The sequence below is a fragment of the Ostrinia nubilalis genome, chromosome 8, assembly GCF_963855985.1.
Source record: "Ostrinia nubilalis chromosome 8, ilOstNubi1.1, whole genome shotgun sequence".
NCBI classification, from domain to species: Eukaryota; Metazoa; Arthropoda; class Insecta; order Lepidoptera; family Crambidae; genus Ostrinia; species Ostrinia nubilalis.
In genome coordinates, this window is record NC_087095.1 from 17,501,539 (window position 1) to 17,645,717 (window position 144,179).

The window sequence follows — 144,179 nt, forward strand, 5'->3', positions numbered from 1 at the left end:
CGAATCTCGAATCGGTTGTCCGACGCCGACGCCGCCATGTTTTGGGCTACCGTCGCCAGACCTGATGACGATGATGATGACGATGATGATGATGATGATGATGATGATGATGATGATGATGATGATGATGATGATGTTAGTGATGATGATAATGATGATGATGATGATGATGATGATGATGATGATGATGGCTGTCGGGCCTGCACTGACCTGGTCGGGCGTGTCGGTCTCGAAGGCGTGGCAGTACTGCGCGGCGGGCTCGCGCCGCGGCTCGCGCGCCACGAAGGCGAACAGCGCGCGCGCCGCCTCACACGTCGCGTACGAGATGCGCCGCAGCGCGTGGGACATGCGCACGCTCTGCAAAACGACACCTGATACACATTCGTGACATTGCTTTAGACAACAACAGCCCCCCTAGACAAAACGCACTTTTTGATCGAATCGAAAATCGAATCCGTCAAAACTCCATACCAAAAGGAGGCTTTTCGACCACTTTTCGACTGGTTTGCGATTAAAATTTGCACTTTGTCTAGACCCACAGGGGTAAAATAGTAAGCCTGCCCGCAAAAAGCGTTTCGCTAAATCTGTTCTAATGTGAATGGTAAGGGACTGAGTCCGCTGTGTGCTAATTTCTGCTCCGAACAATATGTGATTTTTTGAGGCAATACCTACTCATCTTTTTGGCAATATATCAAACTAATATCGATTTAGACAAGTCTTTTCGTCGCTAATTTTCACGGATCCTTTTGTATCCTGTAGGGTTAATTTTCTTTCACAATCAGGTGTTTTTCGAAAGTGCAGTTTACTGAAGAAAAATATAATATGTTTTTGAATAATCTCGATAGAAGCTCGCTTCACAGCGATCGCTTGCGCTTCAATTTTACTAAAGTTCATCCAAACACCGATGGAAATATAACATAACTGAAGTCATAAATATTTTTACAGTAAATTTAGTGCGAGAGCTCCTGAAAAGCTAGGTATAATTCCAGCGGCAAAAGCTTAAAACTAGAGCTTTCGAGCTGAAATGTTTTTGAACTTCAGGACATTACTGATATTTACGATGCTTGTTCTTGAGCCCCAGGGCCAGTGTTCTAAACATAGATTAAACGAGGCGAGGAAATGAAATGACAGCAAAATTAAATTTTTATGTAGTTCTTAGCTCTTGTTCATAATTTATAGCCATTATATGAGTATTTTACTTTTCTTTTCAATCAATACATTTATGACAACAGTTAAACTGTTTCGTTTTAATGGGTTGAATATTATTCGTACACACCTGGTCGTCGGGGTCGCATACTTTGACCCCAGAGAGCGCTACCACCACCAACACGGGGACCGCACGCCCGCTCTCCTGCAACAAACAAAAACATATTATGAAATGTGGAAATACATGGGGGAGGCCTTTGTCCAGCAGTGGACGTCTTTCGGCTGAAACGAACGAACGAACGAACTTAAAATATTATGATACAACGTTCAAAAAACCAAAAGGCAAATCCAGGAGAATGTGATTACACTTTTATAGCCCTTTATTAGATTATTAGATATACTTAAAAGAATTTACTAACTTCATATTTCAATCATCAAAAACAGACGCATACTGTATGAACTTAAAACCGGGCATTAAGAGGCATTCCGAGTGGAAATGTGTTGAAAAACTTTTTTGTACCGCGATACGTGAGGCATTTGCTTAACAGTCGGTAGCAGCAATAAATTTGTTTCAAGCAAAACCAGCCACTGAACTGGAATCTATTAAAGATTTAAGGGTGGCGACGCATTTGAGTTAGTTAGGTCACAAACATTCGCATCTGACTATACAAGATATAATCATTTCGGACTCGGAATGGTTGACTTAATTAAATTTAACCAACATTGGATTATTTCAAATATATTTTTAACACTGGGATTTTAATACTATTCAATATACTCGTGGCCGTAGGCACAAAGGTTCACGATTTATCCATAATCCGCTTTAGCCATTTTCGTTCTTGCTGTTTCAAACTAAACCACGCTACGCAGAGTATATTAAGCCTTTGGTACATAGTGAAACATTATTCGTCGTTTTCTCTCTGGTCTGTAATCCCCTCCATGGCAGGCGCGCTGTTTACACGGAGCATCAGTACCAGCGGAGACAAAAAGATACGCCGCGAGCGAAGCTCCATCGTACTCGCTGGCTATGGCTGCCGCTCCACGCAGGGTATTAAGTACATACAAAGCTAGATGTAAATGCCCTAGCATAATCGATATTTTGATATCACACATGAGATTCCTTTCACAGTATTCCAAAATATAAGTACTAAAAATTGATTTTCAGTTGCCGAAAGGAGAACGTTTTACTACCTAATATACATTTTAATTATACTCTTCAAAATCATAACATTATTTTAGGATTACACAGTTAAAATTACAATAAACAACAATTGATTAAAAGTCCTTAATCGGACATTTTATTATGCTTTTTAATGGAAGTCTTTTTCTTATTCTATTCTGTTCCTTGGTGCGAAGTACCCTCGAGTATTGTTCTCAGGTCTGGAACCCTCGTTATAAGGTCCACTCTGACAGACTGGAATCCGTTCAACGTAGGTTTATGAGGTTCTTGCAGTACAAGTGTGGGATTCGTGATTCTGACTATGAGACCAGATGTCGTAGATTCCATATTTTACCCCTTAAACACAGAAGAGCAATTGCGGATATCATATTTTTAGTAAAAATCGCACAGAATTATATTGATTCTCCAGAACTGCTCTCGAAAATCTGTCTCAAAGTTCCAAATAGAACTGTTAGGCTCCCTATTTATTTAAATATCCCCCGCTGCAGTACCAACTACAGACAGAATTCATTCTTTTTGCGATCGGCATGTGAAGTGAACAAATTGGTTACCATTCCTGAACTCGATTTGTTTAACTCGAAACCAAATCTCTTTAGGGACACATTGGCTAAATCTTGGTTCGACGGTTCATCAGCTGTTTAATGTAGGTATAGATCTTAATTTAAAAATAACTCTCTCATGTAAGCGAATTGGCTTTTGTTGTATAATTGTATTGCTACACATATGCGAAAACATGTAAATGGTGTATAGTTTCTTAAGCAGTGGTTAATCTATTATTGTTTCACTGTATGTTTTCCAAACAAAATAAAATAAATAAATAAAATTATTATGAATGAGCCAGAGCATGTTCAAAACCCGAACTTCAACATTCCTTTCCAAAATGTAAGCGCTCTTTTTGTGACAATGAAACTTAAACTAAAATTGCGAGTTTAAAACAAAAGTACTCTCTACTTTCGTGGAAAAGTTTTACAACAGTTTTTGTATACTTTTAAAAATTACCAAGGAACTTGGTCGCTCCGCTCGTCACCGCACTCTGCGTTAATAACAAAATGAAGAGTCGAGAGGGGGAGGGTTCTCATTAGGCGTTTTAATTAAGACGGCTTCAAAGATGTCCGCGAGCAATGATAGACGCGATTGCTGGAGCCAATAAGAGAAAGAGTTGGGACGTCGGCTTTATGTCTAGTGTGTAGCAGGGCTAAGATTGCATTGTAAAAAAGGGACAAAGCATTTTATTCTATTGTGCCCCACTGTAGCACTGAAGCTTCACAATCGATTCAGGCGACAATCAAAAATGTAAGCGTTGTGGCTGTGCTGAAGTGATTGGGCCTACTTATTTGTTTAGTGTCGCATCTCAAATTAAATTAACATTAATAGTTAATTTGAAAAAATTGAACTGCCGAAGGCGGGAATCGAACCCACGATTAATTGCTCTACTTAGCAGTATCATCACATAAATAATAGCTATAATGGTAATATTCATCGTACTCGTAGATATATTTTTCAGTACCTACAAAATTATTACCTGTCAGTACAAGAAAAATATTGTGTCATAAAATACGCAGCAACCCATTTGAGTGCTAAAAATAGACTGCTAGCAGAAAATACATCACACTAACCGACTAAAGTGCTGAGGCTTTAATTGTTTAACTGCCTATGAAGCAATTTATCAAACGTGGCCAGCCGCTGCTCAACAAAGCAAATTACCTTATTTAAAATTCTCCACAAGTTTATATTCACTCAACCACGACGAGATTGAAAATTTTAATAACGCTCCTTAAGCGTTAAAGCGAGCGTTGCTTAATAACGAACGCTCGCTAATGTCGAGATGGCCGAACTTCGATCGTAAGAGGGCTTATAATTTTTTATAGATGGTGTAAAACAGCCTGTATAGTTTCTGATCGCGTGGTTGATTTTGTAATTTTATCGTTACACATCGTATAAACCAAGTTTGTTGAATAATCCGAGAGTCAAAATATCCGAGTTACAAAAAGATTTGCGTTCTACAAAAGATAGCCGAACCTAAAAATCTTAATAATTTAATCACTGATATATAGAAAGTCGACAAAGGAGCCTTATTTAACGATGTAGGTATGTGCTTAACCAAGTTCAATTTTTTAATATCAGTTGACGTAATGAAGTGCCTGGTTATTCAAAACTTCGTATAACTCTCGAAATATTGACTTTCTCACCGGAATCCCCGAGGCTTCAGCTATAATAGGAGTATGTAAATTTTTACGGCGGCTATGAAAGCACCGTGATAACTCGGCTCCGGCGCCTCGCAGCATGCACTCTATCCGCCATATGCGATCCAATGTTCATAGACAATAGCGAAGAAATTGATACGAGTTTATGAAACACTCCACTCCTTCATCGCACTTGAAACTTTATTGCTTATTTCATGCATCGACATAGGTTTGATTTTGTTTGAACTTTTATTGATGACTAGCTTTCCGCCCGCGGCTTCGCCCGCGTGTATTTTTGTCTGTCACAGAAAAACAATATCGCGCGCGTATTTGCTCACCGTTTAGACCTACCCTGGACTACGACAAACATTTTAAAACCAAAATCAGCTCAATCGGCCCAGCCGTTCTCGAGTTTTAATCAGACTAACGAACATCAATTCATTTTTATTTATATAGATGTAGATAGATAACATATTGACTGTGTTATGGTTTATGTTAAAATATTTTTTTCTGCTAATAGAATTATTGAGCAATTCTATAACATACAAAAACAAATAAGTTAAATAAATAAGCACATGAAGATCGAATAAAACGACAATCGTAATTAGGTAGGTACAATATTACTTTTTTTGCTTTACTGTATAGTAAAAAAAGTTCAAATTATCGCACAATTTCTTCATCTCTATATAATTTAACCATTTATCCCAAAATGTTCAATTGTATTCGCTAGGACCAGACCGCCTCCAACTCGGCGCGGGGCTGCCGACAGTTTGCATGCAAATGGTGACTTACGCGGCGGCGAAGACAACCTACGATTGCGATAGTCTTAGGTTTTGTTTGAGGTGTCATTTTTCTTTTAAATAAAAGCAGAAAAGTAACACTGTGCAGTAGATAAGAACAGGGAATATGACCATCATAATCATGATGTGAGGGACAGGTTGATCAACAATGTAAAAAATAGACATAACGAGTATTTGTAGCGTTTGGTAGTATGGAAGTGCACAGCGTTTGATTCTTCATACAAATTAGAATCGGGCCCAACTATCGGCCGACTAAAAATCGGTGGTAGGTGCTTAGGCTAAAATGTTATAATTTTACAACATTTTTTCCGGTAATACGAGTAGCAGTAATTCAGAAATAACTTTATTAACAAAGCGCAGTGTAGTATTTTAGGTAGGTATACATCTTCATTGTTATCTTGGAGACAGAAGAATTTGCATTCAGACAGAGCGCCATCAGTCTCCCCGTGTAAACTCCTCCATTCCACCTCACCTTGAATGACGCAGTTTACCATCCGCGACCTGAACCGTCCTATCTTGCCACAGCAAACCATCCCTTATCGCCTCCACCCAAGGCCCTCAGGGTCATTAGGGCAAGGGTTGGAGCCATCGCGGCGAGCACGTGGAGGGTAATGGATTAGGTACCTTTGTATACGTCTGGCATTTCACCGTCATTTGGCGGGTTGAATTTTAAGGAGATGGGCTTATATGGCGCTGTTATGAAACCCCTCTGTGACAATGGATGCCAACGAGTTAACTATCTGCATAACTAAACGTTAGTTTTCATTCGCTAAAAATGATACGGACAATGTGAACTACACTTCACATGAAAACACATGCAATGTAAACACTCGTATAAAATTATTATTCGTATACTTTTCTGTTATGATAGAACATGAGATCAAAAAGTGATAAAGGAGTTCCTTGGTTTCGACTTTGTCATCTGGTATTTGCTTCCTACTTGAACCTCTCTTACTTTCTTCTGATTAATTTCGTTGCTGATCCGATGGCAGTTTAATTTTCCCCCGGGACAAATTCATACTCGTTTTTTTGGGTTCCACTGGCCGCTAAACTGTAGACTCACAAGAACTGTGGCCACACAAGAATTACCGCGTTGGGAACGAGAGGTCCCATAATTTAAACGACGTTTACAGCTTTATTTTTCTCATAGGAAATGTTACATCCTAGTTCTTCCATGTAGTAAGGAATTAAGCTGGGTTGCACTATCTTACTTTATAACAAACGTCAAAAGTCTATCAAAATCCACACACCAAAAGAACCAGTTATGGTTACAGTCACAATAAGGTGGTGCTCAACTCAGCCGTAGTAAACAAAGATCAGTCCAGTAAACTCAGGACAAATTAGAAAGTTTAAATTGATTTGGTTTAAACAAGAAAAAGACGTAATGAATTTAAGATCCTCGACGGTTTTATCTGCCGCAATCGGAGCAATCGGATTCAGCGCCCGCATTACGTAAAGCTCTCGCAAGCTATCTCTATATCAGTAACCAACTGGGAAGATTTCTTTGCACAGTTTGAAATGGGGATATATACTTTAATCAGTAAAAAATGGCAAACTCTTACTCTACATATAACTAAAATATGCTTCCAAATTACTTGTTATAATCTTTTTTGAGCTAAGATGATAAAGATGCTAAACTATTTTTCTCTCTTTAAAAAATTACCAACATTCTAATAACATACGACATTAAAATGTATTATTTCGACAATATTTTCGTATTACTGTAATATTTAAATGACACCACACCACTTTATTAGTGACTTTCCTCGTCCTATTTCGATCAGTTACGTAATAGGTCCGCGAAATCATTCTTTAATTGTTTTATTCTTCGTTCCTGCGGATCCTTCTGCAGATTGTTTTCAATCAGCTAATAATGCCTTCTTTTTTTGTAGTTTAAACGTTTTTTGGTTACCGGCGAAACATTTATGAGATCAATTGACTTAATTGGCAATGATCAATCTAATGCGTTCACTAAGAAAAAGTATTTTGTGAAAGATATTACTTCTATTAGGCGATATTAATTCATATTTACACATAAGTTATGTTGCATGTGACTTCACAAACAGCTTGATCTTGTGTATTTTTCACACATTAATTCCATCTGTTATTATCATATCCACTCCGACTAGCATTGTGATTAGTAACGAGAATGGCTCTTTTATTAATTTGTTCGCGGTTAATGTGATATTTGTTATGTGCATTAATTTGGGACACGCTGAGAAAAGCCGCTGAATGGATGGGAATGTCATTATTATGACTCTAGCTTGTCCGGGTGTAGACTTGTTTAGTTAAGAAGTAGTCTTAATATTCATCTAGTATACTGTGTTTGTTTAGGCGTAATAAAAAAGTTCCACCACTGATTACTTGCACATCCTTTCTTTCGTTATAGAACTTTATTAGAAGAACTAGCGGCCGCCCGCGACTTCGTACGCGTGGATCCCGTTTTACCCCCTTAGGGGTAGTTTCGTAAAATCCTTTCTTAGCGGATTCCTACGTCATAGCATCTACCTGCATGCCAAATTTCAGCCCGATCCGTCCAGTGGTTTGGGCTGTGCCTTGATAGATCACTATGTCAGTCAGTCAGTCAGTCACCTTTGAGTTATATATATTTAGAAGTACTATTTAACTTAATTTAAATAAGTTTGGTCATCAGTTGCTTAGTTTTTGCAAAATGTTAACTCCAACAGACTCAATTTGTTAACTAAAGTTTGTATTTCACAGGCGCAGTAATTCTACTCCTTAGGCCTCAGGCCTTTATGCTCGCTTATATCAGGCCTGTCGGTCTGAAGTTCCAAAGTTTCCACACCTTGGTAGACTAACCTGGTCCTGCTCAAGACGGCAGATTTCCCTCGCGACTGCATCGACACATTGTGCGAATTAAACAAGCACCTACAATCTACATGCATACTCCAGGCAATCATAGCACGTGAGGGACGGGAACATATTGCACACGTCGGATCAGCTGAGATTAATACGTGGCTTATGCGCCAGATAGCTCAGGATTTATCTGGTCGTACATTCTAATACTGAGAGTAGGTAGGTACCTATACATTCACATAACGAGATTCCAGAATACTAAGTAGGCTTTGTTTCATAAACTCTGAAAACAGTCATTCTATAGAAAAAGAAACTTAAATAGATGGTATTAGGATTACATAAATGACCTAGTGCTCATTTACTTACGCTATTTAATAGCACATAACAGAACGTACAATCTGGTGAAATAAATAGTAATAATGGGAATTTTATTTAACTGGATTTTTTCTTAAAAAAAGAAGAGCTGAAATGACCACGTCGACGAACAGCCTTCTTCTGCACTCATCTAAACTTAATATTCTACCACGACTTGTACAGTGGCAAGGTTTTAACATTAGGAACGCTGGGTGACTTAGATACTTCGCAGTTTTCTTCACATTTTAAATTTAAGCCCACTCCGTGCTAATTTTCGCTCTTAGTAGCAACGGAAAAAGTTGCAGATTTACGTGATTCATGCCCGTTTTCACCATCAGTCCCTAATTTTTAAGTGTCCCCTATGAAAAAAAAATGCCTGTTATATGATACCACCATAGGAGTCACGTAGAAATTAGGGATTGATGGTGAAAACAGGCATCAGCCACTCATTACACAAACTATACGTACATTTCATAAACTATTTCACAAAATAACATGAATGAAAGTAGTTAATATCAAGATAACGAAATATAACGAAACTAGATTTTTTTATGCTCAATCATTTGGCTCTACGAAACAAAAGACGACACTTATTACTAAGTATTAATTACTTGAGCCTTTATATACTTTTTTAACTTTTCCAGCGACAACTTGCTTAATTTAAATCCTTTGAAATTTTCAAAGCCCCCACTCTCAAACAAAGTGGAACTCTCACCCCTCCAGCAAGCCTAAATACTTTGGCGCTAAGCATTGCTTTTGTAGGCCTAAAACACGCGCAGGCACTCGCGTATCCGAGCAAAGAAACACGACACTTAGCGAAGTAGCGACTATCGTCACTCGCACTCTGGCTCAGTTTTGTACTTTCAAACTGTTCCTACACTCACAGTTTTACAGCGGCTAAGAGATAAGCTTAGAGCGGCTTAAACGTATTGAATAAATCGAACCGTAAAACGCTGTACACTTTGTTATTAAATATGTGCTCAATACATCAAGTACTCCAGTCAAAATGCATTCTACAGTAAGTACTACACATTACGTAGGTACAGTACATATTGCTTACTACTTATTAGCTAGATTTTTGCCAACTGATAGTTGAAGGATAGTGTACGAGATCAGGGTGCTTACCATGAGTTTACGTTAGGTGTGCTCGCTAGCGACTACGTAAAAAATGACATTAAATGTATTACAAATTGTAGCGGCTACTTTCAAGAACTAAAATCTTCATAGATGTTTTTGACGCACTCGCTAGGGAGTACACCTAACGTAAACTCATGGTAAGGACAAAGATCACATTCAGATATTAGGTTCAGTTATTGATCATGGGACTTTTTTTTAAATCTTTCAAATCTACTGGACGTCTTCAAAATCTTCTTTAAACCTGTAACTTGGGCCACCCTTAACAGCGCCCGTCCATTAGTAGGCCTTTGTAACCGCATCAAGTTGTCGCAGCCGGAGCCGGGGCCGCCAGTCGCAAATGGGTCGTTACCGCGGGCTGAAGACGCTGAATTATGTCAATGGTGGATTTAACCAGTCTTTGTATGTTCCTACATCGCCATGTAAAAAAAATCGAATCCTCTTCTCTACATTATAGATATCTCGCCGGGTTGCTATATCCTAATCCAAATCCGTCTGTCAACTGTCAAACAATAATGTTTTTGTTCAAACTACCTTATATCTGCGGTTTTCGATGTTTTCTCGTGTTTATTTTGTTTATAAAGACTATTTAAATGAAACTATTTAATTATGAAAGTGTAAAAGCATCGAAAATTATAGATATTGATCAAAAACAGATTGACAGTTGAAGGAAGGATTTGGATTGGAGTTGATTAAAGCAATCCGGCGTATGCCATCATCAAAACAATCTTAAACAAATAGTTGTTTTTATTTGGTTTTCTTGAAGTAATGAGGTTCGAAAACAACTGAGTTGCTTAAATAAGTATTCAACATTCAACAATGAAACTCCACTCAAGCAAACAATATCCATGACATGATATTTTTATCTACTACTGCTACTACCTTACCTAGCTACCATTTCGTTAAGTATTTACTGTTTGCCGGCGCTCGATCGCGAGCGGAGAGCGCGCCGGTAATCGTCATCGCATTTAAACGCAGCGCTGATTGGAGTGCACTCCGCTTAATACGCGCGCTGTTACGCGATATTTGCCGATATCCTTATTTTAATAGCGATCGTAATGGACGGCGGACTGGCGGAAAATTTCACAATAGGTACCTGCACTTTTTATTTTTGTGCATTTAAAAAATTCTAAGATATTTTTAATCGTAATCTATGTAAAATTACCAGTAATGTTTATCAGAAATCAGAACTTAATAATACATACCTACATAGTTTTTGTTAAACATTTGTAATATTTGTGATATATATAACAACTAACTTGCAAATGAATTTTGTTCATATACTTAGTAGAGTTTTATATTACCATAATATCGCTAGTTTCTCGAGGGGAGTGTTGAAAAAATAGGGCTAGAAAGCTCTCTTGGAGTTTAGAGCCTGTCACCAAAATTGTAACAACTTACGTTACACGGTAAAAGAAGAAGACAGACCTAATAATCTGACATTATTTTTATCCTTGGAATAACGTAGCTTAGGGAATAATATTTTAAATAATTTTCCCTTTAGCTAAGTTTCGTAAAAGTCCTGCAATATTGAACAAGCCCGTCCCCGCGGCTCTCCAGGCGCCGAGGGCTCGCGGTGGCCATCATTGTCCTTCAGTCCTAATTAACTCAAATGGCAAATTGAGTGCCTTAAGGGCTGGCCAAAGGGGAGAGGTCCAATTGTTTGTGAGGTGTATACAGGTTACAGAGTGATTTTTTTAAGTGTGCTGGGAAATTTAGGCTGAAAAAGCATGAAGTAAGAAACAGCATAATACAGAATGGTTTAAGTTTGATTTGATTTTGAGAGTTTAACATGTTTTATTAGGAGAGTGTAAAGAGGGAACTTGTAAGTAATAAATTAATCAACTACAAACGACTAACTAACGAACTATTTTGAACGACTGGCCTGTATTATGAAAATTCAGTTATTCACGTACGCTTGTGTAGGTATTTCAGAAATTATTGAAACGAAAACGCTCCAAACTACTCTAAAGTGACAGGTGTGCGTACACTCGTGTATAATTGTCCGTAGAACTTCTCAACCTCTTCCAATATCTCCGGCCCCGACGAAATGGCTCTGCCAAAGGTCTTCAGTTTTCCCAATATTCTAACAGTAATCTGAAAGGCGGCGGTTAGATCTTATAATTGACTCAATGTCAGTCAGTTCAATATAATTTTAATCGAGCGCGACTAACTTCGACTTGTTTTTGTTCGAAGTCAGCGAAATCAGACAGCCCTTATGGTGACACGTTACAATGGGAAAAGTTATGCAATAACAGACTAACTTTCGTCGTACCACCTTATCAGGGCCATTTAGCTGCTGAAATCTGGCCCTTGGGGGCTCGTAATAGGGTTCCCAAGGACGGCAAAAGGTCGGCCCAGTATTTCGTCTTCTTGCAATGAAATGTCGAGATTTATGGGAGTAAAACACGAACAGGTTATGTTTTATGGCAGTTGGGAAGCGTTAATCGAACGAGAACAACGGGAAAAGCGGTCAGTAATATATCAAAAAGTTGGTACGAACGAAATTATTATCTGTCAGAGGGCACCTTTATTTCAATACAAATTAGCCTGGCTTCATTTTAAAAAGTTATTTGCATACATTAAACTTTAACATCGTCTTGTATTTAAAATGGTAATACACATTGCACAACAGTCGATTAAAATAAATGAGTTTCATTTTCCATAGAATGAATAAGCTTTTACATTTTTAGGTTCCTACAGAAAAATAAGGATTAAATTTGACAATTAAGAAAGCAAAAAGAGGCAAAATAACCAATTTACTTAAATTTATGAAGAACATTACTGTGATACTTCGGAAACGAACGAGAATTTTAATGACAGATAGCTTCGAGGAAACATAATGAGTGTCATTTTTCATTCAATCTAACGCAGTTAATCATCTCTGTAATAACTTAATTAATGCTGCCTTTTACGAGTATTTATTAGGTTATACTCTAATTTAAATTAATTAATTAAAAATCATAATTAAGACATGTGAATGTAATAAGTAATGATTTTTAATTTAATTAGTGTACGTAAGTAAAGATAATTCTTGATTTTGATTAGTTCAATAACATTTGATAAATCCGCAACTATTACGGAAGACACCTAGTTGTATAATAAATTGAAGTTGATAGAGACTGACTCACCAAACTCCTTAATCAAATCCTCATCAAGCGAAAGCGAGTGTCGTACAAGTAAACTTCGCGAAGTAGTTCGGATCGGACGGCGGAGCGTTTGGGCGGCGCGACGCGCTCGGCTCGGCTCGCTCGCGGCGACTGCGGCGCGCGGAGCTACGCCGCCCGCCCTGCCGGCACAGGGCAGAGGCAGAGAGTTATAAAGCGACTCGACTGTGTGCGGGGTTACAAAAAAACAATTTTTAATGAAAATTACTTACACTGTATTACTTACATAAAATTACTTAGCTGTATAAAACTTCATTTTTTTCCAAAAGTTTAATCTTTCAAAAGATTTTGCTTCATCCACATTTCTTATGTACGATGTTGTGTATAATTTCAATAAACGTAATTAGATGAAACCACATATTACCTAAACAAAACCTAAACCTACTCGTATATGTATTTAATTGTAGTATAAACAGTTTATTTTTCCATCGAACAAGTCGTACTATTTTTTTTTAATTGAACCATGTAAATGATAAATAATTAACTTTTTAAAAAAAATAAAACCGACTTCAAATGCGTGAACACAAAAAAAAACTAAAAATTAAAAAAAGTTCTACCCTTGGGGGTGAAATATTTTCTTCAAATTCGCATGAAACCACCCTTTTGATAATACCTATTCAACAAAAAAATAATCGTTCAAATTGGTTCATAATCGGCGGAGATATTGCGTATAAAAAAGTTCATCCCCAATTTTCCACCCTTGGGGGTGAAATATTTTCTTCAAATTCGCATGAAACCATCCTTTTGATAATACCTATTCAACAAAAAAATAATCGTTCAAATTGATTTATAATCGGCGGAGATATTGCGTATAAAAAAGTTCATCCCCAATTTTCCACCCTTGGGGGTTGTTTTTTCTATTATTAAATTTAAATGGGACCACCCTTGAGGTATTACCTATACGCCGAAAAAAGATTTGTTCAAATCGGTTCATAATTGGCGGAGTTATCGCGTAACAAACATAGAAAAAAAAAACATACGGGTCGAATTGAGAACCTCCTCCTTTTTTGAAGTCGGTTGAAAATAAGTTTTAATGAGCATAAATATTTCAAGTTCAATAAGTAAGACAGAAATACTGTTAAAAATATTCATTACTCTGCACGAATTTGCTCTGTGTTCCTGCATGTTCCGCCCGCCCTCGGGTTATGGGCGGCCGCACGTGACTTTGTTAATGTGGACGAGGGATTGAATTAAATCGGCCCACGAACGAAAGCCTTGTGCTAGACTGTAACTTGTAAGATATGCTGTAATTGGTTTCGGGCTGACTCAATAAATATGGGTTACATGTGAAACGCGAGTCGCCGGCAGAATAGTAAAGCGCTGAATCACTAATGTTGCCAAGTGAGCCGTTGGCATTATGATGATCCAAATATGAACCGAGAACTTGCTCAAAAATAATTCAATGAAATGATTTCTGAGGCAAGTCTGAAATGAAATTAAATAGTTTATTCAATACATAGGCCCTTTCCAGGGCACTTATACACGTCCGAAATATAGCTTGCCCTACCACCACTTCGGGACAACATTATGGGCTGGTGCTGAGAAAAAGTGGCGGAAGAAACTCAGTCACCTTTGCCAGCAGTCTCCGTAAGGTACATACATGATGGTATAACCTGGATGTGATAAAATTTTCGCGCTCCTTTACTTGAAGACACTTGTCTTACATCCAGCAACTGGCGATATTTTAGAAAAAAATAGGAAAATTCGGAGTCGATTCTAGACTACGATTCAAATGAAAAGGGAGCAGAGCAGGTTGACGATGATATTGGTGAAAATTTTATAGATTACTGTTCATCTTCATACATTAAATTCTCACCAGAATGAGTCTTAAAAATGTCATGTGTCATTGATGAAAGGGAAGTGATTACACCCACAGATTCATTACCATACTTTTGGCTTGAGAGCTAGAGTCATCTTCCGACATTGTCTCGTTACCATATAGATAACTAAACCGAATCTCATGTTTAATGCAAACGTATCGAAGCCTTCATTAAAGTTAATTAAGACCCGGGAAGTTATCAGGTTTTTGCCAGGAGCTGATTAGTTCGGCGCGGAGGAAGTTGGCCCACATCTGTCAAAAGCGAAGCGCATTTAAAATGCAATCGGGAACTTTGGGAAGCGCAAAAACCGTAACGAAACTTTTGGGATTGGCTTTCATCTTACGGAAAAATTCGTGGGTTTTTCAAGTGCCGTTTAGAATGTTCATGCCGTTTAGAATGTTCATAATCTTAAAAATGGTTATTCTTAAATTGCTATTATATTTTACGCATGTAAGGAAGGAAGGACGTTGCTTTTCGCACGACACTGCAAACGCTTCACACAGGTCAAGGAAACTATACCTACTTACTCGTACTTTGGCAAAAATATAATACAGCAGTAGGTCTAAATGAACGATGATTTTTTATGCATGACAAGGCAGGTTTTTGATTGCTGTGCAATTCTTATTTTTACCGATATTTTCAACGAAATCACCTTGCTTCAAGGTAAGGCCTAAGAATAGATTTCAAAGAACTTGACTAACACCATCAGACGTCTCTTTGCGAAAGCGCTTCCGTGCCGCACCGCATCGTTTGTCAACGTCGTGGATTTTCTTGTATCACCATAATATTATAGTGGTGGTTAACAAAGTATTTTGTCGAGTTCCCTCGTGTGTAACCTCTACTATTAACATTTAACCCTAGATAAACTAACTAATGACCATGCTAATTGTTAATTAGACACAGATTTCTCTCAACGTCCGTACGGAGATGAATTTTAATGTGCTCGGGTCAACCTTTAAATGCCAGTTTCATTGCGAATGACTTGAGATGGAGATTCTTTTACTTTATAAAATTAAATTCTTACTGTCCGTTTTGGTTCTTTCGCTCGTTTTGAAGACACTATTTCTTTTTCATGACATTTTCGCTTTTGTAGATCTAGAAATTTGTTACTTCATTGTGTTTTAATAACTTTCGGAGAATTTTTAGTACGCCCAGTCAGTACATTAGCATTTTGTTTGATCTTACTCTTTGTACGAGTAGGTATAATGCTTAAAAACATAACATGGCAACCTATAATAAAATTAAGGCAGCAAGCACATAGATTAAGTTTATATACCTACGTTGTAAATATTGTTTTTCTCTTAGTGCAATGTCTTGTTGGTTGTCTTATTAAATAAATAAATAACACGTGATAGTTACTAAACCTCAAAACCTACAACAAGTCTCAAATTTCTTCTCTTAGTATCTTGTAAGCGTATTGTAAAACGATACATTACCTAATAGCGACATAATAAGTTAAGCACCGACTTGCTACACGAAACAGGCCGCTAGTGAACTGCACCGGCAGTGAAATAAACATTCTTCTAAGTGATCTCCACGACGACGAGTTAAATCTCAATAAGTACTGCACAATTTAGCGAACGCCGGCTGTAGTCAACATAACCTAAGACAAACGAGAACGAAGGATAGAGAGCTTGAAATCTTTTTGTGCTGGTAACATTATTTTTGAACATGCGATGGTCCATTACCTTTATGAAAGTAGTGGGAAAACCTTTATTGCGGAAAAGTAATTGGATTTTCATCACGATTTCAATTTCAAAATACCTAATGTATGTTAAGTTATTTGTAATATTTTTCTGTGGAAACTGATAAGGCTGCTGTATTGTTTCTATTTTTTAAGTTCACAAAAAAAACATTGGATATGGTTACAAAAAAATAATAATATGAAATTCGAATTGGATACTGGATTGTGTAAAAGAGATTTTTAGAAGCCTCCTTGCAAAATAAATTAATTTGAACGATTAAAATTCTTTCTAAGCAAGATTGATGAATCGAATTTTATAGCCTTGTTGGCAGTGTGTCCCACGCAAAACAGTTCGCGAATTCGTCTGGTGACTTTTGGCGGGTCGCTCTCAGGCCGACAATCGGAGTGCTCACTTCGTTGACTGCTTTCGGCTCCAGTGCTCTTGTCTTGCTAGACAGACGTCACGTATTTCTGTTTGAGTGTCTGAAGTTTAGGTTCGCACATGTTCACGCTCGAATGCGTCACATTTTGAGTGCGCTTCCACCTCAGTGGTAGCGCTTTGACTGTGTTGATTACCTATCTTAGGCAATAACGCTTAGTGTACCGTAACCAGGTTCGAGTACCTAGTGATCGTCTTGATCGTATTTAGTGATATTTCTCACAGACACTATGGTACACCTAATAAATCGAGGTATTACAAGTCCATACTGACATTTCTTGACTTAGAACAGCTAGGCATAGATAAATAAAAACTACAGCGAGTTGAAATGTGAAAATGCTTGGTCAAAACTAAAGTCATGAGAATTCCATTTGTATAAATTTAATGGCCTGGCCTTGCATGATGGCTCCCGTCGCCATTAAAAAAAGCCTATTGTATCTGCATAAATCGAAGCCTTCAACATAAAAGCGGACACAAACAAGCATCTCAACCCAACGAGCACCATATTGACCCCCACTCAAGATTTCATGCCCGATCCTCTCCACTGGAGGACATAAAAAGCGAACGCGAAATCTTCGCGCGGAGCTGAAACGCAAACATCGTTAGAGCGCAATCGTCGCAACTTTGTTGGACTTAGCTGCACTTCAAGTTTCTAATAAGAACAAATAGTGTGTTCATGCATACTCGTAAATCTTCAAATAAAACTTGGTGTTCAGAAACAAATGAATCATAGGTACTACTAATGAAACGTTACTAGTAATTCTAGTGTTTTGTTTTTAGTTAAATTGGTACAAGTGAATTGATATCTTGTTTATCTAACTAAACCATATTACAAATGCCTTACATTGTTGTAGGTATAAATAGGTTCCTAGCCTAATTTATATTGCCCTCGTATTATAAAACCCACATTCTAAGAAGTATGAAATATTGTTGAAATGGAGATATCGATACCTATTTGCTCCTAAGACGTATATTATATTGATCAACATAAATTGATTATAGTATGTGAAGATGATCTCTTCACGTGGAATAGAAAGGCGGGTGTAATGTGTATATCTACTCCTAGAGTGAAAGCGTGCCGAAGGCCTCTGAAGGCAGCGATAAGGGTGTTTGTAGGGGTCGCGATAAGCGCCGCAAATCGCATCAAATTGCTCGCCGCGTTACGATATTGGAGATGCCTTGTCGGGCTACTCTAGTTCACATTAGGTTTGTATAGGTTAGAATGTTTTATTGAATTGATAGAACGGTTTTGCTTTGCTGTTATAATATTGGATCTGCTTTATAAGATTTTTTTTTGCCGAAGTCGTACTTAAAATTTTTGTAATTTTATTTATTTGCGCTAGTCAACAAGACAAACAAAAGTTTTTTTTTAACTTCTAGTAGCAAACTCATTTAGGCCCGATTCGACCAAACTTTTATCCGAGAATAACTCCTGGTATAACTGGCACATTGACATTTTGTATGGAAAATATGTCAAAATGTCGAATAACTGACGATTTATTCTGAGATTAATATTTACTCTTGTTTGGTCGAATCCACCCTTAAAAATTGAATTTAAGCTGGACTTGTCTTCAATACTTATTATTAAAGATATTTCGTTTGACTTGATTGACTAACGAATTTCATATGCGTACTTAGTTTCCTTCTTTTGCGGTCTATTGAAGTATTTTCAACAACGTTTATGTGAGCAGGAAAAAACAAAAATAAGAAACTACCTATAATACTTTCCGTTCTAAAAATCTCAAAACACAAAACTTGGAATACTTTGAAACATTGTTCTACTTCTGTCGTGTGGGCTTTAACTTTGTTGAGCAATATCTCCTAAGAGCCGACACTTCACAGCATGAAGTGGAGGCACAACAATCCTCGCGAAAGTTATTCTAAAACTTTGCTCGTGAGGCACACATACTCGTATGTTATGTTGAGGCTATCGTATGTGCAGGTATTAACACATAATCACGTCTTGACAGGATAATATAATGTGATAAAATGATGTAAAATAATAATTCTTTAAAAATATATTTCTGCTAATGTCAGTCACTTTCCGCCAGGACAAATACCTTCAGTGGTTGGGTTTTTATTGGCGGTCAAGCTGTAGATCCTGGCTATACATACAGGTAGTAGCAGCGCGGCAGCGGTGGGAACGAGAGGTTGGGAATAATCCCATAGTGTCAATTAAAATCATTATTGTATATAATGTACTAGCTTTTGCCCGCGGTTTCACCCGTCTGAAATTTAGTTTGTTAAATACAACATAAAACAGATCGTCATAAATTATTCTGGTTTATAAAAAATAATACTGTAAAGTTTCATCAAAATCCGTTCAGTAGTTTTTGCGTGAAAGAGTAACAAACATCCAGACATCCAAACTTTCGCATTTAATAATATTACGAGTAGTAGGATCTTACTGCACCTATATCTTGAAAAGTTATAAAAGCAACATTTACAATTAACGTTTTGCTACAAGTTTAATGTTGATCTGTTTGTAATTATAGGTGTAATGTAACTGCTATTTTAAATGTATCAAATCCGCCTGCGTTCTCGTGTTAATTACCAGGAGCTCAATTAACATCGCGAGTCTAGGTAGAGGTAACTTATCAACGTTCCTAAATTGAAGTTTCCATTTTCTCAATAAAACATTTGTGGGTCGTTTTAATTAACATAAATGCGGAGAACATTTCAGTGCCATTTGGACCGCGAAGGCACATCTAAAGTGTAACGGCCAAGACGTTTAGGGTCAGAGTTACCACAATTTTTGAATATTTCCTTCCATAAATTGAACCAACTTAGGATGGAAATGGCCCTGTTGCGTCTTAATAATATTTAGTTCTTATCAATTTTGTAATCATCGCAGCTAGAGATGAAGAGAGAAGTATATTGTATATGAAATACTATCATCATCATTATTTCAGCTGCAGGAGGTCCACTGCTGAACTTAGACCTTAGTTTTCAGATTGGCCGGCGGTTACGAAATACTTTGTACAACATATTTTTTAAAAGCTTATTAAACAGTGTATGCAAAAATATTATACAAAATAATATACTCTTCGATTGCACAAATATTTTGTTACATTTTACGGGTTAAAAAAACGTATTACCTAAGATAATTTTGCAACACACTTTTAGAAATATTTTAGATGAAAATGAGCAAAGTTATTCGGGCTCGGCTCTTCAACCCGGGTTGTGGCTCACATACAAAGCAAAGTTCCTGAACAGTGGGTAATATAAATTATGCCATTAAAACTCCGGTTTGGCGCTTCCCGAATGTAATCAACTTTACGACTCGACTTAAGGCCGGCCTTCATTGAAACTGTTTTTTGACACACTTGTGATTAAAATGCATAATAATATGTGAATACGTGAATTACCTACTTCACATATTCACGCGTGAATTTTATCATTAGTGTGTAGACGTTTATAATGAGTGCGTTATTACATACCTAAAATATGATATAACCCCATGACATCTCGACTAAAAATCTTAAAGTATATCTACGTGCTATTAATATTTTTCAGAATAAAAAACAATGCTACTCGTAATAATGACAGTACACATTATTGTTATTATTCAATTACAAATAATAATTAATTAATGTTTCATCATCATCCTTGTTAAAATTCCTTTTATTATTATCTAAATGTAGTGTGGGTCTAAAAGTCCAGTGAGTGAAAATAACATTGGTGATGTTGAGACATGCAATGTGATTTAACCGATTGAGTCCCAGACGGCATTAATTAATGTCATAACAATTGATTATCTATTGTGTCTAGATTCGCGGAGCTTGAAGGATTAAATCGTGCAAAATTAAGTGCTTATCGTCATAAACTTTTAGCATCCGAATCTAACAAAACATATTGTTTGACAGTTTGTTAACCACAATCCTTTTATAATACTTTTAAAATGCCTATAATAAATGCTCTTTTCATCAATCGCATCGTGTGCAAGCACCCTAATCTATCTTAACCAGTTCATTGCCGCTGTCTAATTATAGAGCGGCTCTATGATGTTATTAATTACCAACTACTAATTATGGGCTCACTCGGGGCAACGCATGTTTACACGCGGTATTACGGCTTTACTACATTGTAATAGGCTATGAAATCGGATGGTGTAGTCGTAACATTATAATGACTGTAGAGTGTAGATACACTTTAAAATATAGGGCTTATCATGGCTTCATTTCTAAAATTACTTTACCGAAGCAAATCATTAATCATAAGCTTGGTAATGCTATTATGCAGTATTAAAATATAACTCTTCCTTAGCTAAGCTGTAGTTAGTTAAAACTAATCATCTTTAAAAATAAATGAACAGCTAATAAAGGCTACCTCTGCTAATACGTATATTAAAAAATACTGTTGTAACAAGTTGAACAAACTTTTAAACGGCAGGATGAAGTGGTAGCCGCGATATTACGTTTTAACATCATGTTCGCATAATTTACGGGCCACAGGTGTGCTCGCGATGAAAATGGAAAATAAGTGACGTTTAATACAGAGCGGCTCCAGTCAAGATATTGACAAGGTAGACGGTGAAATTTATCGATACAGGTTGAACATAATCTAGCTTAATAAATTAAGGTTTTGTTATTTCGGCATAATGTTTATACATAACTAGCGGCCGCCCGCGACTTCGTACGCGTGGATCCCGTTTTACCCCCTTAGGGGTGGAGTTTCGTAAAATCCTTTCTTAGCGGTCTAAGTACGTCATAACATCTACCTGCACGCCAAATTTCAGCCCGACCCGTCCAGTGGTTTGGGTTGTGCGTTGATACAGTCATCACTATGTAAGTCAGTCAGTCAGTCACCTGTCTAGTCTAGAAGTAAAACAAACCAAATGCGGGGCACAGGTCAGATCTCCTTTTAAGTGATAGCTCAGACTATAGTCTACGTGCTACGTGAACTCATTGCATGCAGGTAAAGCCCAACCTTACTTCAGATAGACTTTATCAAGTTAGAAGGCCACTGGCTAGACTACCACTCCTACCAATTGATATAAGCCGAGACCAACTTTATCAAACATACTTCAACCTTTTATTTGATGGAGACACGGAGATGTTTGCAATAAATAGAAAAAAATCTTCAATCACAACTAAATTTACATTTTTTAAAGTAAATTTCATATGATGCCGCTGATATACATATAGGCCAGTAGAATTAAACACAAAAATTGATTAAATCGGAAATAATTCCTACAAAAGATTTTTTTGCTTTAATGGCTTCATTGGTTGCCCATTAAGACTCTCCTAAGTTTTCGACTTCGACGGAGTTGTGCTTAAGTGGTGGGGGCCCCCGAAAGGGGCGTTTTTTCGGTTTTCCGGTTATACCGCGTAAAGGACTTACCCCATCGAAAAGTGGTCTTCATGACGGTTAAAGGGCACTTAATCCTGCATTGAATAAGATCAAAATCATATGTTTTGGACAAACCGTTCTCGCGCTAAAGTTCGGCAAAGTAGAAAATATACGTATAATTAATGACCCTCTCCACGTCCAATGGCTTGTTACCCACATGCTTCCAAGCCTTGTAAAGGGTCGCCTTAACCAGTGTAACCCTAACAAGTCTCACGAGTTTGATTCGCTAATCCTTGTTCGTCCCAGCCGTTCCTTAACTGCGGTTGCTACACCTCTTCCTGGCACTCTCCTGAACGACTCTGTGTTACCTAATGTGGCTGCCCCTCTTCCTTGTACCCTCCTGTACGATTTCATTGCTTAGCCATATGCCTGGTCCAAGGTTCGACGCCACAAAATCAACTTCGTACGAGTGAAAATAGTTTAAATACTATTTCCCGTGCTTGCAACATTTTTCTTTACTGCTTCGCCTCTATTAGTCGTAGAGTGATTGTATACAGGGTGACAGGTAAAGCGATACATTCCTTGATAGGGGTTAAAGTAGAGCTTATTTGCAGTCATTTAAGTCATATGACACCATGTCCGAAACTTGTTCATTTCCAAGTTATTCAAGATTTAAGTATTTAAAAAAAATCTCCAGTTTTTATGTTAAAATGTACCCTTGTAATGAAGAATACGGAATAATGTTAACTTTTTTGTTGTATTCGTATAGCTAAATAATAAGATTGATATTTTAAATTAAAATTTGCAAGAAAGAATCGTCATTACTCAAGTAAAAGCTAAAAAACCATGTATCATTTTGCAAAAAAAATATGTTTTAGGTAATTAAACGAAGAATTTCCAAGAAAAAATGTATGGAATGTTGTGTACAAATTACAGAATTTAGTTCCTTGATTCATTAGCTATTCAAAAAGGTACAGGTGTTTAATAAACACTACACAATTATTTTGTTATTTGAATTTAAACGTCTAGTAAGATACTTTCATAAAAAAAATTAATAAATAAAAAAGTCACACTAACAACTATTCTTGGGTCTCAATAAATAAAAAAATTAGTATTTCAATAATAATTGTATCACCTAATTTTATCTAGGTACATTATTTTAGGTCCTGCTCAAACTGTGAGCCCCGTCTTCTAATACAAGCTCGTAGTCTGTTTCTCACTTCTGTTTTTGTGACTCTTGTTGTCAAACTTTGCTGAATATCTTGAGCTGCCCTCTGAATGCGCTCACGAAGCTTTCACACACAGCACACTCTCGTCTCAGTGTACGCCAATGGATGGATCAACAATATCCACTTCGTTGGATTGGGAGCGGTGGACCCATTCCTTGGCCAGCCAGAAGTCCGGATCTGACCCCTTGCGATTTTTATTATTTTATGGGGTCACATGAAAGTATCTCTTGTATGTAAACCCCCGTAAACAATGAGCAAGAGCTTCGTGAGCGCATTCAGAGGGCAGCTCAAGATATTCAGCAGTTTGACAACAAGAGTCACAAAAACAAAAGTGAGAAACAGACTACGAGCTTGTATTAGAAGACGGGGCTCACAGTTTGAGCAGGACTTAAAATAATGTACCTAGATGAAATTAGGTGATACAATTATTATTAAAATACTAAGTTTTTCATTTATTGAGACCCAAGAATAGTTGTTAGTGTGACTTTTTTGTTTATTAATTTTTTTATGAAAGTATCTTACTAGACGTTTAAATTCAAATAAAAAAATAATTATGTAGTGTTTGTTAAACACCTGTACCTTTTTGAATAGCTAATGAATCAAGGAACTAAATTCTGTAATTTGTACACAACATTCCATACATTTTTTCTGGGAAATTCTGCGTTTAATTACCTAAAACATATTTTTTTTGCAAAATGATACATGGTTTTTTAGCTTTTACTTGAGTAATGACGATTCTTTCTTGCAAATTTTAATTTAAAATGTCAATCTTATTATTTAGCTATACGAATACAACAAAAAAGTTAACATTATTCCGTATTCTTCATTACAACGGTACATTTTAACATAAAAACTGGAGATTTTTTTAAAAATACTTAAATCTTGAATAACTTGGAAATGAACAAGTTTCGGACATGGTGTCATATGACTTAAATAACTGCAAATAAGCTCTACTTTAACTCCTATCAAGGAATGTATCGCTTTACCTGTCACCCTGTATATCCTATAGCCTTCCTCAATGTATGAGCTATTCAACACAAAAATAATGATATCAATCAAACTAGTAATTTTTAAGATTAGCGCGTTCAAACAAACAAACAAAAAACTCTTCACCGTTTTAATATGAACTTGTTGTTGTTGATTTTTGGCGTCGAACCTTAGACCAGGCATACGGCTAGGCAACGTTGTCATGCAGGAGGATACAAGGAAGAGGGGCAGCCACAGTAGGTAACACAGAGTCGTTCAGGTGAGTGCCAGGAAGAGGTGCAGCAACCGCAGTTAAGGAACGGCTGGGACGAACAAGGATAGGCATATCAAGCTCGTAAGCCTTGATAGGGTTACACTGGTTGAGGTGGCCCTTTTCAAGACTTGAAAGCCTGTGGGTAACAAACCATTGGACGTGGAGAGGGTCATTAATTATACGTAATATTTTCTACTTTGCCGAACTTTAGCGCGAGAACGGTTTTGTCCAAAACATATGAATTTGGTCTTATTCAATGCAGGATTAAGTGCCCTTCAACCGTCATGAAGACCACTTTTTGATAGGGTAAGTCCTTTACGCGGTATAACCGGAAAACCGAAAAAATGCCCCTTTCGGGGGCCCCCACCACTTAAGCACAACTCCGTCGAAGTCGAAAACTTAGGAGAGTCTTAATGGGCAACCAATGAAGCCATTAAAACAATAAAATCTTTTGTAGGAATTATTTCCGATTTAAAAGCTAATTCTACTGGACTAATATAAAGCAAATTATTTTAGATAGTGTAACAGTAGTACAAGTTCATTAAAAGTTTGCTCAAAGCGCAAACTATTCGCGGGCTGTTCGACCCACATCTCGACTCATGTGGTAACTAGACGACTTTGTTTCATTATTGAGATGTAGGTAATGTAGGTATGCAGTAATTGACAATATTGCTTCTAAACACAATATGACGAGGTTAACAGTATTATGGTTTACATGATGGTAAACGATAATCGCCACCCATTGAAGTCCGCAATGCTATAAGTGCTGATAAAATGGTGCCTTTGCATTTTTTTAAAAGTCGTGAGCTTTCTTTCTGTCAATGTTCATTCATCAGGTTCTGTAGTTATTAGTCAAGGAATTCCTAACACGTGGACTTATGATGATGAAGTGCATCGAGACAAGAACATGTCGAAAAGCAAGTTCTTCGCCATCGAAACACACTACAGAGTGTGACAGGCAGCTTCATTAAAAGTTGTTGCGAACTATACGCTGCGGTCGCGCGTCACGACTCGCGTCGCCTCGTCTCATTTGGTTAATTGCGACGCGTTAACGATGTTCGGGATTTGGGAGTGGGATGGATAGGTTTTGTTTCGAGCCTACCTGACTATATTCTGATAATAAGTGACATGAGCAAATAGATTTGTCGTGGTATTTTCAGCGGTATAAATTATGCACGCTAGTTATTCATATGCCGTTGTTCGCAATAACTTTCCGTTTAATTTTCTACCGGTAAATTAAAATGTCTAGTCGTGAATATTTTTACGACTCAGACTTAACCCAGACTACCTCACAGGCATCGTAACGTCTTGGAGTATAAAAATATGTAAATACCCCTCGACAATACGCTCGCAACAATAGTTTAATCTCGGCCCACCGGGGCTCGCCCGCGAGTGCGCCAGACGCATTCACTGGACCGTGCTAGACGGTAGTGCTGCCTGGTTATGTCAACACAGGTGTCGGACTCTATCGATAAATAACGGACTTATAGGCCGTTACTAATCGGCTAGTTTAGAAATCATTGGAGGAGGCATATGTTCAGAACGTCAAGTGGATGAAATAAATGATGATGACGATGGACAGAACTATTTCTACTTATTGTTCACAGCACTGCAACTCAGTGTGAACTGAATAGACCACTAACAAATTAAAAACCCAACCAGAGAAGGTCAAGTTCTACTCTCTCGATGCAAGCTACGTGCACCTACGTGCAAGCTCTTTGTGTGTTGTACCTGTATTTTCCCGAAAAAAATGTCTCTTACAACAATGAAATGTGTAATTATAATGCTTATTATTACTTTTCGATTTTAAATCGATCTAATATTTTTCTACTAATTTAAGAGCGAAGGTGTCATCAACTCAGGCTTAGGCCATGAGTTTATTATCTTAAATGCATGTACCTAAATGATATAATACGAGTATCGCTCAACCTAATAACAAGTTTCCATCATCGACTATCCGCCATCGATTGGCAGCACTACTGAAGAAGCCAGGAGACCAGGGAGATTGGTCGGCCGACCAATCGGTGGGATTGCCCACTCGGCTCTGATTGCAGCCGCGATAGTGTGTTGCATGCAGCGGACATTGCATCCGCCTGTTGCTATAAAACTGTGGAGAGATCAGCGATAAAGTGCAGGGGAGAGGCAATACTATGACGGTTGCAGAAAATTGATTTTCTATTGTGTTGGACATGCTTGTCCATTAAGTAAGAATTGTTAGCAAACATAATTTTAATTAAACAGCAGTCTTGAACAAGCATGATGAAATGAGAGTACAGAATAGGAAGTTTCGTCATGGCCTGTAAGCGTGTAAAAATCAGAATTAACATTACATGATGATATTTTATTAGGTACTATTAATTTTAAATATAAAAGTTCTATAAAAATATAAAAAATGGAAAAGCTTTTCTTATAAGAATGAAAAATATTATACACTTGCCTGGTTATGATGAAAATGGCCATAAAATCCGAGTTATTTCGAGGGCTCGTGAATATTCAGACTGTATATCTACAATCTACATACAATCCATCCAGGGTGAAGAAAAATATACGGCAAAGGACATGATGAAAGTTTGATTAGGTTTTTATGAGCGTCACTCGCACCCCCTGGCGGAGAGGTTGCCGCATTAATTATGAGCGGGGTGATCCCTCTCGCTTAGGTGGAAAGGATGTGTGTGCTCGCGGTCGCTGAAAAAGTTACGTAGGTTTATAAAATTTAAAATCGTACAAAAGTCATAAACGTAATACTGCACACCTAAGTAATTTGCACAGTTTCGAGGATCCGAGGAACACGAGTTTTATAGTTTCTGACAAATTACGAGCCAAGTGACGCAATGAAACACGTGCTTGTTTAACTGAAATGTGTTTGCCTTCGTAATAAAATACCAAGACACGTATGTACGTACACACTACAAACGTCAAGTGACACTAATAAACGCTTCCCCTGTTAGCACATAAGTCATCCCCTGCCCTCCGTCCTCAACAGCGTGCAAACTACTCCGCCGAGCACGAGCGCGTCATTATATCACTCGGACGATGTCATTAACGTCCCCTGGCAGGGCATTTGTGTACTGTACGGTGTCACGGATAATTATAATACAAGTTTTGGTATAATGTAGGGACCCTTTTGGTCCTGAATGGACTTAAAACTATGTAGGTATGACCTGAATAAAATGTTTGTCGACAAAATTCACAATGTGAATAACCTTTGTTTGGCCTGGTTTGAAACATTTATATTTACCTAGTTTGTCTTCTCTTATAAATGAATGTTTTAAAGAACAGTGCACAGATACGGGAACCAGCACCCAATTTCAATGCTCTTTAGCAGTCCTCTAAGATTCGCCTGTAATTCGTAATATAAAAGGAATTTTGGCTGTAAAGCTCGAAGTCTGACGCTTGCCAAAAGAAGGAAGACTAGTTAAAAAGAATCTGGGATCGCGTTTCGAAAATTTGTCCCTTAATTTATTGACGTCAATTCTACTGCTCCGGCAGAGCTGCCTTACATAACTCTAACGCACGCAGAGGGAGCCGAGCAACGGAGCAGCCACCGACAGAATGACAATCCGGAATTTAAATAAATGTCCCATTTAAATAACTATCGAATGAAAGTTAAAGTCGAGAGGGAACGCTGGCACAGCTCGATTTAAACAGTCAGTCCTTAAATAATGATCAATTGCTGATAATCTTTATTAACACTCGTTAGATAGGTAAGTACATCTCATTTAAAAACTACCAAATTATTACATACTAGCGGCCGACCGGCCCGCGACTTCGTACACGTGGGTCCCGTTTTACCCCCTTAGGGGTGGAGTTCCGTAAAATCCTTTCTTAGCGGATGCCTACGTCATAACATCTACCTGCATGCCAAATTTCAGCCCGATCCGTCCAGTGGTTTGGGCTGTGCGTTGATAGATCACTATGTCAGTCAGTCAGTCAGTCACCTTTGAGTTATATTAGATACGAGTAGGTAACATAATGCTAATGTATATTTATTTGTGTATGATTTTTCCAGCTATGACATGGACTATGGACTGGAGAAGGATCATTTTTATATTATTTCCGAGGCTTTACATTCATGTGTGCCCCATTAAGAATTTTTAGTTACCACGAATTTAAAGATGTAGGGTATTTTCCGAGGGATAGAAAATGTTTTCAGGCGCTTAGTGTGGGCTTTGTCAAACAAGATGAATCTTTTACCATATTGGTTTCATGGTGCGACAACTTATCGCCGACAAGTTACTGATCCGTCTGTTCTGTTTAGGCTGTTTCAGGGAGCTAGCCGTGAACCGGGCCGATTGCGTAACGTGACGTCAAGTAGGTATCGGAAAGATGAACTCTGTTGACAAAACACATCATTTTGATTACGGAATTTTAATAAATTTAACTTCTAAAATAAGTTACAAACCAACACCTTACTTTATACACACATCAAGCTTTATTATTCAAACCTTAATTGTGTTCGAAAATTGAATTTCTAACACAACCATGTTTTGATAATGCCACCTGTACCTAATTATTATCTACCATAATAAACACCGCCTTGCTTTTTCGTATATCAAGCAAATAATAACAAAATCCAAAATGAGAATATTATAGATGTATCGTGAATTTAATACAGTGTGAATGTGATCGCTGTCGATAAAACTCTAGCGAGGCTGTTGCTCGGCGCGGTCTCGCAGGACGCCACTCGATATGAGCAATACCGAACCTGACGAAAAAAACCTGCTTGTCTACTTAGAATGAAAAATTAATAATTTTATTGAATTGATAATAACTTTTTAAAAAAATAAAACCGACTTCAAATGCGTGAACACAAAAAAAACTAAAAATTTAAAATATTGCGTATAAAAAAGTTCATCCCCAATTTTCCACCCTTGGGGGTGAAATATTTTCTTCAAATTCGCATGAAACTACCCTTTTGATAATACCTATTCAACAAAAAAATAATCGTTCAAATTGATTTATAATCGGCGGAGATATTGCGTATAAAAAAGTTCATCCCCAATTTTCCACCCTTGGGGGTTGTTTTTTCTATTATTAAATTTAAATGGGACCACTCTTGAGGTATTACCTATACGCAGAAAAAAGATTTGTTCAAATCGGTTCATAATTGGCGGAGTTATCGCGTAACAAACATAGAAAAAAAAAAACATACGGGTCGAATTGAGAACCTCCTCTTTTTTTGAAGTCGGTTGAAAAGAAAATTAAGTTGTCATTATTTCTGAGGAGGTTTGCATACTGTGTATAAAGAATGACCGGATAAGTTACCCGTCATTCTTTTAAATTCCAATACATAACGTAATAAACATAATAATAACAAGCGGAGAACCATTTTAAACAGTAACGGCCAACATTTACACCTTGGGAATCGATACTTATAATAAATATGTAGAGAGGTCAATTCTGTACATGAAATATATTTTCAAAGTAACTATCAGGGGGTGATAAGTGATCGATTCTGATGCCAAAAATGCAATCAGTAAAATTTTTGTCTGTCAGTCTGTCTGTCTGTATTACTATGTTCCTTATAGAAACAAAAACTACTCGACGGATTTTAACGAAACTTAGTACAATTATTCTTCATACTCCTGGGCAGATTATAGTATACTTAGGAGCAGAGTAGTGAAGGGAAATTTTGGGAAGGTTGACTCATTCTTTTAAGTGCATGAATACATGACAAAAATAAATGTAGACAATAAAATTGTATGTGCAAAAAATAAATCGAGAAAATATTTTGCTCATTTAGGTACCCGCATGTATACTTCTACTATACCATAGGCACAGGCATAGGCATGACTCCCTGTCGCGCTTACATAACGCCCGCAGTGGACCTATCGCCTAGATGGGAGCGACCTTGGGCTACAGGCGAGGGTCTTCTTTATGGCCGATCAAATCTAGGAAGCCGCACTTCCGAAAAACGTGCTACCTCGTTGAACATGGCGGAATGGCTGCTCGAATTTGTAGGTCACTTTATGAAAGGAAAATGTTTTCGCAGGTTGGGCTTTGAAACTCGAATGGAATAGGCTGAAGTGTTCGGGCCTAGATTTTTGGGTGTGGGTAGAAATACAAGTATATTGAAAAAGGGGTACATATATAGGTACTCGTATTATATCAGACAATAGCGGCCGCCCGCGACTTCGTACGCGTGGATCCCGTTTTACCCCCTTAGGGGCCCGTTCCCGTGGGAATTTCGGGAATTCCTTTCTTAGTGCACCTCTACGATATACCTAAGCTACGTCCCTTCCAAAATCAAAAAAATCAAAAAAAAATAAAACCGACTCCAAAAAACCTACACTAAAAAGTAGAAAAATAATTACTAATTACCTACTTATTTATTAGGACGAATTATTAATATTTATGTAGGTATACCATGATTGATACATCTGGAGTCGGTGCCAAGATTATGAAACATGTAAAGTTTGCCTGCACCGACTCCAAAAGTATCAATCATGGTATACCTACATAAATATTAATAATTCGTCCTAATAAATAAGTAGGTAATTAGTAATTATTTTTCTACTTTTTAGTGTAGGTTTTTTTGGAGTCGGTTTTATTTTTTTTATAAAATTTTACTTATTTCTTGCTTTTTAGTTAACTAATTATTACCTTGATGTTACCACTGAAGGTAGGTAGTACATTGAGACCATATTCTTAATGTATATTATAAAAAAGTTCATCCCCAATTTTCCACCCTTGGGGGTGAAATATTTTCTTCAAATTCGCATGAAACCACCCTTTTGATAATACCTATTCAACAAAAAAGTTATCGTTCTAATTGGTTTATAATCGGCGGAGATATTGCGTATAAAAAAGTTCCTCCCCAATTTTCCACCCTTGGGGGTTGTTTTTTTTACTATTAAATTTAAACGGGACCACCCTTGAGGTATTACCTATACGCTGAAAAAAGATTTGTTCAAATCGGTTTATAATTGGCGGAGTTATCGCGTAACAAACATAGAAAAAAAAAAAAAAAAACATACGGGTCGAATTGAGAACCTCCTCCTTTTTTTGAAGTTGGTTGAAAATCAAAAATATTTATTCAGTTTAGACCACAAGTGGCACTCATGAACGTCAAAATGTAGTAAAAAAGAAAAAAAATCAAATTTCAAGTGCCTACGTTTAGCCGTTTAGGCTGTGCGTTGATATGTCAGTCAGTCAGTTTCTCCTTTTATATATTTAGATATACTTCGACAGGCCACGTTGAAGCTAAATGTGTAAATTATTTAATCTTACTTTAAGTCATCGCAGAAATAAAAACAATCATTTAAAATGAGAGAACATTTTTAGCGGTAATAGAGAAGTATTCACAATGCTTTGCGAGACGTACAAATCGGAAAAACAAAGAGAAATTTTCACGGCCATATTTTCAAATCGCCAAAGGGCTTTTTAGCAGACGAGTAATTTTCGAAATTACAAAGTTGCAAGCCGCTTTTAATATCGCAGACAAAGATACGGTCCGGTGCCGGTCGTTTTGCTCGCCGCGTCTGTCTGGGGGCGCTGATGTAGTCAGATCTGAAAAATTGTTTTTTGAAAAATAAAATATTTAGACTAGCAGATTTTCCATAATCAATATAGTATCAATTTTCCACACTTTCCAAAGACAAAAGAGGATCTGCACCAAGACAAAAAAGAAATTAAATGGTATTGGTAAAGGACATCATCCATTTTGGTCCAAAATCAAAAGTGCCGGCCAAAAAATAAAAGTGCTGTATTCTGATAGAATACGTCCGCCTTAGCATTTATTACTATGGCACCAAAGCTGTAGCACCACTGTGCATCGTGGTATTTGAGTTCTAAAAATATATGACACGACTGACTTTGATCTCAAATACTACGACGCACAGTGGTGCTACAGCTTTGGTGTCATAGTAACAAATGCTAAGGCGGACGTATTCTGTCAGAATACAGCACTTTTTTTTTATTGGCCGACATTTTTGATTTTGAACAAAAAATGTATGAATCGTCGATGAATTTTAGATCTCAAATACTCGACGCACAGTTGTGCTACAGCTTTGGTGCCATAGTAACAAATGCTAAGGCGGACGTATTCTGTCAGAATACAGCACTTTTTTTTTTATTGGCCGACACTTTTGATTTTGAACAAAAAATGTATGAATAGTCGATGACTTTTAGATCTCAAATACTCGACGCACAGTGGAGCTACGGCTTTGGTGCCATAGTAACAAATGCTAAGGCAGACGTATTCTGTCAGAATACAGCACTTTTTTTTGTTGGCCGGCACTTTTGATTTTGGACCAAAAATATATGAAACGTGGATGATGTCCTTTGTTTTTTTTTTTAGTAGGGTGCTTGATAGGAGCTCTAGATCTAACTTCCTATCAACATTTTAACTAATTGAAAGAACTCCACATCCACCACTACCTATGTAATTTGTTCAGTTACAATGGAAATAAAAATATCCAGCAAATCGAGTACCGCGTCCGGAACAAACCGCAAATACTCAGGGGAGCGGCCTCAATGGCGCATTCAAACGCACGCACAATGCGGGGAGTGCGCCCCGGCAGGGAAATGAGCTGTAGGGTGCCTAACACTAGAGAAACCATAGTTACAAAATACCGCAGGATATCCAACTTTTCAGTGTAGTAAGAAACATATATACAGAAGCACGACTCTCTCACCAAAGAAAGTATGGACTACTAGAGCACAGTTAGAAATAAAGTTTCTTGCAGCTCATCTCGCAATTGGTGTAATATTTTCGTAATAACGAAACAGACACATCTTCTGGTCACCTGTGTTACCTTGGGAAATAACAAACTATGTATGTACTTACGTAGTTTTCATGTAAAAAACTGTTTCTACTGTCGTAATTTTTTTTACGAGTTCATTTCATGTATTACTTTAAAAACTCATAGGACCAAGTGATTTCTTATTATCATACTATAATTCGCTACATTTGTTCTAAATCAAAAGTAAAATGCTTTATGGTAACTCTAGTCCCTGGTTGTATACCTTTGAGCTTTGTCTGCGCGGTTGGTATCTTCCGCGCTCTCGAGCAGGGCTTATTAGCTTTTATGTCAACTCGAAGCAAAGGGGAAATTAAAAACTAAATACCCATAGCTGTATTGCTAAGAACACAGCTCGCCACATACTTGGTTTTCGTAAGGGTGGAAATAATAGTAATAGAGGGGTAACAAGTGCGTCTGCGTTTGTAAGTTACATGAAGTTGACGTCATCTGTGATTTAAATTGATTTTTTGAATAGTCGCTATTTTTTATTGTATTACTCCTATTTTATGAACGCAAACTTGTCCAATTATATAAACTTCATTACAGATTTTAGATTCATTATAGTAGATAAGTTATATTTTCAGGCACACATTTTTATCGGCATCGTAAAGATAAAAGCATTGGACCGAACCGTCGAAGTTCGTCAATACCCTTTCTCTTATCAAGAAGTGTTTTTCCAAATTGTCGCGCGCTGAATGAGCCCAAGGCTGAATGGGATCTCTCGCCGCACTTCTACACACGAGCCAATGAATAAATTTCCGCTGCACTGTCGTAACGTAACAAAATCTGCATGAATGGCGTCGGGTCGAGGGGGAAAACTCCGTCATGAATTAGTTTATGTAACTAGTATTATAACTTCAACTGCTTATTAACTGGTTTGCACAAATCGTTTATATAAACTGATTAAAAAATTTATAGAAAATGGCTATAAATGTTATTGAACCTGCTTCATTTGTGGACCTGTCGTCTCTTTCGGTTTGAGGTACTTTGCCAAACATATGAAAAGAGAGTTGGACATATGAGTTTTTAACAACATAAAAAAATACATACAGTCGAACGTATAACCTCCTCGTTCTTTCGAAGTCGGTTAAAAATGAAAGTTATCAACACGCTACAAATAAAACAACAAATGAAACTCAACATTGCGAGCGCCTTTCAAACTTAGAGCATACAAACGTCTCTTCAGAGAGCGACAAACAGCTTCGAGTCGAGTAGTGAGCCGTCTCGGCCCTATTTGCGACGGAAGCTTTGCCCTTTGAGCTTTGCCCCGGGGAACGTTTACTCTAATTTTGACTTTTCGGGGCCAGTCCGGTCTTGTCGCAGGGCGACACACATTCGCGATCATCTTTAGCATGTAGTGTTGTTGAGAATTGGCACTGCTTTTAAAAATGTTAAATCATATTTTTTAAAACAATTTTATAAAGTTCCATTGGGAAAAAAGGTAATTGAGAACACGTTACTGCATTCTACTGAACCTCTGCTATGAAATCCGTTCTTTTTATTGTAAACTTAGGAGTATACCTACTGGTAAGAATTTTACAGAAAAAAGTTGATTTTGATATTTAACGATATCCTTGGGTAAAGTTGTGATTGAGTAACAAAAAAATGTCATTGGATAAGTAAAAAAGAGAAATCTTAATTTTTATTTCCACACAGTAAAAATCCCGAGTCCAACTCAGCAAATCCAAGCAACACATCTGGGAGGCGGCACAAAGCCAGGTCAGCAGAACCTGATCGGAACAAGGCCAGTGGGGCGCGCATCTCGGGAGAGCGAGAACGTTTGAGATTCGAAGTGCTATAGGGCTCAAGAATTCACGTAGCAACAAGCAAGTTTCAAGTAAAATGTATTCTATAAATTACCTACTATTTACGGTAAATTACTTTAATAAACACTATTGTAAACTTAACACTTGATACTATTGCATGTCGCGTGGATGAACACAATTTATTTTACATTGGCGTTGATTTCAGTACAATTAAGTTTCAATTTGTACATATTCCGTTTCTGTTTTGTAGCAAATTTTCACAATGAAATACGAAACGAAACGTAACACTTACTCTAACAAAATATTGCTGTAAACAGTATGTAAAATAGACATCACATTTTTTGTGACTAAAACTTACGGATATAAGAGAGTATGTACATCTGGGTGACTTAATATGTATATCACCAGTATACCTATGCGGTCCCTCTGCGATAGTTTCGCCCGCCTAGCCGCACAGGCTAGAGGATCCTCTAGAGACAGTAGAGTGTGGCCTGGATGCCCCTTATTCAGAGAAAGGTCTATGCCCAGTCTGTGGAATAATTTCAAGGGCCTTAATAGCACTCTAAGTAGTCTAAAGGACTTACCTTCATGAGGTGCAGGTGGGCAGAGACGGCGTCCACTCGCGCCGCGTGCTCGCCGTCACCCACCGGGAACGAGCCCAGGTACTGAAACAAACAACAACTAATTAATATAATGCACAAAACATACTAAAACATGGACAGTCAGAGTATTTAGATGTCTAGACCAATCTAACCTCTTACTTGTTTAGATATAATCAAGAAATATTACAGGACCGGTTTACCAGACGCGAGTTGAATTGAAGCATCGTTTATTCATTGAAACAAAATAAGGCGGCTTTAGTCTCAAGACGATTCGCTTATTGCCAATTACAATTTATACAACAAAGGCGCGGGATCACCTTTAGGCTTTACGACAAAGATAACTAAAATCTGTGGCATAATGTTTTGGACAAATTTATTCTTATTCGCGTATAGACAGTAGTAGTTTTACATCTCGAAACCGATTTCAAAGACAAAACATAGAGATACTTAGATGGCTGATGATGCTGATGATGCTGATGCTGATGGATGACAGGTTCGTGGAAATTGTCCAAACGACTGGGTCTAAGTTCTTTAAAACCCGTCGTTCAAAAGGAACCAAAAAGATCTCTGACCTCACCAATCAACTCATGGAAGAGAGACGGAACTTGGTTCTGCAGTCCTCTGAAGATGCTGCTCAGTATCGGCGCCTTAACAGACAGATCTCCAAGTCTTTGACTCGCGACCTACGCCAATTTAATACAGACCGTATTAAAGAGGCGATTGAGCGAAACAAGGGCTCTAAAGTGTTCGCAAGAGCTCTGTCTGTTGGCCAAAGTCAACTGACCAAGCTGAAGACAGAGGATGGCAGAGCCATTTCGTCGGGGCCGGAGATATTGGAAGAGGTCGAGAAGTTCTACGGACAATTATACACGAGTGTACGTGCACCTGTCACAAATCTAGCCGAAGACCCAAGAGCTAGACTGACCCGACACTATACCGAAGATATCCCGGACGTCAGTCTGTACGAGATTAGAATGGCTCTCAAACAGCTGAAGAACAACAAGGCACCGGGTGATGATGGAATCACGGCTGAGCTTTTGAAGGCAGGCGGAACGCCGGTACTGAGGGCTCTTCAGAAGCTGTTCAATTCCGTCACCCTCGAAGGAAAAACGCCTACGACATGGCACAGAAGTGTGGTGGTACTCTTCTTCAAAAAAGGTGACAAAACCTTATTGAAGAATTATAGACCCATCTCACTTCTGAGCCATGTCTACAAGCTGTTTTCAAGAGTCATTACGAATCGTCTCGCTCGCAGGCTCGACGACTTCCAGCCTCCCGAACAAGCCGGTTTCCGAAAAGGCTTTAGTACCATAGACCACATACATACGCTAAGGCAGATTATACAGAAGACCGAGGAGTATAATCAACCACTTTGCCTGGCGTTTGTGGATTATGAGAAAGCCTTCGATTCGGTCGAGACCTGGGCAGTGCTACAGTCTCTCCAAAGGTGCCAAATTGACTATCGATATATCGAAGTGTTGAGGGGTTTGTACAAAAACGCCACAATGTCGGTCCGCCTTCAGGATCGGGATTCGAAACCTATCCAGTTGCAGCGAGGGGTAAGACAGGGAGACGTCATATCTCCAAAACTGTTTACCACCGCCCTGGAAGATGTCTTCAAGCTTCTGGACTGGAACGGATTTGGCATAAATATCAACGGCGAGTACATCACCCACCTTCGATTCGCGGACGATATCGTAGTCATGGCTGAGACCTTGGAGGATCTAGGCACAATGCTCGATGGCCTCAGTAGAGCCTCTCAACAAGTGGGCCTCAGAATGAACATGGACAAGACAAAAATCATGTCTAATGTCCGTGTTGCACCCACTCCTCTGAAGGTTGGAGACTCTACACTCGAAGTTGTCGACAATTATGTATACCTGGGACAAACAGTCCAGTTAGGTAGGTCCAACTTCGAGAAAGAGGTCAATCGTCGAATCCAACTCGGATGGGCAGCGTTCGGGAAGCTTCGCCATATACTCATGTCCGAAATACCGCAGTGTCTCAAGACGAAAGTCTTCGAGCAGTGTGTGTTGCCAGTGTTGACATATGGATCCGAAACGTGGTCGCTTACTATGGGCCTCATAAGAAGGCTCAAGGTCACCCAAAGGGCGATGGAGCGGGCTATGCTCGGAGTTTCCCTGCGTGATCGAATCAGAAATGAGGAGATCCGTAGGAGAACCAAAGTAACCGACATAGCTCGCAGAATTGCTAAAATCAAGTGGCAGTGGGCGGGGCACATAGCTCGTAGAGACGATGGCCGTTGGGGCAGGAAAGTTCTCGAGTGGCGACCACGGGCTGGAAAACGTAGCGTGGGCAGGCCTCCTACTAGGTGGACCGACGATCTGGTAAGGGTCGCGGGAAGAGCCTGGATGCGGGCAGCGCAGGACCGTTCATTGTGGAAAACCTTGGGGGAGGCCTTTGTCCAGCAGTGGACGTCATTTGGCTGAAACGAACTTAGATGGCTACCTATTTCAAATCAACAATTATGAAAGCCTCTATAAAGATTTTATATACCTACATATGTCATACGTAGGTCGTAGGACCAATGGATAAAACCACTATTAATAATACAAAATACAAGTCACATGCGATATAGTTTTTTATACGTGAAGAGAGCGTCTAGAAAGAGGCTTACATTTTATAGGACTGACTTCCGAATTAGAATAGAGGTTTCCACACAAACCAAATATCGCTTAACCTGCTAGATTACCCCGGGGAAATGAAGGTCGCGGGTTCGGCTCCCCGGAGCCCCGTAGGCGCGCCACGAATTTGCTACGAGCCTCGTAGACGCAGAATCGAATCAGAGTGGAACTGTCGCATTTCATTTACTTCACTGTGTTGGAAGAATTTAATGTTAAAAGCGGGTACATTTTTACAAAACGGAAAATAATTTCAACTGAGCATTTTGTACGATGAGAATGACTTTTTCAGTTGAACTATTTTCTCTCTATTCTTTGAAGAAAGCAACAGATAGTTTATTTTTATAGCGGTAAATTAATTAAATATCTATCTTTCTAGTACTAGTTTGCTTTTGGCTGATTTTGTGGCCATCATTTCATTTGCTGATATACACCGTATGACCACGAATTGTATGAAATTTACGAGTATGACGAACACTCACCGCTTGCGAAATTCCCATCGAACCCAAAATATATTGTAATTGGTTTAGCTAGCACAGTTGTGCAGTTTCCACGCATGGAGTGCACTCAGTCTATGCAGGACAACAGGCGGGTTTCGCCATGGGGGTGTCATGGGGTGATTTATTATTGGTTCAAGTGGGTAAGTGCGGTGTGAGTGGTTAATTATTGAAATGCCATGCGAATTGTGATTATTGTGAAGTGCCGCATGCTGCGTTCACGATATTTAATTTTGTTTTAAATAATTGTTCTAAATGAACGGAATTTAAAATTCGATTCGTTGCTATCAAACGTGTGAGAATTTCAAAAAATTCGAACATTTGAAGATCAGATTACGAAGTCACTAACAAATTAATTTTGTCGTAGTTATCATCATTTCAGGCGTTTACCGCTCGAGGAATCCGTTAGTACCAATTAAGCATTTCCCAAAAACATAATTTAGATACCAATCGTCTAAATACAATTACGTTCTAATGTGTAATATACTTAGGTATAGTCCCAAGCTATGTATAACACTGGTTAAACCTACTAAAGTGACTTTAATCTATGTAAACTTTTGACACACTGTTTGCTTCATTCCGACGATAAATAATCGTCCATTAGTTAGTTGTGAGCGAGCCTTCAGCTCGCGCGGGTAGTTTGGGTTTAACCCTTACACGCTTATAACTATTCCAAACCATAAAATTATTTTTTCTTTAGTTATATCTATTTATTTTAGTCTAATTTAACATAAAAGTAATACAGAAAATATAAGTGCTATGTATTTCAGTGTTTTTCAGTCGGGGACACATATGTCCCTATATGCGTTAAGGTATACATTGCCTCATATATTGAAAATAAAACACTTCGACGCTTTTATTGCAAAATAAATACAAATCACACTACAAATACACATCAAATTTAATCAATAAGCTTATTTTTAATATTTATAATAAGAAATTTAAAATAGATAGCATCATATCTTACGTATTTTTATATTTGATCCTCATCTCATCATAGACCTCTTTCTTGAAGTTAGACCTACCTAACTAGACTGTTCGTTTCAAGAACAACTTTGAGTGTAGAGTCTCCAGCGTTCAGAGGAGTGCGTATAACACGGATATTTGACATAATTTTTTCGTCTTGTCCATGTTTATTTTGAATCGCATTTATTGAGAGCCTCTACTGAGGCCATAGAGCATTGATTCTAGGTCTTCCAAGGTCTCAGCCATGCCATGACTACAATCTTTGAATCTTACTTGGCGGGACAGCATCCAAAAGGCTTCACGACATCCCAACTAATATTATAAATGCGAAAGTAACTCTGTCTGTCTGTCTGTCTGTTACGCTTTCCCGCTTAAACCTCGCAACCGATTTTGATGAAATTTGGCATAGAGATAGTTTGAGTCCCGGGAAAGAACATAGGATAGTTTTTATCCCGGTTTTTGAAACAGGGACGCGCGCGATAAAGTTTTTCTGTGACAGACAAAATTCCACGCGGGCGAAGCCGCGGGCGGAAAGCTAGTCTTATAATATTATCTAAAATACCGCAGTGTCTCAAGACCTTTGACTGAAAGTCTTTGACCAATGTGTGTTGGCTTGGCGGCGATGACGCACGAAACGGAGATGTGATCCTTCACTATGGGCCTTATGAGAAGGCTCAAAGTCACCCAAAGGGTGATGAGGAAGTCCGCAGGAGACTCAAAGTAACAGACATAGCCCGCATAATTACCAAACTTTCGCGGCAATGGGCAGGGGACAGCTCGCAGAAGTGATGGCCGTTTGGGCAGAAAATTTCTCGAGTGGCGCCCACGTATAGGAAGACGCAATGTTGCAGGCCTCATGTTCCTGTGCTGCTCATATACATTCATGTATACGAACAGCACAGGAACGATTGTTGTGGAAATCCTCAGGCAAGCCTCTATCCAGCAGTAGACACCCTTTCATCAAGGAGGAAACCTTCCTCGTTGTCACTATTGTCAGTCATGACTTCTAAATTTCGTCTTTCCTGAGCGAAATTTCTTCAAGTCGATTTGAAGACAAATGATTTACAAAAAATGTATGAATTATAAATAAAACATCAATATAAACATACAATATTAAGTAAGAACCAAGTTGCCTTTGACGCACATAGGGACACCCGTGTCCCAATACAGATTTTTACATAATATTCATTATGCATACGAAGAAAATAGAAAATATGTAATAAAACGATAATTGAGTCGTCTAGTTTCAAAACCCGCTAAAACGCTCCTGCAACTAATTTCTGTTTATATCTCTAAATGATGCTACTGCAATTTTCTCATCATACTGTTCAATCATTTTCGATCAAAATACACTAAAAGACTACTAAACTAGCACTTAAAGTTAGGTTTGTGTTACAAACTCCGCTAAAACGCCGTCCGTTTCTTTCAAAACCCTCTAAAAGTTGATTGACCAATGGTAGCACGGTATTTTGGTCACGTGACTGCGAAATCAGTATGGAGATTTTTTTATAACGTGGTTGCTTCATAATTTGCTCTTATCAAATCCCGCTAAAATACAACATGTCCGTTTCAAATCCCATTAAAACCGAATGTTCGTAACAAAATACGCCAAAATGAAAATAGTTTTCATTATAATTCAAATTATATTTAATTTAAAGATAAATAGCAATTACTGTTAGTATTGGCAGATGACAATAATAATTCGTATCATTTTTTTTTTTGCCTAAGGCCAAAGCTATATGGATAAGCGGTTTTTTTCAATTTCTCGAAATCTTATCAAAATCGTTTTAGCGGGATTTGAAACTAGACGCCTCAATTATACTTATTAGTGAATGTAAATCGGAAGAAAAATAATGGGCAAAAAGCTGCTAAGTAATATTAAAATATTTTTTAATTTTGACGTCTAACGAATTTTTTTTTTACATTTTGTGCCAGTATTTTTTTACACAAAGAATCGCGTTTTTTATTATTTATAGCGCATAAACATAAAAGATAATAATAAAATTTAAGAATATTAAACTACAAAGGGTTTAACTTAACTAGTATTACTGTAAATCCTAAAAACTATGCGGGGACAAGTGTGTCCCATATGCGTGAAAGGGTTAATTAAGACGTTTAATTAAGTTGACGCGAAGTGACGCAGCCGGGCCTACGGTGCGCTGTCAAGCGGGTAGTTTGAAATAGCTGGTTACAGCGCTTCCACGAATGTCACGTATGTTTATCGTTATTAAACAGGTACGTGACGTTAGTGACATTCGTTATACAATCACTGACTTATGATTAAGTATAAGGGTTGATAGTTGTTACGCCCGTATTCACAAACACTACTATGAGGTCTCACAGTGCGCGTGGACGCACAGGGTGCCACGCGAACCAATCACAGAGCTCTATTCAACTATGTGCGTTCGTTTTGCTGCTTCACTTATGCAAGCATCGTTTGTAAATTTTGATTATTATATTTATTGCAAGAAAGGATTTTTTTCCTGGCGGCTTGGTGACTGGAATTGAACCGCCACCGGTGCAGACGGAGAAGATGGTGAAATGTCTGCACGTGAAAAGGAGGTTGTCCGGCTTGCAGAAATTTATATAAGTTACCGTTCCTTGTGTGAAATTAGAAAATGTAAATAAAACAGCTCCCTCTCAATTGACACAATTTATTTTTATCTCGTATGCTCGTATATAGTTAACAATTACGATATTATAATAACTACTGTAATAGTGCCAATCTCAAGGGATTCAGGGTCGTTAATTAGGTTCGGTTTGGTGAATATTATTGCCACTACAAATTTCTTAAAACTCAGCCTAAATATTAAAAGACTCTACTAGTTAAGATAACTGCGCGATGTCAGGTCGGAAAGACTCCTACTTGAAGGATGGAAAAGTGGGTACCTTGGAAGCCATGCGGTTATAAGCCGTTACCCTGAACGTTCCTCTCTTCTTCCGGGGTCCAACGGGTCTCGCACACTTTTAGGTTACAAGCAGCGTCCTCCACGGCCTCAAGCGCGCAGTGCCAGATGAAGCTCTTGCATCTCTTTGACAGTTAAGCGTTCAAACTCTTGCAGAGACAGAGGTTTGATGACAAGGAGGAAATGCGAAGAGATCAGCAGTTCAGAAAGGAGTAATAATTATAGAAATCAATATGAAATATTGAAATATCTAAAATATGAAATGTAAAATCGTAAAATATGAAATTATGAAATATAAAATATAAAATTTGAAATCCCGCATGAAAACTGCTCGCTAATTTAAACTTCACTCGCAGTTTTCAGCATCCCAATACCCTCATCCGAACAGGATTTAGGGAACTTCTGAAAGAAACGATCACATGAAACAACACGCACCGGAATACGAAAATTATCAACCACGAAAAAATAAATAAATTCTCCGACGGGAACTTACCTCATGTGTGTTTATTTTAAAAATATATTAAGAAATTATCGTGGATGCATTCTGCATTCCACGATTTGAACACAGGGGATTACATCCCCGAAAATAATAAAATTGCGGTTGCGCAAGATCGACCAAAATTCCAAAGTGATTTGACAGCTCAACTGACAGCCTGCGAGTCATCGACATCGCAAGACGTTTCGTTTCGCCGCTTAGGTAAAAAGCAAATACTAATAAAAACCATGATGAAAACAATCTCCTGAACACTGAAAAATATTCTATTAAAAAATAGAATAATCAAAACAAAAACATTAGGAAATGTTTCAATAAAATATATTCGATTTGACTGAGCAAAAAGCGCCATCTATTGCAAATTAATTCTAAATCACGCCAATAGATGTCGCTAGTGGTATCCAAAATCAGAATATCGAGAAAGAAAATCAATTTGTGAAAAACAGCCAAAACTGCAACGCTACAATACCCTCCCCCCTAGACATTCGCACGGAGAAAGAATCTGAGCTGCCCTCAGCGAACTACAAACTGAAAAAGAAAAAAAAAATGTGTCTAAACGCAGAAAGACCTCAAACGAAAACGTTCCAGCAGAAAGTTCAACTGAAAAAAAAAATCGAGAAAACAAACAACGAGTTGTAGGGTATGCTGACATCAGGAACAAAAACAAACTGACTTTTCACTAAGCAAAACAAACCAGATGAAAACCAACTAGCAGGACTGATGTTCTTCAAACCTGAAACAATCTCTGCTGTCCGAGCATAAATAAAACCCAACACTAACATACAATCATCTTTCATACCTCTCTTTCATACCTGTAAGCATCAGTTTCAAATTATACTGCTTGCCACCTGCATTCAAAATTCCCCATAGAGTCCCAACTGTGAACCAGTGGTACTCGAATCCCCATTAACGTTGTAAGGCTATTTCGGCCATTACGAACATATTTTCTGGAATAGCCATCCAGTGGGCCCTAGGGGGGCGCCACTGCAAGAAAGGATTTTTTTCCTGGCGGCTTGGTGACTGGAATTGAACCGCCACCGGTGCAGACGGAGAAGATGGTGAAATGTCTGCACGTGAAAAGGAGGTTGTCCGGCTTGCAGAAATTTATATAAGTTACCGTTCCTTGTGTGAAATTAGAAAATGTAAATAAAACAGCTCCCTCTCAATTGACACAATTTATTTTTATCTCGTATGCTCGTATATAGTTAACAATTACGATATTATAATAACTACTGTAATAGTGCCAATCTCAAGGGATTCAGGGTCGTTAATTAGGTTCGGTTTGGTGAATATTATTGGCTATTGCCACTACAAATTTCTTAAAACTCAGCCTAAATATTAAAAGACTCTACTAGTTAAGATAACTGCGCGATGTCAGGTCGGAAAGACTCCTACTTGAAGGATGGAAAAGTGGGTACCTTGGAAGCCATGCAGTTATAAGCCGTTACCCTGAACGTTCCTCTCTTCTTCCGGGGTCCAACGGGTCTCGCACACTTTTAGGTTACAAGCAGCGTCCTCCACGGCCTCAAACGCGCAGTGCCAGATGAAGCTCTTGCATCTCTTTGACAGGTAAGCGTTCAAACTCTTGCAGAGACAGAGGTTTGATGACAAGGAGGAAATGCGAAGAGATCAGCAGTTCAGAAAGGAGTAATAATTATAGAAATCAATATGAAATATTGAAATATCTAAAATATGAAATGTAAAATCGTAAAATATGAAATTATGAAATATAAAATATAAAATTTGAAATCCCGCATGAAAACTGCTCGCTAATTTAAACTTCACTCGCAGTTTTCAGCATCCCAATACCCTCATCCGAACAGGATTTAGGGAACTTCTGAAAGAAACGATCACATGAAACAACACGCACCGGAATACGAAAATTATCAACCACGAAAAAATAAATAAATTCTCCGACGGGAACTTACCTCATGTGTGTTTATTTTAAAAATATATTAAGAAATTATCGTGGATGCATTCTGCATTCCACGATTTGAACACAGGGGATTACATCCCCGAAAATAATAAAATTGCGGTTGCGCAAGATCGACCAAAATTCCAAAGTGATTTGACAGCTCAACTGACAGCCTGCGAGTCATCGACATCGCAAGACGTTTCGTTTCGCCGCTTAGGTAAAAAGCAAATACTAATAAAAACCATGATGAAAACAATCTCCTGAACACTGAAAAATATTCTATTAAAAAATAGAATAATCAAAACAAAAACATTAGGAAATGTTTCAATAAAATATATTCGATTTGACTGAGCAAAAAGCGCCATCTATTGCAAATTAATTCTAAATCACGCCAATAGATGTCGCTAGTGGTATCCAAAATCAGAATATCGAGAAAGAAAATCAATTTGTGAAAAACAGCCAAAACTGCAACGCTACATTATTCTGTAAGAAATATATTATCTTTAAACAGCCAAATACAAAAAACTGACATTGTGAACCAAAAATTCGTACAAAATAAGAAACATACAAAACATTTCTAGGTGCCCGGTATTTGTTTTGTTATACTTAGATTCATATTTACTTTAACATCTATGTAGGTATTATGTAGTCGTATTGCCTAATAGGTAAGCTACTGTTATTACATTTCCATAAGGTAGGTACTTGTAGATCAAAGCTCTTCGCCCCTGGAGACGCAAGTTCGAGTGTACGTTTGTGTGTAACCCGAGCCTGCTCGGCGGCGTCTGCGGTCGCGCTCCTATGTCCTCACCGACACTTTCGCTCACCACTGTTAGGTACGTCTTTTGTTTTTTGCCGGGATTAGACCTACTGCGAATGAGTGTCAGCAAAAACTGGTTTCGACCTCACTTTCAATGTTTTGTGATGTGATTCGAGTCTGACCTAAATTTAGCGCTCTAGAATGCCAATTTAGGAGCTTACATTATGGTATCACTTGTGTATGAAATCTTTATTTATTAAAAGCGATCATTAGTATGAATTAATAAGCTACTGACTCTACAAACTTAACACAGTATCTAATACTAGCTTTCGCCCTCAGAACTGATACGGTAGGTAAGTTTCGTGAAAGTTAGTTTGCGTGAAAGAATAACAAACATTCTTACAAGTTTTCGCATTATAAAAATAGTGGGATTATTTACTTTTACATACTGCACTTTTATTCAATAACTAGCTGACCCGGCGAACTTTGTTCTGCCTTAGAGGCAATAAATAAGCAAACTTTTTTTTTAATTTCGAACGAGATAAAAAGTATCCTATGTCCTTCTCCTGGCTCTAAACTACCTCCCTGACAATTTTCAGCTAAATCGGTTCAGCCGTTCTTGAGTTATAAGTGGAGTAACTAACACGACTTTCTTTTATATATATAGATATTATTAGGTAGGTACCTGAAAAGCATTTTAACTGTTGTGATTCATATTCAAAAATATTATGCACATAGAACGTAAAGTGGAGCGAGGATACCAAGAATTTTCAGCACATTTATTGTTGTAACAAACTTGTAGCGCCATCTAGCGGGTGGTGCACGAAGCGAATGCTTTTACAGCCGCAAGGGTTTTCGTATGAGTTGGAGGGGTGTGGGTTGCTATCTGCACTCTGTGAGAGCTTTTAGAAGCTAGCAGCTTCGCTAGATGTCGCTCTAACAAAATTTGGCAAGAAAGAAAACATTTCAGGAAAAATTATAGTCTATTTTGTTTTTTGACAAAATATCTGCTACATTTTTCTCTCTAGAAATTATTTGTATACTACGAATTTAGGGCTGAGTTGCACCGTTACTTTAAAAGTAAACTATACTTAACCATAACCGGTATTGTTTGTAATAAGTATAGTTTGGCAGACTTTTAACTTTTGTTAAAGTTAAAGTACGATGGTGCAACCAAGCCTAAATTTGAAAGTAAAGATAATGCTATTAATTTAAAAAAAAGTATAATGACCGATCTGCCCACCGAGACTCATACTATTCCCATCCCATACATAGACTCATATTACCCAATAAAATAACCCAAGTAGGTGTCTCACATACGGTATTTTCTATGCCTAATTAGGTATCAATTCAATATTCGCAACCGCACTTGGCTCTTGCGTTTATCACAAAGCGGCTGGAGGGTCCTCCACGCGTGATGGGCTCTCCACGCGCCTAGGGCTCGCCACGTCATGCGCTGAACTATGGCCCGGGAAGCTGTTAGCAAGCCGGGAAATATGTTATTACAATTATTTTAATTTATTTACATATTTTAATGTTAAAAGAAAGAAAGCATTTACGTTGTAAAATTAACATTAAAAAATATTTTTTGTTACGGTGAAATCAAAGCTACATTTTCAAGACTGATTTTCTTTCAATTCACATAGGCACTCGAGCACTTTTTACCAGGAAATTTTAAAGTGGAAATCAAACTAAAAACGTGAAGCGAGTACTTCAGTCGGAGCCCGGAGCGGGTACTTAACGGAACGGGAGCGTTTTAACGAGTTCCCGGAACGGGACGCGTCTTAATTAACACTCCGATCGGAGCCGATGCTAAGTGACAAACGCTTTCAATACACCAAACGAGATGAAGCGGGAATGTTGCTGACATGGAAACTAGTGTTACTTATGAAGTTATGCTGAGTTTGTTTCAACCAAATGCCGCCCACTGCTGTACAAAGCCCTCCTCCAAAGTTTACCTGCACTGTGTTGGGTAGTTAAGGCTTTTTAAAAAACACATACTTAATAAAAATATATTTTTATTATTTTATATTACAATGATAGTAGTGTGAATAAAATAATGAGTTTATTTTGTAGGCAACGTAAAAAACGAAACGTGACTAAACGCGCGATTTTTTAGAGATAAAACGAAAAATATATTTATTGATATTAGAACTGAAGAGACAAACACAAGTCGCGACTAAACAAAGTACCACCAATATAGGTAACTGATAGACGCAAAAATGTTGGAACAAACAGCTGGTGAGCTGAGCGAGCGATAAGCGCGCAAGTCCTAAGCCAACAACCCGCGCGAGATATCCCCGCACTATTGTTTTAGCCAATCTGTCGCTGAGGTTATTGCTTCCAAGTTTGTTTGAGCTCCTGTTGTATTAGGAGCAGCTTGACTCGCAATGTTAGGAGTTCTGTACAAGTGGTCGGCTACGTTTGTGATTTGAATTAGTGATGTTGTTTTCAACATGAAGTCGTGTGCGACCGGGATCTGTGTCACTGTGTGAAGTTTGTACCTACGACTCTACTGTATGGTAGTTGTAGTAGTATGGATTGTTACAACGGACATTATTACAAACACTCGTATTTTATAATATGCGCTTATCTCTTTTATAGAGATCTCCAACAGTCAGTAATGTCTAGTATGACGTAAGGCAATAGAAACCTTTTTTCTATGTGTAAGTCTAGTGAGCAAGAGCTTTTAGAAGTTGTGAAAACTTTCAAAATGAAAAAAAAATGTTTAGTTCTTATACAATGTCCAAAAACATCGCTATTGCGCCACATCCTCGCACCTCTCTCCTGAACATCTTTATGGTCGCTCCGCTTAAACTGCACTCCATGCATCGACCTGTGTCAGCTTGGCACCAAATTAATTTCTATAGCCTTGCCTCGAGCGCAGCAAGTTACAAAATAAAGAGAAACAGTAACTTTCCCAATGTATAGGGTACAGTAGACAGTGAAATAGGATAAGGCTTCAAATCCCCTTGCAAATTGAATCCGTCTTGAATTCAGTTTAACGCATAAATGGAAATCGATTAGATAGTCAGCCAGTTCACTAAGAGTGGACGCATTCCACGCGTGTGTCCTATTTAACGCCAATTTCTCGGAGATTTGTGGTTGGTAATTCCGTTAAAAGGGGATATCCCAACTCACTAACTGCGTTCACGCCTGCGGTTTCCATATAGGGAATTAGTATACAAGTCCGCGCCAATAGTCTGCGGCGTAGTTTGCCCCTACTAAAACGCAGTACGTTGTGGTGCAAGCATGCCTGAGCCGCGTCAGCGACATCGTAGCTGCGTCGCTCAGCCCGCAAACTTAATTAAAATCCGCACAAACAGTTAGCGCGCCGACATGCTGACTGCGGAGTGTAGGCGACGGCGGAAGGTTCAGAAACGTCTTTATTGTTGTTTCACGTACTGCTTTAAGTGAAGAGCACGCAGTTAGAAAAAATGTACCTTATTATTGGGGGAACTAGAGAGCTCTCGCTCTCCATATGCTCTGATAGCATTATTGTTTTTATAGCGCATTACGGATTGAACGTACACTGGAATGAGCACTCGGTTTCGTGCATGTTTTTGCAGAAACGCAAAATGTGCACCATACTTATGTAAGCTATGAGTTCATTTTCCTTCAGAGCCTGAAAATAGCCATAATCTCATCGTTAATATCTTCTTACATCATAACATATTTAAACATGTCATGTCAAAAGCGTTCGAAAGTATTATAAAAAAGAAATGTTTTGATCAAATTACAAAAACATAAAACTCAACTATAGTAATAATTTCAAGTTAAAATTACCTCATCATCTACCTATTACAATACAGCTTAACAAACCGTTAACACAGCCTTGCCATCATTCAAGTTTGAAGCCGTCACTCGAGTCTGTGCCTTGCGCCACTCTCATAGTTTGGTAAGTTGCCGAAGCCACTTGACACGCCTCTTCCGATTTGCATAAGTTTTAATCAAAGAAGTTCGCGCCGATGGCTGCGCTCGCGTCGGCCCGCACTTACGCTCGCACTCGAGGTCACTTGCCAAAGCACATGCATTTGTTAAAAATATACCCATTAGTATAGGTAGATTTGAAAACAAACCAATACCAAGTAAAATAACGTACGGAACGAATGCACGGAAAGTAACGAATAAATAACATAAGTAGGTACAAGCCATATGACATCATTGGCAAAGGCATCATTGCTGTCCAATTCGCTCAAAAAGTAAAATACAAATGTCACTTTGTTAATTATCTTGCGGAGCAACATCTGCAGGCATTTCGATAGAGCAGCCGAGCGCGCGACGAGCTTTGTGAAGGCAGCGTGACCAAAAAGGCTCGCTTTGAACAGCGGGTGTTTCGGAACAAAATGATTAACTTCTGAGTGCCCTTGTCGCCTACTGACAGTCAAGCACAAACCGTGTCGAGTGGCTGCGGACTGGCGATTGCAGCTTCCGGAGAAATTTTCCGGAGTCATAGAGCGGCGATAGGCACAACAGTCATTCACACGGCCTCAACTAATGAGTCAATTGCCTAAACTTTTTGTAAAAACATCTTTTTTCTGTTGACCGGTATAGAGCTTTCACCACGCTTGCCGTAAATTCATGAATACCCACAGTTGAATTCAGTAGGCCATAACATTTCAAAAGTTTGTAAATATCGCACGAAATGTGTTTAAACAACGTGTCTGACACAATTTAACTGTCCTGAATTGATTTCGGGGTTTATTACAAAATCATAAAGAGCTGGACAGTTGACGAGCGGTTGTTCGTCTGTTAGTGGCACGAATTCGCGCGGATGCATCCACAACACACACTACTCGTAAATATGAGCAGTGAGCACACTTTTGCAGTTGATGTAAAATGTAATAGGCTGCTTTTCATACCAAAATCTATTCTGTTAGTTACACCACTTATAACTCAAGAACGGCTGAACCGATTTAGCTGAAAATTGTCAGGGAGGTAGTTTAGAGCCAGGAGAAGGACATAGGATACTTTTTATCCCGTTCGAAATAAAAAAAAGTCTGCTTATTTATTGCCATTAAGGCGGAACAAAGTTCGCCGGGTCAGCTAGTAAAATATAAAAATGGCGGAAAAACCAAAACAAATCATTTTTGTTTCATGTAATTTAAAATTAGTATACATAGCGCATACTACAGTATAATACAATAAGTACTATGTGTAGAACTGCTACTTTATCTCATTTCAAACTTGCCTTCAAACCACGGCATAGTGACCAGAGAAGTTTGTCATTCTTAGCGATCTTGACACTTCAAGACTGACATAACTTGAACGGTAACTAGGTATAGCGATAACCGGTGCTTTTTACATGGAGTTTGACAGATTTTTGACGTTTGTTAAAGTTAAAGTAAGATGGTGCAACCCAGCCTTAGAATAGTGTTGTTAAAATGAGTAAGTAGCTCACACGCTACATGACGCGTATTATCATAATCCGAGCGCGGCAAGAAGGAGTGCAGCGTGGCTTCAAACACCAAATGCAATTTGCCGACTGCGGCTGAAAGAGTTCAACTTGGAGTTGACTTCGCTGCAAGTTACGTTAGCTCGAACTGCTTGAAGCTGCGCGCGTGATGACTTGGCTTCTTGTTTCTGTTTTTGTTTACTATATCTGCTAGATTATGATGGAAATATTGTAACTTATTACTTTAGTTAAATAATCTTAGGAACTGAGACTTTTATGTATAGGTATTTTGTTATTGTAATTTAAATTTGTTTTAAAACATAACATACAGTAGCGCCGTGTGCGTAGGTACCTACGTAATTTATTTCAATAGTAATTAACATAACAATTAATTAAAATTGTCTATTTCAATGCTCGGAATATTTTTAGACATACCTAATGTTATTTATTTTTGTAAAAACAAATGAGTAGGTATTGCAGTGGATTGATCGCATCTCATTCGATAAATGTTTTGATTACGATCTGCCATCAAACTCTGCTATTATCTGAATTGGAAGTTTAATTTAAATACTTAGTAGAAATATTAGTCTCATTGGTCGTATTTTACGTTGCTGAAATTTGCAAATAAATTGTTTTGATCCGTCTGCACTAGTTCAATCTACAAAATGGATGCAGACATTGATAAGTTTTAACGTGGAAAAATGTGCCAAAAAATACTTTATTTCAGAATGTGTTGGTACATCGCGATATTAAAATTCAAGAAACTGTGCAACTAACTAACAACGGCGACAAAAAAGGCTTAGAACATTAAAGGCAAGGCATTAAAGTAACAGTCTTGTTATATCCACAGGGATATGAAACAAGATGAAATCATTTAACAATTAATTTGTCCTTTGTATCTCATAGGAAAACTTTGTCTCGGCACATAAGCGTTCGTTCGGCGCGGCCTGAAGTTGCGGCGTGTCCCTCGCTTCGTTAGCGCACATTCAGTGCGTGGCGCGTGCATATTGCACTTTGAGCACATTTCTGCTGCAGTCACAACAATAATTCGTTTTCCGGGTTATTTTAAATGCACAAATGTAATGCATAACAACGCTACTTTTTCTTTTATTAAAAAATATTCACACAAAAAACTTTCTTTACTTTTCATATCATTAAATTTTGCATTTTAATGATATGAAAGCACAAAAATTAATTACCGTTTAAACGGTAATTAGTTTTTGGATGTAAACTTACATTTGAATGAACCATAATAACAAATTTAAGACCAGCAATGACTATATTTTATAGAGATCGTCCAAATTATATTTTTACCTCCTTTTCGATACACACCTGTCTGATGTGGTGTATCATAGCGTAATAAAAACATTCATAAACTCTCTATGAGAGAGCTTTGATGTTCGCAAGGTGTAACATGTCTTCGGATCGTTTTGGCAAGTTTCAACATGAACATAGCTAAGAAAGATTCTTTATCTGGTCACACGGGACACGATATTGACAGATGTGAATCCAGTTCGAGATAGAAAGCTCAGCTCACCGTATTCAGAAGGTTTGCATAATGGATACATGCTTCAAACTTATTTCGCGGCGAGAGCTCATAAAATCGTCATTTCAAGCACAGACACCCGCAGTTATTTTGCATTATTATGTTTACTGCTCAAGCACCTAACACATCTCTTTGTTTGAGTACCTCTATAATGTAGTAGCCCTCTCTTTTCTTATAACTAAAAACTTTGGTTTTATATCTTAGTCAGTTTGTCAAGTGGTAATAAACAGTAGACTAAAAAGGAACATTTTTAAGAAATTAATTACATCATTCATTGACGGACTACAAAAGCTAAACTAAGTACCTGTCGTACCTGAAATCTGTCGACGGATTTCAAGAATCCAATAAAAGTCCGCCATTTGATGTAGTAAATCTAATATTTTTAGTTGAATATTGTAGTTTTTGCGATGTTGTCACCTGCGACATCAATATTTATCGCGCGACTCGCGTCGGAACATATTCAAAGCGATTGGATCGCGACAAAGTTGCCTAGTAATGCGCAGTGTCTTTGTCCGATGGCCATTACGATTGCGCACACAATTTACCGCCCTGAATACGTTTGTGCGAGGACATTGTTTCACATACTAATGTTGCATTTATGATAATATAATTATTAATAAATATAATACATTGCATAATATGCATAACATAATAATATTATGTTATAAGTGTGTGTAGCTACGAGAAAGGTAAATTTTTGTAACGAATTTTCACCTGACGTGAATTGCGAAAATGTATGGAAATATGGATTACCTAATTTAATTCTAATAATTAATATACCTATCTTATCTAATAGTGGTAAAATTGCAATTCGATTTAAACAGAACTACCGAAACTAAACAAAAAACAATTCGAAAAAAAATCAAAACACTAAAATTAAGAAAATGAAAAATATTAAATTATACTTTAAAAATGAAATTTACTCGTAACGTGGCGGCTTATCCTACCTACATTTACCTATATTAAATGTCCCTAATTTTGGATCCTGATAAAAGGTTCGCAGACCTTTGTAGTAGTCAGTAAGAAAGGGCCCATTACGCTACGAGAAAGTTGGCGAAAGGGGAAGTTAATAAAGCATTTCACGGATATTGATTATCGCATAATTAATGAAGAACGCTCCATTCATGCGATGGACCATTAAATTAATTGATAAATTGTGTTTCTGATTTATCTTCGGAGTTTTGTATTGAACAAGATTTCAATTTTATTAGTTCAGGTAAAGCAAGAATACGAATTCATTTATTTTCTCAGTCATTACTTATAAAAGTTAATAAAAGGATTGGGCACAATCTCAGATCATAGAAGGGAATAGATGTGAAACGGGGGCGTGGCGCGTGTCTCCTCGATATGCCCAGAAACGAACATCGGCCGCGTAGCTAGGTTAGTCGCGATTCAGTCGTACTAAGGAAATGTTCTCCGATATTTTGGATAATGCGTCGTTACGTGCAATAAAACAAGTGAAACGAAGAACTACAGGAACAATGGAGTCATTTACTACATGTAAGTATTGCAAATCCATTGGTATTTTGCTTATAAATAAAAAAAACTAAACATTTTTACGAACGAATTCAGTGCCGTAACAGTTACTGCGATATCGAAATCAGTGGTGATAAAAATTCTAACACACTTGTACATTGACGATTTAGTTAGCAACCACTTTATGTCATGCTCAACTACTGCGCAATGTATTTAATTTCTTCCGATATCCACTGTCGTGTGAAAATACACAGTACGGCCGCATGTGCCGGTCGTAACATAGTGCCGTGCTCGTGTTCTAATGCGGTTTCCTATTATCGATAAATAGAAGTAAATTATAATTAAAATAATTAAAACCTGTGTAATTAAAATAAATAAATAAATAAATAAATAATTTTCTATTTTGTAATTTTAAATAAAAAAATGATGTGTTACTTGCGATTATAAGATTTTACAAAAAAAATAATAACAGTAGAAGTAATTAGTAACTGTCAACTATGTAATTACTATAAGAGCTAGTTCTAAGCCTAATATAGGCATTATTTTTGATAAACATATGCAGTACGCAGATCGCCATAATTAAAAAGTAAATGCGGGATAGTAGTTAATAATAACGTATAATAATAAAAAGGTTTTCATACATAAGCATTTTGTGAAATCAGTTTCGAGCCTTCCCCCTAGCGATTTAAAGTATCGATATCTTGTCGACTCCATTTTGTCTTTGTTCTCTCACTAGTTTTCAAAGTGTGCGTCACGTCACGCGGCCATTGATTGGCCATAAGGCATGCCTTCTGGTCAATCACAGCACTTTTAAGCCGGTTGCACATGTTGTCGTAGACTCTCAGTCGCTTTGTTTTTACACAGTTGAATGTGTGTGTGGGAGCTGTGGTGGGGGAAATGTGGGGACACTGGTTCTCATTGTAGTTACGCGCGACTTCATATCTATTCTCTTTCTATGATCTGAGGGCACAATCCTAAAGTTCTAATCTTGTTAATTCAACAATACTTGAATTTTCAATCAAATACACTTTGTCTCGAACTATCAGATTAAACAATTTAATATTAAATACAACTTAGTAGCCGTACTCACGTAAATCAATACTAATCAATACTAAATTATAAATATTTGGACGTGTATAGAACGTTCCTGAATCCAGATCGAATAATCGTAAAGCATTCCTGCATTATAATTATGTAAAAGGCAATTTAACCGAATATACTGGAACCGATTGAACTGGTAGAAATTATTTGTTTCAGTTTCACAGCTTCTACTTAGGTATGCTCAATTATTTTAGCTCCGGCGAGATCCACTGGCCCGAAAACGTTTAGGGTTGTTGAAAAACAGACAAAGTTTCAACGCAGATGCTCTTGCTTCATTGTCTACTTTATAAAATTGGGATGCTAATGTTCTAGAGTCAATTCCAGAGCAAGGAACAAAGACATCTTCATTACGCTCGTCTCCAGCAGCAGTTAATGAAGCCGTTACAAACCGATACCATCTAATTGAGCGGATTCATTCCGTAAACGCGTCTGTGAATGCACAGACGTAGGACGGCCATTTGTTCTGCTGTTTGGTATTTATTAAAAAACTTTTATTGGGCATAAGTACTACAGTTATCCTACTTCCTACTATCCTACTTCCTACTAATATTATAAATGCGAAAGTTTGGATGTCTGGATGTCGGGATGTCTGGATGTCTAGATGTCTGGATGTTTGTTACTCTTTCACGCAAAAACTACTGAACGGATTTTGACGAATCTTTACAGTATTAATGTTTATAAACCAGAATAACATATAGGCTATAATTTATGACGATCTGTGACAAACTAAATTTCAGTAATAATAACGCAAACCGAAATTTTACGACAGTACAATTTTATATTACCTGGCAAAAATGAAGCACGTGCACAATTTCGCTCACTGCGCCAGCCGGCGGGACACTAGCTATGGCAACATGATACGGCGCGGTTTATAGGTTAAATCGAGTCAAAGACATACGTCAATTGCGTTTAAGATACTCAATACTCAATACTCAATAGTTTATTGCTTCCATAATGTTTACAAAAGGTGTTATTGGTAAGGTAAGATACAATTATGGACCCTGTCGGGCACTGCATTTTAGGAGAGAGGAAGATTTTTAGATTTATTGCATTAATTATTCTATGATTATTAATTATCAAATTTATTTTTAATCTGTATTTATTATTATTATACTTATTTAATATTTATTATTCATTATACTTATATTTATATTTTCATCTAAATTATTGCACTTAGGGCTACTTTTTTTGGCAGGATTTAGTTTTGGTATGTTATGTATATTATATCCTATTATATTAAAATTTATATACTTAGCATATTTATTTATTATTGTATTTACTTATTATTGTATACCTGGTATATTTATTTATTTAAAATTTATAGCATTTGAGGTTTATTTATTGCACATTATATTATATTTTACCATACATACTTAGTTGCATTTTTATTAGAACTTGTCTTCTAAGTATTCTTTAATGTTGTAATAGCTTTTATTAATAAGGAAGAGTTTTAATTTGAGAAAATTGGGTAGCTTATTAAATATTTTTATAGACATTACCAACGGACCGGAAGAAAACATTGACATTTTGGAATAAGGTAAGTTTAATTTATTTCTGTGTCTAAGTTGATGGGTGGTTTGGACATGTTCTCTTTTAGTGTAGAATTCAGGGTATTTAAAGACAAATTTACATATTTCTAAGATGTAGATACACGGTAAAGTTAAAATTTTAAGTGTTCTAAAATGTGGTTTGCAAGTGTCCGTCTGTTCTATATTTACAAGTATTCTAATTAATTTCTTTTGTAGAGTAAAAATTGTAGGTGCGTCAGTGCTATTTCCCCATAATATAATTCCATAGGAGAGCCATGAATGGGCATATGCATAGTAGGTGGTTAATGCTGTGGATAAGTCTGTGGTCTTTTTAATTTCACGGAGGGCATATGAGAAACTGGATATTTTTGCTCTTACTTTTTTTATATGGGGTTTCCAACTAAGATGAGTGTCTATTGTTAATCCGAGCAATGTAAACTCGTTAACTACCTCCAACTGAGCCCCTTCAAAGGTGAAGTTTATATTTATAGGTGGCTTTTGATGTGGATGGAAAGACATTAATTTAGTTTTCTTGAAATTAATTTCTAGATTGTGTTTTTGCAGCCAGTTTACTGTTGTGGTAAGTACATTCTTCAGAGTTACATCTAGATTTAGGTTTGTTTTACATGGGAGGAGCAAGGATACATCGTCGGCAAATAGAACACTTGGTACCTGTATGTTTTTAGGCAGGTCGTTTATATATAAGAGAAAAAGTAAGCACCCAATAACACTTCCTTGAGGTATTGAGGCATTTAGATATTTATTATTAGAACGAATTTTTCCTATTGTGTTAGTATTTTCATCAAAAACTTCTATTTCTACTATTTGTTCCCTATTGGCTAGATATGACTTAAGCCATTCATAGGCTTTTCCGCGTATACCTATTCCATGTAGCTTATCCAATAGGATATTGAATCTAACTTTATCGTATGCCTTGGTCATGTCTAATAAAATTCCTATTGCATATTGTTTGCTATTGATGATGTCAAGTACTTTTTGAATATATTTATATACTGCAAGAGTTGTAGATCTATTTTTTCGAAACCCATTTTGGCAGTCGTCGAGTATTTTGTATTTTTCGCAAAAAGAATAAATACGATTGCACATGACTTTTTCAAAAATTTTTGAAGCAGTGGGTAGAAGCGCTATAGGGCGGTAATTATTAGGATCAAATTTTGAATTACTCTTATGAATCGGTTTTATTAGAGCCTGTTTCAGTTGGTCAGGTACAAACAGTACTTTCATCGAATGATTGATTTATTAATTTGAATAATGGCAAAGTTAGTTCATCTGCACAGTACTTAAAAAGGATAGGTGGAAGTTCGTCTAACCCGTGACTTTTTTTTGATTTTAGGCTTTTTAGGATCAAGTTGATTTCGCGAAGTTCTACAGGTCTAAGATACATGGTGTTTTCAATAGGTTGGAGCACTTCAATCACTTTCAATCCTAGTGAAAAGAGCCTGTTACTACTTACCCCTGTTACAACAAGCCCCTCGCTCCCCTACATGAATTTTATTCAGATTCCTGGAATTTCCTATAAGAAGCTTTCCTTTTATTCGTGACTGTCATTGTCACAGCAGAGCACAATTGTTGAGACAATAAATAGCCGATGTTTGTTCCGATACAATGTGCGATACATTGTATTTGTATGTAAGACTTATTCACATGTGACCCTGGAGAGATCGTTTAAAATTAATCGAATAAATCGGCCGGCAATCACGAAGCCAATTGAAATCGAATTTTCTATGGAAGCAATTTCCGAATTGGTTCGGACTTCATTATTTTAAATCGCGGAGCGATATGAGGATTGCTTTCGGCTTAAATTAATTGCGGTTGCTCTGTTACTCGTAAAATAAACAACAATCCTGGATTATTTATCATCTATACTTTTTTTTTTTTTTTTTTTTATGTGATAGGAGGCAAACGAGCAGACGGATCACCTGATGGTAAGTGATTACCGTCGCCCATAGACACCCGCAGACCCAGGGGCGTTACAGGTGCGTTGCCGGCCTTTAAGGTAAAGATACGCTCTCCTCTTGAAAGCTAATACTAATATTATAAAGCTGAAGAGTTTGTTTGTTTGTTTGTTTGTTTGTTTGGTTGAACGCGCTAATCTCAGGAACTACTGGACCGATTTGAAAAATTCTTTTTGTGTTGGATAGCCCGTTAGTTCCTGAAGGCTTTAGGCTATATATCATCACGCTAAGACCAATAGGAGCGGAGCACCAATGAAGAATGTTTCAAATCAGTGATTTTTTTCCTTTTGAGAGCTGACGCTGCGTAAACGGTTAAAGTTTCGCAAAAATCATGTATGACAGGATTGTTCCCCTTTAAAAGTTCTAAAAAAAAGTCCGCGATAGTATATGTCTATCTTTTAAGGTTGGCTCATAGTAACCCTTTTTATGCAAAAAGAAATCTGTTTTATATTAATGCATTATTTGCGGAGGTTTTTTCATAAACATGATATTAATCCTTATCTAAATAAATAAGTTATTCATCACAAGTATTTAATTTTAAACATACTTGGCCTTTACACCATTCGATTTCAATAAATATCTTAGGAGATATCGCAGTTTTAAAATATCATCGCAGCAAAATAATTATCAAGTACCTACTGCGCGCGCCACTGATGGATCAATGCACAGCCTAAACCGCTGATCGTAGAGACCTGAAACTTGGGCGGTGTGTTCTTTGTAAGACGTAAGCATCTGATAAGAAAGGATTTTCCAAAATTCTACCCCTAAGGAGGTAAAAAGGGGGGGAAAAGTTTGTATGGGATAACGAGAATCTACTTCAAATTTCGCATAAGCATTCTATAACAGAATTAATGGAAGATGTGTTTCGTATTTTAGTGAAATGCACCCCCTATGTTAAAAAGGGGTAGAAAGTTATTTTAGTGGTGATTTGCTTCAAAGTTGATATTAATTACTCATTAGTGCATTTTTTTTACAATCATGTCATTTTAAAGACTATCATACTCTAGGGGCCTCCATTTAACCTCGGAGTGGGTGTCCGCTGCGTGCGCTCGTCTAACAATGCATAGTAATGCATGACGGTCATGCCGCGGGCACCTGCATAAACATAAACTCATTTTCGCGCGAGATTTTTATCGGAGGCCCTTGAGGTAGTGGGAGTAGTCTTGAGGAAAAGCTCCTTCTCCCACGGCCAGTGGCATGCTAGAAGCTTGGTGATTCTAGCACCCATAGGAAAAAAAAAGTTTACCAATAATACTGCGGTAGGTGTAGTTTTCAATTTCGTTGTAAAAAGATAATACCACCGATCAAAGGCCGAGCTGCATATTCATAAAATATAAGAAAAATTTATTTTCATGTTTATTTAACCTTTAAGATTTTTATATTTTATAAGTATTCAAACATTTAGATAATAACGTTAAAAACATTTAAAAATCGTATGAGAACGTTTTCGACTTCTCCGCGGACGAAGTCGCGGGCGAAAGCTATTTGTAAAATAATTAGACTAAATTATTAAAAGTGCCTACCCAAAGTCATTATTCCACGCGGACGAAGTCGCGGGCACAGCTATATATGTATAATGCTCAAGGCATTTCAGTTCAGTTCGGCCAAAATGTAAAGATTAAAAACAAATCAAATTAGTTAATATTGAAAACGCATAATTTAGGTAAAAAACGAACCCATTAAAAAGGGGAATAAAAAATGAATAGTTTCACAGACCTATCTGTGTGTGATTGTGTTTGTGTTCATTAGAGGTTGAGCAGTGGATAATTATGACTGAAATGATGATTCATAAAGAGAAAACATTGTTCTGCAGTATCAATATCAATATTTAATGAACAGTTAAACAGGTCCTCGTAAAATTTTGACGTTGATAAGTAACATAACATAATGTATTCGCAATATTGTTTCCGAAACCACAGGAGCCCGGTCGTTGACCGGCGCCCGCGCAGCCTCGGCTGTCCTTGCGACATAATGAGCGCACACTTGACCGCGGGCTGTCTTAATCCGTCGATAATCGCATATAAATTACGGTTTTATCTGTTAATCGACTACTATTTGGATATCTGGCATATTTAGCCATAAGCGACGCAAAGATTTCTTGTCAGACTTTTGCGTCTTTTTCATCTTACTAATTTATTTATTTCTGATAATATTTGTGAATGTGAAAGTTTCTGCGTGAATGGATTGTTGTTACTCTTTAACGCAAAAACTACTCCACGGGTTTAAATGAAAGTTAACAGTAATGGGCTATAATTTATAGCGACCCAACATGTCAAGAGGTGCTTAGTCCTACCTGTGTCAAAAATGAATTTCGAAACAAATAGAGACAGATTCCGTAACAAACACAAAAATATGTCCTCATAATTTCCAATCATTGAGGAAATTACTATAAGCTGGGCATGTCAATCAATCAGGCCTGGTTTCAGTTACTGAGCATACAGATTTAGAAAACATAAACGCAAATTAGAGCGAGGCAAGTTCGGTACATATTTAACAACATGTTAATAAAATATGTATTCTTATTTGATAACAAAATGGATCTAATTACGTTCTGGATGGAGTTTCCTTTAACTTGTTTCAAATACATTAACAAGATTTCACATAATATACAGCTTACGGATTACATTTTGATATTTAGCCTGATATAATTAACGTGTTTCTAGATCTAAAATTAGCTTTCCAAATAACGGCTCCATCTTTATAATTCCAGTTCTACGATAATGAAAAGCAGATTCCGTTGGTGACACAATGGATTCCTCGTAATGTTACCAAAATAGAACATAGAATGTTTGTTGTTATTCTATAAAAATAGAGTAGGTGCTATAGGCAGGTGGTTATGAGAGTAAAACTGGTTACTCGGATCTCTGTTGTTCATAAGCTCATAAAATTGGATCATTAGGAGAAAATACATGTTGAACATGATGAAAAAGCCCAGTAAATTATTATTTATGTACTCGTATTATACAGAAGCCCGGCCGGCGAAAGTTAGGCGTGCGGTTGCGGCCCGTCTCCGCCAATCCAAGTTTAAGTTCACTGATGAAAGTAAGGTCTGTTTTCTTGACCCTTGTGTGCTATTAACTCTTCTGTGGAAGGATCTTTTTATTTGTAAATTAAATAATGATATGAATATACTAGATGATAGATACATTCAGACATTAAAAAAAACTACTTAAGATAGTCACGCGAAACTATCTTTTTGAGATGAGTAGACATTGATCCTATTATTTCGTATGTAAAATACATTATGTAGGTGTATCTATCCTAAAAAGGGGTCATCTCAAATATCTTTAAATTCAAAAGTTTTTTTAATTCGAATATTGCCATATATTCAATACGCCTCGTATTATAATCTGAATCCGGTTGACTGAATGGTTAGGCCGTAGACCTCGTATGCAAAATTAGTATTTAAATGTGATCGATGACATCAGCCCACAAAAGGAAAAAACAATATCGGCAACTACAGCTCATATTTTATTTTGGTCTCTGCCGTTATAATAAACGACAACGGCTGAGACAAAATGCTTAGTAGTTTATTACATCACTCAAAGTAAGGTATATTTGGATAGGATTATTACTGTCAGATTTATTCATAACTAGCTTTTGCCCGCGGCTTCACCCGCGTGAATATTATTTTGTCACAGATCGTCATAAATTATAGCCTATATGTTATTCTGGGTTATAAACAATAATACTGTAAAGTTTCATCAAAATTCATTCAGTAGTTTTTGCGTGAAAGAATAACAAACATGTTGACATCCAGACATCCATACAAACTTTCGCGTTTATAATATTAGTAAGATAGGACTGAAATATCTAATAGCACAACAGTATTGATTTTTTTATCAAGAAAGAAAGACAGCTCCTTATTTTTTTACATTTTAAGGACTACATTTTAGGGATTGAAGTTTGAATTACTTAGTGAGTGAGAATATTTTTGAGTGAGTCCAGTTTAAAACAATTAAGTAATATTTCACAGTGTTAATGATGCTTTCATAGTCACAAATCGTTTAAAAAAGGTAACCTAAGTTATGTGATAGAAGAAGGCAATAAATTTTCAGTTTATCATCTTCCTAATACAAATCTGTTATGTTTGTCTTTTCTCGCTAACGGTGATAAAACTCCGATACCTATTACTTATGATCGAGTAAACATTGTACGCCAAACGCTCAGAAACAAACAGCCATTGTCTGAGACAATGAGTCGTCCTCAGCGCTTTGTTTATAATCCATTCAGCGGGAATCGAACCTTGCAACTCTACGACCTTTTGTGACACCCCATTGAATCTTAAGGACGTTGGGATGGGAACAGACTGTTTATTTTCTGGGATATTACTTTCTTGTTACAGCGGCGAGGAAACCAAATGACATGCCACGAAGTCAGATTGGCGGAGAAGTTGAACAAAATAACAAGGCAAATCAGAGTGGAAATTGGAAGGGCTACCTACCCTTTTTCCTTCTTACGTATGTTAAGACATCTATAAGAGACGACAAAGAGATCTTTCAGATCTCTCTCAGGGGTTAATTACCAGAACCACCATACTTGCAAATTAGTAGATTGTACTTTACGTTGGTACCCAATACGGTTAGTAAATTGCATGCTTGTATCAACCTGATCGTCCGATAAGAAGATTCCGTGCTTCGAAGTACAGTAAGCATGTCAGATGCCTTCGGCAATTATTTTGACATTAGCGCTGGTTTTAAAGACTTTGTGACGTGGTAAAGCCTGATATTCGTGAACTACCTTGGCAGGGCGAACGGCCAGCATGTCGCCGGCACCCGCGACATCGCCTCACTCACTCACTGGCACTCCACCGCACTGCACATCAAAACAAACGCGCGTTCGCGGCGAGACGCCAGCGGTTTTTGCGAGCGGTTTGGGCGCGGCGCGGGGGGCGGGGCGGACCGGTCCGACGGGCGCAGAGAGCCCTGCGCCGGCGCAGCGGCCTTATGTAGGGATGACACTTTGATGTTTTACTGATTTTAATTGGGACAGTAAATAAGAAAGTCGAAGGGCAATAAGAAAGTTTGGGGTTTCATGATTTCAATGCCGTAAAGAAGATGCATAGAAGAGTATGATACCACCCTGTGAAAAGAAAATGCACCAAGATGATCCAATTAACTCGTGTGTGGAGCTAGATAAGTAGCTCGGGACGACGAAAAAAGTCATCCCAAAGGTTATGAGATAGTAAAAGGGTGTATGTGCGCTGGATAATCTGGCTTAAAACTGACGAATTTGAAGATAACTAGCGAATGAATGGAAGATAAATTAGGTATTTACACTTAGCACTGACCCCGAATGAAATAGGCACAGAGGAGACACATTAATAAAATTTAAATTAAAAGAAGAATTATCTGGGCTATGCTCCAAGCGGGACAATACGAGTGCTGATTATTCATAAGGTCATAAGTTATACAAAATCAGTAGGATTTCTACGAGTTTAGCTTGCTAGCTAGGATCTTTGTGAAAACTTTATTTTGTTTGAATAGCTACACAAACTATACGCATTTTCTATTTCTCTCAGGTTTTTGCTACTTTGCTGGTAACAAATTAATATGAGATACATCATGCTTTCTTTTGTGATGTGTTAGTGTCGAACCCCTGGGTGCTTGCGTACCTTTATGTCGCCGGACCATCAAGCAACGCAGTTACATTTTACGTAGTTTTTTTACTTTTAAAAATTTGATATACTTAAGGCCCTCATTGATAGGTTCTCGTTCTTAAGTGTCGACCCTATTTTAGCTAATAATAATGATGTCACGCGAATGCCACGAGGCAGCACCGTCGCGGGCGCACACCCGAGCGTGTGTGGTCGCGCCTTAAGCAGCGACACGCAGGCCCATGTTAGTCGTCGCTTAAATAGATCATGTAGACACGGCCTTAAATACCTGCCATTTGAAGGCCCAACCCAGGCTGTCAGTCATTGCACAATCCGGTGATATTATTAGATAGCACACGCTCAGTTCTCCAAATTTATTATCAGTAAAACAAAAGTAACCGTGCTTATTACTTTAAGGTTAACCTGTTATGTATTTAGTTTTCATAACGCTGTTGTTATTATTAGTTTTACAGTTTATCGAAGAATTCCGGAAGATACCTACTGTGTTAAACTCTGGTTGATTACGTTTGCTCTCTCTAAACTTATGCTAACTATTAATTAAACTGTTAATTTTATTTTTGATCATAACTAATTATATCCTTATAATGAACAAGAATGCAACAATAATTTCCATATCATAACAAACGTATCTGTTGTTTAGTCAACAACAATTAATGCTCCATTGTTGCACTGTTTCCCGCGTCCTATTTACCGCGGTCCGGCCGCTGCCTAACAACCGTTAAATTCACGAAACTGAATAAATTATTGCGAATCGAACCTGACGATCTGAAGGGAACTTTATTAAGACCGGCCCGGCCCGTGTTAGTTGAACTTCGGCGATGCATAATTTGCCTTTTTGAGAAATTCTTCTTACAGATTTGGGAACTTTGGGCAGATAACTTTCGCAACCGAATGGAAAAAGCTTTTAGGTATCGAGAATCAATCGAATAAAATTTCTGCTAATAAAATTTTAAGAAGATTTAATTCTATACACTTTCCAATTAATCTTACTAGCAATCCACGGATTATAGAGAAAAAAGAACGCGATTTTTTCAGAAGAAACTATGTTACATTTTTTTACTAGAGTCATTAAGTAAATTATTAAGTAATAGTTGAGTTAATAAATACCAAGCAATTTTTCGAAAGTATTTTAATTATGCTATTGTATAGAATTTTCATCATAGAAGAAGTATTACAATTTTTCAAAGTATTTAGAATTTAGATAATAGCTAGAGGTTTGTAAACAAAACTCTACACGTGATAGAAAAAAATCGTGATAGTGTTTTACTTTCAAAGAAGGTGCCATTTACGTACACAAAAATACAACATCAATCCGTTAAGGCTGTGAATTCGTAGGAAAACGAGATTAAAAATTAATCGTCCTTTCTAAACAGTCAGATTTCCACTTTGCAGATTCAAGCGTGAAGTTATAACGCATGTTGATTTATGCGCGTGTGACGTGCTTGCGCGCACCTGGCGCGCGCTGCACGCTGATTTACTCGCGACACGATCAACACGTAGCGGAAGTTCGCGCGGGTGTGACAAATAAACTCGGAAATAGGGCCATTTGCTTTTCCAATATTTCTCGATAATACCGGTCCGAGAATCGCCGACTAGGCTAAGATTTCTTTACTAAACGGAAACCTTAAAGTAACGGGGTTATTATTAAAATAAGTTTGATTAAACTATTCAAAGTTATTAGATTCAAATTATTCTTCTTTTCACTGACTTTTCATACAAAAAGTTACCTATTTCGTTTTCGCCAACGATGAAGTATTCGAGGCAGTGATTTAATAACTGTCTATTTTAGGGATTTCCTATACTGCCTGTTCCGTTTCTTGTAGACCAGACGTCAGATTAAAATATAAATACAGAAGTGCAGGTTATAGCTCCTACTTTTTTTTTTATGTGACAGGAGGCAAACGATTTCACATTATTTTAATTTTTATTCACAGTGAAGTTAATATTTTATTATGTAAGACAATAAAATAGTATTTTAAATTAAAATGTATTTAAATTGTAGTGGTTAATGCTTCCTTATCTAAAAATTAAATAAACGATGATTCATCATCATCTATCGCAAAATAGCACACAAATCCTCTCCTGAATTGATCGGTATATCTCTTCAAATTCATTTAATCACTTCACAATGACGTTAATTTAAATTATTATGACACTAGCCGCAAGTAGGCATATATTAAATACAATTTATTATTATTGCTTTACTTGCGTCATTGTAGTTAAAACTCAAAATTGTTAGCAACCGCACTTCCCCGCCCCACTAAGCAATAAGTGGGTAATACGCGCTTTATACGACCTCTTGCGGCGCAAGTGCGAGTTATTTTGATGAAGTGCGGTATAAAAGTCGTTAGGCTTAAACTTTGATTGTTATAAACCCGGCGTTAGCGCGCCACCTGTTACCGATACTAAATCTGCGGATACCACGGACTGTAATAATAATAGGGACAATATTATTTGATCCTCTAAAAACTAATTGATCTTTTTTGTATGTGCACTTTTAAAAATAAATGATGTTTTTTATTATATTTTATCTTTATATTAATTATTGGGTCTATATTAGTTGATCTACGGATAAATTATGAATGATCTTCATTAAAGGTAACATAATATTTATGTTTAACATACTCTTTTAATATTTGGTAAACAAAAATAATATTTGATCCTCTTTTTTAGTTATTGATCTTTAATTTTGTTAATTTGATGATTTTTATATCAAGTTTGCCTGTTAATATTGATCACCTAATAAATACATTTCGATATATGTATAACTTAACTTTAAAATATATTTGATCTAACAAAAAATATTATTGGTTAAAATTTTCCTTTTTTGTAAATATTGTTTTTTTTTTTTATATAGTATAGTTTTTAAGTTTGTAAATTACCTGTACAAATTTAGTTTGTTATTGTTTAATAAAGTTTTTTTTAATTAAAAAATATCTTTTAATTTACGCGGTACTTTGTGGTTGAGTGACAATCGTCCGTCATTGGTTACTGAGTTGGCGAAGGGCTTAGCGGCCAATAAGCAAGCAGAATGATACATTGCCATGTTTGTTTAAATTACAAGCTTTGCTTAGTTTGGGACTAGAGGGGTTATGTAAAATCATTTCTTACTTCTGACATCCCTGAATAAATTCGATATCATAATTTTTACCTCTTTATTTTTTTCAAATCGCAAGGTTGATTTTCTCTTAGTATACCGATCTCGACCGTGATCAGTGACCATAAAGTCATCTGTCAACGGGTCGATTAGACACGATAAAAGCACTAAACGATATTTGTTTACTTTTAGTGCGACATCGGGTCGTAAGGACCTGATAAGTTTTTTTTTCCAAATATTTACTGTGTTTGTTTTGTTTTTTTAAAACTGACAGGCGTCAGGAAATATTTCACGACGTGAATAATGCTCTTTCCAAAGTATTAGACTGGTTTACAACTAATAATTTGCTATTAAACGCAAAAAAAAACTAAATGTTTAAAATTCACTATGCCTAATGTCAAACAAGTTAATACTAATATTACAGCAAATAATGAACGCATTGAACTGATAAACTCTACTGTCTTTCTAGGTATTACCCTAGACTGTAAATTACAATGGGGCCCCCATATTGCTGCCTTGGCGGGAAGACTTAGTTCAGCTGCCTTTGCGGTGAGAAAGATCAGAAACTTGACTGATGTTGAAACAGCAAGGCTTGTATATTTTAGTTATTTTCATAGTATTATGTCTTATGGTCTTTTACTGTGGGGCTCAGCAGCAGACATAGAATCAATTTTCATTTTACAGAAAAGAGCTGTCCGGGCAATATACGGTCTTAAACCACGTGACTCGCTTAGAGAAGTTTTTAAAGAAATCAATATATTGACTGTGGCTTCGCAATACATATTTGATAACATTATGTATGTCCGTAAACATATACATTTATTTACTAAGAAAAGTGACGTCCACTCATTTAACACGAGACATAAAAATAAACTTGCTGTTCCATCATTTAGGTTGCATAAGATAGGTAATTCATTCTTGGGGAAATGTATTACCATATTTAACAAAATACCACACAACCTTGTCGAATTGCCAATAAACAAATTTAAGATACATATAAAAAATACCCTTATGTCCAAAGGGTACTACAAGGTTCGAGACTATATTGATGACAAGGATGCGTGGTCAGTTCAGTCTGCACATATTTGATGTACTTAAATTTGACTATTCTTACCGTTAGATAATTCCTGGCAATAAGTGGTGACTGAGTTTGTTCCGGCGTTTCTTCTCAGCACTTGCCATATGTTTGTCTCGAAGCGCTGGTAGGGCCCAAAAGATAAGGAGACATGTAAAGTGCCCCATAAGGGCTACCTTTTCTTTTTTTATTATTTTCTATTGACGTTCATAAGTGCCACTTGTGGTCTAAACTGAATAAATATTTTTGATTTTGATTTTGATTTTGATTTTGACGAAACAATTGCAAAACAATATTTATCTTTCGTACTACCGAAAAGACCGAATATATCCATCCCGCACCAACGCATCCAGCGCCTAAGGTCAATTCGACCCGATAACGCAGTGTGAACGTGTTAAGTATGCTTTTTTAATAAGAAATAAATCTTTGAACATCAAGTGCCTTTAAATAGTTTCCATCCTTTGACTACAACTTAATAAAAATAAGTACCATAACATAATTATTTTGAAGATTATTTGATATAGACAAAAAATAATTTATACAAATCGAATTATTTAAAAAAGTATCACAATATTGAATATTTGGTGCTCATTTCTTTTATTTTTGGGGATCAACAAGTAACGATCAGATATAATTTTTACATCTCAATTTTTTTTTTTTGCGTAGTTCAAAATAGGTTAAAATATCGATCGATTTCATTTATTTTATGTCTCAAAGAAAGAGGATCAATCATTAAAATAGATGACCATTTAGATTTTTTTATTTGCCGTTTTTGCTAATTTAAAAAGATCATTTAAATACATGCCATAATAATATATTGTTGCGATTGCAGGTACGATTAATGAGAGGATTTTGTAGAGATTAACAGTCAAGGGGTAATAAAGTCGTATAATAATATGGGTCAATCTATACTAATCTATACTATCTATACTAATATTATAAATGCGAAAGTACTCTGTCTGACTGTCTTGCTTTCACGCCTAAACTACTGAACCGATTTTTTGGCATAGAGATAGTTTGAGTCTCGGGAAAGGACATAGGATAGTTTTTATCTCGGTTTTTAGGGTTCCGTACCTCAAAAGGAAAAAACGGAACCCTTATAGGATCACTTTGTTGTCCGTCTGTCTGTCTGTCAAGACCCTTTATCTCAAGAACGCGTGGACATATCAAGCTGAAATTCACATGAAATACTCAGGTCTATTGTCCCTTTAAGCTGTGAAAATATCAAGCTTCTAAGCCAAGCCAATCAAAAGATACAGCCGATTATGTCGATATTTTCAACAAATTTTCGACACTCGCAGAGGAATCAAAACCTACAGGATACTTCCCGTAAACTCAGAATCTTGAAATTTGGCATGAAGCATTGTCATATAATGCAAATATAGGAAAAATTGCGAAAATCTCATTTTTTTAGTTATATAATATAATAAAAATATTTTAATAAAATGAAACTTACTACCTTATTTCTCACGAACGAATAAAGGTATCAAATTGAAATTTATACCAAATACCTAAGTCTATTAGACTAGAGTTTTCTTGCCTTGTCTCCTAAATAGTTTTATATCTGGCACTTAGCCAGAAGGATATCTTAGACTTGTCATGCTCACTAAAATGTCTCTGGGGTAGTGGCGTGTGAGGCGGGTCGTTACATTCCCTATAATATGGTCGAGTGAAGCGATGGCTGGTTCACACGTCATGTCTGTGAACAGGCGCTGCCTTCGGGGACTGGTCAAGGAAAGATATACCTGACATAAAATATATGTATCAAAACGCAACAATTAACCTAGAAATTAGCACGGCACTAAAGAAATATATTCAAAACTGCCACGCGGTCTCGTGCTAGATGGGCGTTTTAAAGGCCACCTTCTATCAACGGGAGCGCGTGGTAAGTAACTTGCTTCTGAATGTATGTAACTTCCTACTTTTTTATATTTTTTATATTTTTAAACCGGCAGACAGTGGTGACTGAGTTTGTTGCGGCGCTTCTTCTCAGCACTTGCCAAATGTTTGTCTCGAAGCGCTGGTAGGGCAAAAAAAGAATGAGACATGTATAGGCTCCTTAAGAGCATTTGACGATTTGCAAGAACTAATTTAATTAGTCTAAACAAATAAAGATAATTTTGATTTTGATTTTGATTTTATTGTCCCTTTAAGCAGTGAAAAAATCAAACTTCTAAGTTAACGCGATCCAAAGATACAGCAGTTTATACCGACACCTTAGACGAATTTCCGTCACACGCTAGGGAATCAAAACCTACAAGGTACTTCCCGTGAACTCAGAATCTTGAAATTCGGCACGAAGCAACATTATGTAGTACAGATAAAGGAAAAATTGCGAAAATGATAAATTTGAAGTTACATAAAATATTATTTTTGCTTACATGACATAAAATATTTTTTTAATAAGTAATTATAAACTTACTACCTACCCTTTTTCACATGAACGCGTAGAGATATTAAAGTTGAAATTCATATCAAACACTTCTTAAATCTAATTGCCTCTAAACTGTGAAAAATATATCAACGCAAAAATTCCTATAATCGTACCTACCTATAATCATACCGCATATTTTGAAATTCGCCACTACTCGTAAGTAATTTGATTTAATACGTCATAAATTGTAAACCGCTACGTTTGTACGGCGGAACCCTCGGTGTGCGAGTCCGACTCGCACTTGGCCGGTTTTTTTAAACTAGGACAGACAAAATTCCACACGGGTGAAGCCGCGGCCGGAAAGCTAGTTTACATATAAACAATCGGTTTAATTCTCATTTCAACTGAAATATTACGAATTAACTATCGATTATCACGATTATTTTATGTAATAGCTATGTATCAGAAAACGAAAGTGCAGTTATGATCCGGTTTTTAAGGCCTCTCCTAAACATAAAGCCTTATTCACATTTCGAAAGTTGAGAACTCTGTGAAATAAGTGTAGAATCTTGTTGAAGCGAGTTTCAGTAGAATTCTCGGTGACGGAAACTTCAGCTTGAAAACTTTTCACGACACCTTATAGAGTAGGTAGGTAGAGGTCGTAATTTCGCTAAACATTTATTTATTTACTTATTTTTATTTGTCATTTATTGAAATACAGGAAAAGGATGTACCAAAACAAAATAAAATATGCAAAAACGAATTGAACTTCCGCCTACTAGACACCTTCAAAATACCTTTTTAAAAAAAATAAAACCGACTTCAAATGCGTGAACACAAATAATAACTATTCAACAAAAAAATAATCGTTCAAATTGGTTCATAATCGGCGGAGATATTGCGTATAAAAAAGTTCATCCCCAATTTTCCACCCTTGGGGGTGAAATATTTTCTTCAAATTCGCATGAAACCACCCTTTTGATAATACCTATTCAACAAAAAAATAATCGTTCAAATTGGTTTATAATCGGCGGAGATATTGCGTATAAAAAAGTTCATCCCCAATTTTCCACCCTTGGGGGTTGTTTTTTTTATTATTAAATTTAAATGGGACCACCCTTGAGGTATTACCTATACGCCGAAAAAAGATTTGTTCAAATCGGTTCATAATTGGCGGAGTTATCGCGTAACAAACATAGAAAAAAAAAACATACGGGTCGAATTGAGAACCTCCTCCTTTTTTTGAAGTCGGTTGAAAATAAGAGCGCGGGTTTATGCTAAGCCGCTTACGCCGGATCAGAGGGCGCGACGCGTCGTCGCCGTCGCGTCGCGTCGCCTACGGCCTCGGGGATTTGAACCGTGCAATTTACACGTCGAGTGCACTCCCAATTCAATATTAATAGGATATTTCCAATTTTATTGACTTTGATTTATCTCTGATAGATAGCTTAGGTGATGGTAATGTCGCCTTAGACGTCAGGAATGACAAATGGACCGAATTTGCGTACCCGCTGTACAACTAAATAAAAAATCCATTCATCACATTAGTTACTTGAACTGAGACGAATTACGTGCTAACAAAATAAATAGAATCAAATGCATAATAGTTAAGCGATGAAAACTCTTAGAACTCTAGAGAAACTTGGATCTTTCGTATATTCACCGTTTATATTTTTAAACTTAATTTATTAGATGCATGGAGCATAAATTGAGAAAGAGTGAAAGCACCCACTCACTTGCTTACATTCACTTTCTTAAAATATTTTACTTTCTACATGTATGATTATGTATTATAAAAAATAATAATGCCTACAATTTATGTATGCGAGTCATTTCTACTAGTATTTAAGTATGTAATCTGTAAGTCTAGATATTAGCACGTCACTACCTTGTTTAATATACCACGCAATTTTGTATACCCATTATACACTATACAAGAATGCATGGTAAATTCAGTGAACTGCTCCTGAATCGAATGTACCTACTACTGCTATTTCTATTTATTTATATTAACCGGCAGACAGTGGTGACTGAGTTTGTTGCGGCGCTTCTTCTCAGCACTTGCCAAATGTTGGTCTCGAAGCGCTGGTAGGGTAAAAAGATTATGAGACATGTAGAGGCTCCTTAAGAGCAAAATGACGATTTGTAAGAACTATTTATTAGTCTAAACAAATAAAGAAATTTTGACTTTGACTTTGAGAGACCTTGTTTCAGTTACCTATTATTTTAACCCATGGGATCCGAATTCTGAAGCACAGGTGTCATTGTAGCGAACTACCTTTATTCGTTAAACTTGATACTTGATGGTAAACCTTTATGGCGTCTCAAAAGTTATCTAGTCTTAAGCTTAAGCTCATGTGGATGAAGTTTATACGTTCCTAACTGATATTGTTGTTGAGCATACTTATATTGAGCGCTCAACTCATGTCTCGAATAAGCTGTAACAAATTCAGTTATTTCTTTCCGATTCCGGCATTTTATTTTACCGACACCGACAACTTGATGGTAATTTGATCAAAACCGACGAAACTCGTTAGCGAGTTGGGTGTTATTAATTGAAGACAATTCGCGAGTGGGGCCAATTGAGTGGAATAACCGAATTCCTTCTACTCTTTCCGAATAAATAAGAATACAAGTATAACTGCATTTTTCAAGTGGCTGAATGGCCGTGTGGCCGTGTGTTATTTTTCTATTCTAGAGAAATTATGATTTAGCAATTACTTTTTAGATATTGGTGATTTAACTTAGCTTAAGCCACATAACTTTTGTGGGATTTCTGTCAACTGGACCTTCGATACTTAGCTCCTAGTCTTATTATTATGTAAAACTTTACACTATTATAATAAAAAATATATTTTAAAATTCAATTGCTTTACGAAATTTTGGTATGCTTGTTTGAGCTTTCAAGACAAAATGAAAGTTTTACTTTCATAACGTAATACGCAAAAATGTGTTAAACTTGAATAAGTGTTGTAAAAAGAAACAAAAAATATTGTCTTGAGCAGCACAAGCTATTAATAATTCCACAATGTCCCGCCGCCGAAACGACCAATTTGTTTTAAACAAATATTTGTCGCGGGCCTTACAATGTTTCAGACAATTTGTTCCCAAAAACAAATATCTGAACTTTTATCGAAGAAAACATATTAAAAACAATGTCGATGATCTTCGGCAATGGCATGTTCAATCTTTTTGACCCTTGCGGTCCCTTTCTCACCGGACCGTTTTGCGTACGAGTAAAAAGGACGAAAGAACAGGTTTTTGTCGTGAGCCCCAGGTCGTTAGGGTCTCGCCCTGGGGAAATTAAAAGTGCGTGGATGGAGCCTCCAAGTGACGTCACAATAAGATCGCGATTGAGTGGGTAAGCCGCTTACTCAGTCTGCCTGATTTTCTTTCAGAGATGTAATGATGTATAAGATTTTTTATTACCTACATGACGTGTAGTAACAGATAGTATTAAGCTTATTTTGTACAAAAACCTTTAGCTTGCGTTATACCATAATAATTACAATATTTGAAAAACAAATCAAAAACAAATTCATTAACATTATCTCACATAATAAAAGCAAACAAACAATATAAAAAACACAATAATTGTACTGTTAAAGTTCAACTGGTCTCAACCCTAAGGCTGGGTTGCACCATCTTACTTTAACTTTGACAAACGTCAAAAATCTGTCAAACTCCATACAAAATACACCGGTTATCGTTAAAGTTACGGCCAAAGTTAGGTGGTGCAACTGAGCCTTAATGTTGAACTTGGTAAACATAATTCACATATACCGAGTTTTATTTTTTAGTTTTAAAAAACTAACGCTAAATTAAAAAATAAGATAAAGTAAATATTCTACGAAAAGCTTTACTTTTGACACAAACCTTGAGTAACTTTCAAAATAATGCCTTCGAGTTATCCCTCCAAGTTTCAAGTCCAATCCTATCGATCTATTAGTTCGAATTGAATACATTGTTTGTTTCGCCCTTTAACGTGAAACAGCACGGATATTGAAAATGCCTTTCAGCAATAACTCCGATGCCTTAATAGGTATTTTCTAACCCAGTAAGAGAAAAAGCATAGAATAATTTCGAGCATGGTCGCTAGAAAGTAAATGGTTTTAAGTAAATAAATGGGACGAAATTATTTTTTATACAGATTACAACAAAAGGCATGTGTTTGCCCACAATCATCTTGATGTATGTCTGTTATAATAATATGCCTGTCTATTCACTCATCATATTTTTACCTATGATATTGTCAACATTTAAGTATTCATAATAACACTCCAACACAAAAAAAATTCAATTCAAATAGCATGCCTTCAAGACTGTGATTGGTTGCTAAAAAGTCAGTATAAAAATTAATATAACCATGCCATGCTTTTTTCGTTCACCATTGCCATCTTTTCACTGCTTCATTTTAGGGTAGCTGTCATGAACAGACAATCATTTGTCTCCGAAAGTAAGTTACCATCAAAAACAATACTTGTCAAAAAAACCAAGTCTCGCAACTCAGTTGTTCTACGGTAAAAAGTTGTGAGATCCATGTAATACCAAGTCCAGGCCAGGAAATCTTTAACGTTTTACATAAATTATATATTGACTTGGCCATCGCACTAAATAATTTAATTTACACGTGTTTTCATGCGATGGCCAAGTCAATATATTTATGTAAAACGTTAAAGATTTCCTGGCCTGTATCTAGAAAACTGGACCGAAATTGAAAAATTTTACTCGACTTGGCGGTTGCACTACCGTGCCCCCAAATCTCATTTCTTTTTGTATTTTATAGACAGCAGTTATGTATCTAGAAAACTGGACCGAAATTGAAAAATTTTACTCGACTTGGCGGTTGCACTACCGTGCCCCCAAATATTTTAGTTTTTCCTTGATTCATACACCAAACACTACTTATATTCCAAATTTGAAGCTTCTAGGTCTGCTAGAAGTGCCTTAGAATTTTGATGATCGGTGAGTCAGTGAGTCAGTGAGTCAGTGAGTCAGTGAGTCAGTCAGTGAGTGACAAAATTAAGTAACTTTGACCCGTTATAATTCCTAAACTACTGGTTCAAATTGAATGAAATTTTAAATATACCGTGTCTTTACAATGCCTGCATAGCTAATGAAAATTCAGCCTTCTAGTTTTATCCACAACGAAGTTACAGGCGGTCGAAAATGGCCTGAATTGCTTCGAGAAAAGGATGGTACGGCCGTGCCGCTTTTTTGCTCGACTTGGTGGGGGCACTGCCGTGCCCCCAGATTATGGTAGTTTGAAAATATTCCCTATTATTTCGTGAAAATATTTTATTACCTCTTCAAAGAGAAGCCTACATAATAAAATAGTAGCATCATCCGCGAACATTGACATCAAGAACAAAAGTGGCCCTAGTAGCCCTACCTTGCGGTTAACCTAGGGCAATAGTTTTCAACCGACTTCAAAAAAGGAGGAGGTTCTCAATTCGACCCGTATGTTTTTTTTTTTTTATGTTTGTTACGCGATACATAATATGATTCAACGACAAAAACAATCAGTACAGTCAAATTGGATAACTTTAAAAAAAAATAAAACCGACTTCAAATGCGTGAACACAAAAAAAAACTAAAAATTAAAAAATCATCCCCAATTTTCCACCCTTGGGGGTGAAATATTTTCTTCAAATTCGCATGAAACCACCCTTTTGATAATACCTATTCAACAAAAAAATAATCGTTCAAATTGATTTATAATCGGCGGAGATATTGCGTATAAAAAAGTTCATCCCCAATTTTCCACCCTTGGGGGTTGTTTTTTCTATTATTAAATTTAAATGGGACCACCCTTGAGGTATTACCTATACGCCGAAAAAAGATTTGTTCAAATCGGTTCATAATTGGCGGAGTTATCGCGTAACAAACATAGAAAAAAAAAAAAACATACGGGTCGAATTGAGAACCTCCTCCTTTTTTGAAGTCGGTTGAAAAGCACATAACCATGGTCGTCACTATGCAAGTGAGCTGTATAATCGCAGGCGTCCTGTAGCGCCGCTAAGCCACCTGAGGTCGCCGGCGCCGCGCGCTGCTTTGCATTGCAAACGCAGCGCCAGGGCTGCCCACCACATCACTCTGTGGACTGTCCCAGTTCGCGGTCATGATCCTAGCGTAGCTAGCTAGGACATGTTCAATTCATCGGAGCGCATTTTTTTCTGTAATCATAATATTTGATAATTCAATTCGCATCGATTTTCCAACCAACATTAATTCCGTTTTAGCCAAATGACGTCCACTGCTGGACAAAGGCCTCCCCTAGGATTTCCATAACGACCGGTCCTGCGCTGCCCGAATCCAGGTACATCCCGCGACCTTCACCAGATCGTTAGTCCACCTAGTGGGGGGCCTGCCTACACTATGAATGTGAGTGAAATCCAGTTTTACGTCCCTATGACCTTCGCTTCAAGCTTTTAAGTTAAAATAAAATAAATAAAAATAAAGAAATAGTGATAGGTATGAAGATAAAATAGTGAGTCCATGAACCTTGGCTTCATGTCCATTCAATCTCGTTTGAACAGCGATGTTAGTTAAGACTTGTTGAACCAACTACTCTGTGTACGAGTATTACGTGTAGACTCCTGAAACCGTAGAATTCGAGGAATTGTTTCAATACAGTGACATCTCGCTCGTCGCACGTGAAGTCACTTCTTTGATTAACAGTCTATTGTACTCGTATTCGTGCCATAAGTTTGTGCAAACTTGTATACATAAATGAATTAGTGTTGTAAGTGTATAAACAGCTTATCAATTTAGTTTTCATTGCTCAATAATATTAGCTACGCTTAATTTCTAATCAGAAATTAAATTAAATGAGCATTTGATCTCAATTTTACTTCTAATTTGAAATGGACAACCTTAACGTAACTAAGCAAGTTTCATTAAAACTTAGCATGGCTGCGATGTTTATACATTCTTAGCAGACTCCTAAGACTGGAATTATTCTATTATGGTAATGTTCGGATGATATCGTAAATTTACGAACCCGCACTTTTTATGCAAATTCCGTTCACTCGCCTTCACTGCAGCTTAAACAAAACAGCCAACATAGTGTAAAAATATGTCAATCAATAAACAAATACTGTAGCAGCTATTTTGTCACTTATTCTCCTTTATATGTTAACGAATGATATACAGTGTGAGTCACGTTAAAGTGTACATATGAAAATAGATGAAACTAGATCTATTTTTATCGACAAAAAAGGGGTCAAAAATTTTTTGAGATTTTTTTTTAATTTTTTATATAATTTTTTTTCTTCAAATTACTTATTGTAAAGAAAACGTAATAACTTTTAAACTATGCGGTATATCCTCATAAAATAAAAACAGTAATAATGCTAAATAACAGGCGATACTAAAAAAATACATAAAATACACAAAAAAGGCCAAAAAATAATAAAAAATGATACTTTTTGAAAAAAATCTGCTTTTAAATTCGTGTTTTTTTGGTCATTTGATAAATTTCTCCAAAAAATGCCCCTATAACCGGTGGTTTTTATTACTTTGTATTATTCTCTATCGTATTACGTTCGTAAAGCCAAAAATCGCATGTCTCTATCCCTATCACAACGTTTGCGATGATCGTTTGAACTAAGCCTCTCCGGGCGCGCCATTCAACGCTTCGTTAACAACGAAACTGAAAATGGCTCTAGATTTGTAATTTTGATAAATACAAGTTAGATTTCAAATAAAAACAAAAGATTTCGAAGTAAAATAAGCATTTTAGTTAAAATTAAAATTGTCTCTATCTGTAGCGGAGAATAATGTTGTGGCAGGCCTTTGTTCAAAAGATCATAGCAAATGTTGTGATAGGGATAGAGACATGCGATTTTTGGTTTTACGAAGGTAATACGATAGAGAATAGTACAAAGTAATAAAAACCACCGGTTATAGGGGCATTTTCTGGAGAAATTTATCAAATGACCAAAAAAACACGAATTTAAAAGCAGATTTTTTTCAAAAAGTATCATTTTTTATTATTTGTTGGCCTTTTTTGTGTATTTTATGTATTTTTTTAGTATCGCCTGTTATTTAGCATTATTACTGTTTTTATTTTATGAGGATATACCGCTTAATTTAAAAGTTATTACGTTTTCTTTACAATAAGTAATTGGAAGAAAAAAAATTATATAAAAAATTAAAAAAAAATCTCAAAATTTTTTTGAGCCCTTTTTTGTCGATCAAAATAGGTCTAGTTTCATCTATTTTCATATGTACACTTTAACGTGACTCACACTGTATTTCACTGGATGTTTATCTAGGTTGTAGGTAATAACATAAATCCACGTGGCATTATATTCTCTCCCAGTCACGTGGTCAATTGGCATTATGTTTAACGAACTTATTGATAAAATAAACACAATAGCGCTAATAGTTTAAAAGTTTCTATTCTCATTAATTTATGTATTTCTAAGCAAAAAATTACCGACTGACTTTTAGGTAACTTTCAATGCTCACTTCGTGGCTGTTATTTTCGTGCTGTGACGCGGGTTTTATATTTATGAACCAACAAAACTTCTGCACAACATTTTGTACATAAATTGACTCTTGTAATTAGATACGTAATATAGTTTCACACGGACGTTGTTTATATTTAGCACTGAGTTATTTGATTTTAAATTAAAGCACATTTAAATAAAATACGATACGACACTATTTTACACTGCATTTAAAATATCCCTAAACTAATAGGGGTTAAGAAGAAAGAATGGCCGACGTATAAAGGGATATTTTCCGTACAGTCTTTAATTTATTGTGAAGTTCGATGATTAGCATACGGGCAAATTACTCTTAAAAAAATAATGTTGATGATATAAAATATGCACATTATTTATATTGAACTGTTTTGTGTTTCTAGTGTATAATGATGTGAATCCAAAGAAACAAAATGTTTTTCAATATGCTTGTTTCGTAAACTTTCGAAGTAAAAGCTTAAAGCATCTCAATAGAACTTTATTTACACTTTGCATGTTCATGTTTCGAGGAAAGCTTCAACAAGTTTTTCAATATCGCTTCCAGTCTACCGACTTTAAGATGCAATCTCACAGTACATGACAATATTGACAATATTTTATACTTTACGCAGCTTGGCAGAGCCATTGCCAGATCACTATTTATCAATAAATCCACAGCACAAATACTTTTATAAAATAACTAATAATCAAACTCAATTGGTATTTAATAATAAATAAATAAACTGTAGAATCTTGTGTGGCTTACAATAAAAAGTAAAGTTATTTTGACGCGGTTTCGAACACCAGATTTATGTAGTAGTAGATAATTTTTAAACATGCAAATTCTGACAAAATCATACTTACTTGTTTTAGCAACGTAGCAAACGTGGGCGTACCTTCAAACATAGTTCCCGGGGGATGCTCGATAAAGTATTTCTTTGTCAAACCGAAGCCAAAGCGCTTCCCGCGGGGCTATCCAACAAAATAATTAAACATTTCAGAATTTAAATACCGATAGGAATCCAAATAACGATAACATAAAGCAACGATAATAATGATTCTAATCAATTTGAGTGGTCATGAAATTAGTTTGTAAACAACTGTACAATAATTACAATTTAAGGCAAACTAATTAGTTTAATGAAATAAATCAATTGCTTTTATAATCAAACAGTCTAATTCTTTGAAGATAAATCTATATTTTCCTTATCACTATTGAGTCATTAAATATTGACCCCAATATTTTTATTTTGACAATTAATTACTAATTAAAGCTTATAATTACGAACATTATTGATGTGGCCTAGTACGTTTTAAAAAAAATGTTATACAATCTTAATCGTGTAAAACTAATTAAATCTGTTAAAATATTCACTAAGCACTATTTACAAGCTTTATTTAAAGCTCAAAGCCGATCGCACTCCCAGCTGGCTCATTCCCATTCTGGAAAGCCCGAGCATTACCAGCATACCGGTCAATCGACTGCGACAACCCTGCCCGTTGACAAAAGACTCAATCGCTAGATACGAGTACATTTTCTCTGTCTTCTGATTGACTTTTCCCCGGGAGGTGGTCCAGTTCTCTATTAACATTAAAGCAACGACCTAAACAAAGAACTCACATCACTGTCCTGCTTCATATAAAGATTTTAACCACAACAACCGATCATTGTGGTAATGCTTAGGGGAAGCCATTGTCCAGCAGTGAACGGCATTAGGATAAAACGAACCTTAAAAAAACAATTCACGTCGCTATCATTAATATCTTTGTTTATTACATGAAAAACAACTTAATAAATACACACATAATAAGTAGAATGTTTACACTGAATCAAATAAAACACAGTGTAAACTAAAATTAAGTCCGCTCAGTGTTGGTTTGAATGTAGCAAGTGGCAAACGTTTTCGTGATGATCCTCCTGAATCTTATTCCGGTATCTTCATCTGTTTCGAATGCCGTTTGAAAGCACATGTATAAAACTGAATCTTGGCATAATCTCTATTGTTGCAGGTATTCATCGCAAAGCAGCCAATTCAATATAACGAGCGGAGAGCGCGCTTTGTTGCAGTTGACGTGTATCCGCGGAACAAAAATAAGCTGCTTATCTCGACGTACTCTTCGCCGCAACATGCTATCGCTTTTGTTATCATAATCTCCGACTTTGCCCACAGATTCAATAACGTATAGATCTCTTATCACTTTAGTGAACTTTTAATGCTATTTGCGAGAACTATAAAATAATATACTCTAAAAACTTTTTCTCAAAGCAAACAGCAAAAAGTCCACACCGCTTTAAAAAGGATAGTAGCAAAAATATTCCAATGTAACGTCTATATTATTGTTGTATTTTTCAATGAAATAACAATTTCGTCATTTCACTATTTAAATGTAGCTCGCTACGATTCGTAGCAAGTAAAATCGTAGCGCCTCGTAGTATGAAATTTTCGTAGCGTAGCCTAGAGACAGCTACGAATAATACGTACTACGAAACTAAACCGGAGGAATAATAGGAACGTTAGAGAGCCGCATAGAGTGGACAAAGTTGTGAAACGATTGTGTTTGTACTAAAGATTTGAAAGGCTGTTCATATCGAACCTACATTATTATAACTATCTATCTATATAAATAAAAATGAATTGATGTTCGTTAGTCTGATTAAAACTCGAGAACGGCTGGGCCGATTGAGCTGATTTTGGTTTTAAAATGTTTGTCGTAGTCCAGGGTAGGTCTAAACGGTGAGCAAATACGCGCGCGATATTGTTTTTCTGTGACAGACAAAATTCGGGCGGAAAGCTAGTTAAAAATAATAGTGAGCCAACACTTGTACATAATGTTCAATCACGACAAAATAGAAACTGAATCAGAGTGAAAATAAAATTATATTTTGTATTTTTTTTTAAAACAAGACTCGTATTCTATTTTTGTGATTAAGTTACACATTCTGAAATTATTGTAGGTAGGTACTTATGATATTTTTAATGTTAACCTTCAATGGGAACCAAAATAAATAGTCGAACGTTGTTAATTAGCGGAATTGGCCTCCTTAACACAACATAAAAGCCAGAAAGTAATTGTCCCGCGGACCAGCGAACAAAGCATTGTTGCCGCTTACAAAGTGGGGTAATTCCGCAGCTGTCCGTCTGCCGGCGACCTGCGACCGCGACCCGTGACCTTCCCCCGAGTCACAATACACGAGGACAATACTCGTGTTACACGCCTTCTAAAATCATGATCTACTCATTTTTGGTATTGAGTCTCCCCCAAATGATGCACTATGAATTTACATTTGCACTATGTCAACAAATTACTTATGAAAGAGTGATAGGTAAGGGTGCTTTATGAGTATTTATTGTGTAGAACAGTCACTGATGAGGATACAATAGGTATAATTTTGAATTATTTCAATTCATTGGTTTTAAAACTAAGTTTAAAGGTAAGTATGTGCACGTGTGCACCGTCATGTTTTGTAGTAAACAATTTTTTTAAAAGTAATATAAGCGTGAGCCTGCTAATACATTTTGATTTGTGTTGACTGTCCCTTTATTGTCCTGCCTATAGAAAAGGTATTTCATTCCAATTATGATTTCTTTTCGGATGACACGGCAAACCGCTCAAAGTTGTCAAACTTTAATGATAATATAAGATAATCATCCTTAGCTAATGCCATACCTAATTACCTCCAAATTAATATAAGATCATAACGAAGTCGGTAAAGACCATCCTCAGCTCAGAATTAGAAATAATTACAATTAATTTGTGTTAATAGCGAGTAGCTAAAACACCTCGGGGCTCAATCCGGGATCTTAATATCTATTACGAGCTATAAAGGCTCCTTATCTTGCATTCAATTACTCGGCGAGCTGGTTAAATGTGCGTTTTGCAAAACCCATTACTCGCAATTTATTTGCTATAATATTTCAAAGGTCGCGATTGTTGGTCTCGGGGCTACGCACCGCGCGGTGAGCAATCTCGGCCTTTGTAGAATTTTATGCAGCTTTAGCCTAATGATGATGTCGCCACAATAAAGCTATATCTTTGTAGCGTAAGTTCAAAGAAAAATAGACTGATTATGATTGCTATTAAGTATTTTGGTCTTAATTGCAGTTTAGATTATTAGACTATTGCATTGGTAGCGAGTATAAATTGTACAAAAGAAATAGTAACAACGGTAACTTTATCCTACTATACTAATATTATAAATGTGAAAGTTTGGATGACTGGATGTCTTGATGTCTGGATGGATGTTTGTTTCTATTTCACGAAAAACTACTGAACGGATTTTGATGAAACTTCACAGTATTATTCTTTACAACCCAGAATAACATATAGGCTATATTTATGACGATCTGTGACAAACTAAATTTCATGCGGGTGAAGCCGCGGGAAAAAGCTAGTAATAAATAAAACATTAGGTACCTACACGATTCTATCAATCGAGACAAAAATTACTGTCCATTATAGTTTCCTGAAAGTTGAATTGCGCAATAAATCAAATGCTACGCATTTTGTTTCTTGCTACCTGTAGGTATCAACCCTAAAGAAGCAATAACATTTTCTTAACTTATCAACAAAATAACATATCGTCTGCAAATCCTCGAAACACAAACCTACAGTGAGTTAGAAGCCCGTAAAAATAAAGCCTCAACAGTAACAATTTCGCGCATCATCGGGCCCGAGAGCAGACCCCCAGGTAATGCCCCCGCGAAGCAACTGCGACTCAGGTGGAATCAGGAAAGGGGGAAATTGGAATCAATGGGGATCGAACTATCGATAAATTAGGTTTTTACAACCCTTTCAGCTTCATTCGTCTGTGACAATCATACTAGTACGAGCATAATGGATACTATTGGAGAAATTACCATAAGCTTTAGAATCAAGTAAACATAATAATATCATTATTGTGCCAGTATACATGTGTTTATTATGTAGATGTACGGAATAAAATAAAATATCTACTTTATTATTCATCAAGTAATCGGTTACACCTCTATAGGAAATCTTGAGAAGCCCACTAACTACTCGTGTAAGCTATTTTATTGGTAGAAAGAAACGGAATACCGTTCCTAGTTCTGGGAATTATTCCAGGCAACCTTGAGGGTGAGTCCAGATGTGTATAATTAAATCAGTGGAATATAGGGCAATAAAAGACTTCTCAGTAGTTCACAGAACATAATTCCAGATCTCCGCTAATTTGCTCTGGCTAAAGCTCTTATAATTTACGGCTTGAATAAGCGGCCGGTTACAAAGGCTAATTCGGGGCCCGGGTAACGAGCTATTGAGTGCCCATTGACGACTAATTGTAAGTTATTTGTAAGGTCGACGGTGGTTTCATAATAGAGACCTACTTATATTAAATTAGAATACAATTTTATAACTCCTTGACCTCAAATTGCAAAATAAATGTTTTCCTAACAATAAAATAAATTGAATTAAAGCAAAATGCCATATATCCAATAAATGATATCTGATTTTTCTAAAGTTCTACACGCAAACAATTTTTAGCGATGCGTTATTAGCTCAATCTTAAGGTGTACTTTTATTAGTCAGTATTAAATTAAATTCGATGCGACATTTCAAGAAATTAGTTTTAAAGTTTATTCGCTTTTACAACGCGTTAAGGTATCCTACTAATATTATAAATGCGAAAGTTTGGATGTCATGATGTCTGGATGTTTGGATGTCTGGATGTTTGTTACTCTTTCACGCAAAAACTACTGAACGGATTTTGTTGAAACTTTACAGTATTACTGTTTATAACCCAGATTAACATATAGGATATAATTTATGACGATCTGTGACATACTAAATTTCACGCAGGGTGAAACCGCGGGCAAAAGCTAGTGTGCAATATAAATTGTACTAGTGTAGGTACATACATAAAACTAAAGCTTTGTCCAATAATCCGCTTTAGAGCTTCCAAATATTTGTTTAGCGCTAACATCGATAAATAAGACATGAAATAGTGTTTATTGCGCAACGAAGAAAACAAACTGGAAAGTTGGGAAAAGTTCGCTCGGTGCAGCCAGCGCGTCAGTGACCTTTGCCACAGCCCAGGGGGAAAGCTTACTCGTTCCACAAACAACTAGAACTCTAGAAATGCACGGATTGTCAGTGAAAAATAAACTCTAAAAACTAAGAAATAATGTTTTAAACCTATAATGTCTCGTCGGGGTACCGCTTATGTAAGTCAGACCCTTTATTTAGATTTTTCACCTTTCAAACAAAAAAAAAATCAAAATCGGTTCACCCGTTCAGGAGCTATGATGCCACAGACAGACACGTCAAACTTATATCACCCCGTTGATTTTTCGTCGGGGGTTAAAAAGTGATACCGTGGACTTTGCTTTTAGTTCCTTAACTATTCGTATACTTTTTAAAAATACTGGAAGGCTTTGCTCGTCAGACATATTTTTGATTGTGACCTGTCAAAAATAATGTACCAGGATATCCTCAGAACGAGACGTTTTCGAGACGCTCATCATGCTGTATCTTCTCTTTTTGTTAATCTAAGTGTACATTAGAATATACAGTAAACATTTATGTTTTTTTTTACCAAAAACAAAAGTTAGTCGTTGAAATTCACCTTTGCTGGCCGTTTTTTGTCTTTGAGCTGTAGCTCCGTTCTCAATAATTGGCCTTGCAAGGTCGCTAACCGGAGTACAGCAACTAAGCACGATCATTGCGGTTGCTTTTGTGTCCTTTGTTTAGTAGAACTGAGTTTATGCAACTTTGCGGGTTTATATCCCTTTTAGTCGTAATATGAAAAGTATGTGTGGTTGTTTTAGGCTGACGTTTTATGAGGGACAGTGCAAAGAAAGCAAACATTTCTAAGTAAGGTTATTTCTTTTCTATTTGACCGACTTAAATATAATAAACTTGTTCATGATTTCCTAAACCACAATAAAGATTTTTGCTCTGGGCTGGGTGCTTGAACAAGAATTTCTCTTTTATTTTTATTATTAGAAGTATTGCTACTTACTTTGGTGTGTATAAGAATAATATACCAAAGTTATAAAAAGGTGTGCATTAGTGAGTAATGGAAGTAACGGACGAACGATCCGTAACGAGCAACAATATTCAGAATTAGCTCTTACAAAAACTTGTGATGGATGACGACTACCAACTTAATCATTCCTTTCATTTGTTTTTCACATAAAATATATGATGAGCAAATTATCCGCATATATTTTGTAGAACTCTAGAGAATAGCGTTATGTATACTATTGAACGGCCTTATTCTTATTTTATTCGAAGATAAACTTGTTACTGGAATACAAACACTCGTGAATATCCCAAAAGACAACAAAATACTTCAATAAGTTTTCTTTAAAACTTTCTACCTCTTAAGTGAATCATATATAACATTCTTACGAATTAACTGCAAAACTTTATTACACGCCGTCCAAAGTTTTCACTTAAGTTGTGCCTTTACCTCATAAGTATTAATTGCACTTTGCGCTTCCAAGGCGGTGTCCAATAACAACAGCAAACGAAGAAGCTAACACCGCGCGAGTTGCGGCAACTTTGCTCTCTGCGCCTGCGACGCGCGGAATACGGAAAATATCGCCGCGACGGGAAAAGTCACTCGTTGGCCTTTTCAACTCTGTCTAGGAAACAGGCACAGTCAGTATAGGAATACTAGAGGCCTTGGCTTGCTTTAGAGTTATTTTAAGAGTGAGTGAGTTAACCCATAAAATTATAAAGTGTCATTAAATCTGTCTAGTAGTTTAACGTGAACGAGTAACAATTAATAATGATACTACTTTTTAATATTAAAAACATAACCGTATTTTTTGTAATATTTGCACATCGTATGTACGATAGAATATGTTGGAAACTTCTCTTTTTATAACCATTTGTAACCGTATTCTGGCAAATAAATGATTTATTATTATTATTATTATTAACAAATAACCATCAATCAACCTCACGCCTCTACACATTAAATCTCTGTGTCAGATTTGTAGACGCAAAAATCTGAAAAGCTCAAATTAAATCACTGTTCTCTTGCGGAAGCACGGATCTGACGTGTGAAAATGCCGCACGCCATTTTCAAAAACGCTATGTCAATATACCGTTACGCTGTAAAAGTGTAAACGTACCTCCGACGGATCGTTTTCGGAGCCGTGTCGCGTGACGTGCCCCGGACGCGGCACGGACGAGAAAATATTGCCGCGATAGATTCATGCCATCCGCTTGTTTCGACTGCAGCTAACTAACCGTTTGCAACAAAAATGGGTTACAGATAAAACGAATATTTCAAAAATAAAACCTTCGACGTCGGATTGAGGTATTCTATTCCACTTTCTATTTTGTTTGTCAAGAAAAAAACTAGTGTGTAGGTTTTATCGTGGATTAATCGTTTAAAAAATATAAAAGCTATGACTGAGAGTTTTAGTGGACTAAATTCAATAACTTCTATAAATCGGTGTATAGCTTGTATAAAAATACCTCCTACAAGAGTAATATTATAAAAAATATAAAACATGGCTAATAAAAAACTTACACACAAAATATTATTAGGGTTATTAAACAAAACTACCTAGGTATGTCAAGCACGTACACAACATATAAAATGAAAATAAACAAAAGCATTTCTGGTGTTCCGCGAATTTGTCTGAAAAGAAATTCCGTCGTAATAATTACCGCCCGAGCGCGCTCTCGCGGGCTAATGAAGGTACTTGTATTAGTCTGTGCGTGGTAGAGTCAGTAGTCAAAAATATTACATTTAAAACTAAAATAATTCTACTCTATGACTCGAAACACTGTCCCGTCAAAACCTATAATTGGGTACCTACATAACTTGTATTTGCTTGGAAAAATGGGATCCTAGTATTGGGGTCCTATTTTTAAGAATTCTTGAAAACCTTTCACTTATTTTGCCCTTTTAATATTAAATACTTTTTCTAACGGTACCCCCGTCGAAATCGATCACCGAGCAGTGACCGCGTGTCGCCGCGAGCGATTGTATTCGTAGTATACTCGCACTACATGCAAGTACAGTAATTTACAAAACGTGTAATCTAAATGTATCTAATAAATGTGGTACAGGGTTATCTCTGTACATAGATGGATAATTACTTACTATTATATTGATATAAACGATGTGTGAATGTGAAAAGAAAATAATGTAGCGTTATATCATAGTGCAGCAAAGAACTTTGCCTTATTTTATTCTCTGCTTTGTCTTACTATCCGTTTTTTTTTTTTTTTCAATATGTAATGAAAAATATTTTATCATCTTCTTTCTGAATGTTGGTATGTACTTATTTAACTCTAAATTAATCTAAAGCCCCAATTATTGGTAACCTAGTGCTACTCGGCTACTGACATAATATTGTAATTTTGCAGCCTTGTTTCTATTATACTAATACGAGATAATGGAATGCAAAATGGTGTCATCAAGAACATAATTATAATAACTGGAGCTGGATCACGGAGCATGGATCTAGCGCCCTGATTAGCTGAGATAAAGGGAGTCATCGCAGTCGAGGCAAGCGCAGTAACTGCACTACAAGTTTGTTTTCTTGTGAATAGAAATAACTTTATTCAGCACTAGCTTTCCGCCCGCGGCTTCGCCCGCGTGGAATTTTGTCTGTCACAGAAATACTTTATCGCGCGCGTCCCTGTTGCAAAAACCGGGATAAAAAGTATCCTACAGGACCCCCAGGACTCAAACTATCTATATGCCTCATCAAAATCGGTTCAGTGGTTTAGGCGTGAAAGCAAGACAGACAGAGTTACTTACGCATTTATAATATTTTATGACCATAATTCGGCTAGGTATGCTTAAAGAATGAACTCATTAGCTTGAATCAACTAAAAACTTTGAATCACAATATTTTTGCAATTAATCGTTTTACAAAGTATTGTTACAGTTCCAGAATAATTTTAACTTTGTCTTTCATTGAAAACAAGAAACAAAGCGTAACCTTCTATTTTTATATTTATTAACCTCCTAAGCTGTACCAAGTTATACCAGTAACCAGTACCAAGTTATATCAAGTTATACCAGTACTAGTAACCAAATTATAAAACTGAAATTGACCCGCTGGTGTATTTTAAAGGAACACAGCCTTGCTGCGCGCCTTTTTACTATGCCCTCTTCGCGAATTGGCGACAGAATTACTCCGTAAAGGACAAAAAACGTAGACATACTGTTATTGTTTGGCAAATTACACGGCTTCTTTTATGTTTCCATTCATGTAATACTCGTACAATAACAATTTGTCTTATTTGCATGAATGCTTTTCTATAATACATAAAATAACTACAAAAATCGGTCTAGTCAGAGAGACCTCGAAAGTCTATTAAAATAGTACTGCCTCTATCTTTCATATTTCTGATCACTTGTCACTATCTCAAAGCTCTTTGGTCCTTGTAATTAATGACTATGAAGTACGTGTGCAAATGAAACAAGATATAGAAAATATTACGTGATCTTTTTATACTAATATCTCTTTTTTGTGCCACGTAATACTCATAATAAATAACGGTAACATCCACGTAATACTCATAATTAAAACCGTTCAGAATGATCGAGTTTATTCATACGTATGAAGGAATGTTGAGACTAAATAAATATTATCCACTCATCGTAAATTACGCAACATCGGAGTTGAACATGAAAACGGCCTCCATTTCCGGAATAGGCAAGGAACGTTCTGATAGTCAATTTGTGTCATAATAATTAAAATGCACATTTCAATACCTTTACAGTTAAAAACAAACAAGCTACATATTCAAACACTATAGCTATAGCTAGTAAGCAATAAATAATTTGAATTTGAATTTAAATTATTTCAAAGCCAACCGAGAACAATACTTTACACCACAAATTATTTTTTTCGCTTGTTCATTGCATTCCGTAAACATCAACGAAATGTTAATTTCAGCGAGCGCGCTGTAATCGCACAAAACAGCTGATTTGTTGCTTTCAACCCAATGAATAGCATTAATCGTATTTTTGCACAATTACTAACTCTACCCGCCCTCTTTTTTTTATAATAAAACAAAACCATTTTCCTTTACAAATGTTTTGAACATTTTAAATGAAAACCAGACGCAATCGACGCGAAACATCTTCCAATGATTCTTTGAGCACAACAAAATGCATTCAAAAGAAATATTATATTCAAATAGTATTTTAAGAGGTCCCTTATACATACTCGTATGTATATCTACCTACAGTATCACTATTATTTTTTATCTGTTCTGCACGCGAGTATAATTAGTTTTTAGGCGACTTTATAAATGTATCACGAAATATTCAATAAAATCTAAAAACAATAGTAGTGCATGAGAGGTATAAAATATTAAATAACCGTGTACGTATTGCACCTATGTAACTGTTGATTTACAGTTGTACCTGTGGTTGTACCTTTATCATGTGTTTGCGAAATACGCGACCTCATCCCAATGCACACATTACCCTGTTTATAATATCGCGCGGCTCCATTTTGTTGTAATCTCTAATCCAGGCATAAACACTGCACGTAATTAGAGCAACCGCGGATGTATTCGCATTGTTTCTATTGTTCCATTGCATTTTACGATATGTCCGAGTTATATTTGGACATTAAACATATTTTATGCTTTTAGCTCTATTTATTTGTGGGCAGTATTTTGCTTTGCTACAATAGACGTGTATGTTAATTATTTAGGTAGGTACACTATAAATCTACACTGAAGTATATTCTATGCCAGCCGTTAATGCTGGTTATTTACATTTTTATATCTCATCGATCTGAGTTTAAAGAAGACTGTCACAATAAGGGGTCATAAGCAGACTGTCTGACGCCAGTCTGCTAGTGACCACGGCTGCAGCTTAGCATAGCAGTCGAAACGTCAAGCCGTGAGTAAGTACATAATGTAACACATTCATAAACGTCGCGTTAAGACCCGTGTCTTTCTATTTTAGTTTAAAGAAGAACCTGTGTAAAGCCTTTTTTAAAGGGCAAGTGTTGACTAAATCGAAATATGGCCGTCCAATATCATAATAATACACAGGCGCTCTTTACGACGACTATAAACCGTGGCCAAGATTGAGGAGGCTCGTGTTTCATATCGGGCCTGATAGGAATTGGCTTTTGACGTATTCGATCCAGCAATGAATAAGGGCGCCCGAATTATTGAGGATATATTGCTTGTGTCCTCATTTCAAAAAGGATATTTATGTTTTAAGAAGATTTTTTAAGCAATTAGGTAATACCACGTAGGAACACCCCTAGACTGTTCACGAGTAGTACCAATGTAACAATTTCTATTCTTCAATCTTTTAAAAGAAAAACAAATGAAATCTTCCAATGAATTTCTGAATTTCTCAAACATTTCAAACTTCAGTTAAATGAATTAATTTAAATGTATAATTGTAAAGTGCCTGTCCTGTCCCTTTCCCCAGAGATACTAATAGCGTTCAGTAGCCGTATAAGTATGGTTGTCTTCCCTTTTCCTTGATACAGTGGGTAAACCCTTTTACACACAGTGAAAGATAATATTTTCGCTATAGATTAAAATCATAAAGCACTACTTTGTGTTTATTATCTTTAGCGTTCGAGGCTTGCGTCATGTATGGCGAGCGATATTTCAAAATGTTTTATCGCCAAGATAAACTTACATTATCTTCATCGTGTGTGATGGCCTTTAGGGTGAGGCTGTCCCCTTTTCCTTGATGCGATTAGCATCAATTGTGGGACAATCGGCCGGGGACTGGCGCTGAATTGGAGTAATAAAGGCTTGTTAATTTCATGATCAGGAACTTCGAGGTCCTTTGGGATATTATTTTATAAATGAAATGCTCTGGTTGTTGCTACGTATTCATTTTTGTACAAAATTAAATTTTATAGAGGTTAGGTTTTATGCAAAATGCCTACACAGAAGTGTTTAAAGATAATTGAAATCTTAACCCCGGGGTATTAATGAAAGTTGGACCCACGGTTTAAATTGTCATATAGTATGTAAATGTCATTTTAATCCAGTAGTCATACCGGGTGTTACTTTTTATTAATAAGGGAGTAATTGTTTAGTGTTATTAAAGGCTAAATATTCAATAGCTTTGACAATGGGTCACTGTAAGTAATGGTACATATTTAACACAATAAACAACCCAAGCTCAAAACGTGGTCGCCACCGAAGCAACAATGAAGTGTGAACCAATAAGCCAGTACATGCAGACAAGCCGTAGCACCAGTTCGGGCATAAACAAGATATACCGCTGGCGGCCATAATGGCGCGTCCGCGGGACAAAAACACCCATGAGTTAGAGCGCTGATTTACGGTTACTGTCCCGTCCCGGCCCTGCAGCTACTGCGCCCAACCGTACTCACTTTGCCGGGACTCATTGCAGGTTTTTTAGGGTTTTAATGTCATGGACATGTTTTAATGTAAAGTCGCTGACATAGCCCGACGGATTAGCAAGCTGAAGTGGCAGTGGGCAGGGCACATAGTACGCAGAACTGACGGCCGATGGGGCAGCAAGGTTCTGGAATGGAGACCGCGCACCCACAAGATGGACCGACGACCTGATAAAGGTAGCAGGAAGGTGCTGGATGCAGGCCGCTACCAACCGTGCGATGTGGAAGTCATTGGGGGAGGCCTATGTTCAGCAGTAAACGTCCTGTTGCTGAAATGATGATGATGATGATGTCATGGACCACTAAATAGGTAGCTCTACAATAAGACTCATTGCGGGTTTTTTTGTAAATTCATGGGCCAATAAATAAGTAGCTCTACAGTAGATTACCTCTATAGTTAAAGACCTTTTAATATTGGCTATAAATAAATGGTTAAAGTTTTGTAACTTGAAACGGATGAGAGGCTTTTTTACACATTTTGCTGTCATGAATTAATGCTCTATCTAATATCGTTCACATTATCGATACGTACCATGAAATATACTTTAAGATCATTTAGCCCTTATTTGGCAGCTTAAAATTGTCAATCTCTCTCCTTCCTTTTAACAAAGTGATTCCTAATTTTTAGTAAAGCAAGCTGGCAACCCTAGCTGTAACAATCTCACACCAACCGCCCGATAAATAATAATTTGGCCTAAAACGTTTTTATATGACAGTGGCAGTCATATCGTCTGCTCACTGAGGTAGAAAAAGGATTTGGGGGGATTTGCAAGCGCCATACTTTACGAAATCTTCATTGATCTATCTTTAATATTTTACATGAATAACACAAGTATTAGATTTTTTATTTAAGGTAAGCCTTTGTGATGCTAAAATATTCTAAGCTTATTAAACTTTATTCTCTTCTTAGTAAAATGGTTAAACATTCATGGGACCATTCTATTTCTATTTACACTCCATTGTTGTATTCTGTGCCAGTAACTTCGTGGAATCGTGTTCCAAGCAGCCGTCTAGCCAACCGAAGCCATTCATTTATATTGCATTATTTTTATTTACTCATAAAGACGGAATCAGGCTACGTGTTTGAAACCTAAAATTAATGTCAATGTTATTCAAGTACACAGAGAGTGTACTACACTTACTAATGCTAATAGTTTGATATTTTCTTGAAAATTAAATTCTTTATCTCTCATTCGTTCTATGTTTTGCCGTTGAACAAAGTAAGCAGTAAACTTCGCCTTTGATACCAGAATCAGAAAATAGAAGACAAAATAAAATACATACTAAGTAAGTTAGTATACATAAATTTCACAGAAGATTGCTCATTTCAGTAAGTACATATCTTTCTTTGTGCAATTAAAGTAAGAAGACCTAATTTGCGCCTAGAAATTACGAGTATAATACCTATCTGATTTTAAAATTTTCACTCCGAGAAGCTTGAAATTACAAAGAGTATAACTGTCTACGCACAGACTCGGTTAATTACAAGATTCTGAAATAAACGCGTGAATTCCTTTTGTTATAATTTGACAGTCTGCTAAAACAGTCACGTGATAATAATTCTTCTTGTCGCACATTGTGTGTGCTTGGGTGCTTACCCAAGCACACACAATGTGCGACAAGAAGAAATAAAAAGAAAATTCATTTTATAAGCAAATTCTGAGTTTACATTAAACGTTGATTAAAATAGGTAAAGAAGAAAATTAAAACGCACTAGAAGAGTTACGTTGAACTACGATATTTTTATTAATTCGAATACTTAGGTACGCAGGGATTTACAAAAAAAATCTTCGGATTGGTTGCTTTACATAACCAATAAAAGAGTAATTACACTTTCCAGGATTTAATATTTATTGCGATTGATGAATTATGTTCAGCGAATTTTTTTAACATTGATTTGCAATGTTTGTTTTAAAATTTGTTTATTTTATACCGTTTCTCTTAAAAAAACAACACTAATAAGTATTTAGTTATTTTAACATCGACGTTTGGACAACATTTTAAAACGTATAAAAATCAAAAATAATTTAAAAAAGTTTTGCTAATGAATATAGCGGGCCCTAGCTTTCTGACAGCCTTTTTAATACAGTGGCCCCTAATTGAATAGGTAGTATTCAAAGTATTTGCATAGTTAATCCATTGCGTGAGCAAATATTGTTGAGCCGGGCGCTACAATTTATGAGTCAAACGTCTAAAATAATTAAAGAAGTGCCCGCGGAGGGCGCTTGCAAGAATTTCACTTAAAAGTTGGAGGGCGGGCGGCTGGAGCGGCGCACACTCGCCCGCCCTGGACTTGGGCGCCTACTACGACGAGTGATAAAAACGTAAATTGTTTACGTTAAACTTACAACAAATTAATACGAATTAAATAAGAGAAACTAATGTCATAAAATAATACCATTTATAAAAATATTTCGTCAGTAAGTCATTAATCTCTACACGTTCGAAAATGTATTCGTTACCCGACATACTAAACACTTTTCCCTGTATCTAGTTTTCTATCGTAGTCATAATATCCATAGCCTCTATAAAAGCCCACTGCTGGTCTTCTAATCTGATTATCTGATTATAAATCTAAAGATACTAATCCCTAAAACTTGTTGACCTGAGTGATCAGAAATATTTTCACTACCTACGTTATTGCAATATGCAGAGTCAAACTTTCTTTATCGGAAAAGCAGAAAATGCTTGTATTTATTTTTTAACAGAACAATTTGCGATACAATTTAAATCGTCGGTTCATTTTAATATAAAAAACAACACCAACAAGCAGAGCAATATCGATAATTGGAGTATACAAGCTCATCGCTAATTGCCACGGAGCCGCCCTTAATCCCGTAACATATTCGTTAAAGATTGACGCTAACGGCGCCATAAATAGCGCCGATCAGCGCGCGGCGATACATTCATTACTGGTGGTCTACTGCAAACTACGCTTTCGATGATCGACTAAGCCTCCATATTACGATTTTTGTATTACTTGTTTTCTACCGGAGAACGAACGAGAAATGTTCGGTTCGCGAGCGAACATCGAAGAAGACGATCCTGACGCACTTTCTTCAACGACTTTGCACTAAACAGTCTCGATAATCTTGTAAATTTATACCGAATTATAGATAATTAATTTCATACAGTCCACTCTTTTCATTTATAAACTTCCACACATAAAAAGTTGTGAGATCCATGTAATACCAAGTCCAGGCCAGGAAATCTTTAACGTTTTACATAAATATATTGACTTGGCCATCGCACTAAATAATTTAATTTACACGTGTTTTCATGCGATGGCCAAGTCAATATATTTATGTAAAACGTTAAAGATTTCCTGGCCTGGACTTGGTATTACATGGATCTCACAACTTTTTACCGTAGAACAACTGAGTTGCGAGACTTGGTTTTTTTGACAAGTATTGTTTTTGATGGGATCTCATTTCTTTTTGTATTTTGTAGACAGCAGTTATGTATCTAGAAAACTGGACCGAAATTGAAAAATTTTACTCGACTTGGCGGTTGCACTACCGTGCCCCCAAATCTCATTTCTTTTTGTATTTTGTAGACAGCAGTTATGTATCTAGAAAACTGGACCGAAATTGAAAAATTTTACTCGACTTGGCGGTTGCACTACCGTGCCCCCAAATATTTTAGTTTTTCCTTGATTCATACACCAAACACTACTTATATTCCAAATTTGAAGCTTCTAGGTCTGCTAGAAGTGCCTTAGAATTTTGATGATCGGTGAGTCAGTGAGTCAGTCAGTGAGTGACAAAATTAAGTAACTTTGACCCGTTATAATTCTTAAACTACTGGTTCAAATTGAATGAAATTTTAAATATACCGTGTCTTTACAATGCCAGCATAGCTAATGAAAATTCAGCCTTCTAGTTTTATCCACAACGAAGTTACAGGCGGTCGAAAATGGCCTGAATTGCTTCGAGAAAAGGATGGTACGGCCGTGCCGCTTTTTTGCTCGACTTGGTGGGGGCACTGCCGTGCCCCCAGATTGTGTAATTTGTGTATTAAGATGAGAGAGATAAAGTAATGATGCGGTGATTACCGCTAACGGGCAATGTTACTGCTCTCCAGCGACTCATTTCCTGAACCAAGATTCACATGCTTTACTCAATTTATTGCAATTCGTAATATATTGTAATTAAAATGTGATATTATTTTACCAATTTACAAAAACCAAAAGAGTTTTAGATATATAGATAGTGGGTTTGTTTAGTAACTAGTCTCTGGCTAACATAATATACCTAAGCCATAAAAATATTGATTCTTAATGTATAAATTATTTTTGTTTTAGCCCTGGGCCAGCTAATCGTTCCTTGAACTTCATAATTCATACCAAACTTAAATTTAATTTAAACAGTAACTTTATGCAATATTCATTCATACTTTTTTCTATATTGTAATTGATTTATAGTCTTCAATAGCTCAATGTCTCGTATCATGTGGCGCTCAACAAATGGCACTAGAAGCACAAAATATAACAGAAGGTAAACTCATGTATGTACCTCGCTTTGCATACCTCTCTCGCTCGCATGCTCGGCCGTCGCGCCAGGGTTGTCTTGTCATGTGTTGCGTTTATTTCGTTATGATAGAAAAATGTTACTCTTAATACTATGCAAGAAAGACAATAACAGATATCCACGTATACTTATTTATATTTAGTACGTTATTATAGTAATAGTTTGCAAACAAATACACGAGAAGGAAGTAGTATTTAGTTGAGTGGTTGACACTATTATCCAACTTAATATTATAAATGCGAAAGTTTGGATGTCTGGATGTCTGGATGTTTGTTGCTCTTTCACGCAAAAACTACTGAACGGATTTTGATGTAACTTTACAGTATTATTGTTTATAACCCTGAATAACATATAGGCTATAATTTATGACGATCTGTGACAAACTAAATTTCACGCGGGTGAAGCCGCGGGCAAAAGCTAGTTATCCAATTATTCCTAAAACCTCTCTAACACAATTCGATATTCCTAATAATTGAGTTGGCTTTCAATTTCAATTGAAATTCAAATAAATAACTTACTTACCTCCCCGAATCAACTGGTAATTTAAAAAATGAAAATTCGGTATTTAATGATGAGTTTAAGCAACCAAATACCAAACAATTATAATACGACTTTTTCTGTTCACTCATTTTCGTCAATTTCGCAAAACAAAATAATATCACAGGCGGTTGACCGGCGCGTGACTCAAGCGAACCACAGCCAGGCCTGGCTCACTCCGCGCGGTACATCCGATAATTACCTACAGCGAAGCGCCCCGCCGGCGGGTATTATATCAGTCGAGTGTCACGCGCGCGCCCGTCAGGACGCTGGCGTGCGTTGTAGTATGATTATAATTTTATGATCGAAGTATTATTTAAAAATGGACATAAAGAGAAAGAAATATTGTGCGGCGTTCGGGTGTTTAAATTCGAAAAGAAATCTACCGGATTTATCTTTTTTTTTCGCTTCCCAAAGATGCTGAAAGGTATGTTGGCCATTTAGGTAATCAATAATTCTTAGGATAGTATAGGAACCTAACCTACTATGACTACTGCTCAGAATGCGTTCGTTCGTTTCAGCCAAATGACGTCCACTGCTGGACAAAGGCCTCTCCCAAGGTTTCCCATAATGAATGCATACTTACCTATTACGTACCTCATTACAAATAAGTAGATTAATTATTTTTTCACTAGACAGCAACCCTAACAGCGTAAGAAGAGTTCAGAGGCACGCGATAGAAAGAGACAAAACTTGTAGGTGAATAAAATTGTAGGTACGTAGTGCTGTGCGAGCTGAATTCCACTGTATCGCGTCGTAGCAAGACTCGCATTTATTTAAATCGTCTTGCGGAGTAATCCTTCTGTACCTGTACTATTACTTATTCTGTGCCACAGCGAACGTGTGGCGAACGTCTGTCGCGCCACGTCGCGCTCGCATTCGTCCAAGACAGTCTTGCTAGAGCGGTGTCTATGTGTGCGTGGCTCGAGCGCGTTTAGTATGGAGTTTGTCTTCTGTTATATTTTGTGCTAGAAGCGTCCCAACAACAACAAGCGAGCATCTGTCGGCGCCAACTTGCGCAATAAAGCCGCCAACTGTGGCCGCTGCATCCGGACGAGCGATCTCATGCTCTCCTGGTCAAGTAACGTGGCTTCATATGACAATTACATACTAACAAAGTAATCAATGAAGTGACAATCGGCAGGGCATATAGTACGCAGAAGTGACTGCCGATGGGGCAGCAAGGTTCTGGAGTGGAGGCCACGTACCGAAAAGCGCAGCGTAGGACCATTGACGTCCACCCACAAGGTGGACCAACGACCTCATAAAATCGTTTGTTTCATTTTCCGGTAAATAACTATGAATTTCAGAAGCTTGAAGAACTTGTTGCCGTTAACTTTTGTTAGGAGTGAATTCACTACAACAGTCTTGAGACCGAAGAATTTGGGCCCAGTGTCCTCTCGAATGGGCAGGCTAATGCATGTTGAGTTATTATTACCTTGAATTGTTTATTGCGGACGATATTTCAGCTTAAGTCACGTAGTTTTTACAACATTATCGCGAACTTTAATATACCTAGAAATCTATTTATCGCCATGAAACTATCAGCGACAATCATTTAAAAGTCTCGCAGTAAACGCTCCTACTCGCGTTACGACGAGCCATAAAACGTATGGCCCTTATTAATACCCCTGCGTCTTACGAGCCACTAAAAACTTCCGGTCCGTTTTAATAAAAAGCTGAAAGCTCGCGAATAACGACGAACAGTAGATTTTAATGTTTTAATGGGTTCCTTTTACATGTAATGTTCAGAATTTTAATTTCGCCGTGTTTAATTTGCAAGTGCTTCTTTGACGAGAACATTATTTTATGTTTATAACTTTGTTAAAAACTTCAACCATTCAATCCAATTTTGGTCACATAAATGACACAGTACGAGAATCTTGGCTTGGCAGACAAAATAAGTAATGAGCTAGAACAGAAATTAGCAATGGTCCGTTTTCGACTTACCAAAGCGAAAGAACTGCAAAAGCTGTTTTGCTTGCATGCGCTTACTCTAAAATTAAACACAATGTTCCAGAATCCGCCACGATGGATCACATTTATAAATATTTTATGGAGGGCTGCATTTTACTGCCAAGCAGCAGCTGCTATCTTTGTATTTGTTTACCTATTTATGTTGCTGAAAATGTAAGTTAAACAATGTATTAACTTTTAACATGATATTCCACTTACATTGTGTTCATTTTTCTTGTGGAGTGATCTTATTCATGTATAAGTAGTACATGAGTACATTATTGTTGTAGAAGAACTATTTAACGGTTTGCTTTATTATTTTTCGATAATTTTATTAAAGTGAAAAATGACCAACTATTCATTGTATAGAACGTAAGGAATATTAGGATCTATGAATTCACGAAGGCTAACATTGTTCTAAAGTACTAAGTAACCACTTCCAAAGCTAGTGATTACATAATATGATTATAATAAGTAGATAAGTACTAGGAATGAGCAAAAAGAACAAAAGATAATTTCACGTATACATACTCGTATCTATGCCGACACACGTAAATAATGGAAATTACAGTAACTACAGTTCTTGCAACCCACAAGATAGAAGAAATATAATCACCACCTTCGAAGACATAGGTTAAATTATAAGTATCGCGGCTCATGATTGTAATCTCAGGGAATGCTAAAGAATCATGTGTGTGACGAAAAATTTTAGACGTTTAAATAATGAAACACAATGGACTTTTACTTTTTTTTATCAGCAAACACGAGGAGGAACTAATTCTTAGTACCTAGGAGTAAGGCGTAAAAGTAAGTAAGCACTGTCACCATTCCGATGGGTGCTATGGTCCCGCTGATTCCCATTTGACTGTACGAACGTGAAGCGGCTCGAGCGATACGCGCACAAAGAACTTGAGCACTTTTGTCGAGGATTTAATTCGGCGCCTCGGAAACGCCACATTTTGCATAAATACGAAATTTAATGAAACCGGAAGATTAACGGCTAACGGGTGGAGTTTGTCGCTGTAGCGCACTGAGTTGGAGAGTTATGTGTGTAGCTCGAATAGAATAAGCCTACTCACAAAATATACTAATAGATGATTCAGATAAAGAATAATACTCATTAATTACTTTAAATAACTTTGATGCAAAAATAACAAAATAAAATGTAAAAAGTATAAACCTAAATAACAACCTACAAATGTCGAGCATAACATTTCAGAAGTTTTCAAAAATTGCGGATTTGAAACTCTTTGCGGCACAGTGATTCTTTGTTTGAAGTGACTTACGGAATAAGACTACGTATCACACATGACTATACTGTTTTGAATTAATTACGCCACAAGTCTGTCACATCAAAGCTATTAATTTAGGCTTTCCTTAAGATTGAGGGAGGAGGCATCAATCTTCCCCGACGTTAAATACACGCATATTTTAAATGCGCTAGATTAAAAAGGCATTTCGCAGCGACGGCACGCGAGGGACTCGTTGGCTGCTGATAGAGATTGGGACAAAGTCAGCGGCTATCCTATCATCTCCCATGGAATCCAATATCGATAAAGCTTTCAAATTCTGCTTTAATCGTATTTCGATTCATAGTGCAAATTCATAGAACTTCATCATTATAGAACGAACCGGCGATATAATATAAATCGTTTTAAGTAGAGCATAGTCGAGTATTCTCAAAAACGAAAAGCTTTACTTTGTAGCTCTTCGAACCAAATTCTAAGAGTACTCATATCTCCAACGTAACGTTCAAAGGGCATTTATTGGGCGTCAATCCCATGGAGCTTTATTATATGTGTGTGGCTCTTTCTTCTTTCCAATCATGGTTAGACCATGGAAATTATGAATATTGCTAGCAGCACTCATAATTTCCACAGCCACGGTATTATATCGTGTGCAACGCGATGAGCGCGCGGTCAGCCGACAAATGACTGCCGCCTCATTGCCGCGCGGTGTTATTGAATCGCGGAAATCTGCTCGCGCGGATTACGGAACTGACCGAAAAATTACTCGCTACAATTCAACGCCGCCATCACGAACAAATTCACTCATTCTCTTCACATTAAAACAGCGTGTAATAGGTTCTGTTATGAATTGCCAGGCATTGCAACCAAAATGCTAATTAGTCTAGTACTTATAGTCCAAATGTAGCTAGCATTTATGTGTAAATATTAATTTTTTTTTTTGCTATATACATTTTTAAGACAGTAAACCATTTCTCGAAGTCTCAATATGAGGCTTCAAGTTTCAATATTTGTAACGCAAATACCTATCTTGAAACAACAATAAGCAATACAACAAACGCTATACCGTATCTTGGGATCGGCAAGCAGCGAAAATGGTAAGAAAAATATAAGACAGGCAGGCGGTTACACGGTTTATTTTTCAAGCTTTTCATGAGCTTAGAAGTATACAGAATCCATTGGCCAGCGCTGAAATGTTTTGCGCATTAAACTAGGATCCGTTCCGAGGTGGATCGCTCGTCGAGCAGTTTAAAATAATGAAGTATCTCAAAGTATGATTTATGGAGTCGCGGTGAGTGCAGCCGAGACGGTGATTAATGTCCCGCGACAGGTGCGCGGCCACGAGCCTGGCGCGATGGAACACCTCCCTCGGGACAAATATTATTATAACCATCTCATGCTCCTCATAAGTAACATCGCTATTAAATAGTACGGCAGCTAGATGTACGCGAGGTGGTGTGTGGCCACAATCTTGTGAACTTGCAGTTTGAGTTAATACTATGAGCATTGACTTTATTTACTTAAGGTTTATTATCATACTCGTATCTAAGGATATAGTTCATCATACTCCCTTATAAACCAATATGTATCTTAGATTAATAAAGACGGTAACTTTTTAAGATATCTGCTGCATTTTAATGCTTCATTTCATTATTTTCAATAAACTGTCCAAAACCTACATACAAAATCAACATAATTATAGTAAGTATAGCAACTGATCGAACGTTTCACATGAAACGTAGCAGCTCACTTCCCGCCAGGCTCGTGGCCCGCGTATATTAATGTTCGCTAACTGGCTCACACGCGCCGCTCCACCGTCTCGGCGCGCCTCCCTCTCAATTACGTCACTGGGGCAGTGTGTGACGGCTGTCGAGCTGGCTGGTACGCTATCATGATAGTGAATACTTAGGCTAGTCATAAGCTTAAGTACTTAGGTTCGAATCTCATATGGGAAAAGTTGTATAATATAAACATATCGCCAGTACTTCAAACTGGGAGCATTACGCGCTGTATTTGGAGAAACGTAGTCTCCACTCGAGATAATGTTAGAAACCATGAGTACACATTCTGCTAGATTTTCTCTACAATATAAACAGTCGAAACAGCTGCATACTCTACGAAACTCCAGACTATTTCTCTGTAGCCAGTAACAACGCGTATGTTCCGCCATCGAGCCCATATCAGGCTATCTAATCTACCGGGCGCCGTCATCGTGTACCCTCGGCCATCGCTGTTGCAGTTGTTTACGGAGCGACTATCACAATATTCACAGTAATCACGCGGCTGCGGGCGGTAGTTGCACGAGAGCCTTTGCGGCAACCTTTGTTCAAATAAATGGGTTAGAATAATCGAGCTTCCCTCATTTTTCTACTCAAACCTGGATTTAGACCAATCAAACAAAAAGCTAGAACCAGAGTAGAGCATTCATTCTTAAACTTTTAGTGTATAAAAGTTCGCTTTCAGCGTTTACACCACGCGAATATCAACAAACCGAAGAACTAGGATTCTAGAACATTCATGCTCTAGCATTCTTAGAATCTTCGCAAAAAGACAGAACGAAAGAATGCTCTGTCTCTGTTTACACATAACAAAGCTAGAATGCCGATAGAAAGAGCATTCGCTCGATTGGTCTAAAACCCGCCTTAACATCTTTCATACAAATTATTGTGGTATAAAAAGCTTGGAAAACAAAAGTGAAATATTGAATGATAGAAAACTCAGAATCGGTTTTACTCGCACAGTTTATAACTTTCATAACATGATTTCATAACTTTTTACGGTAGTGTTTCGAGACTTGGCACGATTTCTTTAGATGTAATATTTTTTAATGTTGTCGATCCTTTCAGCTATTACCAGATTAATGTTTCTCTGAGACTTGGAATGTGAATCATAAAATTCATTTATATTCAGTAAATTGGCTTCTACAGAGCACTTTTACAGCTCTCAATATTTTTTAACGTTAACCCTGTTACTGCTTCGGGACAATAATATGAGCCAGTCCTGAGCAGCGCAAGAAACTCTGTCACTATTTTCAGCGAAGCAATGTTTTCACGCATTTATATCTTTTACCTTTTAATAATCCTTTTTCATTAACGTAATTATTACCTTTTGAATATTTACTAGTCGTTGAGATGCGAACAAAAGCCAGACACATAAAACAAAGAGCATTTGTTTGGGTACGAACTGTCGACGTAACACTCGCAATACTGTCACCGATCAATAGTCTCATATTTGAAACGAGGCTGTGTGGAGATGCAGCGTAGGTATGCATAACAATTTTTTTCAATAAGAAGCATCGGGTTTACTTATGCCAGTAATAATTTATCGATAAAGAAATCATTTTAACCTGAAGATGTATTTTCAACCGACTTCAAAAAAGGAGGAGGTTCTCAATTCGACCCGTATGTTTTTTTTTTTTCTATGTTTGTTACGCGATAACTCCGCCAATTATGAACCGATTTGAACAAATCTTTTTTCGGCGTATAGGTAATACCTCAAGGGTGGTCCCATTTAAATTTAATAATAGAAAAAACAACCCCCAAGGGTGGAAAATTGGGGATGAACTTTTTTATACGCAATATCTCCGCCGATTATAAATCAATTTGAACGATTATTTTTTTGTTGAATAGGTATTATCAAAAGGGTGGTTTCATGCGAATTTGAAGAAAATATTTCACCCCCAAGGGTGGAAAATTGGGGATGAACTTTTTTATACGCAATATTTTTAATTTTTAGTTTATTTTTGTGTTTACTCATTTGAAGTCGGTTTTATTTTTTTTAAAAGTTAATTATTGAGTAAAGATTTTTATGCGTTTCTGGAGCTTGACACTTGGCATGCTGACACCGACTCCAAGAATATCAGTCATGGCATAAAATATGTATATTGGTCCTAATAAATACAATTAAATAAAAATTATTTATCTATATTTTAGTGCACTTTTCTTTTGGAGTCCAAGAATATCAATCATTATATTTATTGGTCCTATTAAATACAATGAAATAAAAACTATTTATCTACATTTTAGTGCACTTTACTTTTAGAATCGCGTTAAATTTTTATCATGTTCCAGAAGTAAATATAGGTAACTAAATTCAAGGATTTCACTTGCGGCATTTCTTCCGGAACCGGTTTTTAAGAGGCGTCGTGAAGCGCAAGTGTCACCTCGCAGACACCTCGCGCCGATGTCTTTACGACTCCGCTAAACGCTTCGCACGACGTCAAGTGTCTTTCAGAGGTGATACAGCGGTAAAATAAAAATATATGTGCAAAATTACTGCTATTAAAGACTTCTGTATAATAAGAAGATCATAATTTTGCGTTAGAATATATAATGTCCATATACTCGTAATATGTTTTATAAATAGACAATTAAAGGAATATTACTACAATTGAAGGTACTATTTTCGTCATAATTATATTCGTTGTCTTTTGGATATCCACTCTAACTATTGTTATATTTTGTAAACAAATACCTACAACAGAAACGAGCCGTCGGATGTGCCGTCTAATAGGAAATGCCATTGAATGCAACGTCATCACTGCAAGCGCCGATGCAGCGATGTGACGTTGAATTTCCGTCCTCGTAAGCACGCAGCCTGTTTGTCTCATGAGACGAATGCGTTCCATCACGTTCCATCACTCGCAGCTCATGAGCTGCAAGTACACGTGATGGAACGCATTAAGCTCAGAATACGCAAGCGGTTTGACGTTTCTCATAATGTAGTTGCATAATACGTACGTATAATGTCATGAAATAGCATGTGCAGACGTGCACCCGTTCGAAGGTCTAAATTAAATTAACGTGTGCGCAAGCAAGTGCACCTTGTCAATGGGTCAAAGATCTTCGTTATGCATCTTAATTCGGATAACGCTCTGCTAGTTGTGGTAGCCAGGGAGGGGCGGAGGTCAGGACCGCGTATAATCCGCTTAGGCAACTCCGTCTCTGACGTAAGCACGTTTGGATGCTTCAGTGTCCCCACAAGCCACATGCTTGAACCCTCTTCTATGTAATTAACGGTAAACAGTAGTTACATGCAAAATTCAGGCATGGAGAAGACTCTCCTTAGTTTGCACTGGGTATAGGCATTGCACAGAAAATGCAGCTATAAGTACAGAATAACATAGGTTGACATCTCTTGAACATTCGAATCTATTAAGCCGAGACATCTTATCTAACAATAACTCGTGCCCAACTGCTCACCGCCGTAGCCGGCAACTAGCAGTAATAATGCACTGAATGCACACTAACGCACTCGATTAATATTCATGTGATTGCAAATTAGCTGTAACAGTCAAGATGGGGAATCTGATCCAATAATAACTCATTACTCCATTGATTAGTAAGTAGTGGTGGGACAGTCAGGCATAACGACTAAAAAAGACTATCAGACAACAACACTATCAGAAGAGAACGATTTTTATAAAGGCTATAGGGACACATAAGATGCAGGGAGCAATTAGGTGCAAGGAGCCATTGGATGCAGACTTTATTGTCGTTTTCGTTAGAACGCAATAGATATTACATAAATACGTTTCAGCCAAATGACGTCCACTGCTGGACAAAGGCCTCCCCCAAGGTTTTTCACAATGAACGGTCCTGCGCTGCCGCTGCTGTATTACATAAATAAATTAATATAAAAAAACATAATGCACATTAATTCAATATTAATTAACATCAATAATGTAACAATAATGTAATTGATACAGTTAACGCTTTTTGCAACACTTTTTGTAAAGATTAACTGGTAGATTAACATATTTCATGGGAACCTATTATAATAAGGCAAGATTAAATTTGATATTTTTAAAGTAGAGTAAGATACATTAAAGTGGATACCTAGCTGAAAAATCACCATGTGTCCGACCCTAGAAATATGTGACTTGTTTTATTTACATGTCCTCGACACAGATCCAAAACGCCCACACAGTAATATCTGGCGAGCGAGATACGTGTCCCTGAAGACTGATAACCCGTCAGGTAAATATGTACAGTCGCGGAATGAAAAGGTTCGTCACCTTAGTGTCGGTTTTCGCTTGCACTAGGTACTGTAAGAGTCAAGCCTGCCAACATAACCGTGCAAGAAACATTGCTGCTAAAATTTAAATAAATATGACGTTTGCTAACGAATAAGGTTTTGCTTGTTTATTTTTCTATCTCATCAGTGCAATGCATGTTACAAAATGTAGTTTTTTTTATTTAATAGATAATGGCAGGTTGAACCAACAAGAAGGTTTTAGTTTATCAATCATAATAATCTTTTGACAAGTCAAATCGTCAAACAGCTTTGATCTGAATAATTTTGAACTTTACTGACGAACAGTTAAAGATTATTTTCTCTAACTCGAGATTATTCTGTAACATAGTTTCAAAAGGTAATATGTGCTCGCGATTCGTTGAAGGAATCAATTTGAAAACTGACGAACCTTTTCATTCCGTGACTGTACATACATTATTTCTACGTTTAGAAAGCTCTAAATAATGCAAACTAAATGATTTATACTAAAGTATTTTATAATGATGAATTTGATAGTCACTTTATTTATACTGACATCGCTCATAAGGGCTAGTGCAAGTAATTACTATTATTTCAATTTACAGCAATAAGGTGACGGTAGTGTAACCAAAAATAATATTATTTGCCTGCTCACTGACTGGGCTCACAGAGCGAAGTATTGGTTTTAACTAGTTTAAAGAAGCAAAGTGAGGCCAGTGACGTGCTTTACTTTTTACTCGTAAAATTAAAATCAGGAAGGCGAAGCTCACAAATTACAAGTAAGTGCTGTTTAACGATGCTCTTTCGGTATCAACGAACCTTGTCGACTACACGGTGCAGTCATTACTGTAGACTAACATTTCTCTTCGTAGTTATTATTCGCGCTTGTAATTTTCCCCTCCATTACACTACTTTTATAAAGTAACGCGAAGATTGCGTCTTCACTCGCTGCAGTTTCTTAGAGATACAAAATCGAGTAATTTGTGCGAAGGCTGTCGTTGAACTATAGGACAAGCGATTGATGGCGAAACTATTAATTTAGTTAGAGAAAAGACATGGGTTGTCTTCCAAAGCACTTATTGCAACAATCTCTTTACTTGTTTAGGTATACACACACTCAGATTATATAGTTTTCGTTCGTTTCAGCCGAATGACGTCCACTGCTGGACAAAGGCCTCCCCCAAGGATTTCCATAAAGCTTCCACATATACAGGGTGGAATTCTGTAATGCCACCTGAAGGGAAAGTACTCGTAATACTGTAGATAGAAAATTTAACTGAAAGAAAACATTCCTTTATTTTTGAAAAGAAAGAGAACTGCATTCAAAGATTTTCGAAAATTTGCTTGCCACACCATCTACAATTTTAAGAGTACTTTCCCTCCAGGTGGCATTACAAAATTCCACTCTGTATAGCTTTGACATTTAATATTTAGCCATAGGTACTCGTACTTAATCTGCGCTATCAGTAGAACTGTTCCGAAATGATCAACGGTTTGTAATCTCGGCCGTCTTTATTCACCTGCAGTTAGATTGAGAGCATGCTATCGGAAAAGTCTGGGCCAATAAAACACTGCCTCTTTTACATAATAATAATCTATAGTAGAACTTATTAAATTTAAGGCCGGGTAGCAGAGAAAATGGCGAAAATGAGGTTTTCATTTTTCATTTTTGAGGTACTAAACAGTAAAATTAAAGGCTAAGATTTTTATTGGGCATAGTTGAGGATATTTTCTAGGGCTATTAACGGATGGAAACACGATTTGATGAAGTTGACTCGATAGAATAAATTCCCAAAGTTACCTCTATTCGTTTTCTAATTATGGTTTTATTTTTAAAATAAGCGATTTGAGATTCTAAATCTTTTACTAAACTAAAGTTCAGAAATAACTTGAGGGCTTTTAACGGATGGAATTTTTATATTGCGTCTTATTTAGTTACTATGTTCAAAAATGTGGAAAAAATCGTCCATGACGGCTTGGACAATCTCAATCAGTCGCGCGGTGGCGCTTACGGAGGACGGACGCGTGTCAGTTTTTTGGACGTGACAGTTCGCGATTTGTCAATATTTTTGACAATGATGACTTTGATGAGTCACAGTATAATAATATCAGTGTTACTGGAGAAAGCTAAAATATTTGATAATTAAGAATTATCAATTTTGTCTACCTATTGAAATTTAAATCGTTCGCATCCTTTTAAACGAAGACTCTACTCATGATACATAGTAAATTCCTTAAATATGAGACAAAACCAATGAGTTAAAATTACATATTAATAGTACCTACATACAATCGTCTTACACTTATTAGAAGAGCACACTGATACAAATAAATAATAAAAAATTAGGTCAGAGGGTCAAATATAGGGGCAGCTGCACGTCACTGAAAGACGATTCTGTTTACTCGGCATCTGGGCTGGAGAACATGAACCCTTGTTTACAGATGCAGATGTAAATGGAGTTATAACTGGACAAATTTTACATGAAATGTTTAACAGAAATCAGTTAAAAGACACATACATGGAATACCAATAAGGTTGCGGAGGGAAAGCTACCTGAAGGGGGGCCAGGTATATTTTGAAGTAAAAATGCGAAATAATTTCAACAGACGTGTGTACTGATCGGTTCCACAAGGCAGAGAGAGAAACTTAAAATATAGGGTGTACGACGGTTGGCACCACTGTCAATGTCACAATTTTTATATAGGGTATCACTCGCGATCGCGAACATGCCCCCGCGCGTTGAAGGCTCGTCCTTCAACCGAAACGTCTTCTTCTGGGAGCAACGGAACAATCTTGCTGAAGCTACGCCGTACGATGCCGTTTGCAGTCTGTATGTCAGCAACTCGACAGATCCCATCACTGGCACCAGGAAAGACTTTGACAATACGCCCAAGTTTCCATTTTAGAGGTGGAAGTCCATCTTCTTTCAGCAGAACAAGCGTGTCGACTTCTAGGGAGTACTTGCATGAATGCCATTTGGCTCTTTGCTGAAGTTCTGCAATGTACTCTTTGCTCCATCTCGTCCAAAAGTGTTGGCGTAATTGCTCAATGCGTTGAAATCGTGTTAACCTGCTGATGGGGCAGTCTGCGTAGCTGGAGTTCGGCAGGGCGGTGAGAGGGCGGCCGATGAGGAAGTGGCCGGGCGTGAGTGGCGTCAGGTCTGCGGGGTCCGATGACAACGGAGAGAGTGGCCGAGAGTTAAGTATCGCCTCGATTTGCACTAAAGTGGTAGTGAGCTCTTCAAACGTAAGATTACAATTTCCCAGCACTCTATTCAAATGAAATTTAACTGACTTAACGCCAGCCTCCCAGAGACCTCCAAAATTAGGACTATACGCAGGTATGAAATGAAAATTAATACTTTCCTGCGCTATGTCCGAAGCCAATGAATCACAATTGCCTTTCAAGAATTTCGAAATCTCGTTAACCGCTCCTACGAATGAGGTACCGTTATCTGAAAATATGTGAGAGGGTTTTCCTCTGCGTGAGATGAATCTGCGCAGCGCGAGAAGGTAATTATTACTTGTTAAATCACCCACTAGCTCAAGGTGTACCGCTTTGGTCGTGAAACATACAAAAATTGCAATGTACGATTTAGTGAGTCTACAGCCACGGCCTGTGCGATTAGCGACAGCCATAGGACCTGCATAGTCTACGCCTACACTATCAAATGGGTATCCACCTGGTTGAAGTCGCTGCTGCGGCAAATTTCCCATTAATGGGTTAAAAGTCTTACCCTTCATGCGATTACAACGTACGCATTGACGATAACATTTTCTTGCTAAGTTGCGGCCGCCTATCGGCCAGTAAGTTTCCCTGATGGTAGCCAATAGTAGTTGAGGGCCGGCATGCATCAATTTATTATGTTCATATTCAAAAATTAATTTAGGTAGTTACTAAATGAGTGGACTGTATAATGATAGGATGTTTCTTTTCAAATGAAAATTCTGAATTATCTAAACGACCACCAACGCGAATTAAATTATTATCATCTAAGTAAACATTGAATTTAATTAGTGGGCTTTTACTAGGTAAATCCTTATTTTTCATTAATAAATCATATTCTGGGAATGATTGCATTTGCGATTGTTTTAAAATTACAATTAGTGCTTCATCTAATTCACAAGCATTTAAGAAGCTTGTTGTTCGCATCGTTCCCTTTTTGCAATTATTTATGAATCTAAGCACATAAGCCACAGTGCGTTGAAGTCTAGAAAGTTTCGAAAAACGACTAAAATCAATAAATTTACTTTGAGTTTCACAGTTTACAATTAAAGTTACCTCCTTTCGAGTTTCAGGCAAATCACCGGCTGGACTAGGCGCTGTTGGGGTTGCAGGCCAGTGCGATGGATCGCGTTTTAAATAATCTGGTCCGTGCCACCATAAATTAAGCGACTGAAGAGATTCTATGCTAACTCCACGAGATATTAAATCTGCGGGATTCTCTTCAGACGGAACATGTCGCCAAGTACAGTGACCGGTTTTGTCTAAAATTTCGGCTATGCGATTGCGTACGAATGGTTGCAACTTCGAAGGCAACATTTTGAGCCAACCAATGACGACCATTGAGTCTGTCCAAAAAATGACTTGGTTGACTTGCAATCGTAGTGCAGCAATTGCTTTCTCGTACAAATGAGCACCCACTACGGCGCCGCATAGCTCGAGGCGTGGTATTGTTGTCGGCTTGATTGGAGCAACTCTACTCTTGGCAAGTAATAAATGGACTGAGACCTCACCTTCACAATTAATGCTACGAACATACACACAGGAGCCGTACGCACGCTCAGACGCATCTGTGAAAATGTGTAATTCCAGCCGCGAAGCTGAATCACAGATAACACGTCGCGGTATGCGTAAGCTGTTTAGACCCGGGAGGCCTTGGACCAGCTCCGTCCAAGTTTGGTGTATGTCCACAGGTAGCTCATCATCCCAGGACAGTTTTTGTAGCCATAGTCTCTGTAATAGAATTTTCATGAGGATGACACAAGGTGAAAGAAGGCCTAATGGATCAAATATTTTGGCAATTACAGAAAGTATATCACGCTTTGTGTTTCCTTTGGCTATTGAACTGATTGGAAAGTAAAATTCGTCTAAAACTGAGTGCCACCCGAGGCCCAGTGTTTTACCGGCGCCAGAGTCACAAATGTTTACATCCGGAGATGACTTATCAGTCTTAGGCAATAATTGAGGCTCATTGGACTTCCATTTTCTGAGAGGCATGCAAGCAGAGGCTAACTCAGCTGTTACTTGATTACGTATGTATAAAACTTGTTCAATTTCATCACCACCACTCAAGAAATCATCGACGTAAAAATCATGGATAATGATTTCACCTATTTGAGAGTCTCTACATTCTAGACCAATTTGTTTTAGGCAACGAGTAGCGAGAAATGGAGCACTAGCGGTGCCGTAGCTTACCCGGTTCAAAGCATAACATTTCAGTTGCGAATTGGGATGATTTTGGTCACGCCAAATAATTTGTTGCAACGGTCTGTCTACGGCATCGACTTCTATGCATCTATACATTTTTTCTACGTCTGCTACAATCACATATTTATGCTGCCTAAATCGTAGAAGGATTGAAAGTAGGTCATCTTGAACTGTAGGCCCAATCATTTGAAGCTGATTAAATGAAACACCTGTAGTGGTTGGACTACTTGCATTAAATACGACGCGAAGTTTGGTCGTAGTGCTACTTTCACGAAGAACTCCATGATGAGGAATGAAATAATGAGGGACCGATGTGATCGGTTCGCACTCAGTCATGTGACCTAACGATTCGTATTCTACCATGAAGTCATTGTACATTTTACTAAATAACGAATCTTTTTTGAGTCGACGTTCTAATGATAACATACAATGTTTAGCTCGCTGATAAGAATCACCTAACACGCTTGGTGTTTGCTTTAATGGGATCCTAACACAGAATCTACCGTCTGAGAGGCGAGTTGTATTTTTTACAAAATGTTCTTCACATTGCTTCTCCTCTGGAAAATAATGAGATGACTGAGGGCTAACTTCTTCGAGCTGCCAAAACCGCGTAAGTTGGGCTTGAATGTCATCTTCAGTGCAATGTGAAGTCAATGGATCAACCTGAGTAAAGTTGCATTTAATGTGTGGAAAATCAGATACACGACCGCGACTAACAGGGCCGGAGACTATCCATCCTAGTCTAGTTTCATAAAGTATTGGTTTTCCATCACCTAACTTAATGTTTTGCGAGCCTAAAATGTCCCAAAAAACATCAGCGCCGATGATCATATCAACGGCGGCGGGCGAATTAAACTGAGGGTCCGCTAAACAAATATCAGACGGAATGTTTAAATTCCTTACATTAATTTTACACCCGGGAACACTATCTGTGATCGACGGAAGAATGAAACAATTTAAGTTAATTGAATAAGTTTCACACAAAGACGTAATAGGCAAACGACACATTTTATTTATGTTCGATGTTTTATTATTTATACCTACGACGATTCTATCAGTGCGATCAGCTGGCAAGTTTAATTGTTTAAATAGCCGTTCGGTCAACAGGCACGACGTACTGCCGCTGTCTAAAATGGCGCGAGCGACGACTTCGCGATCATAACAGTCTCGCAGTTTTACTAATGCAGTCGACAACAAAACCTCACACTGATCTGACGCGTCGCATGCGGCGGAGACGCTTCCCGAGAGTGCAACGCTCGAACCATGCGCACCTGTAGGCATCGAGTTTTTTGTACGAGTGCCGTTATCGCAATCAGCTGTTTGGGCGCTAGTTATAGGTATAGGTGTAGACATTTGCTTTGATGCTCCTATCTCGTTAATGTGAATGAGCGTATGGTGTTTGCGTTTGCATATTTTACAACCAGGACGCTTACATGAATTAGCATAATGTCCACTACGGAAACAATTAAAACATATCCTATAACTAGGCAGTAACTTATACCGTGCTTCGCTAGTCAATGCAAGAAACCTAGGACAATTGTTTAAAAAATGATTATCACTGCAATTAGGGCATGGTTTTAGTGAACATGCATTCGAATCATTATTTTGATTGCTCTGATAAGATACCATTGCCTTTATTTTAGTTGCAGGTTTGCTCTTTGACATGATATTATTTTGTGATAGTTCAATAGTCTCAAGTAAGTCTGCGCGATTACGTATAAAACTAAGTAAGAATTCTAGACTTATTGGCTTATCATTAGGCAATGAACTCTTGTGTTCCTCCCACTCACGATATGTTTTGGAGTCTAGCTTTTTTGTGATGATATAAATTAATAATGTATCCCAATGATCGACAGGTTCTCCTAGGGATTCTAAGGACCGCAAATTCTTATTAACCTGATCGATAATTCCCTTTAAATTAATCGAGGATTCTCTTGTGATCGATTCAATGTTGAATAAAGCTGAAATGTGATTTTGTATCAATAAACGTTTGTTATCAAAACGATCACACAAGAGTTTCCACGCAACAGAATAGTTTTTAGCTGAAAACTCAATGGAATTAATTACCACAGCAGCTGACCCTTCCAAAGATGCCTTTAAATAGTGGAATTTATTTACCTCATCAATTTGATCGTTATTGTCAATTAAACTGGAAAAGGTGTCGTGGAATTCCATCCAAGTTTCATATGAGCCACTAAATTTTGGCAATTGTATCGTGGGCAATTTAACAAGTTTTTGATTGTTGGAACGACTACCGATTGATTGCGCATCTAGTTTATCTTGTGACTTACGATAACTGTCTAGAATTTCTTGTGCCTTGGCAAGGACGCGATAATAATTTCCTTCAAACTCATTCCGTTCACTAACTTGCAGATCATCATCACACGCACACTCAATTTTCAACTGCACCTCATCGTATGAATCGTATAAATGTTCAACCTTACCGATTCGCAATTGTAACTCCCTGGCATCCTGACAACTTAGCGAGGATCCTTCCAAACCGGCCAAATGATTGGAAAATGCAGTGAGACGACACTTTATGCTTCCACGTATCCTTTTTAAGTCCTTATCGTCCATCATTTTGGGAGACTGAGGTCGGCTTGGTACTTTCAATTCACTTGTCATCCTGGAATGTATACAATTGAAAACTTTTACTTATGTACTTAGTACTATTATACAATATCTATAGAACGTTATAACAAATGAGTGAATTGAGGTGTGGAATAGATGCAATTATTAGAAAATATAAAAACAATTAATACGGAATTTGGATAAATTAATTAAATTACAATGATTGGAAATTATTATTGAGACTAATATTCACAATAAATACGAAAATATAAAGTGGAATTATAACCTATAAAATCACGACCGTTACAGTGAGTGTTAAAATAATGATAATTTGGCTTAAACAAATACTAGATAAATTATTCGGCACTTAATTGCGAATGTATTAACAAAATAATAAGATTTAACTAGCTTAACTGATTGCCAATTGTATCTACACTGCTACATTTAAATTGTAACGGGTAGGTAAATCGGTTACACAGTCATTATTTCACAAATTTTGCATAAAATACACATTAATGATTACTAACCTGATATATCCTTACAATTACAGTTAAAATATACCTTATTAGAGTGCTGGGTCCTAAAATTAATCACTTTTTATACCACTTTGCTCACGCGTTTTATCCGTTGAACTTTGAACCTCGACCACTCTTTGACGACGCGCAATCCCCAATGCAAATAACTGCGCTTTCCGTGAAATCCTCGTAGCGGTTTCTCGATTGCAATAATAATCTGGCTCGATCCAGGACCATGAAGGGGGGCCAGGTATATTTTGAAGTAAAAATGCGAAATAATTTCAACAGACGTGTGTACTGATCGGTTCCACAAGGCAGAGAGAGAAACTTAAAATATAGGGTGTACGACGGTTGGCACCACTGTCAATGTCACAATTTTTATATAGGGTATCACTCGCGATCGCGAACACTACCTATTATAAACTAGCGGCCGCCCGCGACTTCGTTCGCGTGGACCTTGTTTTACCCCCGTTAGATATCATGTTGATAGATGGCGTTTCACGGCTTCCCCCGAATGAATATTTACGAACGTCATACAGTAGTTTGTCCAGCGCTGTAGATTTTAACCAATGACGATAGGTAGAGTTCGCTTTTTAGACACGTCTTATTTATTTATTGAAATTTATTTGTCACATATCATCATAAGTTAGCCTATATGTTAATCTGGGTTATAAACAATAATACTATAAAGTTTCAACAAAATCCGTACAGTAATTTTTGCGTGAAAGAGTAACAAACATCCAGACATCATGACATCCAGACATCCGAACTTTCGCCTTTATAATATTATAGTAGGATAGGATATTCACAATCCAAACTAATATTTACTATTTAGCATTTACTTACAGTAAATATATTAGTTTGGTTTTCACAATCGAACGGGTGCGAATCGACCCCTTTGAGAACTAGTAATCGCATACTACTAGTTCAAAAAAGAGTCGATTCGCACGCGATTTTAATACCTACTTCTAATACATCCGGGCGAAACGCCTACTAAAAAAAAATTTATTGAAAGGGGACGTTTCGCATATTCGTGCGAAGGAAAATCGTGCGAAACTACTACTAACCCAATAGGGGGTAATAGGATGTGTTGATAAAATATGATCAGTTAAAAAAATAACACCTTATATAAAAACCGAAAAATTCTTATTCTTATATTATTCTAATTATGTAAGAGCATAATTATTAAAGTCGAAGTCAAACATTCTTTATTTGTGTGGACCTATATTAACGAAAGATTACAAGGCGTCAAATATTTCAAGAAAAAAATAAAGCTAAATTTTGCTCTCATGGAGCCTTTACCTACTCTGACAAATCAAGACTTAAAGAAGAAACTAATAATAAAACTATTTAACTGTCCTGCAATGAAAAGCTTGATCGGGTACAACACCTCAAGTTATTTTAGAACTTGATTTCGATAAGGGACTCTGAATATCAAATCGCTTAGGTATCTAAAGTCAAACGATTCTGAAATGTCAAGTGGCATAAAGTTGGGACTAATAAATAACCCATTAAGATAGTAGCGCCCTCCTGTCAATGACATACCTGGAACGATAGAGTATTGGACAACTAATAAAAATGCTTAGTCCTAAATGACTGACGGATATCGTAGAGACCTGAAAGTTGGAAGGTGTGTTCTTTGTATGACGTAGGCATCCGATTTTCCGAAATGGGGTCAAGAAATGAAGGGGGTGAAATAAGGGGGCAAAGTTTGTATGGGACAGTGATTCTTTGGTTCAATCTACTTGAAATTTTGCTTAACAATTCCTTAATATTATAATTTATGACAAACATGTAAAAGGGGTAGAAAGTTATTTTGGGAGTCCTACTGCTTTTGATTTAATTACTTTTTATTTTTACAAGTGTTCGAAAACTCCATGTCAGATTGCAATCAATGTCAAGTGAAATCTCAAATTGAAATGTCTCAATTTCAATGAGGAGGCTCTGCATTTATTCCTAGAATTCCCCTAACACCGTCAAATTACCCTTTCGAATTCAAGACAGTGCAGTTTCCCATCAAAATCTGCTTCGTAATGACTATAAACAAAGCTCAAAGTTAAACTCTAGCGACCTCTGCATAAACTCCCATGAGTGCTCAGAGCGGGTGCCTGCGGCAGGTAACCGCGTGTGATGCTCATAGTGATTTTCAATACAGAGCCCCGTACATACGTTATACATAAATTATGGAAAGAAAACACCCAGACCAATACAAAAAAATATGTATGCAATTTTAGTATGATATTTTTATTTATTAATAAACAAAAAGACTGAACAAAATTGATGCGTGTACTGATTAATGAAATTAACCACATGCAAAGTTTCGTGAATTGCAACAACTATAATTTATTATCCAAGCTCTAAATAATCGCTACTAAGAGTAACTGATCATAAAATGTTTTTCCAATCGCTCAAGCTCCCGAGGACCTAACGATAGGTCGGGTGACGTAATCTTGAAAATTCCGGAAGGTCGGGTGACGCCACGCCTCTTTGAACCGTGTTTACTTTGGCAGTTATATTTTATATTTATTCGATTCTAAAATATATTCCCAAAAATTCTGAAAGTTGTTTTAATTTGTATCACTTGGATATGATTTGTATTAGAAAGTGCTGTGAGTGTGACGCTTGAACGGAAGGAAGTCAACCTAACCTAACCAACTGGTATTTCTATACTGTGTAGCCGCGAGAGCTCTTTGGCGCGCTGTCTTCGGCGAAGTATTGCGCGCGCAGATTTTGACAGCGCGAAATACCTACTTTAGCAGAAATACCAAGCCTTAAATAAGATAGTATAATTCATTGCAATTAAGTTAGAGCTAAGTTTAAATGCAAGCAGTTATTATGAAAAGTGTTGCTAGAATGAATTATTTTGAAGTAAGTAAATTTTTGTTGTTTAAAAAATAATAACACTAAATACAGAAAAAACAATAAACTTTCAGCCTAAAAGTTTGATATTTTAACTTTTTAAAAGTAAGTAAGTACTTACTGCTCTAAAGAATTTTTGTTATTGCTCAGAAAACTTTGAAACTAATATTGCTCTAGCTGTAAAAGTCGCTAAAGCAAGCTGATTTACGCAACTTTGTTGAAAGCAGCGCTCTCCTGAACAGATAAACTATTTAACAAAGTTATAAAAATCTAGAATAATCGAATTTGTCTTTGATTTACCTATGTAAAAGTTTTAAATGTCTTTGGAAGGTCTAAAATGTTCGTATTTCGTCCGTGACATTTATTCTAGTTAAAATTAAATTCAATGTGAAGTAGGTACGCTGCCCGCAAAATACAGAAAGTGGGACAGGTGAAACTAAATAAAAGCTTGTAACAAAGCCATTTCTAACAATAGTATCCTTAGTTTTACCGCTTTAAACAGTGAACCCTATTCTTCCCATTTCCGCTGTATCCCCGGCCTTAGAGCCGTCAAGGTGCAGCGCTGCCCGGATCTCCGGATACGTTTTCAATTAACTGGCGCTGCGATCGGGAGTCGCTTAAGGCTTGGTATTTCTGCTAAAGTAGGTATTTCGCGCTGTCAAAATCTGCGCGCGCAATACTTCGCCGAAGACAGCGCGCCAAAGAGCTCTCACGGCTACACAGTATAGAAATACGCAGTTTAGAAATACGCAGTTGGTTAGGTTAGGTTGACTTCCTTCCGTTCAAGCGTCACACTCACAGCACTTTCTAATACAAATCATATCCAAGTGATACAAATTAAAACAACTTTCAAAATTTTTGGGAATATATTTTAGAATCGAATAAATTTAGAATATAACTGCCAAAGTAAACACGGTTCAAAGAGGCGTGGCGTCACCCGACCTTCCGGGAGTTCCGCGCCGGCTAAAAGAATTTCAAGATTACGTCACCCGACCTATCGGTAGATCCTCGGGAGCTTGAGCGATTGGAAAAACATTTTATGATCAGTTACTCGTAGTAGCGATTATTTAGAGATTAGATAATAAATTATAGTTGTTGCAATTCACGAAACTTTGCATGAGGTTAATTACATTAATCAGTACACGCATCAATTTTGTTCAGTCTTTTTGTTTATTAATAAATAAAAATATCATACCAAAATTGCATACATATTTGTTTGTATTGGTCTGGGTGTTTTCTTTCCATAATTTATGTATAACGTATGTACGGGGCTCTGTATCGAAAATCACTATGAGCAATGAGCATCACACACGGTTACCTGGAGTGCATTACCGCAGCAATTTTTTTATAAAAGTTGTGCTTTAGAGAGTCGAGAGTATAGCAGATAATTAGTCCATCGTGAGCAGAAATTTGTCCACTAATAGCAAAATTCGTTCAAATTATAGTTTTAAAGTTATTAGGAAAAAACAGATTTTGCTGGGGTAACGTTTCAAACATTACCCTGGATTTTTTTTTTAAAGTCGTTCTATCCCAGAACCAAATACATGGATAGATAGCTCTTGTTGCGTAGTAATTTGTCCACGAATAGCAAAATTTGTTCGTGTTCCGGTTCTCAAGTTATTTAGAATTTTGCTGGGGTAATGTTTTGTGATGTCCCAGATCTCGTAAATGGCTCAACGCAGAAGTTTGAAAAAAATACCAATGATAGACCTTGATATGTCCAAATTAGTTCAAACATTAGTCATTGATTTGAATGATAAACACCAGTGTAATTAAAAGATTTCGAAATTCAGATAAAACGGATTTGTGAGTAAACCAGTACTCTTACAATCGAATAAAAAGGTGTAGCATGTACCCTTGGTACACCTTTATAACCACAGTAAATGATGTGGCTTTGCGCAAAAGAGAGATTTCAAGAAATCTAATTTATTTTAACAGTCTTACTTTCGTGGCCGAATACGCGATTCCCTTATAACAAGAGAACATGGCATATAATGGACAAATTAAAATGTTCCTTGAATAAGCTATCCTGTTAATTTCAGCTTTATATTACGACTTATAAGAAAGTTATCGAACTGCAAAAAAATATCAGGAATTCTTCTATAAGCCGACCAAATTATAAAGGTTACAAAAAAGCGACCGTTCCATACATCAACTCCAGTTTTAAATCCGTTGACATCTGCTGCATCTGCCATCTTTTTGGTTACAATATTCTTCCATCTTGCAGCGTAGACCTTTAGCTACAGATCTTAGAAAGTATTTTTGTGAAAATTCTTACGCATGGTGGAGGAAGGGACGCTCTAGACACTCAAGTCTACAAGGAGTCACATCAACTCCAGTTTTAAATCCGTTGACATCTGCTGCATCTGCCATCTTTTTGGTTAGAAGATTCTTCCATCTTGCAGCGTAGACCTTTAGCTACAGACCTTAGACAGTATTTTTGTGAAAATTCTTACGCATGGTGGAGGAAGGGACGCTCTAGACACTCAAGTCTACAAGGAGTCACATGAACTCCAGTTTTAAATCCGTTGACATCTGCTGCATCTGGCATCTTTTTGGCTAGAAGATTCTTCTATCTTACAGCTTAGACCTTTAGCTACAGACCTTAGACAGTATTTTTTATTATTTATTTGTGTCAGTGTGCTCTTCTAAAGAGTGTAAGACGATTGTATGTAGGTACTATTAAAATGAAATTTTATCTCATTGGTTTTGTCTCATATTTGAGTACTATGTATCATGAGTAGAGTCTTCGTTTAAAAGGATGCGAACAATTTAAATTTCAATAGGTAGACAAAATTGATAATTCTTAATTATCAAAAATTTAAGCTTTCTCCAGTAACACTGATATTATTATACTGTGACTCATCAAAGTCATCATTGTCAAAAATATTGACAAATCGCGAACTGTCACGGCCAAAAAACTGACACGCGTCCGTCCTCCGTAAGCGCCACCGCGCGACTGATTGAGATTGTTCAAGCCGTCATGGACGATTTTTTCCACATTTTTTAACATTGTAACTAAATAAGACGCAATGTAAAAATTTCATCCGTTAAAAGCCCTCAAGTTATTTCTGAACTTTAGTTTAGTAAAAGATTTAGAATCTCAAATCGCTTATTTTAAAAATAAAACCATAAATAGAAAACGAATAGAGGTAACTTTGGGAATTTATTCTATCGAGTCAACTTCATCAAATCGTGTTTCCATCCGTTAATAGCCCTCGAAAATATCCTCAACTATGCCCAATAAAAATCTTAGCCTTTAATTTTACTGTTTAGTACCTCAAAAATGAAAAATGAAAACCTCATTTTCGCCATTTTCTCTGCTACCCGGCCTTAATATCACTCGGTGCGAGCACAATCAGCTGGTGGATTGCCGGCGGGAATGTTGCGAGGCAGCGGACAAAGGATTATTACCTGGAAAGGATTGAGTTTTATTACGGGCTAGGCACGCCCGCTGGGACGGATCGAAGGGATCCGATGGGAACACTAAATTGATTAATTTACCCACTTAAAATTTTTCTTAACCCCTGTATAACGATACAGTTACACACAGTTATTTACTCACTTTAAAATCGAGCTTTACACTTTACATACACTAGCCCAGTTAGGATCGATAGAGATATTGTGTAAGTGACCAGCTAGACTAGTATTATAAGATTATATCGTGTCATCTGCTAATAGACAGATAGGGCTAAGGCCGTTGACTAGGCAACTACATCTATATTAGAGACCAACGATGCCAATGAGTGCAATTGGAATGGTCACGACTGCGGCGTCATTGGTTAGTTAGTTGCTGCCACCAAAACGGTAATTGTCGGCTATGAATCATTTGAAATTATTTACCTCAACTTCTTTTGAGAATATACATCCAGGACTAAATCAGCCTGAAAAACCTTCTAGCCAATGTAAACAATAATTGTATTACCCGATATTTTCCAAATAAAGAAAATAAAATTGAATAAAATAAATTTTTCCCCATGTTAGCTAAAGCTTATCGCGCTAAGCAATATATTGTTAAAGAAAACGGGCGATAGCCTAGTAGAAAGACATCTATGGCACAGCCTGAATAAGGCGTTTAAGAACCGTTCGAATCTAACCTTCAGAGAGGTAAGCCTCTGCGCCAGGATAGCATTGTGTTGTTCGGCGACAATGTTGCTATTGCATCAAAATCAAATCAAAATCAAAAAATATTTATTCAGTTTAGACCACAAGTGGCACTTATGAACGTCAATAGAAAATAATAAAAAAAGAAAAGGTAGCCCTTATGGGGCACTTTACATGTCTCCTTATCTTTTGGGCCCTACCAGCGCTTCGAGACAAACATATGGCAAGTGCTGAGAAGAAACGCCGGAACAAACTCAGTCACCACTTATTGCCAGGAATTATCTAACGGTAAGAATAGTCAAATTTAAGTACATCAAATATGTGCAGACTGAACTGACCACGCATCCTTGTCATCAATATAGTCTCGAACCTTGTAGTACCCTTTGGACATAAGGGTATTTTTTATATGTATCTTAAATTTGTTTATTGGCAATTCGACAAGGTTGTGTGGTATTTTGTTAAATATGGTAATACATTTCCCCAAGAATGAATTACCTATCTTATGCAACCTAAATGATGGAACAGCAAGTTTATTCTTATGTCTCGTGTTAAATGAGTGGACGTCACTTTTCTTAGTAAATAAATGTATATGTTTACGGACATACATAATGTTATCAAATATGTATTGCGAAGCCACAGTCAATATATTGATTTCTTTAAAAACTTCTCTAAGCGAGTCACGTGGTTTAAGACCGTATATTGCCCGAACAGCTCTTTTCTGTAAAATGAAAATTGATTCTATGTCTGCTGCTGAGCCCCACAGTAAAAGACCATAAGACATAATACTATGAAAATAACTAAAATATACAAGCCTTGCTGTTTCAACATCAGTCAAGTTTCTGATCTTTCTCACCGCAAAGGCAGCTGAACTAAGTCTTCCCGCCAAGGCAGCAATATGGGGGCCCCATTGTAATTTACAGTCTAGGGTAATACCTAGAAAGACAGTAGAGTTTATCAGTTCAATGCGTTCATTATTTACTGTAATATTAGTATTAACTTGTTTGACATTAGGCATAGTGAATTTTAAACATTTAGTTTTTTTTGCGTTTAATAGCAAATTATTAGTTGTAAACCAGTCTAATACTTTGGAAAGAGCATTATTCACGTCGTCAAATATTTCCTGACGCCTGTCAGTTTTAAAAATTAAAGAAGTGTCATCAGCAAATAATACTATCTCACAAAGGTCCTTTGAATAAAAAGGTAGATCATTTATATAAATCAGAAAGAGCAATGGTCCCAGTATTGAGCCTTGGGGCACTCCCATTTTTAGGGGGGCGCCCGAAGAGTTAGTTCCGTGAATATTTACTTTTTGTAATCTGTCTGAGAGGTAAGAGTGTAATAGGCTTAAGGCCTTGCCTGATACGCCATAATGTTCTAGCTTAAATAACAGAGTTTGATGATCAACACAGTCAAACGCCTTCGATAAGTCACAAAATACACCAATAGCATCCTTTTTCTCCTGCCAAGCATCGAAAATGTGTTTGATAAGAGCAACCCCTGCATCGGTCGTACTTTTCCCTTTTGTGAACCCATATTGTTTTTCATGAAACAGTTTATTTAAGTTAAAATGAGACAGTAGTTGATTGAAAATAATTTTTTCAAATATTTTACTGAGCGCAGGTAGTATCGATATAGGTCTAAAGTTGGATGGGTCACTTTTGTCTCCTGCTTTAAATAATGGTATGATTTTACTATGTTTCATCAGGGTAGGGAACTGACCTTCGTTAATACATTCATTAAAGATATGAGCTAAATGGGGAGCTATAAGAGGAATGATGGGTTTTATTATGTCTGTTGATATGCCCCATATATCCTCTGTCTTTTTTATATTTAGTTCTTTGAAAGTTTTTATAATAACTATGGGGTCTATTTGTCTAAATTTTAATGGGCTATTGCAAACATCAACACAACCCTCGAGAAGAGACATTGCCTGATATGAACATGAATTAAGATTGCTTGTTGTTATGATTGGTACATTTGAGAAGTAAACTTCGAATGCGTTTGCTACCTTATCATTGCATTTAATATACTTATTATCAATTTTTAATGCGAATGTGTCATCCCGAGATATAATTCTACAAGTTTCTTTATTAATACAATTCCAAGTAGCTTTAATTTTGTTGCCAGAGTTTTTAATTTTGTCACGTATGTAAATAGATTTTGCCATGGTACAAACTTGTTTAAAAACTTTTGAGTATTTTTTTACATATTCTATAAAGTCCGGGTCGCTACTATAGGCTTTTCTACCATATAATTCAAACATTTTTTTCCTACTAATATAAATACCTACTGTAGCCCAGTCACTGAATTTAGTTTTATTGTTTTTAATAATAATTGTTTTCTTAGGAAAAGTTTTAATGAACTCATTTTTAATTAATTCAAATAATTGCTCATATAAAATATTTATACTACAGTTAAAATAATGCAAAAGTGGGACCTTATTAGATATTTGAGATTTAAATTTGTCTTTCTGGGATGCAGTGACTGGTCTATATTCTATTTCCTTGCTCGATGGCACAAAATGGTGTTGAAATGACACTATTTGACCGCAATGATCAGAATTAACAAAATTTATTATTGATTTCTCTAGCACTAAGCAGTTACAGAATATATTGTCTAAGCAAGTAGCTGATGTTGGAGTCACCCTAGTTGGTTCAGAGAAAAGATTTAACAAGTTAAAAGATTTGAATAAATTTAAAAACCGTATTGAAAGAGAGGAATCTTCTATTATATTAATATTAAAGTCTCCACATACAACTACTTTCTTTGAACTATTACACACTCTTCTAAGTACCTCTTCCATTGTGGTTTCAAATAATTCATAGTTACTAGATGGGGGTCTATATACACATACAATAACATAGTCGTCCAGTTCTGCACATGACAGCTCAATAGTTCGCTCGACAGAGAGAGATACAATATCTTTACGCTCTTTACATTTTAATTTATCATTGATTAATATTAGTGACCCTCCACGAATAGCTAACTCTCTAGTGAATGAACTAATAAGCTTATAATTATTAATGCTCAGCATTAGTTCATATTGCCTGAGCCATCCTGCCTGACTTCTTCTTTGCTTAGCCCATTTCCATTTTATTTGGGGTCGGCCCATGAATGAGTTGTTCGTTCGTTTCAGCCAAATGACGTCCACTGCTGGACAAAGGCCTCCCCCAAGGTTTTCCACAATGAACGGTCCTGCGCTGCCCGCATCCAGGCTCTTCCCGCGACCTTTACCAGATCGTCGGTCCACCTAGTAGGAGGCCTGCCCACGCTACGTCTTCCAGCCCTCGCCAGAATCAGTTGACTGATGATAAATTACTGATGTTCACACCTCATTCCACAATTACCTACTGTGCACTTGTTTCAGTCAGCTATTAAAAATTGGCATTTCAATGGATAGATTTTTAATACTTTTAATTGTTCTTTATGCTTGTTACCCATATAACTACTGATTCGATCTTTATTATGCATAAAGTGCTCAACATAAACCTAAACTTTAGGTGGATGGATGGTATGCTTTAGGTCCTAAAGCACACCATCTCAAAACTCAAGTGCCTAATAACTTCACCAAATTGACGTTAAAGTGTAGCTTCGGTGTACAACATAGTTTCAGTGTACAGCCAAGTTACGTTTATTGGCCGTTTCGTGACGTGCCGCGTCCGTTGTTGCGAGCTCGTCCCGGCCGCGGACACTTTGACGATTAGGGCGCGGGTAACGTCACGCCGCGGCACTAATTAAGATAAAACACTAAGGCCCTTTTCACACGTCCCGGTTGCCGGCTAACCGGCGCCGGCTACCCGGCGTCAAATGTATGGGCATGCCGGATTAATTACGCCGGAACATGTGAAAGCTACGTACCATGCCCATACACTTCACCACCGGGTACCCGGCGCCGGATAGCCGGCAACCGGAACGTGTGAAAAGGCACTAACTATAACGATAACCGGTGCTTTTTGTATGGGGTTTGACAGATTTTTGACGTTTGTCAAAGTTTAAGTAAGATGGTACCCAGCCTAAGCAAGCACGCGGAAGTTAGGCAGTGTGGACATTAAGTTTTAAGTAGCGTCGTGCTTAAACTCTCTATTATGAAGGGAATATTCAAATACCTTACTTTCCTATTGAAGCTGCTTATAAGCTTTATAATAATTACTAGCGGCCGCCCGCGACTTCGTACGCATGGACCTCGTTTTACTCCATTAGGGGTGGACTTTCGTAATAATTATAACTTTAAGCAAAAAATTCGTCGTTATTCCGGAATAACAGTTTAATATTTCATTTCCTCTTTTACAGAAAGTAAATCATCCGAGTTTGACATTAGAAATCTATAGCAAATACTATCAGTCATGTCACCGTCCCGCAGACGAGGCGACCGCCCCAGACATATTCATCGACTAACGATCCATTAATAACTAATGACGCATCTTCATAAAAATACGTCGCAAAGATAGGTTTCCTCGATATTAATTCTTGGTGAATTTCCGAGTTACTATCTTTTTTATCATTTCTAAAAATACATGTCGATGTCAAAATTAATCCTGTTTTTGAACATTTAATTCTGCCAGAGCTAGAGATTAAATAGAGACTTTACCTTCTATTTTGTGATATTTTACGGCTAAGATTCTCGAAACTACAACATGATAAAAACGCCATAACTTTAGCGTGTGTATGGTAACTTAACGAAAGCGCGTATCTTGAGCCAACTAGACACCTCGCAGTGCTCTCAGGTGACACGGCTCGTGCAGAGGAGAACACGGCGCAAGCGACGTAAGGCATTTACTTAACACTTCATTTGCGGCGTGTCACTTCGGCGACGATCGACTGGTAATTGCCGCACAGCACAGTGAAAACACACAATACACATGATAGTTATACCTAGATTAACTTAAAACAGCAGTTATGGTTATGGTTGGTTCGTGACAGCATTGTCAAATTCTTTAGCAATTTATGCTACTCATTACTAGCCGAATGCGAAGAGACAACGATGCCAAAATCTTGTAACAACAAGGGCACGTAGCCTACTTAGCGCCATATTCCGCACTAAGTAGGTACAGTAAATAAATTAATATTTGTTGTGTAGTAGTCAGTGTCGTTACGGTGTTTTTGTATGGAATTAACCATAGTTACTATTAAACATGCTTCATTTATAGAATTTATCTAAAGACGTGTAGAAATTTAATCCAGCAAAGGGCACAATTTAAAAATTATAGCCTTCTTTCAATTGCCTAATTAAATCGTATTCTGTCGTATGTAACCCACTAGTGCGGCCGAGCTCGCCGCGCTGGGCGGGACGCGCCGTCATTTCCGAACCCATTTGCAATTGATTCCGGCTTTGAATATCCACGTCGACCCTTTGAACGCTCTTTGGTTCAAATGCTTGACTAGATTATTTTCGTAGGCGCTCTCTCCTTGCGATGGCCTTCAGATAAGTACGCAAAATACGTAAAACAAGAGCTCCGTAGTCCTAACCTAAGATTTTACATGTAGTAAATGTATTTCAATATTATGGTCTCTAAGCAAAATAGTTACAACAAAATAAGTTTCAGTAAGATAGAGTTATCTGAATTTAATTTTGTTATAATCAGATTTTTTACACCTTTCCTGTCGGCAGCGCAGGTCATTGTGGAGGAGACCTTTTTTAGTTTATTTTTAGAACAACGAACATCTTTAAAACTTCTGGTTAATTATACAATAGGTAGTATCAACCACAAGTGTTTGACAAGTGCATCTACGCTATGCGGCCGACTGTGCGCAAGCCGTCACAGCCTTAATTAAATATACTGTCTTGCAGTTAATTAAGAACTTCACGTGGCAGCCGCGTACTTTCACGGTGGATCCCTTTAATTCATATTTAAATGTATGTCAATGGTTACAACGAAATCTGTAACACGGCCTCCTTATTAATTTAAAGAACGTGCTTGTTTAAAATTAACGGAACTGATTTTTAATTCTGCAATCTAAAAGAAAGTGTCAACTATACATTGAAAAATAGAGTCGGTTAAAGGGTATTTCAATTGAATTATCTTCATAATTTTCAATTACAAACGTAAACGGTAAACTCCCTACGTCAATAAGTAGAAAAACTTTTTCAACGAATGGACGTTGTTGTCGCCCGAGAGTCCTGAGAGGGCGCTGTTTGTCCGCCTGAGTATACATACATGCTCATGCCTTAGTAAATTATTAATTCGAGTAGGTATTATGCAAACTTCGTTAGTATTAAAGAGAAATATGAATATCGAAATAGGTATAATGTGTAGAGAAAATCAATCTAATAAGCTACTTTACTTTATTTTATAAACCAATCAAACATTGAATACTGAAAATTAATAGATAAAGGGCTCAAAAGGTCAACATTATTATTACAAGTACGCTATGCTACTATAATTATTATATCGTTTTGGTTTTAGTGCATAAAACAAGGCAAGATTATGTGCAAAATCTAAGTTCAACAAACCCTGTATTTTTCTGTTTATAATTTTGCCAAAAATTAAGTAGTGATAGTCATAATATAATATATTTTAAAGTAGCATGTTATTATTATTAGTATTTCATTTGATTAATTAATTGATGTATTTAATTTAACCGGAAACACGAACATTGAGCACGCTTCCGTTACAATAGGCAAATAATGTAAAATATTTATTGGCACTGGAAATACGTTTTAAATATAATATTAATATTAAATAATTTAACTTATAATTTTGAATTGTGTTTCCAGTGGCAGTAAATATTATTTTTAATTTATTTCTAAAACGGAAGTTGTTCTAGTGGCGCCACCTGTACTTTAGTACGCCGCCATTACGAGTCGGTTGCCACCTGTGTTAACATTATAGCTGTAAGTCGAGATAGCAGTTCAGTTGTTTGAGTCAATTGGAAGAGTAAACATCTCACCGAAACGCTGCTACTTTTATTTCATGAACCCACTTCTAACAAATCAGAAGTGGGATCAGAGGGGTATTTTTTTTTTCTATGCCCTTTGAAAAATACCCGCGTTCACCATGAGCCGACGACGCATACGACATCCTGTTCTGCAGTCATCTGAGGAGGAAGAACCTGATGCAAATCCGATTCCGAGTAAACGGCCAAGACGTAAGAAGAGTGCAAGACCAAATAATACCGAACGACTTACCCGATTGGAAAATATGCTGGAGGAATTAATTACACAGAGAAATGCAACATCATCACATCATGAAGAGAGACCAGTCCCATCCACACGAAGTTTGGAGGTGGAAGGAGCCGGGGTCCAAGGTCAAGCACAGTGCATGGACAGTATACAAGGTACGTCGTTATCTATTATTAACACATCAAATTCAACCACAAATTCAGTGTTGGACGATGTAAATACTGGTCACATACCAGCGCACTCTGTTGTCAGTAATTCTATAAATAAACCCAGCAATGACAACAATGTGTTAAAATTAAATAGCACTGTGACCACCTCTATTTCTGGAAATAATTTTTCAAATAATTCAACTAATAACCAGAGTTTTGGCAATAATTTGAGATATCTGGGAAAACCTGACAACTTACCAAAATTTGATGGAAATTCTAACACTATGTCCGTTCACACATGGCTGCATCGGTTGGAGTCCTTGGCAACCATCTATGGCTGGGATGAGAAGACGCTGATCTACCACATGACTGCCAGCTTAGAAGGAAATGCGTTGCTGTGGTTCGGGCATCAGCAAGACATCAACATACCTTGGGAGGAGTGGAAGAAGCGCCTGGCCGAATTCTTCCCAGCTGGACGAGGGTTAGCAGCGAAACTTCATGACTTCGTGACGACTTCGAAGCAAAAGGACGAGAAGGTACTGGATTTTTATTATAAAAAGCTTGCGCAGGGTAAACTTTGCGAATTATCCGATCATATGATTTGTGATGTAATAATTTACACGTTAAATGACCCATTGTTAAAGGCGGGAGCTCGTGGTGCAGGTTGTAGGGACACGCGGTCATTACTGAACTATTTGACTGATGCCGTAGTAGAACCACTTACTTTTGACACTGACAAACCTTCGAAAAATAGTGAGGACAGTGAAAAAGGAGCTTTTAGACAACGAAAATGCTTTGTATGTGGTAGGAGAGGTCATACTTCTTTTTCATGTAGAGAAAATGTACGTTGTACGAATTGTAATAAAGTTGGCCACAAAACTGAAGATTGTAGATTCTCAAAGAAGTGTTCCTACTGTAACAAATTAGGTCACGAACGTGATGATTGTTACAGTTTAAAAAATGCAACTAATTCTAAGCAACCAACAACTAGCACAATTTCTGATAAAGTACAGGATAAAAAAACGTTGTACCACATTCGTCCAATCGATGAGGGCGACCGCAAATATCACAAAACTGTTATTGCAAATGGCCAAACCCTCACCGGGTATATTGATTTAGGCAGCGCATGCAATACAATAACTTTGAGTGCGGCTAGACGGATTAACTTGTCGTTTAATACACAATGTCGAACTAGTATCAAGGGTTATGGAGGTCAGATCATTGCACCTGAAGGTGAAAGTTTACTCAAGCTTAGCATTGATGGTGTATGTGAGGTTACCCCTGTTTTAGTTGTCCGAGATGACTTGCAGGATACTGACATGATAGTAGGACGTGCGTTTACTGAATTACCTGGTGTTTTCTTGACCAAAACCTCCCGGTCTCTTACCTTTTCTAAAGATCATGATGATCTTATTAATTCTGAATTACCTTTTTCTAACGGCATTGAACCGAGTACATCTAAAGTGCAACTTAAAGTCCCACATGATACAGTGCTTGAACAGGGTCTGAATAGAATAATAGTGTACACTGAAGAGGATGTTACGTCCTCCCAAATTCAAGTTTGCCGATCTGAACATAGGTCTTTAGGGAAAGAAATAGACATCCCAGAACAAATTGCCAATATTTATGAAAATATAGGGTGCATCGACGTTTATAATTTTCAGTTTGACCCTTTAACTTTGTATTCTACCCAATGTATTGCACGCGGTCAGTTACAGTTCGATGATAGTTATGATACTGACGTACAAGGAGATTACTTAACCCAATTGCATAATCTTTTGGAAAGATTTGACCACTGTTTTGATGATCAGTCTCGTTTAGGTAATTGCGATGTTGAAATGACAATAGAACTAACATCGGAAGTCCCATTTTATTACCGTCCTTACCGAATGTCAATGAAAGAACAAGAGGTTGTTCGAGACATTGTTAATGACCTTATCGACAAAGATATTATTGAACCAAGCAATTCTCCATACGCCAGTCCAGTAATCCTTGTCCCAAAGAAAAATGGAGAATTTAGGATGTGCGTAGATTATAGACAACTCAATAGACTGACAAAAAAAGATCGCTATCCCTTGCCTCTCATACAGGATCAATTAGACAGATTGAGTACGGATAAATGCTTTACAAAATTAGACTTAGCAGTTGGTTACCATCAGATCAAAATGCATCCTGATAGTCGAAAGTACACAGCATTTGTAACGCCATTTGGCCAATTTCAGTATAAAAGGATGCCTTTTGGATTGGCTAACGCGCCAGCCATATTTCAAAGAACGATGAACTCCATATTAGGACAATATAGATTTCAATTTGCTACTGCCTATATCGATGATATACTAATTTTTTCGAAATCTATACCTGAGGCTTTGGATCACTTAGAGCGCATTTTAGAATTAATCAGTAAATCCGGAATAGTCTTACGTCGCGAAAAATGCTCCTTTTTGAAAAGTCATATTGAATATCTAGGTCACATTATTTCTTGCGGAGAAATAAGACCCGCTCCTGACAAAGTCAAGGCTTTGAACGAATTTATAGCTCCCACAAACATTCACGAGCTTAGACGCTTTATTGGCCTTGCGAGTTATTTTCGGAAGTTTGTAGTGTCTTTTGCTAACAGAATTCGCCCCCTTTCAAATCTGCTTAAGAAAAATGAACCTTTTTGCTGGGGAGAAGAGCAAGAGTCATCATTTCGTGATATAAAGACTGCACTTACTTCCGAACCAGTACTTGCCATATATGACCCTAATCTAGAAACCCAAGTACACACAGACGCTTCAAGCTACGGAGTGGGTGGTATTTTGTTCCAAAAGCAACTAGACGGACAGTTAAAACCTGTAGCCTATTTTAGTAAACAAACGTCCGCCACGGAACAAAAATATCACTCTTACGAGCTTGAAGCCATGGCTGTCGTAATGAGTATAAGAAAATTTCGCGTTTACCTTGTAGGTAGACCTTTCAAAGTTTTAACTGATTGCCAAGCTTTAAGCACTACGTGGACCAAAAAGGACATGCTCCCAAGGATAGGACGTTGGTGGTTAGAATTGCAAAGTTTTGATTTTATCGTGGAATATAGGCCCGGGGTTAGAATGCAACATGTTGATGCTCTCAGTCGATGTGCTCTTCCTTTACAACATATCACAGAAGAAAATTGGGTATCAGCTGTGCAAAATAACGATGACAAATTACAAAATATTATAACTAATATTACAAATCCGGAATTTCAAAATTTATACATGGTCAAAGATAATATACTGTATAGGAAAGTCGGTCAAGAATACAAAATTGTTATTCCTAAATCAGTACGCTGGAGAGTTGCTAAAATGTTTCATGATGACAATGGTCATATGAACAAAAAAAAGGTTATAGAACTTATTCAAAGAGAGTATTGGTTTGAAAAGCTCCGTCGCTTTGTATCGAAATTTGTACGAAGTTGTATTTCTTGTCAATTTGCAAAGACACCAACTGGAAAGCGTCGTGGATTTCTAAACCCTATTGATAAGGGAAATATTCCTTGGCAAACATGGCATCTCGACCATTTAGGTCCGTTTTGTTTATCTAAAAACAAAAATACGTATCTGCTAGTTATAGTAGACGCATTTACTAAATTCACGTGGCTTCAACCAGTACCTGACACAAGCACCTCCCATGTCATAACAACGATGAATTTACTCATTCGAATTTTTGGTTTACCTGAACGTATAATTACTGACAGAGGCAAGGCATTCACGAGCCACCATTTTCACGATTATTGCAAATCAAAACAAATTCGACATATTTTAAACGCTGTAGCTTGTCCTCGTGCCAACGGTCAAGTAGAACGGTACAACCGTACCGTTCTCCAATCACTGATTGCTTATACAGGCGAAAATGATAGTGACTGGGAACAATTCGTACCACAAGTTGAACGTGGCATCAACACAACTATTAATAGTACGACACTTAAAAGTCCGTATGAATTACTTTATGGGTATAAACCGCGTTTCGAAATAGATGTCCCAAATCGTTTTGCAAATGTCCCGAATTTACCTAACCTACGAGCTCAAGCCGAAAGTAATACGATTCAATCAGCCAAAAAGGCGAAAGATAGATACGATAAAAATAGGATCCCTAGTATTAAATATCAAGTAGGAGACTTAGTTCAGGTTCAAAGAAGAGTTATTAAAAAAGGGTTAACTAGTGGAAAACTTGTGGATAAATATGCTGGCCCTTATAAAGTTGTAAAAATATTAGATAATGATAGATACAGAGTTATCTCTCTGAACAAAAAAGGTAGAAAATACAACAATGTCATTGCATGTGATAAAATGAAAAAGTTTATAGTACAAACAATAAGTGATGAGGATGTATCTGATGATAGTGAAAGTTAATAAGACATTGCTATATTTTCTATTATAATTTTATCTAGTTCAATAAGTATGTGTTAAATTACTGTTAAAATAATTATGATTATTATTAATAGAAGCCTGATATACCTAAAAAAAAATTGTAATAATATTATGCATAATGGGTGTGTTCCTCAAATATATACGGGTGTGTCCCTAAATAATAATAAAAAAGGTGTGTCATGGAATAATAAAAAAATTTAAATATGGGTGTGTTCCCGATGCTAAAATAATAAAATTTAAGAAATAGATTTTTTTTTTGTAAATTATGGGTGTGTTCCCGATACTAAGAATTACTGTTATTCAAGAAATATTTTTGTTCTAATGTAAGAAAAACAAACTGTTACTTAGTTACTGTTCAATTAAAACATATTTTTTTCTATTAAATTGTTCTTGTAATACTTATAATTACGAGGTCGTAATATTTGTCAGGAAAGGCCGAGTGATAGTCATAATATAATATATTTTAAAGTAGCATGTTATTATTATTAGTATTTCATTTGATTAATTAATTGATGTATTTAATTTAACCGGAAACACGAACATTGAGCACGCTTCCGTTACAATAGGCAAATAATGTAAAATATTTATTGGCACTGGAAATACGTTTTAAATATAATATTAATATTAAATAATTTAACTTATAATTTTGAATTGTGTTTCCAGTGGCAGTAAATATTATTTTTAATTTATTTCTAAAACGGAAGTTGTTCTAGTGGCGCCACCTGTACTTTAGTACGCCGCCATTACGAGTCGGTTGCCACCTGTGTTAACATTATAGCTGTAAGTCGAGATAGCAGTTCAGTTGTTTGAGTCAATTGGAAGAGTAAACATCTCACCGAAACGCTGCTACTTTTATTTCATGAACCCACTTCTAACAGTAGTAACTCATTTACCTTTCCTGAAATTTTTAGTTACCTAAGTACCCTATTCAATATTGAAATTAGGGGAGGATGGGGGAATTGCGGACGCGGGGTAAATACGGACTAGCAAGTACCTACTCAATCCCTCCCCCCCGCGGCAGCCCGGTGCTGTCATCTGTTTCTTCCTGCCATTTTAGTGCTACGCAAAAACTTACGACAGCCGGCTGCGCACAGTTTGAAAGCTAGGTAAAATTTAAAAAAAAAGTGTACATTGATCTAATTTTTAGTGTTTTTTAATTGGAGGAATTGTTCTGAATACTAAGTGATGGTAAAAAGTTATATTATCTATTGATAGCTTTGTCAATGGAGTTTGAATCGACAATGTTTCTTTTTATGGAATGTTTTCATAACTTACAAATTTATCTCTTTGATTTAAAAATACCCAATTGGGTTAATTGCGGACAAGCCCTGCGGGGTAAATACGGACGTCCGCAATTACCCCTAATTCGATAAACTATTTTAAAATTTACCAATAACTGGTACAAACGGGCAGTAAACAAAAAGCATTCCATCATTTTTACCAGCACACCAAAAAAAAAGAATCTTAAAAAAAAGAAACAAAAGAAATTAGACAAGAAAAGAAAAGCCAAGAAAAACAAAATAAAACTACATCTAATAAGCTAAAAAAGTCAAAGCTTTCTACAGGAAAAGGATCAAAGGGATGTAAGAAATCTAAATAATTTTGAAAATGAAGGAAATGTTGATTACTTTTGCATTTATTGTCAGGAAAAGTACGTTCATCCACCCGGCGAAGACTGGATTAGGTGTTTAAAGTGTAACGAGAGGGCACATGAGAACTGCACTGCAGGAAGTTCTTCTAAAGGCTTTACTTGTGATTTTTGTTTGTGATGTGGACCTGTCTGTAATTAACCCAGGGTTAGTCCGAATTTACCCCGAGCGCTGCGGGTAATTACGGACAGACAAGGTTTTGTTTTTGCTAAAAATATTCCATTTGTTGATTGATCTCGTTTAATAAGCATAACTGTTTTTGTAGATGTTTAACTAAAGATTAATAATTAATAAAGACAAACTGATTATTACTAATAGTACGAATGTTGTGCGTTATTTCCCTTCAGCGTCCGCAATTCCCCCACCCTCCCCTAATCTACGTTCAACTAAAACCGCAGGATTTACAGCGTTATCGATCTATTCTAATTGAACAGGAGCAAATTTCTCCGAAAATGCTGAGTAAATTACAGCCCTGTGTAACGGATGCGCGCGTATAGCAGGTACAAGCTCGCATCAATCGCGCGGAGTAATCAACCGCCCTTATAAACCTTAACCCGTCGCTATTTTCGGTTCAGTGTAATTGGAAACTACACGCGCTCGAGCGTCTGGGAGGCGGACGAGTGCAGGTCAAGTGGCTGATACAGAAGATTAACTTGCCGAAAATTACTGATTTTCTTTCACTATCGCATCGTAGCTAGCAGAGATACATGAATTTTATAGTGATTGAATATATCATTGAGGAATTTGATATAATGTGAATAATTTGTATAAACCAACTTCTGTCCCTATATCTTTTAAGAACAAAATAATTACAATTTAATGTAGGTTTTCTATTGTTTCAAGTAAAATTTTAGTGACCATCAAAAATTATTATCAATCCCTCACGCTAGCCAACTGATTTACCTGCTCATTCATATTCAGTTGCTATCTATTTATACGCCAGTGACCACTAGATACAAACGTCAGGCGTCCTTTACCCCAAAATATCTCGCAATGAAATAACTCGAAAAACCTTTTCAAAGGTAAACATCGACCGTTTTATATTTAACCAGCTTTAGCCTAAATGACAAAAGCTTCTTATATTTAGCCACGTTTCTAACCACAGTTGGCATGACTAAATAATGGATATTGTATTATTGTTCAATATATTTTAAAAATGTATGTATATTTATGTAGATTTGTAGATATATTTTTTTAAAGAATTTTAGTCATTTGTATTGCACCCACAATTTATTTATCCTAGCTCTAAGTTAGCATATAAATAACATGGTTAAATATTAAATATAATTTACTTTCATAGTGTTTTAAACATGCAGCAAATTCAATATCGAATTTTAATCTCCAACCGAGCGCGGATATGAAATTCAAATTAAACCATGATTCATAACCGTTCTAAATCCTCTTTAAAAATGGGCAGATCAGCCGATAGAATGTCTTCGGGACATAGAATATGAAATTAATTTGATAAAACTTTGTCCTCTGAAATACGGCCGCTCGGGCGGACCGGAAATAAGCTGCGCCCCGCGCTCGCCGGTAAATCTATCGGACGTTTTTTGCGCTTACAACTTACAGCTAATACAAAACCCCGATTTAATATCCCACGGGCCCAATGCTGGTGCAATACAACTGTCCTACTCATTCCACTCTCGAGCGAAAGAGATGAGAAACGGTCCGGAGATAAATGTCAAGCCATGAATATTGAGTTAGTGGTGGAGTGGAGGCGAGAATACCGCAAATTGACCTGAGTTGTGAGAGCAGTCGGGATTGCTAATAAGACCGACCATTACCATTCAACTATCTGCTACAACCACTGATTACTGAATTAATTGGAGAAGATAAAATAAGTTCACTGAATTTTTCGCTATTAAATTACAGTTTATAACAATATCAATAGGATGGTTATCATTGCCTCGGTCTACTCACTGCCGGACATATTAAGCCTCAATGCCTTTGTGTCCGATATTACTTCTCAAATAATAAAATCAGTGAATATACCGAAAAAGTTTCACGTTTCAGTTGGATGAATATGTAATTTAAAAAAAGGTTGCATTAAAAGTTTTGTTTTTACGACTTTTCCCCCTACATCGAGTTATCGTAAGCTATGGAACAATATTGCTCAGACAGTAAACATATTATTATAGCGCACGCACATAAATAAAGGAAAAGATAAACAAAATAGTTCTGGGGAAATGCAGCGATGTGTAAAATATCGGATCGAATATAAAGCGCCCGCGATAAACTAAGGCCTAAGGAGGAGGGCACACGGGGTTATACGAAAAAACTAAAAAAAAATAACAACCTATTGACCTTAATATAATAAACATACTAGTCGTATCTAATATATTTTATTGTTGAGAGAAATAAGGAGCTAAATATTTTATTCTAAAAATGTAATGTTAACTGCCAGATTCAATATTATTTTTTCAATAAATTATTTTTTTCCCAAGTACTAAAAATTTATCAACAAAACATTCTGAGTCTTCAAAAAAAATGTGGATGTACACTATATCCACAAATAATATTTGATGTCGATTGTATTCGTGGATCCTAAAACAACACTCGCAGTTTAGAGCCGAGCGGATCCGCGCCGCGGAGCATTCGACGAGTGAGATGATTAGCTCGCCGCGTTGTTTTATCCCCTATTTATAGAGGTCGCTTCACGGATTTATATGACAAAGTGAGGCCATGGTTTTAGGAAAACAGATTGTTGAGCAATCTATACTTCTCCCTCTCTCATATCAATCTAACATTGCAGACAAACCTCAGTGGTTTTAAAATCAAATTAATTTATTTCAGGCCAGGGCCCATAAAATTCCAATATAATTACATGAAATAAATTAAATAATTATGCCAATGCAATAAATTTTATTAATGTTTAAGAACTTCCTTTCTATAATAAAAAAAGTGGTCGACTAGAACAGAATTTGAAAGCAACTAATTTTCATTTAGGTACTTCCGGTGTTTCTCAACGTTAATGTGTGTGAACTAATAAATAAATTAAAACTTAGTAAAGTTTTAAAACTTATTAAAGCAATCGATTCAGCACAAGATAATTTTGATTTGTCGTTTTTAAAGTTGCATGAAATGCAGTAGGAAGTTTACAGAGTCCTATAAATATTCAAAAATAATTGCGTGTTAAAATATTAAAACCTTCCGTTAAAACGTTTTGTCACGAATTGTTTGTTTCAGGGATCGTTCTCTGCGTGTCTCCACGCGCCGCTGCCCGCGAGCCGTCCGCAAACGACGTCACTCCGCCGAACAGCCGGCCGGGACCAATTACGCGCGTTTACGCCGCCCAAACTAAACAGTTACGACCCACCCGCAACTCCGCCGCTAACAAACACGACATTATAAACACGGAATGAAAAGATCTCAACACTGGATATTACATCTGTTAATTGTTGGTAAAAGTTGTCATGTTTTTGGAAATAAAATCTTTAAAATTAGTCCTAATTTGAAAATTATAAAATAACTATAGTGCTAACTACTTTTGTCTATCACAAAAAAACTTTATCGCGCGCGTCCCTGCTTCAAAAACCAGGATAAAAACTAGTCCTTTCTCGGGACTCAAACTATCTCTATGCCAAATTTAATCAGAATCGGTTCAGTGGTTTAGGCGTGAAAGCAAGACAGACACAGACAGAGTTACTTTCGCATTTATATGTAATATACAGGGTGTTTCTTGTAAGGTATCAAGCCCAAGGCAGGTGGTAGGCGAGGACTAGACCCTATCGATTTCACCTCCATGTATGTTCTACGATCGACCCAAAAAAAAAGATATTTTTTTTAAAGCCTACTAGGTCATAAAATTTAAAAAATCACAAAATTAACGATAACTTCAAACTACGAAAAATCGTAGAACACACATGGGGGTGAAATCGATAGGTCTAGTCCTCACCTATCACCTGCCTTCGGCTTGACACCTTACAAGAAACACTCTGTATATTAGTACAGATAATGTTTTTTTCCGCCACTGAGCTCTTCTCTCTCTATATTCTCAAATTAAACCAGCAAACGTCCAATTAACGACACCCCGCAGCCAGCGGTTGTCGTGACGTCTGCACCCGCCTTTATGTTGCGAGCTACGCCGTAGCCGCAGCCGTAGCACAATGCTACGAGTACTACGACGTGTAATTTCGGGACCTTTTTGCGTTACGCATGGTGTGACTTTACAGTTTATTGCCGGTAGAAATTTTTGGGATCTGATTAACATTTTACCTCATTAATGAAGTCAATTTATTTTCAGATTGTAATCGTACAGGAATTAATTACCATAATGTAATTTATTAATAAATTAATAACAATATAAATGATAAATTATCGGGAGTAATTTTTAATAGGATTCACCAAAAAACCTGTTTTTTTAATCAAGGTAATTGAGAATAGTTGTTTGTTATAATGATGTGTTTAACTTTTACATAGGTACCAAAGATAACTTTGTACAATTTGCTATATCATTGAAGTAGGTATTTTGTGTTTTAGGACTCAGTGTTAGTATCTTGTAAAGACACTATCTTGCGAAGTCATGTCAAACTTATAAACTTCGTCTCTTGGCGTGGGTAAATTCAAAGGTACTCATTAAAAGCCTTTTGTTTATTCAGGTTTCAGTGGCAAATCTAATGACGGCGTAAAGATAAACACACATTGTTAACAACTTGTATCGCAATAAAAGGCGTCGTTTAGAAAATGGCGGCGCGCAAAGTCATTGTTCCACCCGCGGTACAAAGGCGCTGCACAAAAACTCGGACAATGCCGTGTAGGACTGTAGGCCGCCTTTGTGCACACCTGGGTTATTTAACTCTTACAATATTAAATATTTATTTTCAGATGCATAACCCACGACACTACGGTAAGAAACGTCATTTACAATTTCTTATGTTACGACGTCGTAAAGTGCAAAGTTCTGTACAGTTATGTAATAAACAACTACCTAATTATCTGTTTGTATTGGTCTGGATGTTTTTATATAAATATGTACAGTCAATAGTACACCAAACAATTTTATTTATTTTTTTTTCAAAATAGACGTCACATGTTTAACGGGTGTCGTAAGAGGCGACTTAGGGACTACACATCAAACAGAGAATGGGCAGCAGCGCTCTCTGAAAAACATCAATCTTTTAAACTGCGATCTCCAACCCGCCTGCCTAGCGTGGAGATTATGGCAAAACCCTCCACTATAGTGGAGGAGGCTCATAGTCCAGCAGTGGACTGTAAAGGGCTGTTGATGATGATGATGATGATGTTTAACGTAAAGTAGGTACTATATTTTTTCAGAAAAAATGTTTTACTCGTCATCATGATCGTATGTAATTGTACATACGATCATGATGACGAGTAATACGTATTCTATGAATGAATTATTGAATTTCTTCAGAAGGAATGGATGGTTTAATGTCACTGGCTCTAATATAAGACTCATCAAAACTTCGCCGTCTGCTTCTTCAAACCAATAAGTTTCTGAAATGGATTTCTTTTTTCTTTTAATGTCACAGAAATATTGAAAATTATTTTTAGTGTCTAGACACGTGCGGCAGTGCGTGCAGCAATCCAGACAAAAAAGAAAGTTTTTTTAAAATAATCTCTGTATCGTTTAATTCGTGTTTATCATCCTACATAAGTAAAATATGTTCAAGAGTTTATGCGGAGGTGGTGTGGCTAAAAAAAGGTAAATTTTGCGCATTCTACTTCAAGATGCTTATGGTTCGGACAAGAGGTAGAGGGTAAAGAATAAATCCAATTTACATAGAATAATCTGTCGGACGCTTAACTGGGGGCATGAACGGAGCCGGCGTTGTGTGGCGACCCGGGGACCACATGGTTGCTTCTGTTTCTATTAAGTGTACCTAAACCTACTTCTTTATTTGCACAACAATATAAATAAAGGGAAATAAAAACATTTTGACGTTTACTTATGCACTATTAAAGTAAATGCAATGCGCGCGATTAAGTACATTACATCTTTTTCTGAAGGCAATCAAGGCGCTGCTTAATGTAGCGTACTCTTCAGCGCTGGTCCGAAACAAACTGGTTCACTCATTTGAAACTTAGCAAGCCGGAATAAACGCTTTCGCTGCGATGAAATTTGCACAGAACGGTTTGAGTAAATGCAGCGGACTTCAACGTGTACTTTGCGCGGCAGAATCTCGTCACCATTTGAAAGGGCATATTTAATGTTCTTTTGAGTAATTAGTGAAATGCCGTGGTGTTCGTGGCAGTTAACGATATTCTATACAAACCATTTACCACCCACATTGATTACATAGTAAGTAGCCTAAAATCTTTCAACAAATGAAAATTCTAAATCACATAGGCGAGAGCAAAGTGTAAAGCGGGCTGCCAAAATGCCAAAATTATAAAAAGGCTTGATGTTCATTATGTACGAATTGATTTACTTATATTTACTTGCGCAATTTCGGATAAATTATTGATACATTTTAACTCTCCTGAATTTAAAAAAGATCTCACAAAATATCACTAACAAACGGTTCTTGTCATGTAGTTTATTCCTGAATTTTAATTAATTTCCATATCCATAGCTGCGAAAACCGTCCGGTTTGATTGCGAATCACAAAGAGTAATATTGACAGACGTAAAAATGTATGCATGAGGTATTGATATGCATGAGGAGCTTTCGATTAGCGCCACGGGATCGCCGCGCAATAACGGGAACGAGTGGTGGCAGCCCGGCCACAACTCTCCGCTCTAACATCTATGGACTGTGCCTTTATACCAGAAAGTACCTCATGGTGACTCTCTCTCTCTCTACTCACTCTATCATTAAAACGGATTTTTTTTTCTGAATGTCCAGTGTAGATAGTAACATTGGCCGATTGACTAGAATTAATTTAAAATATCATGGAAAATTGGGAATGCAGATAATAAGAAAAAAAATCTAAATTAAGTCAAACGAAAAATATAGTAGATATATGTCACAAGTGCATGCCACGAATTTTTGTCACGTATATAAAAATATTTCTATACTCGAAGCGTTGTTTAAATAAAATCCAACTTAAAGAATCGCTACAGCGATATCGTGTTTCATAGACATTGCAGTCGGAGTATAACTAAAACAACAATAGCAGGGCAACGGAGCTTAGGTCGCAAAACAAACACGAATCACCCGACGCCAGCAGCGTAGTTACTGTCAGCTATCCATTGCGTCCTGGCTGACAACGGGGCATGCAGCGATTGCTCTATAAACATGAGACAGGAGTCAGTTCAAATTGTTACTTGATTTACTGACTTCATATCTTATATCCTCTTCACGTTCACAGTAAACTTCTATGCTTCACGATCACATCATTTTGCTGTGTATGCTTTGTTACAATAGCCATTAAATAGGTATTTAAAAACATACTTCTACTGCTACTATAATTAATTTTAGCATAAAGATCATAGACAACATCAAACAGACAATACCTTATTAACATTTATCAACACCTTACAAAACAATGCACAGTCGGTTAAAAACACTACCCGTTAAAGTAAATACAGAAGCCACTGGTAGGTACATAAAAATTCAAACATCAAACTAATCTGAAATACTTTCATTAAAACTTCCCGGTCTTTGGTTCTCCGAACTTCAGTAGCCCGGTTTTAATGTACGGAGTATACACATAACTCAACGTTATAGCTGCGAGGGAGTTGCTTAACTTCTACTCAATTTGTTTTGCTCGCCTGTAAGTATGTAAGTCGATTAGCGAGCAGAATGTTTGCGTATTGACGACAACGCTTGTTTTAATATTCTTTCCTTTGATATTCAAGACCAATAAGAATGTTTGTTGAAAGCTTAGGGCATTGTGTTCTGAATAATAGCGACGGCGTAAATATTTAAAGATTCTGTGTGAAATTCAGCCATTATTTACAACGAGTCGTAAACATCTGTTAGAAAAAGATAGCAAAGAATTTTAATAAATATCGTGTGCACAAAGTATGCCTAAAGTATGCATAAATGTATCAAACCAGTAATTTGCATTGGAGACCTGAAGAGATAGGTTAACAGGGACTTGACCGGACAGCTAGGCCACCCCGGACGCACGCCGGGCAGCGCCGGACGCCGCAGCGGATCCCGGACAAAGCTGCCGCGCCCGTGATGGATGCCATCCTGCGGGTAATGCCGCGTCCGAAGCGTCCTGCTCCCAAGCCACATCAGGGCATTTGAACAGGTAGCGATTATCGTTGCAACCAAATACCCAAGAAGTAAAACAAGCCTTGCAAATTGCAATAAATAACTGTATTTATAGCTTAATAGGTAAATTGTTATTTTCAAGTATCGATAAAAAAACAGTAGGTAAGTGACAATCAAAGAGGTCGTCTTGTGTGCAAGTGAAGGAAAAAGACATATTTTT

General features: G+C 36.9%; 1 long non-coding RNA gene across 1 annotated transcript; it reads right to left on the reverse strand.

Annotated features, from left to right (window-relative positions):
- Positions 1 to 308: 308 nt before the first annotated feature.
- On the reverse strand, positions 309 to 63,642 carry LOC135074304 (uncharacterized). The gene is made up of 4 exons (XR_010257806.1): positions 63,537 to 63,642; positions 35,580 to 35,660; positions 1,277 to 1,351; positions 309 to 357 (listed from the first exon to the last, which is right to left on the reverse strand). It is a non-coding gene; the product is annotated as an uncharacterized LOC135074304 (long non-coding RNA).
- Between the last annotated feature and the right edge of the window lie 80,537 nt (positions 63,643 to 144,179).